We start from the raw sequence: 144,179 nt of genomic DNA, 5'->3' as shown, positions 1-144,179 counted from the left end.
GCTGAGGTGGCCCGAAGACGAAAGACTTTTATCGACGTCAAGAAAAGCCTGCGGGCCAAGGACATACCATACTCAATGTTATTTCCGGCAAGACTGAGGGTCGTGGACAATCACAGGGCATGGTTCTTCGACACACCAGAAGCAGCGAGGGACTGGCTGGACGGATGGAGACGTGTGGAGGCTCCTAGACGGGATGGCAGAAATCAACGCGATAGAGGCACCCTACATCAATCGGACCAGGAGCCATCGCAGGGCCATAGCCAAGACCTATTCGCAGAACCGGGTCTGGAGGAGAGAGAGTAATCCGGGGAGTGAGGGCCGGCGATCGTGAGCCATACATTGACTGTGAACACTTGGGCCCCGCTCGGGGCCGGGCGGCTGAGGTCACATGGAGCTGCCGTCGGGTTGCAGAGCTTCACACCCCCGACAAGCAAGTACAATGGGTTGGGATGGGACAAAGCGCTCTGCTAAGTTGGGGGAGGCGGGCGGTTTCAGACCCGTGCAGCAGGGAGGCAGGGAGGGGGGTGGGGGGGTTTGGATGGTTGTTTTAGCTCTAGTTTTCTTGTTTACTTGTTGTATTTTCTGGCACAGCACAAGCTACACTGCACCGAGTGAGTGTGACATGTTAATTGGTGACGATGCTCAGCTGGGATAGTTCCTCCTAGACACCTACCACACCCTGATAGATGGCGACACACTCGCAGGCTACACCTGAGATCCACATGACACGCCCCTCCTGCTCACCAACACTTACGGCACTCACATGGAATGTTCGAGGATTGGGCGATAGAGTGTAGCGAGCCTAGTGTTACAATATTTGAAACGCTGTAAACCGGCGATAGTCATGCTGCAAGAGACCCATTTAGTGAGCACGGCCTCTAGAGCGATGGACAGATGGGGGTATAAATTCATCACTCATGCGGACTTCACATCCGGCTCTAGGGGGACTGGGATCCTTATACGGAAAAACTTCCCATTGATATGCCGACAAACTAAGATAGACACTCAGGGCCGCTTCGCAGCGGTAACAGTACAATGGGAGGGCCAGCTCTTCAACTTTGTGTCTGTCTACATCCCGCCTGGCCTGCACGCCGAAGCTCATACTGCCCTAGCTTCCTTCCTCCTGTCCCTACCGACGGCGACACTGGTTTTGGGGGGCGATTTCAACGACGTGGTAGACCATGCACTTGATAGACACCCACAGGCTGGGACGGTGCGGGGAGGCGGGCGACTCTCCGGTCTGTTGGACGCCTTGTGTCTGACGGACTGCTGGCGATACAAACACCCCTACGACAGACACTACACCTACTACTCAGCTACACATAATTGCCTCTCGCGGATTGACCATGTTTTAATGTCGGGTGAAGGGCTTCACGGGGTGGAAGAGGTGGCAATCTGCCCCAGAGGAATCTCCGACCATTCCCCACTCCTACTCACGTACACGAACCGCCGCTCTCATAGGTGCCGTATGTTTCCGGTTCATGCGAATTATCTGCAAAATGCCCCATTGAAAAAATCCCTCACCACTACTGCCGAGCGCTTTTTTCGGGAGAATGAGGGCTCAGTAGACTCCCTGAGTACCCTGTGGGAAGCGTTTAAAACAGTGTTACAGGGGCAAGCAATTGCATCGGTAACGGCCCACAGGAGAACGCAACAGCAAGAACTCCACACCCTGGAGGAGGCCCTTGCAACGGCCATCTCTAGACAGGACTCTAATCCGTCTCTGGGAGCCGCCCAGGCGGTCCGGCTGTGCCGCATAGAATGGATGGCATACCAGAAGGAATTGGTTAGGTCATCAATCCAGGCCACCCGCCACAGGGTATACGAACTGGGCAATAAAGCGGGAAAAATGCTGGCTTGGCTCGATAAAAAAGAAAGGGCGGGAAGGGTTATTGCACAATTGACGTTGCCTGACGGACGTGCGACCTCTGACCCCGGTGTCATAGTTGACCTGCTGGCTGATCACTACGAAGCGATCTACGCTCCCCAGGCGAGGTTCTCGGCGGAGGAGGCTTATGACTACATCAAGGATCTAGCGATCCCCTGTCTCTCTCCTGAGGCAGCACTTTTATTAGAGGCCGATATTACCGTGCAGGAGGTGAGGGACGCGACGGAGGCACTAGCGTCCGGGAAAGCACTGGGACCCAACGGCCTCCCGGTGGAACTGTATAAGCAAACAGCCCAGACGACAGTCGCCCATCTCCTTAACATGTTCAGGGACAGCCTAGAAGTGGGTATGCTACCGAGTGATCAACGTCTGGCCGCTATCATCCCGATCCATAAACCTGGTAAGGCGGCAGAGGAATGTACTTCTTACCGCCCCATCTCCCTGCTCAACGCGGAGCCGAAGATCCTCGCCAAATTACTGGCGCTGCGGTTGGCCCCCCACCTTGCCACTCTGGTACACCCGGATCAGTCCGGCTTTATGCAGAATTGTAATACCTCGCATAATTTGCGACGTTTACAGGCGGTACTGGCTCGCAGGGAGAGTATACAGGAACCAGCGGTACTGCTTTCCCTGGACGCCACTATGGCGTTTGACACTGTGGAGTGGCCTTATCTATTCGCTGTGCTTCACCACATGGGCTTCGGGCCCCAATTTTGTGCGTGGGTCCGACTGCTTTACACTGGCCCCCTGGCTCAGGTGGCGGCTAATGGGCACATCTCCAGGAACTTCCCGCTTGGACGTGGGACGAGGCAGGGTTGCCCATTATCTCCTCTGCTGTTTACATTAGTCCTAGAGCCGCTGGCGTTTTGGGTCAGATGGGAACCATCCATTAGGGGTATCCGATGGTCACCAACGTGGGAAGATCGGATATCACTATACGCTGATGATGTCCTGCTCTATCTCACCGCCCCGAGGAAATCAGTCCCGGAACTACTCAATGTATGCGAGAAGTTCGGGAGAGTATCGGGCTATAGAATTAACTGGTCGAAGTCAGTTCTATTCATTCTTGCTGGCCACCCCCCCCCCCCCCACTACCGAGGGACTGTCCGTTAACTTACACTAATGCCCCCTTTAAATATCTGGGGGTTTACGTCACTCCTAGCCCGGACGAATTCCACGTTTTGAACCTGAGGCCCCCCCTGGAACGGTTTGTTAGGGATGTCAAGGTGTGGCGCTCCCTTCCACTCACTCTTTTGGGCAAAGCCGCCCTGTTTAAAATGATGGCACTGCCCCGTTTTTTGTACCTCCTGGAGAACTCCCCGTTTCCAGTGCCCCCCTCCTACTTTACGGCCATCGCAGCGGCAATTTCTAATCTGCTTTGGGACGGGAAACCGGCCCGTATTGCTCAGAACAAGCTGGTGAAAGACTGGTACGATGGGGGTATAGCGCTCCCTAGTATTGAATTGTATTACTGGGCTGCCCACCTTAAACAGATCAACTACTGGTTGCATGCCCCACACACGGAACCAGCCTACATGGCGGACAGGCAGAATATCGAATCCAGAGGTCTGCTGAGAAACCTTTATAGCCGCACCGTCCCGTCTGAGCTAAGGGGCCCGACTCGTCACACAATCCAAATCTGGTATAAGGCACACAGACATCTTCAATGCGCGAACACCGTTACACAGATGACACCCCTATGGGACTCACACAGGTTGGGTTACATGGGCAATACTAAAGGGTTCAAGGCATGGGACTACATTGGAATTTCAGTGGTGGGGGACCTCTGGAAAAATCACAAAATCGTGGATTTTGGATTTCTACAGACCAAATATGGTATGGCTGGGTCCGAACAGTACAGATTCATGCAGATACGGCATGCACTGAGGGCAGCCATTCCGGAGGGTACGACTTTGCAGGAGTCTACCCCTCTTGAGGACAGACTGTTAACGGAGCACATGCCCCAAAAAGCCACCTCCTACACGTACCGGAAACTAGTTAACAATCTCCCCGACATGTTGTCCAAATTACGCTCCAGTTGGGTAGCAGATATAGGTGACCTTGATGACTCGGAGTGGCAGGAGGCTCTCTCATCGCCGCGCGAGTCTGCGATTCCCTCCAGGCTTAAACTGGTGCAGCTGAAAGTACTGCACCGTACATACTATACCAGGACGGTCCTGTACAAGATAGGAAAGGCTGAACGAGAGTACTGTCTCCGCGGATGCGGAGAAAGGGGGACGTTTTATCACACCATTTGGGATTGCGGGAGGCTGGCAGGGTATTGGACAGCGGTGTTGCGCACTATCTCTCAGACTGTGAATATCTCCCTGCTGCCCGACCCGCGCTGCTGCTTACTGAACATTTGGGAGGCTACGGACTTGACCCATCGACAGCAGGATTGGGTAGTGTTGGGCCTGATGGTCGCGAAGCGCAATGTGGCTAAACTGTGGGGATCACCTGTAGTACCCAAACTGAGAGAATGGTGCAACGATATGGATGACGCGATGGTGGCTGAGAAGGCAGTGTTTGTCCAGAGGGGTTGCCCCAGGAAATGGGGTCTGATCTGGGGGGCATGGAACAGGTATAGAGGAAACATTTGTGAACCACCGAGAGAGGACTCAGATGAGTGTTTGTCGGATTGAGAATTCCAACTATACTGTGGCTGTGGGTGGTAATAAGCTCTGCAGCCTTAATGAACTCCCGACTATTGCAAGAGAGGGAAGAGCTGGGAAGGGTCCTGGAATACGTCACTAATATTAAGATAATATGATTGTGGATATGTGTCTATTTACCCTCTGGGATCGCTTTGTGTTTTTTTCTACTGCTGTGCCCTTGTTTTCTGGAAATGTTTGGTTTTACAGTTAAAAAGCAGACCTTCGTAATTTCCGACAATGATACCAACTTAATTATGCACACTAGGAATAGTTGCCGCCGGGCCCCAGGGATGCCGGCTAAACGGCTGTGTAATTTTATGCATTCTAAATTTATCACTGAAATGTTTGCGGCCGGCCCCAGAGGTTGTAGGCCTTAAGCTGTGTCCTGGCTTTAATGTGCAATAAAGGTCTTTATAAAAAAAAAAAATAAAAAAAAAAAAAACCCTAACAAGATATTCTGCCCATGTGTCTGGGTCCTCCTTATACAGGGCAAAAGGAATACCATTTGGGCCCGGTGCTCCATCTTTCTGTTTGTTTATTTGCTTGGCAATTTGTTCTTTAGTAATATCAAGATAATTATCTTGCTTAAGATTTAAAGTACCTTTCCATATATAATCATCTTCGGTTCCAATTTCCGTAGGTTCCGAATTTAGGTGGTGCCCCAGAAATTTCACCCATTCCGTCTCAGTCAGTACTGATGAAACTATAGGTTTGTCAGGTCTTGTTAAGTTATTTATCATCTTCCAAAACTCCCTTGAGATTCCTTGATTACTGGCATAACAAATTCTGGTCCAGCGTTCGTTGTTAGCTGCGGTTTTTTCGTTCCAGATTAATTTCCTTAATTTTTGGTTCAAGTCCTTTAGTTCAGCTTTTGTATCTTCTTTATTCTGGAGTTTTGTCAGCTCTTTCCTCAGTTTGTTTCGTGTCCGTTTCATTTTTTGTACTGCATACGGAAGGTTAATGTGGGTTTCTTTTTTTTGTATCCGTGTTACATATCTATTACTAGGGTTATTATGGATCACATTCTGGTTAGGTAGGTTGGATATAAAGCTAACCCATTGGTCAATAATTGATGTAGCGGATATTTCTTGGAGACATTCACTAGCCAGTTTTAGTGCAGAGACATTGGTCAGTCGTTTATTCTTTGATTTCCAATTTAATTTCCGGAAGTTGATGGTATCAATTTGACCGTGAGTTGTTAAATAGGATTGATATTTTATATTCTTAAATGATGTGGTTATTATTTGCTGACTGTGGTCACTCTCTGGGACCCTCTTTAAACAATACGTAGTACAGTTGTTAAAGATATTCAATGATGCCAAGGTATAATCAATTCGAAATTTCACATTTTGGGTATAGCAAGACCATGCTGGAGGAGAATCAGTTGGAAATCTACCATTGAGTATTCGTAGTCCCAAAGCTTCCATATTCTTCACTAAATTTAAACCTAATCGATTTTGTCTCGGTTTGGGTTTGGTCTCTGTTAATTGAGCTGGAATTAGCCATTGGTGATCTTGGGACTGTGTCACATCATCTCTTGTAAACGATATTAACAAGTTTAAATTGAAATCTCCTGTAATAATAAAATCCATAAATGGGTCCTCTATCCTTTGCTCTACTACGTAACTGGAGAGAGTATCACACATTGTCTTCCTAGAGTTATATGTTGGCGGAATGTATATATTTACCAATTTTAACATTTTGACTTGGTTATATATCTTGTATTTTAACAATACAGTCTGGATATTGCAATTGTTTGTAACCAATTGGATATGTTCTGCATTTAAGTCAATTGAAATGAATATTGCCAGGCCGCCGCATGGGCGACCATAATTGCTTTGCTTAATTGCAGGTTCAAAGTATCCTTTATATCCATGAATAACAAACGGAGATATTGCCCAGGTCTCTTGCAATAGGATTATTTGATAACTTTTTAGTACCTTGGATATACGCTCCAGCTTTTTGCCTATCCCGTTTATATTCCAAGAGCAAATTGTTACAGTATCTCTACCATCATTTAAGTTTTTCACTGTTGTTTTTTGATTTGCTTGTCATTGATTGTCATTTCCATGTAAGGCCATCGTAATCCATGTCTCATTTATTCCGTTTTCCTTTTCCCCCTTTTTGTTGCCCAATGGACTTGCAAGGCTTTGATCTATTTTTTGTATTGGATTTTTTAGTACAAAAAAGGGTTGTAGCCTTTTTTTTCTTCCTCAAAGATTGGCTTATTTTTTGCTTTAATAAATGGTGTAGGGTATTCCTTAGGGGCAACTTTACTGACCACTATTCCCCAACTACGAAAAGTATGTTCTTCCTTCATGATTTAGTCAGCTACAGAAGGAGGTGTTACTGTCATTAATGTTAATGGCAGTAATGCTTCTGGGTTTTGTAAAAAGCCAACACATTCAATTGCACTAGTTGTCAGATTTGCTAGAGATGGGACCGATTTAAATAGGCACAAAAGTTTGCCTCTGTTTAGTATATCTTGACGTCCTCTAGACTCATATACAGGTTTGAAGATAAGTTGTTCCGTCCGTTGATTTACCAGGACCATTTCGCTGCTATTAGTTTGAAGTTGATTAACTATGTTTATCATTCGTTTATTGTTACCACTTCTAACTATTACTATCTGATCCAGTTTTTTTATTTGAGTTAAACACTCTTCTTCATCTTTTGCATCAGATAATTTTCCTAGTTCGCAGGTTGGTGGATGGTTTACGTGTATTTCCTCATTACAATTTAGTTTTGTTATTTGTTGTTCCCCAATGTCAGCATACAGTATGCCTGGATTCTTTTTTTCTACTTCAGCTTTATTTATTTCCGATTTTGTAGAACTAATTATATGGTCTCTTTTTGGATGTATTCCATTAAGGCTATCCTTCTTGGGGATGTCTTCAATGCTGCCAGTTCTAGACTTATGACCAATGGGCTCCCTTAATAGGAATATTTTCCCGACATCGGACGCTTTATCAAGTGTTTTATCATCTATATCACTTTCATTTACTTTTGCTTTTGCAGTCTTCTTTTTCTGGCTATTTTTTGTATTCATATGATTCCCGTGTTGTACAAAGATATCAAAATACTTAGTTTGAGTTTCAATGGGTTTTATTGATGTGTTGTTACCTCTACCCATTTTAACTCCAGTTACTTCTTTTAAGGGTAACTTCCCCTTATTGATCCTATTGTAACTTATTTCCTCATACAATTCTGGATTTTTTTGATCCTGCACCCTTGCTTTATTACGTGCTTTGCGTAGTTTTTTCTTATGCCTTTTTGTCATTGTAAATGGTATAGGTACAAGAACAGTTTCGTCCTCATCTTCCTTTACATCCTTTTCATCCTTTTCCGCATTTTTCTTTTCCACTACTTGATTGATTGTTTTCTCCTTTATGGCAGGAATGACGTCCTGTCCAATATTTTGTAATGTTGGAGCGGATGATCGATTTTTAATATCTGAGTCACGATGGTCTGGTGGGGAATCCGATTTTGTATGCTTGTTTTCCGTTGTGGGACAAGTACCTTCTTTGTCAGCTGATTTTCTACTCTTTTTTTACCTTAACATCCTCCAGTATGGTACTAATAATTTCCGGTATTGATGTTAGTTTATTAATTATCGGAACACAAGCACATTCTATGTAAGAGGTTGATGGATCTGCTTGAACTCTAGTTATCAGGCAATTAAGGTCAGCTAGTTTAAGATCTATACCAGCGACTGCTTTTGCCATTGTTCCTAATATTTCAATTTGTATGTCCATTTTATTTGACTGGAGTGCCAATGCTTCTAGGGTGAGTGATGATGTTTGATAAAAGATATCCCAGATAGAGCCCAAATCCTGATTTTCTATGGTTTTAGTGTTTTTATTCACCCGTGATTCTTGTTTTGAACAAGGGGAATTTTTTCGGTTGGATTTGTTATAGCCATCAGATTGTACTAAGTGTTCTGCTTCCGAGTCCCGTCTTAGTTGGATTTCTGTGGGTTGTATTATTTCTGTGCCCAGACTTGCTTTATCAGATTGTATAACCTGGTTAGTATCCGGGTTAGTAGGCAATAATTTCAACGCTTCTTTCTCCTGGGTGCTCTGATCGTTGGAGATAGTTTGAAAATTTATAGCTACGAAATTTGCTGAAGGTATGGCTATCTCCGATATGGAAAAAGCAGATTCTTTTTTTATTAATTGGACTTCCAGGACGGAGACGGAGTCGTCCGATACATTTTGGTTGTCTGTTGTCAATACTAAATTGTGAGCGGACTTTTTCCTTATTTCCACGTTTACCTCTATTGGCAGACTTAATGGCTTAGTTATTGTTCCAAATTCCATGGTCGATTTTTCGTGTAAGATAGATGTTTTTTGGTGCTCTAGAGCATTCCCTTCATCAAGGTCACTTATGCATTTTATATCCTGGTTAATAGCTTGCATAAAGGCTTCATTTGTTAACAACACTGATTTATAAGACTCATTTTCTCCATTTGTTATTGATTCCTTAGAGCTCTGGAGATCTTGATTTTGTCTGGATTATCGAATCATTCCTTTCTGGGTACTAATGGGCTTAATAGGTGTCTGTAGATTACCTATTTGTGGATCACTTTGTATTGACAGTAAAACCCCTGTTGGATCTTTTAGAAAATCAAGTTTTTGAGGGATTTTTGTGCTTTTCTCAAACATCCTTGCAATTGGAGATATAAGCGTCTGATTTGACTCCTTTGGTTGTGCCTTTGTTTTTTTAAATATGTTTAATACTTTAGATTTACGTGCCCTTCGCACAGGAGGACCCAGTGGCCTTTCTTTCCCTGAGCGCATTGTTTGCTATCTTTATTTGCCTTTATTTATCTTGCTTATATTAGAAGTATCCGACCTTTGCTGACTTACTATTCACTGCTGGATCGTGAGCTCACCTCCACCTTTGCTGCACTGCACGTTGGAAGACCAATCAAGCACAGGCTCGGGCACCCACGACCGCCGTCCAACTCCCGACCCGTCCTTCCCAGGCCCGCAAAAACCACATGCACCACACGCCAGAAGCGCCAGAAGCGCCAAAGCGCCGATACCAGAACGGAGCAACAAGGTGTCGTGGCGCGGTGTACCTGGTAGCAGGGCAGACAGCAGGACAGAAAGGCGACAGCCGTAAGAAGGTAAACAGTGGCTTCAGGTAGAATGGAGAGCGGGGGAGGAACTCAAATCCAGCAAAACCGGCAGACCAAACCAAATCCAAATCGAAATGCCCGCAACTGTAGCAGGCACCAGGCAGAAAAGCCGCAATTCTACAATCTTAAATCTTTAATCAGTAGTTTTAATCAGCTTTAATCAGTAGCTCGAGGCCATACACCACTCTGTAATCCTTAGCCTGAACTTTTGAGTGTTTTGAGGAGTGTTAAAATACCTCGCCACACTCACCACACTCAGCAGGCGTTCTGGCTCCCTCCGTATCGTGCAGCGGCTCGCAGACCTTCTATAAATAATGAGGGGTGGGGGGACAGGCCAGCCAAGCCAAGCTAGCCAGGCAGGGAGGGAGGGCGCCAAACAGAATACTAAATCAACAGGTCCCAATCTCTCTATCCCGGCTTGCAGTTCCGTGTCACAGCTGCCCTCGGCTCTCGGCCCCCCGGCGGTTACCCCTGCTGCGACGGCTTAGCGGCGGTGTGTGGTAAATAAATAATTAATTACCGGTACTATTTTTGAATATATTAACAATAACAGATAGCTCAATAAATAAGAGGCAGGATCCGATGTGTCCGAGTTGAACAGGCTTTATTCAGGCAAAAGGGAAGGGACTGGAACGGGACAGCCTGAAATAAAATAGGAAGGAAGGCAGCTGCACCATTTCATTAACAGTGCAGTGTATATATAGTAAGACATTTCAAATACATTACATACAGTAGGCGTAACTTGTGACAAGCGTAAGATAAGAACACATGGGCGGAAACAGAAGGCGTGTACAGGGCGTGCACTGAGACATGTGATGTGAAACGTCATAGAAATGTCATGAGTGGGCGGAAACATGGAGGGGGCTACCTGAGAGCAGCTGGGACCTTTAACCTAGTGGTGCGCGCAAACGGGCAATGACGTGTTACTAGGGAGAACTGGGGCTATGACTTCTACACTAGAAGAGGAGACGAAAGTCTGCGATGTCAGGACGACATGTACCTATAGCATATCTGGTATCTGGTGTTTGGAGTACATGTTGATAGAATCTAAAAGTTATCAGGGCAAAGGCTACTTGACACTAAGGCTGGTGCATGCATATATTCTACATGTATTGCTTGTGCTAGGAATATTCTATGAATATTAATACAGTATTTCTCTTACATGGAGACAGAAAGACTAGACTATAGCTGAACTGTTTATGCGGTTCAGTAGCTTAGGAATGTGAAGACGAAAAGCTGAACTGATAACTAGAGGCATAACATATTCTTGGCAGACAGGCAGGCAGAGCCAGGCCGGGCACCGCGCTGCTTGGCAGGAAGTAAGTGAAGGGTCAGGGATGCAGGTGGGGGCTGCATCGCTCCTCAGAGAGGGTTCAGGAGACTGGAGCTTGAATCTGGTGTCCGGGCCCTTTTGAGGCCTAAAAACGGGGACAATGCGGTGAATTAACGTGCACACTGTAAAAACGTGGCAACATAGGCCTAATACTCGTTGCTTTCACGAGAACTGGATACTTGGCATACTAGAGTTGGACACAACTATAATTGCGTCTTTAATCGATCATAGGGGAATACATGCATATCGATCATGCACATATAACATAGGATGGGGAACACGTAGGCACATATAACAAGGCAAAATATAATTTTCCTCATTCCCTCCTTGTGCCCTACGTTTCCATCAGGAAACATCAATATTCATAATACCATCTATCTGTTCATATAGCATCATTTGCTCGTCTCGAATTGTCTTGGAACGGGACTTAGGACTAGGAATACAAGAGGTAGCACACAAGCCGCAAATCGCAGGGCCACATTGTAAACAGAGGCAGCAACTGAATATGATCATTACTGCTATACCTAGGAATGACAATACTTTCCATCCCCAGGCAGATATGATATTCCAGAGCCAGCCGGACCATGTCCAGGTGCCTGGATTCTGGTGTAACTGATGGGCAATTTTATGAAGTCTGGTTATAGCTGAATAAACAGACGGCGCGTTATTAGGAATGAAAATGCAGCAACTAGATCCGATGACTCTACAAGCTCCTCCTCTATCGGCCAGTATGACGTCAAGAACGAGACGATTTTGAAGCACGACAAATCTAATGGCAGATTGCTCTTCGGTTAAATTACCTAGAGCGGAAGTAGTCTCATTCACTACTGCTTCAAGGGTTCTGGTTAGCCTACGTATTAACTTACTATTCTGGACAGGACCTATGAAGAAAAAGAAACCTTTATTGAAGTCTTGATACTGTTCTAAGGTAGTTTCAGTTTGATCGACAATTGGGGACTCAGTCTCCCTTCTATGTCTAACGTGTACTAGATGTGTGTTTCGGTGATAATCAGATGGGGCTAGAAAAACTGGTGGCAGTAGGAAGGCAATGTAACATGTTCCATCCCAATCTAGGGGCAGACGAACATATGCGGTCTGACCACAAACAAAATAAGAATGACGTGAGGCTTTGAAAATGGATTTCCCACTGTCACTATACTCGACTACAGTAGTACAATCACTATGTCCTACATGTGCGGAACCATTCTTTCTGAAACATAATTCACCTTTCACTGGTAGAACTGAAATAGCAGGCAAATCTAGAGTAGTCTCGGACTGAACATTCAAAACCATGAAATTCGAGGAATAATTACCTAGATCATATACTTCATTTTCTAGATCTAACCCTGTTCTATGGGAAAGACCTTCCTTGTCTGGGAAACATGTTCGATTCAGAAGGGACATATCAGTTAGGGATGACGTTAACGTGGACCATGCTCCACACGAACCATTATGTGAAAAAGGATAAGGAAAGAGTGGCAGAACTCCCTTCGGTGTCTGGAAAGGGGGGAGTCGACCACACACCCAACAATTAGTGGCATTGCTGGTCTGGTGTCAATAGTGCAGCATTCGGATAAAAGTATTATTACGCATAGCAAGACGATAGGATAACTCGTGAGGAGGCAGGTCACTAAATGTGTGCTCTACTGTAACATTAGAAAACATATGTACATGTGAAATAGGAAAACATAAATGCAACGCATAACTTATGCATGTAACCATAAGGCTTAAAAATAATAAAAAGAACAGAGTAGCTATACATCGACTGCAAAGATTCTTTCGATAGCGTATTCTCTTAGAGTTTTGACTAACTCTCTCACTGTGTGGATCTGTCTTATACATGTCAGGAACCTGTCTAACCGTTTTACCCGAGAGGGACTTAGACAATTAAACTGGCTGACTTACTAGACCTCAACTTGGATTTATACTCCTGCTGCGGAGTTTTCTCTAACAGGGGAATTTTAGATTCAGTTTCTGGGCAGTCCTTGAGAACGGGGCAGTCCTTGAGAAAAGATTTAGCTTTGAGTCCATGGAATTTCTTGACGTGGCTGGCGTGTAGCCACCCTTTTCGGTTTTCAATCTTCACTGCTGTCCGGGTGGTGAGGAGAACGAGGCGGGGCTCCTTCCAGCGGGGCTGCAGCGGACTTGAACGATCAAAATTTCGGATCAGCACGAAATCCCCCGGAACGACCTCGTGCGGTTTCACGTCGGTGTTGTCTGGAAATGCAGCGGCAACCTGTGAACGACAAGATTGTAGTGCAGACATCAAGGAGGCAAGGTAATCTGTCAGCATATTACTGTCAACATCGGTAATGATACGGGGTCTAGGTGTACCCCACATATTGGGGGGACGTCCAAACACTATCTCATACGGGGACAGACCTGAACGGGAGTGAGCGACCATTCTCATATAGAAAAGGGCGACTGGCAGTGCTACTATCCAATCTACACCTTTCTCTGCACACACTTTAGCAATGCGGATTTTCAGAGTCTGGTTATGTCTCTCTACGAGACCGGCTGCTTCAGGATGGCGTACACAATGAAACTTCCACTGGTACCCTAACAGAAGGGAAACTTGTTTCATGAGCTCGGATGAGAATGGCTGGCCGTTATCTGAATACACGACCCTAGGTAATCCATAGCGGGGAAAGAACTCACGAACCAACTGCCTGGCAGTGGTCGCGGCTGTGTAATCTGGAACTGGATATGCTTCTGTCCACCTGGACAAAGCGCATACAACTACGAGGACATACTTGAAACCTCGACATCGCTCCATCTGAATATAATCCATCTGGAGGACTTCAAAAGGGTGGTCAGGAGGATGGAATCCACCTTGTTCCACCGGGACACCTTTACCTGGATTGAACTGACAACATATCATGCAGGTACGCACTTTCTGCTTGGCTGCTGCTCGTAAATGCTTGTTGAACCAAATGTTCTGGATACTGTCTAACATGGCTTTTTCTCCTAAGTGTGCTGGACTATGTGCGGTGTTAATAATGACTTGAACCATAGAGTCGGGGAGAAACCATGTGGCTTTTCCCTTCGTCAACCATCCTTGATCTGTCTGGACCCCTCCTTGTTCGGACCATTTCTTGATTTCATCGGGAGTAGCATGTGACTGTATATCTATTACATCTTGTGTTGGGTCCTTAACTGTCATACAAGTAGTCTGATCTGGAATGTCGGTCGGTGTCGTGTTAACTGGACTGTCTGGAGTCTGAGCTGTGAGCTTGGCTGTTCGATCTGCCAGGTCGTTACCCTGGGAAATGATGTCAGTGACTTTCGTATGTGCCTTGCACTTCATGATAGCGATAGCTGTCGGTAAATGTATTGCATCTAACAGAGCTTGAATGAGGGGGCCATGCTGAATCTTGGTTCCATGAGAAGTCATAAAACCTCTTTCTTGCCAGAGGACTCCAAAGTTGTGTACGACTCCGAATGCATAACGTGAATCTGTGTATATGTTTACTTTCAAGTTCTTGGCTCGTATGCAGGCTTGGGTCAGAGCGACTAGCTCTGCTGCTTGAGCAGACAGGGTGTCAATACGATGTGTTTTTATAACTTTAGTGTCAGTAGTCACTGCATACGCGGCTACTAGTTCTCCTGTACTTGTTCTCATACATGAACCATCCACATAAAGTGTCAGGTCGGGATTAGGTAACGCAATGTCTGTCAAGTCTTGTCTTGGCTTTGTCATAGTGTTAACAACTTCCACACAGTCATGTGTGGCAGGATTAGAGGTAACTGACGGTAACAGCGTAGCTGGATTTAAAATGTTGCAGCGTTTGATTTCTATGTGTGGCTGGAACAGTGTCAGTTCATAACCTGTTAAACGTGCAATTGTCAAGTGCTGAGTCTGTGTTCGGTTTAAAAGAACCTCCACGGAGTGTGGAACTTGTACTGTCAGGGAGTGTCCTAACACTATGGAATCACTTTGTCTGATAGCTAGAGCTGTGGCTGCAACTGACTTGAGGCACGCAGGCAACGCCTGGGCCACTGGATCTAATGTGCTAGAAAAATAAGCACAGGGCTTGTATTGTCCTGCTTGATCTTGTGTGAGAACAGATAATGCAGTACCATCACGTTCTGTAACAAAAAGTGTAAAAGGCTTACTATAGTTCGGTGTTGCTAGAACAGGTGCTTGGCATAAAGCTTTCTTTAACTCATTGAAAACAAGTGTATGTTCCTGGGTCCAAGGGAGGACAGTCGATACGGCTGCCTCCTGTGTCGTTAACTGTATCAGTGGCTTGGCTAGAAATGCATACTGAGGAATCCATTGTCTGCAATAAGAAGTGAGGCCGATAAAAGCTCGTACCTCCTTCTGAGTCTTGGGCTGTGGAAGACGTGCTATTAACTGGATACGGTCTGGTGTCAACTGCCTACCCCTCTTGGACAGTAAGTGTCCTAAGTAGACCACTTGCTGGACACAGAATTGCAACTTGGAAGGGGACACCTTGTGCCCCATCTCGGCCAGAAAATACAGGACTGTAAGTGACGCACGTTCGCAGTCACGTTCAGAACGGGCTGTGATCAGTAGATCATCGACATATTGGAGCAGGGCAGTGTCAGTTGGCATGCGAATATTGTCTAGTTGTCTTTTAAGCGCTTGACTGTAAATACTAGGACTTTCTGTGAAACCTTGAGGAGCTCGTGTGAATTTATAGCTTCTTCCATTTAAACAGAAACCGAAAAGGAACTGGCTGTCTGGATGAATAGGGACACTAAAGAATGCGTTCTTGAGATCAATAACAGTAAAAAACGTAGCTTCAGAATCAATGGCTGTCAATAGGGAAGAAATATCAGGGACCACTGGGTATTGGGGTATGATACATCAATTAAGTTCTCGAAGGTCAATCACTAATCGATAAACTGGAGGTGCATTTGGATCAGTACGTTTCAGGACTGGAATGATAGGAGAATTACATACATTGGAGTCAGTTTCTACAACCACTCCTTGAGCAATAAGCTCGTCAATAATTTTGGATAAGGCTGCTACAGCCTCAGGTGGCAATTTGTACTGTCGGATTCGCGGTAACACAACACCTTGCTTCAGGGTAACACGATGGGGTGTGATATGCATACAACCTACATCAGTTGGACCTTGCGCCCATAAATGCTGTGGTACATTCAATAATCTTGGATCAAAATCACGTAATACATAATGACCTTTAAAATCACGCAGAAACAAACGGACCCCTTCTGGGGAGCAGCATATGACTGCTCCTAGTTCTTTCAGAGTTTTAATGCCTAATAAATTTTCTGGACAAGATTTCGTGAGTAACAAGTCTGTAGTTCGGGACAATGGACCGACTTCTAGAGTAACTGGTTTCGATATTTCATTAACAATGGGCTTTCCTGAAAATCCAAGGGAAACATTTCTAGAGCCTGAGAGTGGAGCCCCTGGAACCTCGTCATGACTGATGGTAGTCCTACTTGCCCCTGTATCAATCAGAAACTTTCTGTCTTTCCCCAATACTTGACTGTGTACATAGGGACCCTCTTGATCTACAGGAATCTCGATGAGAGGCAAGCCTACATCCCTCTCTAGGCTGTTTCATGAATATGGCTGATAATCTGGATACTCTGACTGTGCATACTGGTACATCTGCTGTGTAACGTGTTGTGTGGCAGCGATAGGCTGCGGTACTGTAACTGTCTGTTGTGCATTCTGTGGTGGCTGGGAATTCTGTGAAACTTGTTCTTGTCTAGACGGACGTGGTCTCTCTTTAGTCTTACCAGTAGCTATGTTGTGTTTCAGAACTGCACATTCGTTTATAAAATGACCTGGCTGTTTACAGTAATTGCATGTCCCTTTAACGGGAGCTGCAGGATGGCTGGCTTGATTCGGACCCCTCTTCTGACTGTCTTGTGGAACAGATTGTGCAACTAGTACTTTCATTTTTGTGTCTTTCATACGTCTCTTTTCGTGTTCCTGCTCTTCCCTGATTCTGTTCTGGTGATACTGTAGCATCTGGAGCATCTGTGACGGAGTATTAGCTTGCCAGGTACTTTCGACTTTCAGTACTCGATTTTTAACTTGTGGACTTGAATTCTCGACTAGTTTGGTAACAAAAAGATGAGGGTACGATGCACTACTTGTTTTCAGACCACTATTAATAATGAAACATTTCTCAAATCTAGAATAAAAATCACTAGTATCTTCGTCTTGTTTCTGTTTACAGGCTGAGATGGCATCCTAATCTTCCTTTTTCGTGGCTAGTAATCTTGGCAAGACTTGTATTAACAATTCGGGCAAAGCTTTAGCTTTATCCCCAAGACCGGTACCTGGTACTCGTGTATTATCTTCAGTTTCTAATGCTGTCCAATCTATCTTTTTCTCTCCCACCTCCCATTCTTTTTCTTTGAGTTTTTCATATATGCCCGCAGGCAACAGGACCTTTAACATTTTAATGATATCAGGATACGTGTATTCTCCCATACGGAGCATGTCCTTTAATTCACGGTGGAACCCTGCTGGATCTTTATCATGACAAGGTATTAACTTTTTCATTTCTAAGAGTTCTATTTTCGTGATAGGGGTGTAAACAAATACTCGTTCTAGACTACCATCTTCTCCCTTAACTGGATGCACTTCCCGTAACGGATTCTGTCTGTCTATGTAGAATGATTTTCTTTCTGGGGGTGAGGCGTGAACAAAATGTGGATTCAGAAATGTTCGGTATTTGTGGCGCTGTTCTAGAATGACACTAATTAAATCGGTACCTAGACCTTTCCATCTGTATTGGAGTAACTCGTTCAATACATCATGTAGAGGACCTGGGTCAGAATGTTGTTCCTCATACAGTGTAATGAGGTGCTGGATCATATATGTACCCACCAGACGTTGCTCGGCTGGGGGCAGTTTCAGAAACGTTTGTGCCACTATTTCGTCTGGAAACGTGGTAGAATCACTAGTCCATCGGACTGCTGATCGGGCGAGTTCTTGTTCGTGCATTGTACTAAGCTCGCTATAACCTATTCGTGATTTCAGAATTTGATCGGTGGCCTGGAATACTTGCTCAAGAGAACACTGTTCTGGTGCAGGAGGAGGAAAAACTTTCTTGTAATCTAGGCGTGAATATCGGTCGGAAAGTCTAGTTCTACCTACATACGCTATTCTGGAGGGATTCTCTCTGTCTACCTCTTCACTAGAAGAGTCATTCTCTTTCTCGGTTGCTCTTTTTGCTTCTCCTTCCTTGTGTATACGTATTATTTCCTTATGAATTTTCTTATACATACTCTCTATACAACCTTGTGTCTTGTGTTTTCCCTCGGCTATATTGTCACTCCACCTGGTTAGGACTTTCATCTCGTCTTGATCTTTATCTGGATAATCTTGCTCTCTTATTAAACAGTTAATCAGGAACTTTAAAATCATAAGTTGAACCTCGGCTTTCCTTTGTGACATAGCTTCGTGAATACTTTCTGGATTCTCTCCTGTACGGATGAAACGATATATTCTGTTCAGATGTTCCTTCATATCGGGCAGGGTGATCAAAAAGCTGGCCACCCGTCTTAAACGTACTGAATATAAGATCATGTGATCTTCGCCTGGAACTGGATCATATATACAGTCAGTAAGAAGTCGCTTGAGATCTGTGTATGTCGCCACTTTTGGCGTACGCTGTAACGCTACGTCGTGCAGCGTCAGACGTTTCGGTTGAGGCGGGGTGCGAGGAGCACTTCCCCCCACGGCTCCTAAACTAGAATCGTCGGTGAATACTGTACGGGCTGGTAGAGTGACTGGCATAACGGGTACATTTACTGTGGGCTGGTCCGGGGGTGCTGGAACATGAACTTGACCCCCGGGAACAGTAGTTGGCGGGACAGGTATTACATTATTAACGGGAGCAGGCGGAACAGGCAGAACATGATTTGCATATGCTGGGACTGTGTCGTCCAAATAGGACGAAAGAAAAATTTCAGCTGCGGTCGGTTTGTGACGTAGCTTAATCGGGACCATTGGCGGCGGTAAATTACCGGGTACTTCCGGGGTTGCCTTCGGCAAGCCCTCGGCAAGAAGAGGATACATACCTTTAATAAGGGCATTTCTCTGTCGGTCTGACTGTTCTGCTCTAACTCGTTCACCTTCTTCTATTAATTCCCTTTCTTGGGCTTTTCCTGCGGATTCCAACTTAATTCTGTTTTTCTCAATTCCTTTTCGGTTCTTTTATGAGATTCTTTGCGCCATAACTCGATGGCATCTTTCTGGGACTGTCTGGCTTTCTTTTTCCATAATGCTTCTTCTACTCGCATGATGCACTCGGCATCCCATGTACCTGATACGGGCCATCTATATTTCTCTTCTAGTTCCTTAGTATAGTCCACCCATAAGTCTAGATATATTATGGCATCTAGGCCATGCTTGTGATACATAAAATGTCCTGGACTGTCCCTAGGAGGGACAGGAACTGCTTCTTCGAGTAACCCTTTTCTGGTCTTTAACTGACGTAATTTCGAGAACAGAGGCATTTCGGTAATACACTTGGAACACAATACACAATAATCACAGTAATAGAATAGCAAACAAAACACTCATACCACGACATAAAAATACATTGATAACAGTTCGAACAGAATACTACCTGATACACTGAAAACAGAACACATGAATTTCTCGAGAACGAAACTTACTAGAATTACTAGATGCACTGCTAAAACAGTACAGAACATACCGGTCCCATAAAGAGACACGTCGGACCGTATCCACCTAGGTGAATACTTCGGACTGGATCTGTGTACCCAAACCCAACGGACCAGGAACAAACTAATGATCCTGTCTAGATACTTCCCCCGCGACGGTACTCACCGGGAAGCAGAAACTGGAAGGCCTCGGACTGGACTGGACTGCTACGACGTCGGACTACTACATACTTCGGAAACTTTGGAAACAGGTGGGCCTCCAGATACTTCGGACCTTGCTCTCTCGGCTTGGGCTCTGGTCGGGACGAACCGCATTCCACACCGCTTCGTCTGGATGTCGGACCGCAGTCTCCGTCTCCTCCGTGGGCCTGAGGGAGACTTGAAGCAGAAATATCTGCACGTGCACGGTATTGTTCCGTCACGGCTGCAGAGGGTCAGGGGACCGGCGTTGCATCGCCAGCGCGTGAGGAAGGGGCACGTCCCTATTCGGGCGCCATTTATGTGGTAAATAAATAATTAATTACCGGTACTATTTTTGAATATATTAACAATAACAGATAGCTCAATAAATAAGAGGCAGGATCCGATGTGTCCGAGTTGAACAGGCTTTATTCAGGCAAAAGGGAAGGGACTGGAACGGGACAGCCTGAAATAAAATAGGAAGGAAGGCAGCTGCACCATTTCATTAACAGTGCAGTGTATATATAGTAAGACATTTCAAATACATTACATACAGTAGGCGTAACTTGTGACAAGCGTAAGATAAGAACACATGGGCGGAAACAGAAGGCGTGTACAGGGCGTGCACTGAGACATGTGATGTGAAACGTCATAGAAATGTCATGAGTGGGCGGAAACATGGAGGGGGCTACCTGAGAGCAGCTGGGACCTTTAACCTAGTGGTGCGCGCAAACGGGCAATGACGTGTTACTAGGGAGAACTGGGGCTATGACTTCTGCACTAGAAGAGGAGACGAAAGTCTGCGATGTCAGGACGACATGTACCTATAGCATATCTGGTATCTGGTGTTTGGAGTACATGTTGATAGAATCTAAAAGTTATCAGGGCAAAGGCTACTTGACACTAAGGCTGGTGCATGCATATATTCTACATGTATTGCTTGTGCTAGGAATATTCTATGAATATTAATACAGTATTTCTCTTACATGGAGACAGAAAGACTAGACTATAGCTGAACTGTTTATGCGGTTCAGTAGCTTAGGAATGTGAAGACGAAAAGCTGAACTGATAACTAGAGGCATAACATATTCTTGGCAGACAGGCAGGCAGAGCCAGGCCGGGCACCGCGCTGCTTGGCAGGAAGTAAGTGAAGGGTCAGGGATGCAGGTGGGGGCTGCATCGCTCCTCAGAGAGGGTTCAGGAGACTGGAGCTTGAATCTGGTGTCCGGGCCCTTTTGAGGCCTAAAAACGGGGACAATGCGGTGAATTAACGTGCACACTGTAAAAACGTGGCAACATAGGCCTAATACTCGTTGCTTTCACGAGAACTGGATACTTGGCATACTAGAGTTGGACACAACTATAATTGCGTCTTTAATCGATCATAGGGGAATACATGCATATCGATCATGCACATATAACATAGGATGGGGAACACGTAGGCACATATAACAAGGCAAAATATAATTTTCCTCAGGTGGCGTTATTCTCCCCAGCGTTCAGCGTTTGGTGATTACGCCCAACCGCACCGCAGCCCGCAGCCCGCTCTGCTCCGCTCCTCGCTCGCTCGATGTTTCGGCTGACTGGAAAACGTGGAGTGCAATAAATATATTGCCCTTTACCATGCACTTGTAAGTTGTCCCAGCAATGTGAATAGAAGGAAAGTCAGAGAGCACCATTACATTATTCATGGCAGACTGGAACAATGAAATCCCACAAAGAGGCTCTGATCATTATTCTGTATGTGTGTGATCAAGTCCTAAGTACATTGTATCATTAAAATAATATTGTGCTAGCAGATGTACAGCAGAATGTTGTTAACTATACAAACTTGGTTCATGTAGAACGCATGGTCAATACTGATACCTGGTACACTGTAAAGATATCTGGGATTCTGAATTGTATTTTCAGGAGAAGTCAATACCTGCACAATGAAAAACTGGTAAAATTATGATTTTCAGATATGTCGTATTTTACTGAGGTGCCTACACTGGCCTTTACATTTATCATTCATATATTAGAAAACATACAAACTACATAAACTCATGCTTTTAGAGAGTTTTCTCTTGTGATAGAGTAGGTTTTGTCAAAGTTTAGCATGATATCAGCAGCATCAGCTTCAACAAGGGTAAACAGTTATATCACTTAATTTTATTGTAGAGGAATGCACATCCCCAAAGGTCCAGAAATCCCCATATAAAAATAAGGACTTAATATTATTCTGCTTTATGCAGACCTGGGGGAGGTGATGATTCTCTAAATATTCTACATGCACAGTGTGTGGTGTGTTATTTGCATTCTGCACATTTGGGTGAATTGCATCCAATGCAGATTGCACTACAACAATGTCTTGAGCATTAGAGTCATTACCAACATATCCTTATCATTCTATCTTATAAAACATGGCTCACTGGTTTTACAGGGAACTCAACACTGTGATTTTGGGAACATAAATCACAGACTTAATTATTTTAAAGGCGCAGAAGGAGTTTTTGTATGCAGTAAAGTGCAATACGTGAATTACTTATGGGTAATTTTTATTACTTTGACTCTTCCTTACTCCATCCAGTGCTCACTTGCTGAGTAAATGTGCCCATTTTCCTTCACAGACCACCCTTTACCTAAGCTGACTTTTGTATCTATTAACAACCCAGGAAGTTCCTCTTTTAGACCCTGCACCTCCTGAAACCTCTTCTTTTTTATACCAAACCCTTCTATCAAAAAGGCAGGTGAAGGAAGTAGAGTGAGGGAGGTCATAAATACTAGAATGAATCAAGAAAAATAGGATTAATGATGATTACTCATAATCTATCTGGGCATTACCTCCTCTTTTCACTACTCAGCCAGTTCCTTACATTATGAGGATTACCCTAGCTAAGATGCTTTAGCTGACAGAAGAAATATAGTAGTCAGAAATAGAAAGTGATCTCACCTAGAGTGCAGAATACTGCAAACTAGTGTAATAGTTAATTAAAATAGAAAATCATCTTATTTAAAAAAAAAGTAATTAACTGATTTCTTAACAAGCTATGATCCAAAAACTAGCTCACAAAACCTGAGCTGCATGCAACCAATATAAAGTTCTATAAAAGTGCAGGGGAACAGCAAAGTGGCAGCTTTACAGATATCCACAATTGAAAACCCTGCCCACTCTGCCCAGGAAGCCACCATTCTTTTGGTGAAATGAGCCTTAATTGTGCCTTGGGGTTCTTTATCACAGTCTTTATATACCAAGAAGGATATATATTTCAGTATCTCCCTAAGGGTGAAGTAGATGTTTCTTAGCCCTCTAATCAGGGAAGATTTAATGAACAGAGAGTTAGTTTCCTGAATTCAGCAGATCTTTTTAGATAAATATTAACAGCTCAGACAAGATCTAGAAGATGAATCCAAGGATCTGAGTCAAAGGAATCTGCCCATAGTGAAGGAAGGATTATCTACTGATCTCTTTGGAAGGCTAAATCTTTTATTGAGAATTGAGGACTGAAAGAAAGAAAGAGCTGATCCTTGGAAATGTTTAGGTAAGGGCTTTGGCACACAAGGGCACATAACTCTCCCAGCCTTCTGTTAAAAGGCTAAGATCAAAGGCAAATACCAGGAGGGACAAGAATGTTTAAGCTTTGTTTTAAATGATCAAAACCTCTATAAAGACTTTTTTTTTAAGCCTTGAAACCAAATGATTTATTGATGAGAAATGATTCAAGGAGATTTAAACGCTTTCATCGCAGACTGCTGTAACCAAAGTGTAAACAAGGGTCATTTTTTGTCAAAACCGCCTTGCAGGAATTGAAAAATATCTGCTGCTCAGACATAAACTGGAGACAAAGCTCTGGCTCTATAGCAATTCTCAGAGATGTCTAATGGTGATTCTGAACTTTGTTATTGTAACTTTTTCTAAAGCCCTGCAAAACATTTGAGATACAATCTGGATAGTCCTCCATTTAGGAAACCATCCCTCTCAACCTCCAAAACGATAGTCTTAGCTGGGCAAGGGCGTTCAGGAATAGAAAAGGGTGACTCAGAGGAGATGGGACAAGGGAGGTATCCATTCCTGATCTACCGCTAAACGGTGAACCATACACTCTAAATCTGATCCCAATCTACTCTCCTTTTGAATGTTGGAAGACACATTTTAAAAGTCTTTACTCCATGGACGCGGATGCCTAGATAGTGTATATCTCAGACCTCATCACTATACTGAGACTAGCATGGGCTCTCTTCAGGGCACTTTCTAACATTTCATCAACAGGACCTGACATCTTGAGATCCTTTGTCAGGTGACTACCCACCAGGTTTGCCAAAAGGGGATCTTCAACTAATGAATGTTGAAGCTCAGTCTGATTTTTTGCTAGAAGATATAGCCTACCCATGAATCTGGGTACTAATACTCTATCTGGATCCTTTCATTCTCACTTCAGCAGAACATTAATGGAGAAGATAATAGGAACTTTAGGGTATGAAAGGCCTCTGAAACTGTTAAAACCTTTCCTCACTTTAACTGGGTTGATCATTTTCGAGTGGAAGCTGCAGATTAGAAGAGAAGTACAAAATTAAATGATTAAGATGTTTCTTGAAAATATATTTTTACCTTGGTGTTAAAGAATTTCCTGGAAAACCAGACTCCTCCACATCATGATCAGGAGGCACCCATGAGGAACACAAAGAAGGAGAGCAGATGGACAAGAGGGAGAGTTATTGTTGCGTTGGTGAATATAGACCTCGGATAAAGACCTGACCATCTCCTGAAAGTCTTTCTCAGAAACTGTAGGAGACCAGGATCTTGGTCCCCAATTTCTTACTCAATAAAGATATCTATTCCCAGAGGAAGAGGTAGAAGTATAATATTTCTTCAGCGAGTGCTTCCCTGTGTTTGTCAAACAAAAGAAATCACACACAATGAAGGATAGCAAGAGAAAAAAGCAAATATATTACCTGGATTCTTTAACTTAGAATGACCACAATGATGCCTGGGCACAATAAAGAAATTTAACAAAGTATATATTCTTACTTCAAAAGAAAGCATATTTATTTCCATAATCCCAAAAATATAATTCCATAAAATATATATTATTTTCTTTTTCAAATATGTGTAATTCTTGAACGCTATATAAAAATAAAAAACTGTCAGGCATAGCGTTGGATGTCTCACATACGCCCCCTTCCTTCTTCTGAAGTTTAAATAGAGATCACTTCCTTTACCTCTCTAATGATCCAAAACCGGAGGCTGAAAAGAGGAAGGGGAGAATGGAAAAAAAATCTCCTCTCCAGTAATGTAAACAATTACTGGTAAGATCCCCATGATTCCCCATGATTGGACTCCCTGACCAACACGATCAGCAATACCTTCTTTAAAGAAAATCTAATCTACCACTGTCCCCTGCACCACACAAAAGCGCTGAAGCGGGTACAGTAACACCTGCTTTCAACAATGACTGACAAGAGACTTGATTATGATTGTGGGATCTAGGGACCTTGTATGTCCACCCCATAGCCTTCCAAGGATAATCTCTGTGTATAATTCGTTAGTCAGTGAGGGAACCTCAGAGCCTAATCAAAGTATCCAAAGCCATTTTTCCCCATATGATAGAATCGATTGTGATCAATTAACCTGCCTCATACTAATGGCCTGCATGCTATGGTTGATAGTTTTGCTAGGCATGCTAGGTTTTATTCCAACACAGCCACTTTGGCCTTATTAGTTCATGGTGCACTTTATAATTGTGCAGCGGTGTGCGCCACTCCTTTGGTATATACGATAAAGAGTTTCATTCTCTACAGGAGTGCCACCAAGGGCACAGTGTCGTTTGATTCGACACTGACTCTCGTTTTGTTCAAATTTTGTTTCCCCCGAGGTCAGGGGGGTCCACCCAGTGGCACCCAGAAACCCGTGAGACCAGCAAGAACTGATCTATTATCGTATATACCAAAGGAGTGCCGCACACCGCTGCATAATTCTTTCTCAAGTTTCACTGACCACCCAGTGCGAGCACCCATTACGACATGTCGTACGAAGAAATAGCCAACTTAACGGCAAATCGTGCTGAAACATTTGGATTCACATCTGATGAGATCAGCAGAATATACTCTCTAATTCAGGAAATGGACCCATCCTCAACCAGCACCTTTTCTACCCCTAGTATGCTCAGACAACCGGTCCAGGAAAGACATGGCTTGGCAGTTCGGGCTGGACTGTTCCCATGAGGCACAGGGTCAAGACTGATTTGCATATGGCCATGTCTGAACTGGGGTGGCTTGGTGAGCAAAATAACGATGGATTAAACCCAGATCTGTGACTGGGGGTGAATGTTTTGCCATTGTGCAACATTCCGTCCATCATCCTGTGTGTTTTGCCAGACAACTATTATACACATCCAAACGTGTCATCAACCAACGGTTGCACGCTGGGACCCTAATAAGATATCATAAGGACCAGCGGATCCCTAGAGGACTACGAATTGCATTAAAACCCACTCTCTGCAGGAACAATCCCAAATTTACTGAACGATGGTACGCCATTCTCAACTGCTGTTCTCTTGACTTAATTTTGTTTAATAGTAGAGGAACTTTATAAAGTAATTGAAGATTTGGACAAAGAAATCACTCAAATCCATCAAAACCTTGATAAGAACATGTCAAAGGATGAATTAGAAAAAGCTTTGAATGACATCAACTTACAATTGGACAAGTATACAAAGGATATCAACGACCGAAAAATACGCAAGTATAAACGTGACACCATGGACTACAAGCTGGGAGAGGTTTACAGTTGGGCGGAGGTATACGCCCAGCGTAGACAGCAAAGACCTTTCAACAACCCATCATCCGACGAAGGTAGTTCAGACGGATCTGCATCACAAAGAGGTGGACCCCAACTGGGGAGACTACAAAGGAACATTCCACCCAACAGGACAACTGAACCCTCAGGGCAAACAACCGTTACCATCGGAGGGGGCCCTTTTTTAGAGAAAGGCCCGCCGTAATCGTCGAACCTGGAGGAGCAGAAGCCACAAAAGAATCCACAACAACCATAGCACAATCGACTCGGAGCAAAATAACTTAGTGATTAATATCTCTAAAGAGGTGCTAACCCCGACACAAATGGCAACCCTACAAAGAGGGACATCATTTGTCCCCACGTACCATTTAGACGAACTGGAAATAGAAGTCAGCTTTTACAAATTTATGCGCAATTTGAGACTGCGACATTTCTATACCAACATCGCTCCACCTATGCCCTCAACAGCGGAACATACATGTAAGAACCTGAAATGTAAAAGCACTTTCATGGCACCCATCAGCCACAAAATTCTAGACTCTTATGAAACGATCACTTCGAATGCCATGAAAGAGTTCTTTAAAAAAACAGCACCCAAATGGAACAACTTCAACTCTAAAGAACAAGAGGCCATAAACCAAATCATTAACAACAAACACATAAAATGTACCTTCAACCCATTGTGAAAGGCATGACAACCTACCTGAACAGACTCCAAATTGTTACCTTGGACTCAGACATCGTTAACACTCTATGTACCATAGACGTGTGTGCACTATACACATCCATACCCCACAACAGAGGTATTGAAGCAATTGAGTCATTTTTACTACAGCATCCTATCAAAGAAGACTTGAAAGTATTGATATTGGAATTATTACAATATTTACTTTATCATAGCTATTTCACTTGGAATGGGGAATTTTACATGCAACTAGTTGGCACATCCATGGGGAATTGCCCAGCCCCCAGCTATGCGAACCTCTTATGCATCGTCTAGAGTTAGATCACATCCTGAACAACCAAGATGGCAGAATAAAATTAGAACATTCTGGCAATACATAGATGACATTTTCCTAATTTGGGCTGGTCCACCAGCAGAAATCTTGGATTTCATTTCCTTCATAAACAACATTGATGACCATATCAAATTCACTTATCAAGTGAGCACCCAGAGTTTACCATTCCTTGAGGCCATGGTCATTGTGAAGGATCGCAAGATTACAACAGAGTTACACATCAAATCCACGGACAGAAACAACGCACTGCACTTCGACAGCTGTCATCCATCACCTTTGAAAAAACACTTACCATACTCGCAACTACTCAGGTTAAAGAGAATTTGCTCAGAAACGGAAACATATTACAGCACAGAGAGCAACATGCTACAGAAATACAGGGAAAGAAAATACCCTGAGACTGTTCTACAAACAGCTAAAGAACGAATACAATCTAAGATCCGAACTGAGTTGCTTACTGTACACAACAACCAACAACAGACTCAAAGATCAGTATTCATGTTCAAATTTTCCTCTAGGAGTACGGCCATTAAAAGGATAATCTTGAAGAATTGGCAGATGGTACAACAGGAACCAGATTTTGGTGGAATTTTCAACCATCCACCACTTTTCGCATATCAACGCTCCAGAAACTTGAAAAACCTATTGGATACCACACCTAGACAGCCTACAACCGCATACACGGGCAGGAAACCATGTCTAAACTGCAGTCATTGCCACAATGTCATCAAAGGTAATTTTGTCAACCACCCATCATCAGGTAGAACGATTAAATTGTTCACGAATGCCACATGTGACTCAACAAATCTGATATACCAGCTAAAATGTCCGTGCGGCCTTCCGTACGTAGGAAAAACTGAAAGGAAAATCAAAGTTCGTATAACTGAACATAAAAGCACTATCCGGAATAAAATGTGGAAATCACCACTTGCCGCACATTTTATCTCCCATCATCATAATGTGAGCCAACTGAGATTCCTTGTTTTGGAGATTGTTCCCACCAGACAGGGGACCGACAACAGGAAAAGACTTCTTCAGCGCGAAATAATCTGGATTAAGAGACGAGATGCTTGCCAACCGAAAGGTCTCAACGATCGGATGGAATATAGTTGTTTCCTTTGAACTCTCTATGAACTATTTATTCATCCACCTTTTCTTACCCTTGATTCCACCTGTTTTTCCCAGCTACAGCCTTTTACTCTTTTTTCTTATTTTGTTTTTTCTCACTCTCCTTATTGTTGCTTATTATTTTCCTCACCATATCTGACTATTCTCAGGACATGCCCTAATAGACTGTGATCGTATCCCCCCTGTTCTTTGTACATATTGTAGACTCCTATGTGCATACAGTGACAAGCCTTTACGAACCTTCTGTAGTTTTTTCTTTTATTTTCACCTCCAAACTTTATTAACACTCGAATTCACAATTATTTGGTTCTCCATTCCGGGTCCGGCATCTCACGCATAGTTTAATCTTCATTCATGATCTTTTTTTATTTAATTACCACTTTCTTTCTTTCGTTCGAAAACAGCATGTTTACTAGCGCGAAAGCGAGCTTCAAACTCATCACGATTCACCACACCAACATGGCTGACACCGCCATAGTCCTATTTCTATGCACCCTTCTATCACTACACGGTGAGCAGACACACACGCTGCCGACATCGAGACGGAAACACGAAACTTCCACCAGTTCATCAGTAAGAGTAATGACCAGCTAACTCACCGTTTTAGTCACCCCTAATATACGTGACCAGCACCGTGATATATTATTATTAATGCATGCGGTTGACCCCATTTGCCGATTGACTCGCGTTCTTCCACCATATCTGAGAGCACGCTTCTAAGAATGCTTTAGACCCAGCACGTCCATGTTTGTTTTCTTTCCCCTTATTCATTTTTTTCCGTTTCGTAATGCTGAGCACCATTTTACTTGGTTTACACTCGCTCCCAAGCCACCCAATCATCAATTTGAGATTCCGTCACTTTTATGGTGTTTGAGCCTGAGTACCCACTCCTGAATATTGTATACTTTGTTTATAGATTGTGTACCAGTCTCCTGAAGACGGGCAAGAGTCCCGAAATGCTTTGGGACGCACGTTCCATAATCGGATGAATTGTTAAACGATGAACCATTAATGAAGAGATGTTATGATTTGGATCCCATTCTGATAAATTTAATCTGGGATGCATACAATTGATTAAACTTTCAGAAGAATCTGATTGATCTTGATTTTTTACGTTTTGACACAAACCGAACAATAAAGAGTTTAATTCTCTACAGGAGTGCCACCAAGGGCACAGTGTCATTTGATTCGACACTGACTCTCGTTTTGTTCACTTTATAATTGTGACATTTCTGATGGGTTTGAAGGAGCCAGAAGTGTTATTACTGGTTTGGAAGATAATAAAAATGAATGGAAACAGTACCCATATACTAATACGGGGGCAACAACTACAGTGGTTTCTTGGAATGTGGCTGGCCTTAAAGCCAAGCTGTTGCAAACCCCTTGGTTGGAATTTATCGACAGGGCAGTGTATCACTTCTCCATGGCAAATCTTGTCATCGTTTCTATTAAAGTTAGGTTGGGGCTAAATAACTTACTGACTCAGGCCTGCCCAGACAGTGTACATATAGAGCACACTGTTAGCATTCTTCTTTTAGCCTCTAAATTCCCCCTCCTACCACGTTCCTTACCAGCTCAAATCATGTCCATTACTACATATGTGGAAAAAAAGGCCCATCCCACATTGCAGCTATTTTTTGTAAAATAAACAAAGGTTTAGAAGATAAATGTGCTTCCATTGTCAGCCCCTGTAAAATGCACATTGAAACTGGTAACTTACATTAACAAGAAGAATAAATTAAAGGAACCTTTAGGAATATTAGTTCAATATATTAGGTGAGAAAATTAACCCCTAGCATTCTGGGTGCAATCATATTCCATTGCCTGGGCTTCTTTGATACTTCAGAAAGCAATGATAGTTAAAGTTTTGTATAATTCTCAGTGCCGGTATCCTCCTGGAATTTATTAGCAATGTCCATATATTGCATCACGGATATCCAAAAGGAAAACAATACACCTCTTCAGTTTATCTTTTCCATAGATTCAAAGACAAAAAAGAAAGGAAGGGGAAAAAACGTCAACTGAGACAAGGCAAAAAAAAAACCTGCTCTATATTTATAAAGACCTGAAGGGAAATGGGGTGCACCCGGTTTTGCCACAAAAATACGTTGTGGCTGAACAACCCGCTCCACAGCGTTGTTCAGGAAAGAAGCAGGGGATAAGGTGAAATACTAAGAATCACCCAGAGCAAACGCAGTCGCGTTATCCTGATGGTCGGTTCTTCTGCTTGTAGGATACCCTGCAATGGCGGCTAACGTGGTACACTAATTAACAAAACACGGAACCACAAGATAAAAAAGGAAAACAAGAAAAATCAATACTTCTGACTTTTCCAGTCCTCGGATAACGCCAGCAATCTTCAATACAGATCCCGTATCCAAGACGAAGGTGGCTTGTGTGTAACTCCATAAACCAGAAGTCAGGCAATACGATCCCAACAGGAACCCAGAATGAATCCGGAAGCACAAAGAAAAGACGTTCCGGGTCACAGGACCAGGTCAGAAACCAAGCGCTGACTCAATGGAAACAGCGTGCTTTTAACCATACCCATGCTCCGCCCAAATCAAGCACGTATGGCAGGAATACAGAAAGAAGAGAAAGAAAGGTAACAAAATCTATACTAATTCCCAACATAGTGCTTTATATTTCTAAGAAGGATTCACAACAGAGTAGAACATGGTAAAAGCTAGGAGAGCTTGTGGATGGTCAAGTCAGACAATGTGGACCAAGGTTGCTGGTAGGAAAAAGGAGGATGATGAAATCGTGGGGCAAATATGAGAAGCTGCAGAATGAGTGTTATGTTGTGCCACACCACACGATTTACGATTTTCACACAGGTTTCTTTTTAGATCGAGCTGAGCGGCAGCGCACATGTGCTGCTTGCTCTGCGAGACTGCTGAAGTAGAGTAAGGGAGAGAAGCTGCGGCCACTCTCCTAACATATTTTTCATTGGCTTGTATCATTGTCTTTCCTAAATGCCGCCTTCGGATTTATTAATAGGCTTGTTAGTCCCTCCTTAGTACGACCTTGTCTTCATTTGTACCCTCCAATGGCGACTGCCCCTTTTACTTCAGTTGTTACACAGGACCTGTTATTTAGTCTGTAAGCACTATTTACTTATTGAGTTTCTCTTTCTGCTGGCCGTAAATGCGATGCTTCAGCTGAAACCACTTGTTTTTTTTATTCAGCATGGCCTCCCCCATAACACCGGCACCTGCTTTCAATCACTTTAACCTGGCATTATCTCGAGTCTGTTTCACCCCCCTCAAGTAAAATGGATTCACAAATGATAAGCACATTAAGTCATGCGAATTCCAGGTAGCACATAATCCTGTGCTAATGGGCTAAAGCTGACAACTGCACATTTCGATCACATGTCATCTGTACTAAAGCCACCTGACGGGTTGCTTTCAAAGGCCTGTTTTAATAACAACACCACCCGCTTATAGCAATGTCCCTGTTGTTGTTAATACTACTTTTGAAAAAGCAGGGAGCATTAGGGTAAGTCCTGGTAACCAATGTAATATCCATGGGTTATCAATCTTAAGTTGGAATGTCGCAGGATTAGAATCTAAACTATCGGATCCTGCATGGATTGAGATAATCAATGATGCAGATATTCTTATGTTTCAGGAAACATGGGCTGTTGGCAATCTGTATATAGAGGGCTATCACTGTTTCAGCCTAACATCGCCTAAACCGAGTTTTGGCCGAGCAGTGGGTGGCCTCTTTGTTGGGATTAAGATTCTCGCAGGCGGTACAATTAGAAACTTGCAGAACGATGGTCCTGGTAATTCCAATATTCAGATTCTTGAATATAAGTTGAAGTCAAAGACCACAGTTTATTTAATCAACTTTTATAATAATGATTTTTATCATGTACCGAACAAGAATTTTTTGGCATTATCCAAGGTTTTAAGTAAATTGGAATGTTCCATTTCAGTAGACAATAAGTCAGGTATTTTAATAGGGGGTGATTTCAATGCAAAATTAGCAGTGAGTGTTGGATCTGCTAATCAGATTTATTCTGATCTAGCTGAGCGTAGAGGTTTGGAATTGTCCAAATTACTCATTGAATTTGATTTAGATGATGCCCTGAGAATAGGACATAAACCTGACTCCCCTTATGCTCCAACATTTATTGGTAGTCATAGTAGCTCTACCATTGACTATGTATTCACATCAGCACTGTTAACAGATTGTATAGTAAAAACTTTTGTGGTACAAACACCCCTTAGTGACCATAATCCATTGGTTGTAATTTTGGATCTTGCTCCAAGTCCGATTTTTGCGAAGTTAAATGGTGCAAGGGACATTACCCCATCAATTGATGGCCTTCGGTTAAAATGGAGGGGAGTGGATTGTGAGGCTATTTTAGCCAGTGTGCAAACGCCATACCCACATCTGATTGACTCTTGTTTGTCTCCAAGTGATAATTATGATCAAATAATTGCTGATTTTGAAGTTTTGTGTTCTACTATTAGAACTCTTTTGTCTGCTCCATTATCCAAGGAAGGTAAAGAGCCAAGGTGGTTCGATTCATCATGTTCCCAGGCAAACAGAGAACTAAGAAAGGCTCTTTCTATAAAACCAAGGTGTAAAGCCACCGTCCAATTAGCCAGGAAAAATTATAAAGCCAAAATATCAGAACGGAAGGCTAACCTACTTTCTGATCAATGGGACTCCCTGGTATTCAGTGCAAACTTGGGTGGCAGTGGTCCCTTTTGGTCGGCTGTCAGAAAAACAAGGGAAATGGGACAGAAACTTACCCAAATCAGTTGTAATATAACAAGCGCAGCATGGGAGGCCCATTTCTCTAGTATTTATGCAGCCCCCATAGAGGAGCATCCTACCCTTCCTACTTTTGGCCAATCAGATGGTCTATTAATCCTAGATCATGAAGTTAAAGCAGCTATAAAAGAGAGTCTGGGAAATAAGGCACCCGGACCCGATGGTCTCCCAATTGATATTATTAAATATGACGCTGACTTGTGGACACCCATATTTCTCAATATTTTTAATAGTCTCCCTAAAACAGCCATGCCGACTACATGGGCTACCAGTATTATTGTCCCAATTTATAAAAAGGGAGATAGGTCTGACCCTGCGAATTATCGCCCTATCTCCCTTTTGGACAATACTTTAAAAGTATTGGGTCGTATAATTTTTCATAGAATACTGGAATGGGCAACTGACACTGACTTCTTAGATCCATGTCAGATGGGGTTCCGTAGTGGGGTAGGAACAGTGGAGCAATGCTTAAACCTAAAATTGATAATTGATAAATATAGTGTTGCCCGCTCCTCCCCCACCTATCTCGCGTTTATGGACCTCTCATCCGCTTTTGATCTTGTCAATAGATCAAAGCTTTGGTCCATCCTCTCAACCAATGGCCTTGATAATACTCTTGTAAATTTCTTAGCCTATCTACATACTGACCTGAAAGCACGGGTACGTATTGGGATGGGCGGCGAGGTATCAGGAGCCATTGATATTGGGAGGGGGGTGAGGCAGGGGTGCGTTTTAGCACCCCTGTTGTTCATCATCTACATTAACGGTTTATCCACTTGCCTGAAAAAAGTTACCACAGATGTCCCAATCATTTTAGGGAAACCACTTCCAGCGCTCTTATATGCAGACGATGCGGTGCTTATGGCCCGCATTCCTAACGCTCTTCGTCTGCTTGTACATAGTTTTGTTAACTTCATGGAGGACCTGGACTTGAGGGTCAACTTTAAAAAATCTTTTATTATGTCCTGTGGCCCTGGCAAAAGGAAACTCAATACTATACAGTTAGGCACAGACAAATTGGAATCTGTCCCTATATTTCCATATTTTGGGTTGGTTTTCGCTGCGACCGGCTCGTGGAGTGGGCATTTGGCCCACGCCACGAGCAAGTTCTCGAAGGCCAACAACTCTGTTTTGAGTCTCCCCCGCCCAAAGAAAATAGGCGCCACTAAGGCTATTTTAAAGATTTTTAAACTACAGTGCTCACCTGTTGCCACGTATGGAGCAGAGGTATGGGGATCGAGAAACAGCCTCTGCATCCAAAGGGAGGAAAATCGCCTCTGCAGGAAAGTGTTGGGTGCACCGATCTCCTCATCCAATTTCATCTTTCATAGTGAATTAAATCTTCCACATATAAGTGATTTCATAAGAGCAAGACCTGCACTTTTCTGGATTAGAATCTGGAGGAATGATGCTGCTGCTCTTACTCAAAATATTATAAAGGACTGCTTAAGTAGTGATCACGGAATGAGGATTCCCTGGTTGTCCGAAGTTTTTAAATCACTAAATGAAGTTGACAGAGGCACTTTGTTTATTGATCCGATGACTATAGAATTAAAGGATAAAATTGAGGTCAGAAATGCGCTATATGCACTTTATAATAGTGAAAGGCTAAGAAGTGAATCGCAAAAATCAACTGTAATGAAATATATAGGAAATGGACTGTGTAGACAGACCTTGCCGCCCTATCTCTCCCTGCCTATGACTAGCTTATTGTTTCGTTTAAGGGCAGGCACTGTAAAATTTATGTTGTCCTTTCCACTAGGTTATTGTCACAGTACTGATTCTATCTTATGTCCTTGTGATGGCGTGAGTACCCAGGATGATTTGCACTTTTTATTTTTCTGTAAATTTTATCTTAAATTCATCAAATGGTTTTTAACTCCGTATTTTAAAAAATTCAGACCACTGACTCTCAAAGACTCATATAGTATGTTGATTGCTCTGGATAATGACGAATTAACTTTCCGTACCAGTTCTTTTTTAAGATTGGCCATACGAGCACGCAAGATGATGGAAAATCCCTGAATATAGTAATCAGTTTTAATTGTGTCATTATGGAAATGTAGCATATTGTTCTGAAATATATTGTATTGTCACTGTATGGAATGGAATGTCATATGTTTTATTTTTACTAATCATTTGTATGTATATATATTATCATGGTTTGTTGATGTTATGATCGGTACTTTTATGAATTTTAAGAAATTCAAATAAAGGTCTTTTGAACTTGAACTTGAACAACACCACCACCACCAATACCACCAATACCGCCAATTCCACCAACATCAATACCACCAACCCCACCAATACCACCACCATCAATACCACCACCACCAATACCGCCAATACCACCACCTCTACTAATACCACCACCATCACCGATTCCACCACCACAATTACCAATACCACCACCAATACCACCACTATCAATACCACCAATTTTACCTCTACCAATACCACCACCATCAATACCACCACCTCCACCAATACCACCACCACCAACACCACCCTGCCAATCCCATCACCACCAGTGCCACCACCACCACTACCACCAACACCACCAATCCCACCACCACCAATCCCACCACCATCAATCCCACCACCATCAATACCCCCACAAATACCACAACCATCAATACCACCACCACCAATTCCACCACCACCAATACTACCACCACTATCAATGCCACCACCAATACCACCGTCACCAATACCACCACCACCACCAGCATCACCACCACGATTCCACCACCACATCCAATACTGCCACCAATAACACCACCTCCACCGATACCACCACCAACAACAACACCAACACCAATACCACCACCACCAATACAACCACCAATACCACCATCAATACCACCACCACCATCAATACCACCACCACCAACACCACAACCAAAAACCAACACCAGCACCACCACCAGCAATACTATCACCACCACCAGCAATACAATCACCACTAATATCACCACCATCAGTACCACCACCAACTGTACCACCACCCATCAATACCACCATTAGGACCAATACTACCACCAGTTCCACCACCAATACCACCACCAATACCACCACTAATACCACCACCACCAAAATCACCACCACCAACAACAAAACCACCAATCTCCCCAATACCACCACCACCACTACCACCAATACTACCACCACTACTACCAATACTACCACCAGTCCCTCTACCACCACTACCACCACCAATACCATCACCACCAATACCACCACCACCAATACCACCAATACTATGTACCACCACCACCAATAGAAAGATCACCACCACCAATACCACCACCACTAAACCCCCAAACACCAATACCACCACCACAAATACCAGTACCACCAATACCAATACCACCACCACCAATACCAGCACCACCAATACCACCAATACCACCACCACCAATACCAGCACCACAAATACCACCACCACCAATACCACCAACACCACCACCACCAATACCAATACCACCACCACCAATACCAATACCAGCACCACTTATACCAATACTGCCACCACCAATACCAGCACCACCAATATCAGCACCACCAATATCACCAATACAAATATCTCTACCACCACCACCACCAATGTCACCACCACCAATACCACCACCAATAGCACCACCTTCAGAATACCACCACCAATACCACCAATACTGCCATCATCAATACCACCACCAATATCACCACCACCAATATCACCAACACCTCTAATACGACAACCAACAATACCACTACCACCACCACCACCACCAATACCACCACCACCACCAATGCCACCGCCACCACAATTAACACCACCATTAATACTACCACCACCTTGATACCACCACCAATACCACCACCACCAATACCACCACCACAATACCAACACCACCACCAATACCACCACCTATACCACCACCAATACCACCACCATCTATACCACCACCAATAGCACCACCAATACCACCACCACCACCACCAGTACCACCACCACCAATACCACCACCAATAGCACCACCACCACCAATACCACCACCACCACCAGTACCACCACCACCAATACCACCACCAATAGGACTACCACCACCACCACCACCACCAATATCACCACCACCACCAATACCACCACCACCAGTACCACCACCACCAATACCACCTCCATCAATACCACCACCACCAATACCACCTCCAATACAACCACCACAAATACCACCACCAACACTACCACCAATATCACCACTACCAATACCAACTCCGCCAATCCAATACCACCACCAATGCTAATACCACCACCAATACCACCTCCATCAATACCACCACCACCAATACCACCACCAATAGCACTACCACCACCACCACCAATATCACCACCACCACCAATACCATCACCACCAGTACCACCACCACCAATACCACCTCCATCAATACCACCACCACCAATACCACCTCCAATACAACCACCACAAATACCACCACCAACACTACCACCAATACCACCACTACCAATACCACCTCCACCAATCCAATACCACCACCAATGCTAATACCACTACCAATACCACCACCACCAATACCACCACCACCAATACCACCAGCACCAATACCACCACTAACACCCCCACTAAAATCATCACCAATAGCACCACCAATACCATCAAAATTACCAATACCACCACCATCACCAATATCTCCACCATCACCAACACCACCACCAATATGACCACAACCACCAATTCCACCATCAGTACCACCAATAATACTATCACTACCACTAATACTAATACCACCACCAATACCACCACCACTACCACCAATAACAGCACCACCAATACCACCACCACCATCACCAATACACCACCATCAATAACATCACCACCACCAAAACCATAACCACCAATACCACCACCACCAATACCACCACCATCAATGCTACTACCAATACCACCACCAATAGCACCACCACCAAAAGCACCACCACCAATTCCACCACTATTCCCACCACCACATTCAATGCCACCACCAATACCACCACCACCAAAACCACCACCATCACCACCAGCAACACCACCAATACCACCACCACCACCAATACCACCACTACCAAAACCAACACCAACAAAACCCCCAATATCGCCAAAATCAATACTACCACCACCACTGCCATCAATACGACCACCACCAATACTACCACCAATCCCACCACCACCACCAATACCACCACCAATACCACCATCACCAATACAACCACCACCAATACCACCACCAATACCATGTACCACCAACACCAATAGAAATACCACCACCAGTACCACCACCAATACCACCACTGCCACCAATACCACCACCACCAATACCAGTACCACCAATACCACCACCACCAATACCAGCACCACTAATACCAATACTGCTACCAACAATACCATCACCACCAATCCCACCAATACCAATACCACCACCACCAATACTACCACCACCAACTCTACCACCACCAATACCAATACCAGCACCACTAATACCAATACTGTCACCACCAATACCAGCTCCACCAATATCAGCTCCACCAATACCACCACCACCACCGTCACCACCACCAATACAATCACTAATACTACCACCATCAATACCACCTCCAGAATACCACCAATACCACCAATATCCCCATCAATACCACCACCAATATCACCACCACCTCTAGTACCACCACCACCAATAACACTACAACCACTACCAATTCCACCACCAATACCACCACCACCATCAATACCACCACTATCAATGACACCACCACCACCAATAACACCACCACCAAAACCACCACCACCAATACCACCACTACCAATACCACCACCAATTCCACCACCATCAATAACACCACCATCAATTCCTCCACCAATAGCACCACCACCACCAATACCACCACCACTAATACCACCACCAATACAACTACCACCATCAATACCACCACCACCAATACCACCTCCAATACAACCACCACAAATATCACCACCAACACTACTACCAATACCACCTCCACCAATCCAATAGCACCACCAATACTAATACCACTGTCAATACCACCAATACCATGACCACCACCATGACCACCACCAATACCACCACCACTAACACCCCACTAATACCACCACCAATACCTCCACCAATATCACCACCATCACCAATACAACCACAATCAATAACATCACCACCAAAACCATAACCACCAATACCAATACCACCACCAGTCCCAATACCACCACCAATACCATCACCAATACTACCACCACCACCACCACTACCACCACCACCAATACCATACCACCACCAACACCAATACACCAATACCAATACCACCACCACCATTACCACCATCACCAGCGCCACCATCACTACCACCAATACCACCTCTACCACCAATACCACCACCAATACTACCCCAAATGCCACCACCATCAATACCACAACATCCATCAATACCACCACCACCACCAATACTACCACCAACAATAAACCACCAATACAGCTACCAACAATACCACCACCAATACCACCACCACCACCATCAACACCACCACCAACACCATTACCACCAATACCACCACTCGTACCACCACCAATACCACCATCACCACCAATACCACCCCCACCAATTTCACCACCACCAATATCGCCACCACCACAAACCAATACAACCACCAATACTACCACCAATACCACCACCATCAATACTACCACCACCACTAATACCACCACCAATACCATCTCCAATCCCACCACCACCAGTACCATCTCCAATCCCACCACCCCCAATCCCACCACCACCAATATCATGTACCACCAACACCACCACCAATACCAACACCACCAGTACCAATACCACCAACAAAACCACCAATACTACCACTAATACCACCACCATAAATACTACCACCACCTATAAAACCACCATCAATACCATCTCCAATCCCACCACCACCAATACATCTACAATCCCACCACCCCCAATACCACCACCACCAATACCATGTACCACCAATACCAACACCACCAGTAACAATTCCACAAGCAATGCCACCACCAATGCCACCACCACAATTATCACACCACCAATACTACCAATACCTCAACCACCAATACCACCACCACCACCAATACCACCACCACTAATACCACTACCAATACCAGTACCACCCCCACCAATGCAAGTACCACTACAATACCACCACCACCAATACCAATACCAGCACCACTAATACAAATACTGTCACCACCAATACCAACACCACCAATATCACCACCATCAATAATACCAATACCACCACCACCAATACCACCACCTCTGTTTCAAACCCCCAAGTAAAATGGATTTAGAAATGATTAGTCATGTGAATTCCATGTAGCGCATAATCCTGTGCTAATGGGCTGAAGCTGACAACAGCACATCTGTGTTACATATCATCTGTTCTGAAGGCACCTGACAGGTTGTATTCAAAAGTCTGTTTTATTACCAACACCGCCACCGATACCACCACCACCACCAATATCACCACCACCAATAACACCACCATCAATAGCACCACCGCCACCAATACCACCACAAATACCACTAATACCACCATCATCAAAACCACAACCAATACCACCACCACCACTAATCCTACCACCACCAATACCACTACCACCACTACCAATACCACCAATACCACCACCACAAATACCACCACCACCATCAATACTACCACCACCAATACCACCACCAGGAATACCACCCCACCAATACCAACACCACTACCAATACCACCACCTATACCACCACCACCACAAATGACACCACCAACACCACCACCAATACCATCACCACCAACACCACCACCACCATCACCATCATCACCACCACCAATACCATTACCACCAACACCACCACCACCACCAATACCATCACCACCAATACCACCACCACCATCACCACCACCACCAATACCATCGCCACCAATACCACCACCTCCAGTACAACCACCACCAATGCCACCACTGTCGATACCACCACCACTAATACCTCCACCAATACAACCACCACCACCAATACCAACAACACAAATACCACCACTACCAATACCACATCCACCAATACCACCTCTACCAATCCAATACCACCACCAATACCACCACCAATACCACCACAACCAATACCACCAACATTACCACCACCACCAATATCACCACCACCAATACCAACACCACCACCAATATCACCACCACCAATAGCATCACCCTAACACCACCAATACCACCACCAGCAATACAACCACCACCAATACCAACACCACCACCAGCAATACCACCACCACCAATACCACTATCACCAATACCACCAGCTATACCACCACCACCACCAATACCACCACCACTGCAAATAACTCCACCATGACCACCACCAATGCCATCACCACCAATACCACCACCACCAATATAACTACCAACAGCAACAATACCACCAACACAAATACCACCTCCACTACCAATACCACAACCACCAATACTACCTCAATCAATCCAATACCACCACCAATACCACCACCAACACCAATACCACCACAACCAATACCACCACCACCAGCAATATCACCACCACCAATAGCACACCAATTGCGCCACCCCAATACCTCCAATACCACCACCAACAATATCACCGCCATCACCAATACCAACACCACCAATACTACTACCACCAATACCATCACCACCAATACCACCACAACCGCCAATACCACCACCAATACCACCACAACCCCCAATTCCACCATCAGAACCACCACTAATAGCACCACCACCACCCATTCCACCAATTCCACCATTACTACCACCAATACCACCACCACCACCACCAATACCATCACCACCGCCAATACCACCACCAACAATACCACCACCACCAATACCACCACCAATACCAATACCCCACCAACAATACCACCACCATCAATACCAATACTACTACCACCAATATCACCGCCACCAATACCACCACAACCACCAATTCCACCATCAGAACAACCACTAATACCACCACCACCAATTCCACCAATTCCACCATCGCTACCTCCAATACCACCACCAACACCACCAATACTACCACCAATATCATCACCACCAATATCACCACCACCAATACCAACACCACCACCAATACCACCGCCACCAATACCACCACAACCGCCAATACCACCACCAATACCACCACAACCACCAATTTCACCATCAGAACCACCAATAATAGCACCACCACCACCCATTCCACCAATTCTACCATCACTACCACCAATACCACCACCACCACCAATACCACCAATACTGACACCAATACCATCACCACCACCAATACTACCACCAACAATACCACCACCAATATCACCACCAATACCAATACCACCACCAATATCACCACCACCAATACCACCACCACCAATACCTCCAATACCACCACTAATAACAATATCACCACCATCACCAATACCAATACCACCAATACTACCACCACCAATACCACCATAACCACCAATACCATCACCAATACAACCACAACCACCAATTCCACCATCAGTACCACCACTTATACCACCACCACTAATTCCACCATCACTACCACCAATACCACCACCACCACCACCAATACTACCACCAATATCATCACCATCAATATCACCACCACCAATACCAACACCACCACAAATACCACCACCACTACTAATACCACCACCAGTGCCAATACCACCACCAATACCAATACCACCACCAATATCACCACCAATGCTACCAACAACAATACTACCACCACCAACACCAATACCCCACAACCAATACCACCACCACCAATACCACCACCAATATCACCACCACCAATACCACCACCACCAATACCACAACCAGCCATACCACCACCAATACCAACACCACCAATACGACCACCACCAATACCACCACCACCAAAACCGACACCACCAATACCACCACCACCATTACCACCAATGTCAATACCACCACCGCTAATACCACCACCAATACAACGACCACCATCATTACCAATACCACAACCACCAATACTTCCTCTACTAATCCAATACCACCACCACCACCAATACCACCACAACCAATACCACCACCTATACCACCACCACCAGCAATATCACCACCACCAATAGCACCAGCACTATCACCACCACCAATAGCACCACCCCAATACCTCCAATACCGCCTACAACAATATCACCACCATCACCAATACCACCATCAATACCACCGCCACCAATACCACCACAACTGCCATTACCACCACCAATACCACCACAACCACCAATTCCACCATCAGAACCACCACTAATACAACCACCAATTCCATCACTACCACCAATACCACCACCACCAATATCACCACCACCACCAATACCACCACCACTACTAATACCACCACTACCAATACCAATACCACCACCACCAGTGCCAATACCACCACCAATACCAATACCAGCACAAATACCACCACCAATACCACCAACAACAATACAACCACCACCAACACCAATATCCCACCACCAATACCACCACCACCAATACCACTGCCACCAATACCACCATAACTGCCAATACCACCACAACCACCAATTCCACCATCAGAACCACGACTAATACCACCACCACCATTTCCACCAATTCCACCATGACTGCCACCAATTCCACCACCAACACCACCACCAATACCATCACCACCAATATCACCACTACCAATACCAACACCACCACCAATACCACCACTAATACCACCACTACCAATACCAATACCACCACCACCAGTGCCAATACCACCACCAATACCAATACCATCACCAATACCACCACCAATACCACCAACAACAATACCACCACCAACACCAATACCCCACAACCAATACCACCACCACCAATACATATACCACCACCAATACCACCACCAATATCACCACCACCAATACCATCACCACCACCACCATCACCACCACCACCAATACCATCGTCACCAATACCACCACCACCAGTACCACCACCACCAATGCCACCACTGTCAATACCACCACCACTAATACCGCCACCAATACAACCACCACTGTCAATACCACCACCACTAATACCGCCACCAATACAACCACAACCACCAATTCCATCATCAGATCCACAACTAATACCACCACCACCGATTCCACCAATTACACCATAACTACCACCAAAACCACCACCACCACCACCACCAATACCATCACCACCAATATCACCACTACCAATACCAACACCACCACCAATACCACCACTAATACCACCAATACCACCACCACCAGTGTCAATACCACCACCAATACCAAAACCAGCACGAATACCACCACCAATACCACCAACAACAATACTACCACCAACAAAAATACCACCACCAACACCAATACCCCACAACCAATACCACCACCACCAATACCAATACTACCACCAATACCATCACCACCAACACCACCACCACCATCACCACCACCACCAATACCATCGCCACCAATATCACCACCACCACCAATGCCACCACTGTCAATACCACCACCACTAATACCGCCACCAATACAACCACCACCACCAATACCACCAACACAAATACCACCACCACTACCAATACCAGAACCACCAATACCACCTCTATCAATCCAATACCACCACCAATACCAATACCATCAATATTACCACCACCACCAATATCACCACCACCAATAACACCACCAATGTCACCACCACCAATAGCACCACCCTAACACCACCAATACCACCACCAGCAATACAACCACCACCAATACCAACATCACCACTTATACAACCACCACTACCACCACCACCAACACCACCACCACCACCAGCAATACCATCACCACCAATACCACTATCACCAATACCACCACCTATACCACCACCGCCACCAATACCACCACCACTACAAATAACACCACCAACACCACCACCAATACCATCAACACAAATACCACCACCACCAATACCACCACCATTACCACCAATGTCAATACCATCACCACTAATACCACCACCAATACAACTACCACCGCCACCAATACCACCAACACAAATACCACCACCACTACCAATACCACAACCAACAATACTACTTCTACCAATCCAATACCACCACCAATACCACCACCAACACCAATACCACCACAACCAATACCACCACCAGCAATATTACCACCACCAATAGCTCCACCCCAATACCTTCAATACCATCACCAACAATATCACTACCATCACCAATACCAACACCACCAATACTACTACCACCAATACCACCGCTACCAATACCACCACAACCGCCAATACCATCACCAATATAACCACTAATTCCACCATCAGAACTACCACTAATACCACCACCACCACCAATTCTACCAAATCCGCCATCACTACCACCAATACCACCACCAACACCACCAATACTACCACCAATATCTTCACCACCAATATCACCACCACCAATACCAACACCACCACAAATACCACAGCCACCACTAATACCACCACTACCAATACCACCACCACCAGTGCCAATACCACCACCAATACCAATACAACCACCAATACCACCACCAATACCACCAACAACAATACTACCACCACCAACACCAATACCCCACAACCAATACCACCACCACCAATACCACCACCACCAATACCAATACCATCACCAGCAATACCACCACCACCACCAATACCAACACCACCAATACAGCCACCACCAATACAATCACACCAAAACAGACACCACCAATACCACCATTACCACCAATGTCAATACCACCACCACTAATACCACCACCAATACAACTACCACCACCAATATCACCAGCACAACTACCACCACCACTACTAACACCACAACCAACAATACTACCTCTACCAATCCAATACCACCACCACCACCACCAATACCACCAGCAATATCACCACCACCAATAACACCAGAAATATCACCACCACCAATAGCACCACCCCAATACCTCCAATACCGCCAACAACAATATCACCACCATCACCAATACCACCACCAATACTCCTACCACCAATACCACCGCCACCAATACCACCACAACCGCCAATACCACCACCAATTCCATCACTACCACCAATACCACCACCACTACTAATACCACCACTACCAATACCAATACCACCACCGCCAGTGCCAATACCAATACCACCACCAATACCAATACCAGCACCAATACCACCACCAATACCACCAACAATACCACCACCACTAATACCACCACCACCACCAATACCCCACCACCAATACCACACCACCAATACCGCCACCAATATCACCACCACCAATACCACCACCACCAATACCTCCAATACCACCACCAACAACAATATCACCACCATCACCAATACCAACACAATCAATACTACTACCACCAATACCACTGCCACCAATACCATCATAACCGCCAATACCACCACCAATACTACCACAACCACCAATTCCACCATCAGAACCATGACTAATACCACCACCACCAATTCCACCAATTCCACCATCACTACCACCAATACCACCAACAACACCACCACCAATAACATCACCACCAATATCACCACTACCAATACCAACACCACCACCAATACCACCACCAATACCACCACCACCAAAACCAATACCATCACCAATACCACCTCCAATATCACCACCACCAATACCATCACCACCACCACCACCATCACCACCACCACCAATACCATCGCCACCAATACCACCTCCACCAGTACCACCTCCACCAATGCTACCACTGTCAATACCACCACCACTAATACCGCCACCAATACAACCACCACTGTCAATACCACCACCACTAATACCACCATCAATACAACCACAACCACCAATTCCACCATTAGAACCACGACTAATACCACCACCACCAATTCCACCAATTCCACCATCAGAACCACGACTAATACCACCACCACCAATTCCACCAATTCCACCATCACTACCACCAATACCACCACCACCACCAACACCACCACCAATACCATCACCACCAATATCACCACTACCAACACCAACACCAATACCACCACTACCAATACCACCACCACCAGTGCCAATACCACCACCAATACCAATACCAGCACCAATACCACCACCAATACCACCAACAATAATACTACCACCAACAACAATACCACCGCCAACACCAATACCCCATAACCAATACCACCACCAATATCACCACCACCAATACCATCACCACCAACACCACCACCACCATCACCACCACTGTCAATACCACCACCACTAGTACCGTCACCAATACAACCACCACCAGGTTTACCACCACCACCAATACCACTATCACCAATACCACCACCGCCACCAATAACACCACCACTACAAATAACATCACCAACACCACCAGCAATACCACCACCACAAATACAACCACCACCAATACCACAACCATTACCACCAATGTCAATACCATCACCACTAATACCACCACCAATACAACTACCACCACCACCAATACCACCAACACAAATATCACCACCACTACCAATCCAATACCACCACCAAAACCAATATCACCACAACCAATACCACCACCAGCAGCAAAATCACCACCAACAATAGCACCAGCAATATCACCACCACCAATAGCACCACCCCAATACCTCTAATACCACCACCAAGAATATCACTACCATCACCAATACCAACACCACCAATACTACTACCACCAATACCACCACCACCAATACCACCACAACCGCCAATAGCATCACCAATACCACCACAACCACCAATTCCACCATCAGAAAGGCCACTAATTCCACCACCACCAATTCCACCAATTCCACCATCACTACCACCAATACCACCACCAACACCACCAATACTACCACCAAGATCATCATCACATATATCACCACCACCAATACCAACACCACCACAAATACCACCACAACCACTAATACCACCACTACCAATACCACCACCACCAGTGCCAATACCACCACCAATAACAATACCACCACCAATACCACCAACAACAATACTACCACCACCAACACCAATACCCCACAACCAATACCAATACCACCACCAATACCACCACCAATATCACCACCACCAATACCAATACCATCACCACCAATACCACCACCAGCAATACCACCACCACCACCAATACCAACACCACCAATACCACCACCACCAATACCACCACCACCAATACCATTACCACCAATACCACCACCACCAATACCACCACCACCAAAACCGACACCACCAATACCACCACCAAAATTACCACCAATGTCAATACCACCACCACTAATACCACCACCAATACAACTACCACCACCAGTGCCACCAACACAACTACCACCACCACTACCAATACCACAACCACCAATACAACCTCTACCTATCCAATACCACCACCACCACCAATACCACCACAACCAATACCACCACCTATACCACCACCACCAGCAATATCACCACCACCACAAATAGCACCAGCAATATCACCACCACCAATCGCACCACCCCAATACCACCAACAACAATATCACCACCATCACCAATACCACAACCAATACTACTACCACCAATACCACCGCAACTACCAATACCACCACTAATACCACCACAACCACCAATTCCACCATCAGAACAACCACTAATACCACCACCAATTCCATCACTACCACAAATACAACCACCACCAATATCACCACCACTACCAATACCACCATCACTACTAATACCACCACTACCAATACCAATACCACACCTCCAATGCCAATATCACCACCAATACCAATACTAGCACCAATATCACCACCAATACCACCAACAACAATACCACCACCACCACCAATACCACCACCAACACCAATACCCCACCACCAATTCTACCACCACCAATACCGCCACCAATATCACCACCAGCAATACCACCACCACCAATACCTCCAATACCACCACCAACAACAATATCACCACCATCACCAATACCAACACCACCAATATTACTACCACCAATACCACTGCCACCAATACCACCATAACCACCAATACCACCACCAATACCACCACAACCACCAATTCCACCATCAGAACTACGACTAATCCCACCACCACCAATTCCACCAATTCCACCATCACTACCACCAATACCACCACCAACACCACCACCAATTCCATCACCACCAATATCACCACTACCAATACCAACACCACCACCAATACCACCACTAATACCACCACTACCAATGCCAATACCACCACCACCAGTGCTAATACCACCACCAATACCAATACCAGCACCAATACCACCACCAATACCACCACCAACACCAATACCCCACAACCAATACCACCACCACCAATACCAATACCACCACCAATACCACCACCAATATCACCACCACCAACACCACCACCACCATCACCACCACCACCAATACCATCGCCACCAATACCACAATCACCAGTACCACCAATGCCACCACTGTCAATACCACCACCACCAATACCGCCACCAATACAACTACCACTGTGAATACCAGCACCACTAATACTGCCACCAATACAACCACAAACACCAATTCCACCATCAGAACCACAACTAATACCACCACCACCAATTCCACCAATTCCACCATCACTACCACCAATACCACCACCAACACCACCACCAGTACCATCCCCACCAATATCACCACTACCAATACCAACACCACCACCAATACCACCACTAATACCACCACTACCAATACCACCACTACCAGAGCCAATACCACCACCAATACCAATGCCAGCACCAACACCACCAACAACAATACTACCACCAACAACACTACCACCACCACCAATACCAATACCACCACCAATACCATTGCCACCAATACCACCACCACCAATACCATCACCACCAATGCCACCACTGTCAATACCACCACCACTAATACCGCCACCAATACAACCACCACCACCAATACCACCAACACAAATACCACCACCACTATCAATACCAAAACCACCAATACCACCTCTACCAATCCAATACCACCACCAATACCACAACAACCGATACCACCAACATTACCACCAACACCAATACCACCACCAATATAACCACCACCAATAGTACCACCCTAACACCACCAATACCACCACCAGCAATACAACCACCACCAATACCAACACCACCAACAATAACACTATCACCAATACCACTACTAACACCACCACTTATACCACCACCACTACCACCACTACCACCACCACCAACACCACCACCACCACAAATAACACCACCAACACCACCACCAACACCAATACCATTACCACCACTACCACCACCACCAACACCACCACCAATACCATTTCCACCAATACCACCACCAGCAATACCACCAACACCACTATCAGCAATACCACCACCTATACCACCACCGCCACCAATACCACCACCACTACAAATAACACCACCACCAATACCATCACCACCAATACCACCACCACCAATACTACCACCATTACCACCAATGTCAATACCATCACCATTAATACCACCACCAATACAACTACCACCACCAATACAAATACCACCACCACAACCACCAATACTACCTCTACCAATCCAATACCACCACCAATACCATCACCAACACCAATACCACCACAACCAATACCACCACCAGCAGAAATATCACCACCAACAATAGCACCACCATCACCAATACCAACACCACCAATACTACTACCACCAATACCACCGCCACCAATACCACCACAACCATCAATACCACCACCAATACCACCGCAACCACCAATTCCACCATCAGAACCACCAATACCACCACCACCACCAATATCATGAATACTGCCACCAATACCATCACCACCAATATCACCACCACCAATACCACCACCATCACTAATACCACCACGACCACGACCAATAGCAATACCACCACCACAAGTGCCAATATCACCACCAATACCAATATCAGCACCAATACCACCACTAATATCACAACCACCAATACCACCACCACCAATACCACCACCAACACCAATACCCCACCAACAATACCACCACCACCAATACCACCACCAATATCACCACCACCAATACCACCACCAAGAACAATGTCACCACCATTACCAATACCAACACCACCAATACTACTACCACCAATACCACCGCCACCAATACCACCATAACCGCCAATACCATCACCAATACCACCACAACCACCAATTCCACCATCAGAACCACCATTAATACCACCACCACCAATTCCACCAAATCCATCATCACTACCACCAATACCACTACCAACACCACCAATACTACCACCAATATCATCACCACCAATACCACCACCATTACCAACACCACCACTAATACCACCACTGCCAATATCACCACCACCAGTGCCAATACCAGCACCAATACCAATACCAGCACCAATTCCACCAACAACAATAGCACCACCAACACCAATACCCCACAACCAATACCACCACCACCAATACCCCACCAATACCACCACCAATATCACCACCACCATTACCACCACCAATACCATCACCACCAATACCACCACCAGCAATACCACCACCACCAATACCAACACCACTAATACCACCACCAGCAATACCATCACCACCAATACCGCCACCACCACCAAAACCGATACCACCAATACCACCACCACCATTACCACCAATGTCAATACCACCACTAATACCACCATCAATACAACTACAACCACCAATACCACCAACACAACTACCACCACCACTACCAATACCACAACCACCAATACTACCTCTACCAGTCCAATACCACCACCAATACTACCACAACCAATACCACCACAACCAGCAATATCACCACCGCCAATAGCACCACCAATATCACCACCACCAATAGCACCACCACCAATACCTCCAGTATTGCCAACAACAATATCACCACCATCACCAATACCAACACCACCAATACTACTACCACCAATACCACCGCCACCAATACCACCACAACTGCCAATACCACCACCAATACCACCACAACCACCAATTCCACCATCAGAACCACACTAATGCCACCACAAATTTCACCATCACTACCACCAATACCACCACCACCAATATCACCACCACTAATAACACCACCATCAATACCACCACCAATACCACCTCCAATACAACCACCACAAATATCACCACCAACACTACCATCAATACCACCACTACCAATACCACCTTCACCAATCCAATACCACCACCAAGGCTAATACCACTGTCAATAACACCAATACCATGACCACCACCATGACCACCACCAATAACACCTCCACTAACACCCTCACTAATACCACCACCTATTCCACCACCAATATCACCACTACCAATACCAGCACCACGAATACCAATACTGCCACCACCAATACCACCACCATCAATAATACCAATACCAATACCAATACCACCACCACCAATGACATCACCTCTGTTTCAAACCCCCAAGTAAAATGGATTTAGAAATAATTAATCATATGAATTCCAGGTAGCTTATAATCCTGTGCTAATGGGCTGAAGCTGACAAAAGCACATCTGTGTTACATATCATATGTACTGAAGGCGCCTGACAGGTTGTATTCAAAAGTCTGTTTTATTAACAACACCGCCACCAATACCCCCACCACCACCACCAATATCACCGAGACCAATAACACCACCATCAATAGCACCACCACCACCAATGCCGCCACAAATACCACTAATACCACCCTCATCAATACCACCACCAATACCACCACCGCTAATCCTACCACCACCAATACCACTACCACCACTACCAATACCACCAATACCACCACCACCAATACCACCACCACAAATACCACCACCACCATCAATACCACCACCACCAATACCACCATCAGGAATGAAAGGTCCATAGGTCGCACGCTACTCCACCATTCCAGCGTGTATAACCCGAGAGCATCATGGTAAATGCAGTATTCTCAAAGCGGATGTGCTTTTCAAAAGTTCCGAAGTGTAAATGCAAAGTTGCAGGCCAACTCTGGACACCGGTGTTTCAGGATTATTGTCCTTCATCAGCAGAGTGTAGGAAGATATTCAGGGGTTGCTGTGCAGGCTGCCAAAGTGTTATCAGGTCTGGTACCTCTCTGGGCGCGTAGGGCGTTACCTGAGCTCGTCAGCTCAAAGACTCGAGGGAGCCGTAATAAAGTAAAAGGTCCATAGGTCGCACGCTACTCCACCATTCCAGCGTGTATACCCCAAGAGCATCATGGTAAATGCAGTATTCTCAAAGCGGGTGAGCTTTTCAAAAGTTCCGAAGTGTAAATGCAAAGTTGCAGGCCAACTGTGGACACCGGTGTTTCAGGATTATTGTCCTTCATCAGCAGAGTGTAGGAAGATATTCAGGGGTTGCTGTGCAGGCTGCCAATGTGTTCTCAGGTCTGGTACCTCTCCGGGCGCGTAGGGCGTTACCTGAGCTCGTCAGCTCAAAGGCTCGAGGGAGCCGTAATAAAGTAAAAGGTCCATAGGTCGCACGCTACTCCACCATTCCAGCGTGTATACCCCAAGAGCATCATGGTAAATGCAGTATTCTCAAAGCGGGTGTGCTTTTCAAAAGTTCCTACACTCTGCTGATGAAGGACAATAATCCTGAATACCACAACCACCAATACTACCTCAACCAATCCAATACCACCACCAATACCAATACCACCACAACCAATAGCACCACCAATATAACCACCACCAATTGCACCACCCCAATACCTCCAATACCACCACCAACAATATCAGCACCATCACCAATAACAACAACACCAAAACTACTCCCACCAATACCACCGCCACCAATACCACCACCAATACCACCACAACCACCAATTCCACCATCAGAACCACACTAATAACACCACCACCACCCATTCCACCAATTCCATCATCACTACCACCAATACCACCACCACCACCAATACCACCAATACTGCCACCAATACCATCACCACCACCAATACCACCAACAACAACAATACCACCACCACCAATACCACCACCAACACCAATACCCTACCAACAATACCACCACCACCAATATCACCACCACCAATACCTCCACCACCAACAACAATATCACCACCATTACCAATACCAACACCACCAATGCTACTACCACCAATTCTACCGCCACCAATACCACCACAACTGCCAATACCACCACCAATACCACCACAACCACCAATTCCACCATCAGAACCACCACTAATACCAACTCCACCAATTCCACCACCACTACCACCAACACCACCACCAACACCACCAATACTACCACCAATATCATCACCACCAATATCACCACCACCAATACCAACACCACCACCAATACCACCATCACCATTAATACCACCACTACCAATACCACCACCACCAGTGCCAATACCACCACCAATACCAATACCACCACCAATACCACCAACAACAATACTACCACCACCAACACCAATACCCCACAACCAATACCACCAATACCACCACCAATACCACCACCAATATCACCACCACCAACACCACCACCAATACAATCACCACCAATACCACCATCAGCAATACCACCACCACCAATACCAACACCACCAATACCACCACCACCAATACCTTCACCACGAATACCACCACCACCAACACCACCACCACTATTACCACCAATGTCAATACCACCACCAATACAACTACCACCACCAATACCACCAACACAACTACCACCACCACCACTACCAATACCACAACCACAAATACTACCTCTACCAATCCAATACCACCACCACCACCACCAATACCACCGCAACCAATACCACCACCTCTACCACCACCACCAGCAATATCACCACCACCAATAGCACCAGCAATATCACCACCACCAATAGCACCACCCCAATACCTCCAATAGCGCCAACAACAATATCACCACCATCACCAATACCACCACCAATACTAGTATCACCAATACCACCGCCACCAATACCACCACCACCGCCAATACCACCACCAATACCACCACCAATACCACCACAACCACCAATTCCACCATCAGAACCACCACTAATACCACCACCACCAATTCCACCAAATCCATCATCACTACCACCAATACCACTACCAACACCACCAATACTACCACCAATATCATCACCACCAATACCACCACCATTACCAACACCACCACTAATACCACCACTGCCAATATCACCACCACCAGTGCCAATACCAGCACCAATACCAATACCAGCACCAATTCCACCACCAATACCACCAACAACAATAGCACCACCAACACCAATACCCCACAACCAATACCACCACCACCAATACCCCACCAATACCACCACCAATATCACCACCACCATTACCACCACCAATACCATCACCACCAATTCCACCACCAGCAATACCACCACCACCAATACCAACACCACTAATACCACCACCACCAATACCAACACCACTAATACCACCACCAGCAATACCATCACCACCAATACCGCCACCACCACCAAAACCGATACCACCAATACCACCACCACCATTACCACCAATGTCAATACCACCACTAATACCACCATCAATACAAGTACAACCACCAATACCACCAACACAACTACCACCACCACTACCAATACCACAACCACCAATACTACCTCTACCAGTCCAATACCACCACCAATACTACCACAACCAATACCACCACAACCAGCAATATCACCACCGCCAATAGCACCACCAATATCACCACCACCAATAGCACCACCACCAATACCTCCAGTATTGCCAACAACAATATCACCACTATCACCAATACCAACACCACCAATACTACTACCACCAATACCACCGCCACCAATACCACCACAACTGCCAATACCACCACCAATACCACCACAACCACCAATTCCACCATCAGAACCACACTAATGCCACCACAAATTTCACCATCACTACCACCAATACCACCACCACCAATATCACCACCACTAATAACACCACCATCAATACCACCACCAATACCACCTCCAATACAACCACCACAAATATCACCACCAACACTACCATCAATACCACCACTACCAATACCACCTTCACCAATCCAATACCACCACCAAGGCTAATACCACTGTCAATAACACCAATACCATGACCACCACCATGACCACCACCAATAACACCTCCACTAACACCCTCACTAATACCACCACCTATTCCACCACCAATATCACCACCACCAATACCAATACCAGCACCACGAATACCAATACTGCCACCACCAATACCACCACCATCAATAATACCAATACCAATACCAATACCACCACCACCAATGACATCACCTCTGTTTCAAACCCCCAAGTAAAATGGATTTAGAAATAATTAATCATATGAATTCCAGGTAGCTTATAATCCTGTGCTAATGGGCTGAAGCTGACAAAAGCACATCTGTGTTACATATCATATGTACTGAAGGCGCCTGACAGGTTGTATTCAAAAGTCTGTTTTATTAACAACACCGCCACCAATACCCCCACCACCACCACCAATATCACCGAGACCAATAACACCACCATCAATAGCACCACCACCACCAATGCCGCCACAAATACCACTAATACCACCATCATCAATACCACCACCAATACCACCACCGCTAATCCTACCACCACCAATACCACTACCACCACTACCAATACCACCAATACCACCACCACCAATACCACCACCACAAATACCACCACCACCATCAATACCACCACCACCAATACCACCATCAGGAATGAAAGGTCCATAGGTCGCACGCTACTCCACCATTCCAGCGTGTATAACCCGAGAGCATCATGGTAAATGCAGTATTCTCAAAGCGGATGTGCTTTTCAAAAGTTCCGAAGTGTAAATGCAAAGTTGCAGGCCAACTCTGGACACCGGTGTTTCAGGATTATTGTCCTTCATCAGCAGAGTGTAGGAAGATATTCAGGGGTTGCTGTGCAGGCTGCCAAAGTGTTATCAGGTCTGGTACCTCTCTGGGCGCGTAGGGCGTTACCTGAGCTCGTCAGCTCAAAGACTCGAGGGAGCCGTAATAAAGTAAAAGGTCCATAGGTCGCACGCTACTCCACCATTCCAGCGTGTATACCCCAAGAGCATCATGGTAAATGCAGTATTCTCAAAGCGGGTGAGCTTTTCAAAAGTTCCGAAGTGTAAATGCAAAGTTGCAGGCCAACTGTGGACACCGGTGTTTCAGGATTATTGTCCTTCATCAGCAGAGTGTAGGAAGATATTCAGGGGTTGCTGTGCAGGCTGCCAATGTGTTCTCAGGTCTGGTACCTCTCCGGGCGCGTAGGGCGTTACCTGAGCTCGTCAGCTCAAAGGCTCGAGGGAGCCGTAATAAAGTAAAAGGTCCATAGGTCGCACGCTACTCCACCATTCCAGCGTGTATACCCCAAGAGCATCATGGTAAATGCAGTATTCTCAAAGCGGGTGTGCTTTTCAAAAGTTCCTACACTCTGCTGATGAAGGACAATAATCCTGAATACCACAACCACCAATACTACCTCAACCAATCCAATACCAATACCACCACAACCAATAGCACCACCAATATAACCACCACCAATTGCACCACCCCAATACCTCCAATACCACCACCAACAATATCAGCACCATCACCAATAACAACAACACCAAAACTACTCCCACCAATACCACCGCCACCAATACCACCACCAATACCACCACAACCACCAATTCCACCATCAGAACCACACTAATAACACCACCACCACCCATTCCACCAATTCCATCATCACTACCACCAATACCACCACCACCACCAATACCACCAATACTGCCACTAATACCATCACCACCACCAATACCACCAACAACAACAATACCACCACCACCAATACCACCACCAACACCAATACCCTACCAACAATACCACCACCACCAATATCACCACCACCAATACCTCCACCACCAACAACAATATCACCACCATTACCAATACCAACACCACCAATGCTACTACCACCAATTCTACCGCCACCAATACCACCACAACTGCCAATACCACCACCAATACCACCACAACCACCAATTCCACCATCAGAACCACCACTAATACCAACTCCACCAATTCCACCACCACTACCACCAACACCACCACCAACACCACCAATACTACCACCAATATCATCACCACCAATATCACCACCACCAATACCAACACCACCACCAATACCACCATCACCATTAATACCACCACTACCAATACCACCACCACCAGTGCCAATACCACCACCAATACCAATACCACCACCAATACCACCAACAACAATACTACCACCACCAACACCAATACCCCACAACCAATACCACCAATACCACCACCAATACCACCAGCAATATCACCACCACCAACACCACCACCAATACCATCACCACCAATACCACCATCAGCAATACCACCACCACCAATACCAACACCACCAATACCACCACCACCAATACCTTCACCACGAATACCACCACCACCAACACCACCACCACTATTACCACCAATGTCAATACCACCACCAATACAACTACCACCACCAATACCACCAACACAACTACCACCACCACCACTACCAATACCACAACCACAAATACTACCTCTACCAATCCAATACCACCACCACCACCACCAATACCACCGCAACCAATACCACCACCTCTACCACCACCACCAGCAATATCACCACCACCAATAGCACCAGCAATATCACCACCACCAATAGCACCACCCCAATACCTCCAATAGCGCCAACAACAATATCACCACCATCACCAATACCACCACCAATACTAGTATCACCAATACCACCGCCACCAATACCACCACCACCGCCAATACCACCACCAATACCACCACCAATACCACCACAACCACCAATTCCACCATCAGAACCACCACTAATACCACCACCAATTTCACCATCACTACCACCAATACCACCACCACCACCAATACCACCACCACCACCAATACCACCACCACCACTAATACCCCCACTACCAATACCAATACCACCACCACCAGTGCCAATACCACCACCAATACCAATACCAGCACCAATACCACCACCAATACCACCAACAACAATACCACCACCACCAATACCACCACCAACACCAATATCCCACCACCAATACCACCACCACCACCACCACCAATACCAATACCGCCCCCAATATCACCACGACCAATACCACCACCACCAACAACAATATCACCACCAATACCAACACCACCAATACTACTACCACCAATACCACTGCCACCAATACCACCATAACCGCCAATACCACCACCAATTCCACCACAACCACCAATTCCACCATCAGAACCATGAGTAATACCCCCCACCAATCCCTCCATCACTACCACCAATACCACCACCAACACCACCACCAATACCATCACTACCAATATCACCACTACCAGTACCAACACCAACACCAATACCACCACTAATACCACCACTACCAATACCAATACCACCACCACCAGTGCCAATACCACCACCAATACCACCAACAACAATACCACCACCAACACCAATACCCCACAACCAATACCACCACCACCAATAACAATACCACCACCACCAACATCACCACCACCAACACCACCACCACCATCACCACCACAACCAATACCATTGCCACCAATACCACCACCAGTACCACCACCACCAATGCCACCACTGTTAATACCACCACCACTAATTCCGCCACCAATACAACCACCACCACCAATACCACCAACACAAATACCACCACCACTACCAATACCACAACCACCAATACCACCTCTACCAATCCAATACCACCATCAATACCAATACCACCACCAATACCACCACAACCAATACCACCAACATTATCACCACCACCAATATCAATACCACCAATACCACCACCACCATCAATATCACCACCACCAATAGCAACACCCTAACACCACCAATTCCACCACCAGCAATACAACCACCACCAATACCAACACCACCACCAATACCACTATCACCAATACCACTACCAATACCACCACTAATACCACCACCACTACCACCAACACCTCCACCACAAATAACACAACCAACACCACCACCACCACCAATACCATTACCACCAATACCACCACCAGCAATACCACCACCACCAATACCACTTTCACCAATGCCAACACCTATACCACCACCACCAATACCACCACCACCACAAATAACACCACCAACACCACCACCAATACCATCACCAATACCATCACCACCAGTACCAGCACCACCAATACCACCCCCACTACCACCAATGTCAATACCACTACCACCAATACCACCACCAATACAACTATCACCACCACTACCAATACCACAAACACCAATACTACCTCTACCAATCCAATACCACCACCAATACCACCACCAACACCAATACCACCACAACCAATACCACCACCACCAGCAATATCACCACCACCAATATCACCACCACCAATAGCACCACCCCAATACCTCCAATACCACCACCAACAATATCACCATCATCACCAATACCAACACCACCAATACTACTACCACCAATACCACCGCCACCAATACCACCACAACTGCCAATACCACCACCAATACCACCACAACCACCAATTCTACCATCAGAACCACCACTAATAGAACCACCACCACCAATTCCACCAATTCCGCCATCACTACCACCAAAACCACCACCACCACCAATACCAGCAATACTGCCACCAATACCATCACCACCAATATCACCTCCACCAATACCACCACCACCAATACCACCACCACCACTAATACCACCACGACCAATACCACCACAACCAGTGCCAATACCAGCACCAATACCAATACCAATACCAGCACCAATACCACCACAACCATTACCACGAACAACAATACCACCACCACCAACACCAATACCCCACCAACAATACCACCACCACCAATACCAATATCACCACCAATACCACCACTACCAATACCTCCAATACCCCCACCAACAATATCACCACCAATAGCACCACCAATATCACCACCACCAATAGCACCACCACCAATACCTCCAAAACCACCAACAACAATATCACCACCATCACCAATACCAACACCACCAATACCACCGCCACCAATACCACCACAACCGCCAATACTACCACCAATACCACCACAACCACCAATTCCACCATCAGAACCAGCACTAATACCACCACCACCACCAATTCCACCATCACTATCACCAAGACCACCACTACCAATATCACCACCACCAATACCACCACCACCAATACCACCACCACTAATACCACCAATACCAATACCAATACCACCACCAGCAGTGCCAATACCACCACCAATACCAATACCAGCACCAATACCACCAACAACAATACCACCAATACCACCACCAACACCAATCCCCACCACCAATACCAATACCAATACCACCACCTCCAATACCTCCAATACCACCACCAACAACAATATCACCACCATCACCAATACCAACACCACCAATACTACTACCACCAACACCACTGCCACCAATACCACCATAACCGCCAATACCACCACCAATACCACCAAAACCACCAATTCCACCATCAGAACAACGACTAATACCACCACCACCAATTCCACCATCACTACCACCAATACCACCACCAACACCACCACCAATACCATCACCACCATTATCACCACTACTAATACCAACACCACCACCAATACCACCACTAATACCACCACTACCAATACCAATACCACCAGTGCCAATACCACCACAATACCACCACCAATACCCCACAGCCAATACCACCACCACCAATACCACCACCAATACCACCACCAATATAACCACCACCAATACCACCACCAATACCATCACCACCAATACCACCACCACCACCACCACCACCAATACCAACACCACCAATACCACCACCAATACCAATACCACCACCTATATCACCACCAATACCACCACCACCAATACCACCACCCCCACAAATACCACCACCACCAATACCATCACTCCCAATACCACCACCACCAATACCACCACCACCAGTACCACCACTGTCAATACCTCCATCACTAATACCACCACCAATACAACCACAACCACCACCAATACCACCAACACAAATACTACCACCACAACCAATACCACCATCGCTACCAATACCACAACCACCAAAACCCCGTCAAGCAATCCAATACCACCACCAATGCCTATACCACACACCAATACCACTAATACCACCCCCAATACTACCACCACCATCAATATCACCACCACTAATACCACCACCACCAATAACACCACCATCAACAATATCACCACCATCACCAATACCAACACCACCAATACTAATACCACCAACATTACCACCACCAATACTACCATAACCGCCAATACCACCACAACCACCAATCCCACCATCAGTACCACCACTAATACCATCACCACCACAAATTCCACCATCACTACCACCAACATCACCACCACCAATGCTACCACCAATACCACCACCACCACTAATACCATCACCACCAATACCACCACCACTAGTGCCAATACCACCACCAGTGCCAATACCACCACCAATACCAATACCACCACCAATACCACCACCAACACTAATACCACCACCAACATCACTACCACCACTTACACCAATACCGCACCACCAATACCACCACCATCAATACCAATACCGCCATCTCTGTTTCAACCCCACAAGTAAAATGGATTTAGAAATGATTAGCACATTAAGTCATGTGAATTCCAGGTAGCATATTATCCTGTGCTAATGGACTTAAGCTGACAACAGCATTTCTGTGTTACATATCATCTGTACTAAAACCACCTGACGGGTTGTTTTCAAAAGCCTGTTTTATTAACAACAACACCACCAATACCACCACCAATACCACTACCACCAACAATACCACCACCATCAATACCACCACCACCGCCAATACCACCACCACCACCAAACCCACCAATACCAGCACCATCAAGACTACCACCACCAATACCACCTCCAACACCAATACCCCACCATCAATACCACCACCACCAATACGGCCACCATCAATCACAATACCACCACCTCTGTTTCAACCCCCAAGTAAAATAGATTTAGAAATGATTAGCAAATTTAAGTCATGTGAATTCCAGGTAGCACATAATCCTGTGCTAATGGGCTGAAGGTGACAATAGCACATCTGTGTAACATGTCATCTGTACTAAAGCCACCTGATGGGTTGTTTTCAAAATTCAGTTTTATTAATAACACCACCACCCCTACCACCACCCCCAATACCACCACCACCATCAATACCACCACCACCACCAATACCATCACCACCGCCAATACCACCGCCACCAATGCCACCACCACTAAACCCACCAATACCACCACCAATATCACCACCATCAATACCACCAACACCACCACCACTAATACCACCACCACTACCACCACCACCAATACCACCACCGCCAATACCAGGACCACCACCACCAATACCACCACCATCAATACCACCAATACCACCACCACCAATATCACCACCAACACCAATACCACCACCACTAATACCACCACCAACAATACCACCACCAATACTACCATCATCATCAATACCACCACGAATACCACCAACAACATCACCACCACCAATACCACCACCACATTGCCTTTCGCTCACTTGTAATAGCAGGGACACTGAATGAGGCTGCAGCCAAGCCCATCCCTCCCTCCATGCCTGTCATAAAGCACAGCCCACCCTGCACCAGGAAGTGAAGCCAAGGCCCTACTACAGGTTGAGTGTTTTTATTTATGCCACACTGCAAACTCAAATCACGAGAGGGCAGGAAATAACCCCCCTGCTCTTCCTGTTGAGCCGCGAAAGTATAATCACAGAGCGAAAAGTGTGGGAGTGATTTGTTAGTGTTTATAGCTCAGATCATATGTTACCGTTAATAGTATCAGGTGACTTTAACTTCACCTTCGAACCTCTAGACTCAGAAGATTTAACCGATAGTGACAAAGTGGATGAGCTGTGGCTCGTTGTCCCCCTTGACTTGCCACCTATTAAAAAATGGACTCGAACAGCACTACAGCTTCATACACTAACCCTTGAGTATGGGCTTAGGGCTGTCAATGGCCGGACCAAGTCCGATAAGTTGGGGGACTTTAATAGAACCACTAATTTGAGCTGCATCTATTACATTTTGCTAGATATCAAACTGTGGATTGAAATGATGGACATGGTAGTTGGGTTGACCACTGACAGTGACCACAACCCTCTCGAGCTTGACATGTCATCACCGTGGGACAAAAATCCTGGCCATCCACATATAAGACTTTCTACCAAGGAAGTATGCCCTATTAACTACAACAGGTGACTCAAGTAGCACGAGTAGCTACCGACACCTCAAAATTAGATGCTATGAAGTGTAATCTCCTAGAGAGTGCTAGTGAGCTACTCAGCCTACTTGAGGAGTACGATGGGCTTTTAAAGATTACGTCTTGCCATACACACTTCTTTAATCAGCTAGCATCATATTTTAGTACCTCCCTTAGGTCTAACAGCAAGTTGAAATCAGCTAGATCACATTCCTCCTGATTTAACCAGGAGTGTAGAAAATCAAGATTACACTGGCCATAGCCATTAGAGCAAACAACGTGGTGGATCTAAAAGAAGCAATGAGATCCTATAAGATAGCTCAGGCCAAAGCCAAAAAGGAGTGGGAGGAGAACTGATGGTTCCAGATTACGGATGCTTGTCAAAGTAAGGATTCACAACAGTCCTGGCTTCTAGTGACCAGGGGAGACACCAATGAATGGACCGAGGCCACCTACTAACAACATTGCCGTTTCCACCTGGCATGAACACTTTTCTGCAGTTTACACTGTGAAGTACCAAAAATTATATACCATAGCGCTATACTTACCGATAGCCCATATACCTGATTTACCAAGAATAAGTCAGTCGGCAATGGAGAAGGTTCAATCGTTTATTTTGCAAAAGCGCCCTATATAGGGGAGTCTCACTCTCGACACAACCCTCAAAGGTGCGCAGAGGAGACTGCTGGATTACATTAAAACCAGTGCATATATACTTTCAGCATACCTCATGGAAACCCCGTACATGGAAAAGTACCACTTCTCTTGAAGACAGCAGGAAAACCCATATAAGGAACAACTGATTGATTCGAAACTCAGCTCAAGTTATTCCGGGGGTAGGTCAGTAAAGGTGCCTCCCTTTTGTTTTCTGGGGCACGGGAGTACAGGCATGGCGCCTACAAGAATGTGCTCATCCTACAAGAAAGACAGATGCGACCTTGAGTTTCCTAAGTTAGAATCAATGGTCCTTTCATAGCCCAGGCCGGCCTCTCAGGCCCTCTACACAGGAGCAGGTCATGTGCTTTCCTGACTAACGAAAGAGACTCCGGGGAATGAAACCAAAATGGCGTTTGTTCAGTCTAGGCCCGATTCTTAAGATATGCATGGGTCGAGTGTATACACAAGAGGTTTTCCTAAGGTAGCATAGATATATTGGATACATTAAGCCAGCATCATATAATATCGATTTTATATTCCTTCAGACCGCCCTTTTGGCGTGATGTAGCCAATATATAATATAACAGGTATCCTAATCTAAGAACACACCTTCATCTATTTGCATAAGGTCGGTAACCTCCTTCTGCACTAACTGCTTCTCAATTTTGGCCTGTCGTGAAACAGTCAATGAGGAAATGAGCTTGGTAGCACAATAAGAGCAGCATGCCGGCCCACAATGAAGGCACAGGCAACAAGCAAATACCACCCCAAGTGCTCCAGCAAGAATCATGAAGATTTTCCAACCCTAGGTGGATAGGAGGTTCCAGAACCACCCCGTTAAGGACCAAGTACCAGTGTCAGCATGTACTTCAGCAGCTAAGCGATGTAACTTCTGAATGGCCAAATGTATAGTTGGAGCAGAGTCAGGAATATATACACAGCAGGAGCTGCCGATCACGCGGCATGCTCCTCCTCGATCAGCTAGGATGACGTCAAGCACCATCCGATTTTGAAGCGAAACGAGTCTCGTAGCCTGAAGCTCTACGGTCAAGTTAGTTAAAATTCCAGTAGTGGTTTGAACTACATTTTCCACTACTCTGGAGAGACGTCTGACATCTCTACTGGTAAAAATAGGACCCCATATAGGAAAGAGACTCTTTGCTATGTCTACAAACTGCTGTGATGCGGTGTCAGTCTGATCAGTGCTATCAGTATCAATACTTCTACTGGCTCGGGAGAAATCTGAATTTCGCTTAGTCAGCTGATGATTCTTATGGTAATTGGAAGTGGCTATATGTACCGGAGGGTAAAGGAAGGACAGGTAACACTGCCCCGCCCATACTCGGGGAAGCCAAGTGTAAGCGTTTTCACCGCATACAAAATACACATTAGGTGGAGTTATCAAGGGCGGAGTGCTGTCGGTATGCAAAGTATAGGTGTAATTACATCTACTGTCTCCTACCTTAACATGACCTTTTCCCTGTATACAAAAGGAAGCAGTACTATTCAAAATAGGAACTGGCATTGCCTTGTCATCAGAAACATTACGGTCTTGGAAATGCTGGAAATATTGCGTAGAGTTAAAGTGTTCAAATTCTAACATTTCTTCTTTCAACCAGGTAGCATTTTCATAAGTGGTATACAGATTCATACAGGCATCTGGATCTAAAGATCCCTCTCCTTGGTTTCCCTGAGCATAAATCCCTGATGTTGTTCTATATACTTTAAAACAGCTTCATAATCTTTTTCAGTATATCTTTTGGGGTCAGCTACATAATGCAGATACATAAGAGATAGCAACTGAAATCAGGCTTCACAGCTCGCTAATTGTGTTAATGGCAAAGAAATGATTAAATCATGACGATACATTACAGATGGCAAAAGGCCACATACCCAGCAGTTTGTCTTGTTTGTAGTGCTATGAGCTTCATGCAACATTTCAATGAACACATTTTTAGCGTATGTTTCTCGATGTCTTTCTTTGTGGGGAGGCAAAGTATAAAAGAAGTGCTCAGGTGGGGCTGCTGTAGTGCCTAATACCTTATGCATAGGGTATTGCAATTCTAAATACATAAACACACTCATTAATATTATCATAATTACTGCAATAGTTATTACAAAGGCTATCTTCACTCTGGTCGCCCAACCGGAAAACATGGGGACATTTTCAAGAAAAGGTCTGGGAGCAAGGGGTCTCTCGTCTTCAAGGGTAAATCGGGCAAAGGGGTACATCCTAACTAAAAGTCCAAACTAAAACTCAGGAAAAGGGTGCAAGCCAACTGCCAGAGGGTTTCTTCTCCCTGTGTCCGTCTAGAGCCTCACAGGCAGGCTCCTATTGTTCATCCTAAAGAAACAACCTCACACGTTGATTTTGCGGTTGCAATTTAGGCCCTTATTGTAGCACAGTCTTTCTTTCTGAACAGAGCAATGTGATAGTTACATGCTCTCAATGGGTTCAGTCCAGTGTCTTGCTCAGTACCCCAGTAAAAGAGCTCTCTCCAACCCTACAGCTCAAGTCTTTCCCTATCTTCTAACATCCGAAACTGGGGTACTGCGTTGCTTTCGGGGCCGTAAATTGTATCGAAGATGGCCAGGTAGTTCCTGGTCATGAAACAACACAGCAGCAGGGACATTCGGTGCAACAAGGTTTTCAGAAGCCTCTGAGGAATCAGCCTTATCACGAGATTCAGAAACTGTGGCTGATTCGTCTGCTTGCGGTATCAACAATCCTTTCTTGCCCGATTTCAAGGGCATCCGAGAAAGGCACAAAACTCAACCTCCGCTCTTCCTCTTGCTTTAGAACTTCGTCTCAATTCTGCTGATCGAAAGGGAGCAATAGGGGTAACTTCTTCACATGTGAAACATGGATCCAGTGCTTTTTCCCATCTACTTTCACTACAGTTCGTGTTGCCAAAAGAATCTGGTAGGGACGGCTCCACCTGGGTTCCAAACTCGATTTCCGCTGATAATTTCGAACGAGGACCCACTGTCCTGGCTCCAAGCGATGTCCGGGACCCTCCGGCAGCGGCTGCAGTACTGCTGACACCTGTTGATGAATGGAACGCAAATCTTTAGTTAAAGCGTACAGATAATCTGTCATCATAGGATAATCAAGATCTCGGAAGGACCTAGGTCTTGGGACACCCCACACGTTGGATGGTCGACCAAAAACGACCTCATAAGGTGACAGCCCAGCCCAAGAATGGGGGGTTACTCTTAATGACATTAATGCTAGGGGCAGCGCATCAGGCCAGCTCAAGCCCATGCTCTCTTGAATTTTTGCCATCTTTAATTTCAGTACGCCGTTATATTTTTCAACCAGTCCTGAAGACTGTGGGTGTCGTGCTGCATGGAATTTCTGTTTTATCTGTAACCCATTACAAATATGTTTGACAAGTTCTGCATTAAAGTGTAGCCCGTTGTCTGTCCAAATAATTCGGGGCAAACCAAATCGAGGCAGGAATTCTTTAATCAGGGCTTTTGCAGTGGCCAAAGCGGTATTATCTTTAGTGGGGTATGCTTCAACCCATTTACTAAAAGCACAGACCACCACCAGCACGTACGTAAGATTATTTACCCTTTCGAGTTGAATATAATCCATTTGTATTACTTCAAACGGTAGAGAAGGAGGTGCACATTTTCCACTAAGAACTGTCTCCCTCTCTCCAGGATTATGCTGTAAACAGACCATGTTGTATTTAACCACTTGGGCAGCAGTCTTGGGGATATTCGAGTTATTCCACACTGGGTCCAATAATGCAAAAATACCTTTTGCTCCAATGTGAGCGGGACCATGGGCCATCACTACTACTACGTACACCAGTGGATTGGGCAAAAGCCATCGCTGTTTTTCAGTCAAATCAGTCCAGCAATTGTTTTTATCCAACCGCCCTATTTCCTGTTCCCATTTCAGTAGTTCATCAGGAGTGGCTTCTTTCTGCAATTCTCTAACACTTTCAATAGTATTGTCAAATACTGTGGTCTCCGCCACCCATCTGGCTGAAACACTGGGGAACATAGTAGACATTTTAGTCTGCGCTGTATCTTTTGCTACTTGATCAGCAAAGGCAATTCCCTCCCCTGTAGTATCAATAATTTTCTTGTGGGCACTACACTTAATGATGGCCACCTTCTCTGGTAAGGTTAATGCATTCAACAGTCTTTCGATCAAAGGGCCATGTTGTATTCTTTGACCATGGGAGGTAAGAAATCCTCGTTCCCTCCACAGCCTCCAAAAACTATGGGCCACGCCAAAGGCGTACTGGCTGTCTGTAAAAATATTTACTCTTAAACCTTCGCTCAGTTCACATGCTCTTAATAATGCTATTAGTTCAGCTGCTTGCGCTGAGTGCTGGGAAACCCGAGCGGTCTCCACTACTGTTCTAAGAGAAGTTATAGCATATGCAGCTGTTGTCGTGCCATCTGGTAACTTACAGGAGCCATCCACATACAACTCCCCTTGGGATTCAGATAAAGGGGTGTCAGTGAGGTCTACACGTCCCTTCGTTACTTCTTCAGTCCAAAATATACAATCATGTACATCGTCCTTTTGATCACTCGAAGGGAGGGGTAGTAACGTGGCTGGATTCAGAGTGGCACATCGTTTAATAGTAATGTGGGGTGCGAATAGAGTTAATTCGTAACCAGTTAATCGAGCACTCGTAAGGTGCTGAGTTTTTGTTCAATTCAATAATATGTCCACAGCGTGCGGTACCATCACTGTGAGGTCAGTATTCAAAACAATCCCCTCCGACTGTTGAATGGCCACTGCCACAGCAGCAGTAGCCATTAAACAGCTAGGAAGGGCTCTGGCAACATTATCCAATACTGCCAAAAAATATGCGCACGGTCTTTGTTTTCCGCCAAAACCTTGTGTTAGCACTGAAAATGAACAACCATCCACCTCATGCACATAAAGTGCAAAAGGTTTTCGGTAGTCTGGAGTACCTAAAACAGGTGCAGAGCAAAGAGCAGATTTCAGAGAATCAACAGCATCCTGACATTCATCCGTCCAGGGCAAGGGTTCATGCACATCTTTGGTAGTCAAATGCAACAAAGGTTTAGCCAGAAGGGAAAAATTAGGAATCCATTGGCGACAGTAAGAGGTTATGCCAAGAAAAGCACGAACATCACATTGAGTACTGGGCAAAGACATGTTAGTAATAACAGTTATCCGTTCAGGAGTTAATCTTCTCCCCTCTTTCGACAGTAAATGACCAAGGTAGGTCACTTACTGTCGACAATACTGAAATTTGGATAAGGATACTTTATTACCCTTAGCTGCCAAATGGTTCAACAATTTAACAGTGGCCTCTTTACATCCTTCCGCCGTGTCTGATGCCACTAGGATGTCATCCACATATTGGATGAGAACATTACCAGGAGGTAGGACTATTTCATCTAGTACTGCTTTTAGAGCTTGGCTATAAATACTAGGACTCTCAGTATAGCCTTGAGGTGCGCGACAAAATCTAAAACTGCGGCCAGACAATCAGAATCCGAAAATATGATGGCTGCCAGGATGGATTGGGATACTAAGAAAGCATTTTTCAAATCTATTACTGAGAAATACTGTGCAGTAGGGGGAATCATAGTAAGAATTGCAGTGATATCCAGAACCACAGGGTATTGAGGAATCACTATCTTATTAACCTCCCTGAGGTCAATTACAAAACGATAGGTATCTTTATAATCAGGGTCACCATCTAGTGGGGCCTTTTTCAGAATCGGTAAAATGGGGCTATTACAAATATTAGCAGCTGTGTCTTCTACCACTCCTTTCTTAATTAAATCAAGGATTACATGCAAAAATGCCTGTTCACCTTCTGGAGAAATTCGATATTGGGTAATACATGGCAAATGTGCATTTGGCTTTAATGTAATTGATACAGGGGGTATTTTTAACAATCCTACATCTGTGTCCCCTCTAGCCCAAAGGGTCTGGGGAATTTCAGAAAATTCAGGAGGGAGAGGTTAATTTTTGACCAAACATTGAGACGTACATTCAGTAGGAGGCTGCATGGTTAAATAAACACCATCAGGAGAACAATAAATACGAGCATGCAATTTCTTTAATACATCCAATCCTAACAAATTCTTGCCACAACTGGAAGTAAGCAAGAATGGTGAGTGACAGTAACAGGGCCGATAGTAAATGGGAGTGGCTTAGAAATGGGGCTTACCACGGGAATTCCTGAGAAACTAACTGATACGTTATTTTGCCCAGACAGAGCAGCCCCCGGGACCCATGAATGAGCAACTGAACTATTCATTGCTCCAGTATCCACCAAAAACTTTTCAGATATCCCCATCAATTGCCCCTGTGCATAAGATCCCTGTTGGTCAACTGGTACTGATATATGGCCCCTGCTCTGTCCGTGGCTGTCTCATGCATAACCGTTTCTGTCATAGCCATCTTCCCGATAATCCTCATTATAGTATTGTCTCCCTTGAGGATCATCAAAATAGTTCCTTCCCGTCTCGCCACTATCCCCGCGTCTCATACTATTTCGATCAGTACTGCCTCGTCCTCGTCCCCTTCCTCTGTTAAAAGTTCCTCGTCCACATAATAATGGACACTGAGCTCACCAGTGCCCCTCTTGTCTACAATTAGAACACTGATTTATCCCTATACTTGGGGTCGGACCCATTCCTCCACCTCGACCCATCATGGCCCTTCTTGGGAATGAACCTCTTCCTCTACCTCCACCGTTTTGTCCTCTACTAACCTGTTGCAACAGCACTCTGGTCTTTAATTCCTTAACCTTTTTATCAGACCTGTCTTTGCTCTCATTTTCTCGATGTTCATAATACTGGGCCATGCTAAGAATAACTGAAGGGGTCGAGGTGGTCCATGTACTTTCAGCAGCCTGTAATCGGGCAATTACTTCAGGCAACAAGTTAGTGACAAACCTATTCACAAATAATCTTATTCCACCCTCCGTGGACAGGTCTTGCCCACTAAAGTCAAATACTTTCTCAAACCGAGTGAAAAAATCAGATACACTTTCATCCTTTTTCTGTTTACAAGCCGTTAATTTATCCCAATCCTCCATTCGAGGGGGAATAAGAGTTTGCTTATACGTGATGATTCGGGCGGGTATAGGTAAAATCTCCTCCTTAGTCTTATCACCCGGTTTCCGATCTTTGTCCCATGCTTTAATCTGATCCCAGGTCCCTCCAAGTTCTGTAGCATGATCCGAATCATGTACCTGTCTCCATATATCTACTGGGATCAAGAGGCCGAAAAATAACTCAATATCGGCTAAAGTTATAACGGCCAAATTTTCGGCTTCTGTTAATTCCTTATAATAGGCCGTAGGGTTTTTACGAGGGTCAGGAAGTTAGGCTTTTAAAGTAAGAACCTCACTTCGCTTCCAAGGGGTATAAACCCACTGCTCTTGGAAACGTGCCTCTATACGATTTCTGGTTACTTGGCCACCTCCGTCTACTACTTCGGGAATTTCTGGGTGGAAAAGAGGGTGCACTTCTCTCATGGGATACTGTGCCCCCAAATCTGGACATTTCCTATTCATCCGGTCCCGGTATTGTATCAAGGTTTCAACATTCTGAAACACTTCTTCGACCTGTAGTTCGAACTTAAAAGCTGGGTCCCTGATATCACATAATATCTGAGGGGCCAGATCTTCCTGAAAACATTGCTCCCACAAGGAAAGAAATCGGATTGCCATGTGTTCTAATGCTAATTGTTGCGTAACTGGTTCAAAATCTTTCATAGTATTCCAAATGTCTTCCAAAGTATAAATCGGATTCCGCATCCATTGGGATGCCTGAATCAATACAGCTCGTCTCTCTTCAGTTCCTAAGGACGATCGAGTAAAAACTCGTCGACCTTCCAACCCTCCTACGGGGCGTCGTGGCGTGACATCTGAAGAGGCAGTGGTTATTCCCATAGGGGTGACCGTTGGTCCTCTAGCTGAGGGCGTTAAAAATACCTGGGACAAGGGAGAGGCAGCAACCGGCCCACAAAGTAATCAAATCTGAGGTAGTTGGACGAAGGGTAGGAGGAGCAGAAAATGGAGCCGGAGGGTGCGTGGCTACCAGTGCAACTGAGGGCACTGCTGCGAGAGATGGGGCTCCAGCCTTCCCTGTCCTATCCACTGGGACTGCCGGATACAAACCTTGGGGGGCATATGGAGGTGGCGGACGGGTCTCTAATAATTCCTCTATTTCATACTCTGCCTCAGTCCGTGCCACATAACTCTTATCTGTCTGTAATCGAAACTGTCTATCCATTTGTTCAATATTCTTTTCTACTCTTTCCTTTACATATGCCACTGCCATTTGAGTAACAGTCTGTCCTGCTTTAATTTTTCCCAATTTTTCTTCTCTTATTCGCCGCTGTTTCACCTCCTTTAACCATAAGTTCAGGGAGTCGAACATAGTCTGATGGCTCCTTTTCAAAAACAATTGGTTCTGCAAGTAATTAATTTTTCTTTCGTCAAAGGACCCCGTTAAAGGCCATTGTAATTCTTAGTTATCTTTAGTATACTTGTTCCATAGTGTATTAAACAAAATGGGAGGAATACCATGTTTAACGTACATATCAAAACTGGGATTGCCTTCCGGAGGAGCAGGCTGTCTTTCTTCCAGCCGTCCACTCCGCCGACGGCTGCATCCAAAACAAAATTTACTAAAACACAACATATTTATGAATTCAATAACTCATACCATTCCAGCCAGACTTACTCACATGGACACGTCCGTTCAACACATACTCTTTCACTCCTGACTCAGATAATTCCACTCACTTAACATACATAAAGTGCATAAGTTTCGATCGATAGAAATACTTCGGTCATAAATTCAAAATACCAAATGACATGTCTACTCGAACAGAGCCCGTCGACTCCTGTTCGGGGAATCGATCACGCCGGATTCCAGACCAACAAAGATTCACAAAAGAGACAGTCCAAAGACTGCCCTGAGATCACCAGACAGGCGACCCACGAACCCTCTTACATACCATCCCATAGTCCTGTATTGGTTGGGCCGGGCATCTGGGCGCGTAGCTCCAGAACCCAGGCTTACCCAGTTGCTCCTAGGGCTTTTCTGAAGAGGATTCAGCCGAGTGAGCACCCTCCGTGCAACACTAAGGCGTCCGATGTTGGCTCAAATAGTCACCAAACAAGTCTGGGGGGCATCCACCCGTGCAGTCACTCCTCTGCCACGTCAGACCCCCAGATTCCCTGTGGTTCACTAACCACCAAATTCCATACACAGTTAACTGTTTCTCTGAGCCACTTCTCCAAAGTGCTCGTTCCAAAGTCAACGAAGGACTTACAATACAATTCACTCACCTGGTGCACTCAGGTCTGACTGTCCGTTCTCCACTGAGGACTCCTTTATAGACCAACACGGTCAGCTGTTCCGAGTTAAGCCCGAAGGACTCCGGCGAAGGGTTATTTAGCAGCAGGGAAGGTCACTGGGCTCGAGAGAGGTATTTCCCTTTTCTACCACAAACTGGTTTCTCAATTAGGATCCTCTTTCAGTCCACCAACTCGACCACAACCCCTCCCCGTCCCTCTTCTCCTGCTTACAGGAGGGGACAACCATATCGCGGAGTCCCGGCGGAGTCGCCAACTGAAGTACCAAAAATGATATATCATAGAGCTATACTTATCGATAGCCCATATACCTGATTTACCAAGAATAAGTCAGTCAGCAATGGAGAAGATTCAATCGTTTATTTTGCAAAAGCGCCCTATATAGGGGAGTCTCACTCTCGACACAACCCTCAAAGGTGCGCAGAGGAGACTGCTGGATTATATTCAAAACAGTGCATATATACTTTCAGCATACCTCATGGAAACCCCGTACATGGAAAAGTACCACTTCTCGTGAAGCCAGCAGAAAAACCCATATAAAGCACAACTGATTGATTCAAAACTCAGCTCAAGTTATTCCAGGGGTAGGTCAGTAAAGGTGCCTCCCTTTCGTTCTGGGGCACGGGAGTACAGGCATCGCGCCTACAAGAATGTGCTCATCCTACAAGAAAGACAGATGCAGCCTTGAGTTTCCTAAGTTAGAATCAATGGTCCTTTCATAGCCCAGGCCGGCCTCTCAGGCCCTCTACACAGGAACAGGTCATGTGCTTTCCTGACTAACGAAAGAGACCCCGGGGAATGAAACCAAAATGGCGTTTGTTCAGTCTAGGCCCGATTCTTAAGATATGCATGGGTTGAGTGTATACACAAGGGGTTTTCCTAAGGTAGCATAGATATATTGGATACATTAAGCCAACATCATATAATATCGATTTTATATTCCTTCAACTGGAACAGGAGCCATGGCTAGTGAAGTTTCGATCGCCAATCATATTAGTCCCCAGACCTCTGAGTTATTTTTCCTAGATGAAATCTCACAAAGTATAAACTCAGTGGTTAGGAATAAAGCTTCGGGCCTGATGGTGTTCCCGGTGATGTTTTCCTTAATGACACTGTCAACTGGTCTAAGTATATCTTGGCACTTGGTAATGGCATTTCTGCTGGAGCTCCAATAGTGCCTTCGTGGAAGGAAGCCAAGGTAGTACCAGTATTTAAAAAGGGTGATCACTCGCTGCCATCAATCTACAGGCCCATTAGGCTGATCGATGGTGCCCAAAAGATCTTCACCCGTGCACGTCTCATGAAGATCACGGCTAGGATGGAAGAGAACAACATTCTATCCCCCTTCCAAGCAGGGTTTAGAAAGAAAGTTGGCACCATCTATCAGGTTTTTTTATTTTGATTACTGGCCTGGAAAACAGAGACTATAGAAAGGGGTAGTCACTACATAGCATTCATCGATTTGAAGTCGGCTTTCGTTCTCATCCCCATGCACAAATTAAGGCATGTCCTTTAGGAGCTGGGTCTCCCTCCCCCTATCCCTGGACTGGTCATTCACCTTCACAAGGATAATTCATGAGGGTCTGCTGGGGGAACAAGGGCAACTGACGGACCCGATTAGTCAACACTAATAAGGTCTGTCAGTTGCCCTTGTCCCAGGGGGGTCAGACAGGGCAGTGTGCTGGCTCCTACTCTGTTTTAGCTTTTCATCAATGGAGTGGTCAACCACTTAGCGGAAGTCCCCACTGATACCCCCAGCTTGGGGAGTGCCAAAGTAACAACCCTACTGTTTGCAGTCGATACGCTGTTGGTCTCTAAGACCCCTAGCGGTCTCCAACTGCTGTTAGATCGCTTCAACGTTTTTGTGGGTTGAGAGGCCAGGAGGTCAACACATCGAAAACCAAACTTTTATTGATGAACCCCCGTAGATTGTTTAAAGGAAAACTGTCTCTGGGGGGGACCACCCTTGAGAGAGTAGTAACATTCGACTATTTGGGCGTGACCCTCTCCGAGGAAATGGCCTGGAAGCACCACATTGTGAGGCGGATTCTCCAGCAGAAGCAGACCGCCTGGGCTCTGATAAAGGAGCACAGAATCGCCAGTCAAGACCAATAGCAGCATCACTCAGATTCATGACCACAAAGTAGGGGGCTCTGCTCTCTACGGGGCAGAACTCTGAGGGTTTGAAAACTTGGAAGGTCCCCTTATCACTGAGAATACATTTCTGAGATCCCTCTGTCCTCTTCCCCAGAGTACTCCACTCCTTCCACTAAGGTTAGACATGGGCAGACCATCTATTGTGGACAAAGCATGACTTCGCCCCCTGCTTTTTTTGTCTGCACTTGAAATTAACCCTATAGCTCTCTCACGACGCTGCTGCAACTGATGAAGTTTGTTTCCTTGACCGTTTTAATAAAATTGGGTGGTTCACCAAAGTCAAGTCACTACTTACAGCAATAGGCTTAGGGAGGTCGTGGGACGTTATTACCAAGAAAAGGACTAGTTGAGACCCAATACTGGAACTGGGTGGCCCAGTCCACTGTTACACATTCAATCAATCAATCAGGGGAATTGTAAGCACGCTACTTACCCGTGAGGGTCTCAAGGCGCTGAGGTGGGGGGTGAGCCACTCCCTATCAGTCGAAAAGCCAAGTCTTGAGCGTCTTCATGAAGATGTTCAGGGAACATCTGATGTTGAGCGGGAGCTCGTTCCAGGTCTTGGCTGCGATGTAGGAGAAGGTTCTTCCACCTGTTCTGGCTCTGCGGACGCACTGGGTTTTGGCGAGGTCGGCAGATCGGAGGTTTTTCTTGGGTATTTGGAAGGAGATTCTCTTGTTGAGGCATTGGGGTCTGGTGTTGTGGAGGCATTTGTAGGCGTGGGTGAGTATTGAGAAAGTGACTCTCTTCTCAATGGGGAGCCAGTGGAGGTTCCGTAGGTGTTGAGTGGTGCGTTCGTGTCGAGGAATGCCGAGGACGAGTCTGGCTGTGGTGTTCTGTATGGTCTGGAACCTGCGTAGCAGAGACTTGTTGATCCGGGTGTAGAGGGCATTTCCATGGTTCAGTCTGCTGGTTATGGGTGACGGCCTTCCTTGACTCAAAGGTCTTTCGGAGGATACAGAGGGTGTTGAAACATCTGGAAGCAACGGTGTTGACCTGTCGTGTCATGGAGAGGGAGGACTTGAGTATGATGATGAGATTTTGGGTGTGCTTCGTGGGTTTGGGAGGACTGCCGAGGGCCATAGGCCACCAGGTGTTGTCCCATGCCAAGGGGGAGGTGGGTTCGGAGAGGAAAGGTGGTAGTCTGATTCTTTGGATTCGGCCGGTGAGGAACAAGCGGATCCAGTCGAGGGCGGTTCCTTTTATCATGGAGTCTGATGGTGAGTGTCTGCTGCACAGAGGTCGGGTAGTATCAGGGCCGCGGTGTGTCCTTGATCGAGGAGGGTGCGGATGTCATCTGTTGCGGCGAGTAGAGCGGTGTAAGTGCTGTGGTTGCTGCGGAATCCGGATTGGGAGGGGTCGAGGATGTAGTGTTCTGCGATGAATTTGATTAGTTGTGCATTGACAGTCTTCTCTGTGACTTTGGCCATGAAGGAGGAGGGAGATGGGTTGGTAGTTTTTTAGGTCGGGGAGGTCTGCTGAAGGCTTCTTGAGCAGGGGTCTGACTTCTGCGTGTTTCCAGTCATCAGGAAAGATGCCGGTCTTGAAAGTGGTGTTGATGGTGTGTCGTAGTTTGGGAGCGATGGCGGTGGCGGCTCTGTGGAAGATGTGCAGGGGGCAGGGGTCCGTGGTGGCTCCTGAGTGGATGCCTTTCATGGTCGAAGTGGTGTCTTCAGTGGTGATTTGGGTCCAGGAGGAGATGGTGGGCTGGATGGCATTGCTGGAGCAGGAAGTGGTTTCAGAGTGGAGTGTCTGGTCGTTGAAGTTGTCGTAGAGTGCCTTGATTTTCAGATGGAAGTAGGATCCGAGCTTCTCACAGAGGTCCTGGGAAGGGGTGATGTCCGTGGTTTCGCTGGGGGCTTGGTGAATTCCTGGATGACGCTGAAGAGTTGCTTGGAGTTGCTGGCGTTGGCGAGGATCTTGATTTGGATGAATGTCCTTTTGGTGGATCTGATGAGTTGGTGGATTCCGTCATCGCATTTTTGTAGGTGGTGTGTTCTTCTGGCATTGCTGTTTCTCCAGTTCTTCTCAAGGAGTCTGCAGGTGCGTCTGGATTCTTGGAGGTCGGCAGTGAACCAGGAGGCTTACCTGGGGCGTTGTCTGTTGGGTTTGCTTTGTGGTGCAAGCTTGTCTGCGCAGCTAGAGATCCATCTGTAGAGTCTTTTGGCTGTGAGGTTGGTGTCGGTCGACGTGGTGGGGTCTTCACAGTTGAGGGTGGAGTTGAGTTGTTCCTCAGTGACTTTGCTCCAGTTCCTTTGTGGGGGATGTGGTGCAGGCTTGGGCGGCTTGGGTTTATCGACGTGAAAGTGTATGCAGTGGTGGTCTGTCCATGGAGGTTGCGTGGTGTGGCTGGAGTGGATGTTGTTTCCTCCTGCGAAGATGGGGTCGAGGGTGTGTCCTGCCTTGTGGGTGGGCGTTGTGATGAGCTGTTTCAGTCCGATGTTGGCGAGGTTGTCCAGGAGGGTGGTGGAGTTTGGGTCGCTGGGGTTGTCGAGGTCGAATTTCAGGTCTCCGATAAGTATGTAGTTCATGGAGGCGATGGCGTGGGGAGCGATAAGGTCAGCAACGTAGTGGCGAACGAATCACGGGGTCCAGGGGGTATGTAGGCGAGGGTGCCACAGAGAGTGGTTTTGGGGCTGGTCTGCATCTGGAAGTGAAGGTGTGCGGTGGAGGGGAAGGAGTCCTTAGTGGTGGAGGTGGAGAGTCAGAGGGAGCTCTTGTGTATGATGGCGAGCCCTCCCTCTGGATCTTGTATCCGTCGGGGATGACGGTGGAGATGTCAGAGGTGGAGGAGGCGTTGGTCCAGGTTTCTGTAATGAAGGCAATGTCTGGCAAGAGAGAGTTGAGGAGGTTCCAGATCTCTAGGCATGTCTGTGCAGGGAGCGCATATTGAGGAGGATGCACTTCAGGGCGTCAGTGTTCACGGCGTTCAGTGTGGGGGCCGTGAGGGTGCGATCGGATGTGAAGGATGGCAGCAGTGACGGCAGGAGAACTGGCCATGGGTGGTGTTCGGCGTCGACCGCTGGCAGTTGTTGTTCCTTCCGGGGTTGAGTGCGAGGAGGGCAGTGAAGTTGTAGCGGTGGGAGGTTGAAGATCCAGGGTTCCTGGCATTGGCCGCAGTCGGGTCGCGGACGGACGTAGACAAGCTTGCCTTTGGCCCGCCCGTGCTGCGACCACCATTAAGTAGGTGAGGGGAAGGGAAGAGTGGGAACCACCAGGGGGGAGGGTCCGCAGGGCAGCAGCAGCGGGAAGGGTACAGAGAGCAAACAGGCACAGAAGATAGAAAAGACAAGAAAGGCACCATAGAAAATACAATGAAGAGGCTAGAAGGAAGACAGAAAAACAGGCAGAGAAAGGCAGAAAAACAGCACAAACACAGAGACAGACAGAAGCGGCCAGCACAAAAGCAAGGCTCTCCCGCTGGACAACCAGGGATGAGGTGCATGCAGGAGCCTGCGGGTGAAGGAGGGCTTCAAACACCTACCTGACCAGGCAGAGCACAGTGCACAGAGCAGCTGCACTTAACAGTGGAGCTGCAGGGGGGGAGAGCTGATCACTGACAAGGAGGTCAGAGGTCTTGCTCTGGAGGCCACCTCACATTAGAATTTATAAATTTTAAACTGCTAAGCACATACAAATAATATAAGGAGGTCATTACGATTCCACAGGACAGGAAGTTCTACATCCAATTTAGATTTGGCTCCCTTCCTGTGAACTCCTTCACAGCAGCTAGGCGACGGCCTTACCCTGCACAACTGTACTGTCCTGGGTGCCCTTGCTATGTTGAATCAATTACCTATATCCTCTTTGCTTGTCCGATGTGCAACTCCCCAAGAAACAAATTGCTTGTGCAAATTGCTAGTTGCTTGTGCAGTCGCAAAGTTTCTTAGTAAAATGTGGATTATTAGAAGGCACACATTAAGATGTGATAAGGGGTGCCTCCTAGTTCTTTTTCTACACTTTCCCAATCCTTTTAGCTAGAGTTAGATAGTAGCCCTAGGTTTTTATATTGTAGAATATGGATCAACTTTTCCTGTTGTGATTTTATAGTGGGACCTTTTGTGCATCTAACTGTGGCTTACCCTGTGGTCACCACATTTTTTGTCTTTTTAACTGCTGTTTTATCTGTTTTATTATTTATCTGTCACACGTTTATCATTAATTACTGTGATGTATCTAATGAATTATTGCCACATATCCAATATCGTAATTCTGTAATGACCGAAAGAAAGCTTTTTTGCAACAGTGGTTGCAAGTAGTAGGACATTAGCGCTCTGTTTGTATTTTGACACTTGTTTTGACCCAGAGCAAGAGAAATAAAGTCAGAAACAGTGAAATAAGGAGGAAGAGACATATAGGAAAGTAGTAACACATGGGGAAAGCAGTGTTGAAAAGTAATATCAGGAATTAAATTAAAGAAAATGAAAGTGTAGGGGTGGAAGTAAAGAACCAGGAAAAGTAAGAGTGGAAGATAGAGGCAATAGGTGGAGTCGAGAATAAACTGCCTTGAAGTTCAGCAGCCCCATCAGACTCCTAAGAAAAGCAGTGTTTATTTTATTAATACAAATGAAGCACAAGATTCGCAGAGTAGTTTGAGTAGATTGTTTGCTGTATTACGTATAGTGAGTGTTTCGCTGGTGGTGAGAAATAGCGGCATAGCTGTGTATGTGTTGGGAATTTGATGTTGTCCATGAGTCGGTGTAATGTGCTGGGTTAAATCTCTGAGTGATATGTGTGTTTGTTGTGGGACAGGGATATACAAGGTGCCTTGTGGTGTGGATTGTGTAATCTAGTGAGCAAGAATACAGTAAGGAAGAATACACTAGAGCAAAGTGAGTTAAATCTGGGAGCCAAATCGGAGACAACATTGGAGAAAAACATGTAGATTTTTCTTCCAAAAATATGTGTACAACAACTTCATCCTTTGCCTTCAGTATTTTGCTTCTATTCAGTAAAGTGTATCTAAATCCATCATTCCTCAGTATTCCAACTTCCTAATCAGTGAATAAGCTGGCAGGTGACAAGACTAAAGAGTGAAGTATGACACAATTTTTTATATCATTAAAAAACTGGCAATTATAAAAAAAAATTCTTCTCTGATATCTTAGTAAAATGTCAATGTTACTAAAAAGGTAACTGTGAGATAGTATTGATTTGGGCTTAAAATGTGATTTAAAAAATAAAGCGTGAAAACAGGGTTGGCAACAGGGTTGACAGTGACCTGAAACCTAAATGGTTGTGTAGCTGTTATGCTTTTATCATATGTTTAAGGTGTTCTCCTACCTTACGTCCCTTTCTATCATGGTTATAGTGGAACACCAGATGTGCTATGTGTGCTGCTATCACCAGCAAGGGACCGAGGTAGTCACCAATCATTTCTTCTTCAAAGGGCTGGCACGGGGGAACAATGAAATGAAGGCCGTAAAAATCAGTTGGTGTTTGTAAAACACTGACTATAACAAAATGTATGTTCCACAAGTTGTGAAACACCGAGTATCGCAATAGGTAGTCTCCAACCTGGACTCAGCTCGCTCCTCTCTAGCTCCAAGCCAAGAAATGCCCAGAGACGCCACTTTCTGGAGCTCATATACGTGTTGTCATAATGTCTCTGACAGGTTCATGTGGCCAGCAAGGATAACATGAGGGTCTATGGTAACCAGGTGCAAACATCATGACAACAGCACTCCGAGCTTCCTCAGAGCCCTTTGCTTATTCGTGACAATTATTATTATTATTATTTTTTTTATCCAATTGTTTTGTGGAGCAGCTACGTGTACGCCCAACATTGTGAGGGGTCAGTGGTGTTTGTGTGTGGCTGCTCTCCAGGATTATGCAACTACTAATGAACAGTGGTATAATAGTTAGGTATATTGGCGCCACTCAGGAGGTTAACACATGTATTTGTACATAAACCCACTTATTTGGAAGACGGTGCTGTAAGGTGTTCTCATACTCGAGCTACACGGAGAGCGACGTTTGGGACGAGACCGTCAGACTCACGAGCTCAAGATTTGGGGAAAAGATAGGATCCCTCAGATGAATGGACTGCCTTTTTGACGTTGCACAAGATACTGAATCCCTTTGTGGGTTGGAAATATCACCACAAAAGAAAGGTCTTTATCAAAAAGGACATAGCCTTGAGAAAGTCGCGGGACGATTTTCCTTTGTAAGCGATGAAACACGTGTTGGCAGTCTGAAGCAAGACCAAAAGAATAAAGAAAGAAAATAAGAATTGAGATAACTTGTGTATAATTTGTGCTTACATCGGGCACTCAACGAATTGTTGATACACCTATGATGTGTCCTGAGGATTTCTTTGCTCTCCAGGATTATTATGAAAGTTTTGTGCATGTGTGTGAAGAGGGCACAAGATGAGCTAAAAAAGGGAACATGATAGCACCTTCCACCCCTTGCTCTCCTACTACCCAACATCCACTCTCTATAACAGTACTGGGAGTCCCCTCACTTTCTTCACCCACCCAAGGGTGTCTCTGCCATCACTTGCAGGAGACCTCTGCTGTGTAGCACCCCTCCAAGACCAACATGTTACTGGGTCATTGAATATGTGCGGTCTAATGATGCAACAAAGACAGTGCAGATGGGTGTGTCCTTTCTGAATTATTCATTATCTGTGTTTTGTGTATTTGTTATGAAGCAACACGTTCATTGGGTTTAGATAAGTCAATGTGTTTGGTAGTTATAAACAACACAATATTGGCTTTAGCCCATTTCTAAGCGCTTCCAACTTTGACAGCTAAAGCAATCTGCCCAGGTTCACACTATGTAGAATGGCAGGGAAGCTGGAATTAGAGCAGGGGTCTGCTGGTATCCCGGTCGAGAATTTAACCGCCAGACTTCACTGCTCCAATATTGTAGTGAAATTGTACAGTAATAATTGGAGACAAGATACTGACGTCTTTTATTTTAGTATATATTGTAGAGATAAAAGGGAACTCAAGTAAGGTCTGACAGGGACCTTGGGAATTAAGCTATTTTTAAGAACAGGTGTCCCTAGAGAATCAACAGTAAAAAGGGGGGGTGAATATAGACCCAGTCAGAACTATATTTGTATAACTTGTCCAGCTGGACAGAGGTCAGACATTTATTATTTTAAATTCAAATAGGAACAATACAGACAAAACAATTTGTAAGTGGGGCGCAATCCTGCATCCAACTAAACCAAGAGGGACAATCAATGAAGAACACAAAAGGCTCAGGCAAAGCTGTAGGTTTGTTAAACACACAATTTTCAATGTAACAAACAAATTGCTAGAGAGCACGTTTACGACCCATCTCCCTGCTCCCGTTCCCTGCGAAGGTCATCTAGAAGACCGTCAACAGACAACTGACCCGCTACCTCAAGGAGAACAGCATCCTGGATCTGTCCCAGTCCGGGTTCCGCAGCAACCACAGCACCAAAACTACCCTCATCGCTGCCACTGATGACATCAGGATCCTACTGGACAACGGCAAAATGGCATCCCGCATTCTCCGGAACCTGTCAGCCGCCTTCGACACGGTCTGCCACCGCACCCTAAGCACACGCCTCCACAATGATGAGATCCGAGACAAAGCACTGGACTTGACCACCTCCTTCCTCTCTGGCAGAACCCAGAGCATCCGCCTCCCCCTTTCCGATCCAAAGCCACCGAGAACATCTGCGGCGTACCCCAAGGATCATCTCTCAGCCCGACATTGTTCAACATCTACATGGTACCACTCGCCCACGTCACCTGACTGCACAACCTCAACATCATCTCCTATGCCGACGATACCCAGCTGATCCTCTCCCTCACCAAGGACCCCCTCACAGCCCAAACTAACCTCCACGAAGGAATGAAAGCTGTCACCGAGTGGATGAAGATCAGCTGCCTGAAGCTGAACTCAGACAAGACGGAAGTCCTCATCCTCGGCGCCACTCCCTCGGCATGGTCCGACTCCTGGCGGCCGACCGCACTGGGAACAAAACCGACACCCACTGACCACGCACGCAACCGAGGGTTCATCCTCGACTCAACACTCTCCATGACCAAGCAAGTCAACGCCGTCTCGTCCTCCTGCTTTAACACTTTCCGCATGCTCCACAAGATCTACAGGTGGATCCCCACTGAAACAAGAAGAACGGTCACCCAGGCCCTCGTCAGCAGCAGACTGGACTACGGTAACGCCCTCTACGCAGGAACCTCGGCTAAACTTCTGAAACGACTACAACGCATACAGAAAGCCTCCGCACGCTTGATCCTCGACATCCCTCGCCCCATTCACATCATACCCCTCCTAAAAGACCTGCACTGGCTACCCGTCAACAAGAGGATCACCTTCAAGCTCCTCACCCACGCACACAAAGCACTCCCCAACACCGGACCGACATATCTCAACAGATGACTTACCTTCTACACCCTGAACCACCAGCTCTGCTCCGCCGACCTCGCCCTCGCCACTGTACCCCACATCCGAAGAGCGACCACCGGTGGCAGATCATTCTCCCACCTCACCGCCAAATCCTGGAACACCCTCCCCATTCTCCTACGGCAGACCGAGGACCTACTTACCTTCAGGAAGCTACTCAAGACCTGGCTATTTGAGCAGTAGCGGCACCCCTCCCCCCAGCGCCTTGAGACCCTCATGGGTGAGTAGTGCGCTATACAAATGTATTGATTGATTGATTGATTGATTTACACACTAAATGACAATTTAGAGCCGTGTATAAGGTGTATCGGGTGTCGACGGCGTTTCGATCCATATATCCAATAAATGGATGGATGGATGTCATGACAACGCGGACTTTACCCCACGCTGCCATTACGACGCATCCATTACAACGCAAGTCGTTACAACGACTTGCGCTGTAGGCGCTGGATTGTGGAATAGTTTAATTTTCTATTCCAACTCCAGCCCACATAACAGTAGGGAAGGTGTTGGAATAAAAAATAAAACTATTCCTTTACCAAGAGCGCCCTCCAGCGCAAGCCGTTGTAACGACTTTCGTTGTGATGGCAGCGTCGTAATGGCAGCGCGGGGTAAAGCCTGCGTTCATGGCTGTCTCCCAAATGGATCATCATCAGGACATTTAGAATAAGCATGCCTGTTTGCAATTTCCTGTAATAAATGTTGGCAACTCCCGCATGGATAGTAACAAACATGGAACCGAGGGCACGAATGGTAAACAGCCAGACCAAGAAAAATACAATCAGAGGTGTAGGGGAACCGGACCGCTTAGAGCGTCAAAGGTAATGGCGCAGTATTAGTGAGACCCATCTAGTGATGGGAAGGGGAAGGGCCTCCCGCAGCTCGGAAGCCGGCATTTACTGTCTGCAACCCAGGAACACGGACCTAGCACAACCCTATATCTGGAATTAGGAGCACACGGCTGCGGCCCCCTCCCCCATTGGGATACTCCAGCCATCACGCCTTCCCCTTCCCATCACTGGATGGGTCTCACTAATACCGTGCCATTACCTTTGACGCTCTAAGCGGTCTGGTTCCCCTACACCTCTGATTGTATTTTTCTTGGTCTGGCTGTTCACTATTTGTGCCCTTAGTTCCATATTTGTTAATACCCATGCGGGAGTTGCCAACATTCATTATAGGCAATTGCACACGGGCATGCTTATTCTAAATGAACTGATGATGAAACATTTATTGGATATATGGATCAAAACACTGTCGACACCCAATACACCTTATATACTGCTCTAAATTGTCATTTAATGCGTAAAGGTGTTCTCTTGCAATTTGTTTGTTACGTTGAAATGTGTGTATTTAACAAACCTATAGCTTTTCCTGAGCCTTTTGTGTTCTTTTGTTTGTCCCTCTTGGTTTAGTTGGATGCAGGTTTGTGTCCCACTTACAAATTGTTTTGTCTGTATTGTTCCTATTTGAATGTAAAATATTAAATATCTGACCTCTGTCCGGCTGGAAAAATTATATAGAAATATAGTACGAACTGGGTCTATATTCCTTTTACCCCCTTTTTAATGTTGTTTTTCTAGGGACCACTATTCTTAAAAGTCTTTTATTTTAGCGCATGCTACGACCCATTTTGCTTATTTATTTGTTTAAATAGCAGGTGTCATTATTTTCCAACCCAATGGTACTCCTTATTTTCGCCCTGCAATCATCCCTCTGCATGGATTGAAACCTGGTGTCCCCATGAAACACACACATCTCTGCAACATGCTCATAACTGGTTTTTAATTCATTGAGCGGTAGCCTGTCACATGGACGATTATGTCATTGCGTTTATTTCTCGGAGGTAGTCTGTTTCTGAGCACTCAGTTTTTGGCAGAGAAAATAAACCAGGCAGGGAAAAAGTCATACAAATTTGCCCAGGATCACACAAATTGGAGGTGGAAACCAGATTGAATCACAGATTGTCCAAACTAGCCATGATCTTGGTTTAGGTGTAATGCATGAATGCCACTAGTAATCATTCCAATTCAATTTGTGTTTATTTTGGGGAACCACCATCGGAAATGATTTCCAGATGTTCTGCCTCTAACTTAGTGTACTAAAACCCAACCCTGCGCCACAGACTACGCATGAACAGATGTGTGATAAGTTAGAATGTGTGATTTTTGTCAGGTGTGAAAGGCCTATAATTATCTCTTCCTTCTTGTTTCAAGGAGTGAGTGTGCATTCAATGCAGTGAAGGGTGTAGGGTCGAAAGTACTGAGGCCTGCACTACTGTCCCTGCCCACAAATGGGCATCAAACCTCTTCTGAGGTAAAGGGATAGGTAGAGAAGGAGGGAGGCCACTGTGTTGGCAAAAGAAAGGAGAGAAGGGCAATACCCAGGATCACACAAAGCTTGCTGTCAACAGGGTAGAGCTGGGATTAGAACACAGATCTACTAAATTGTCAACTCAAAGATTTAGCCTCAAGAAAAGACATTCCTTAAACTGAGAACATCGTTGCAACAGGTTCCCCCAGAGCACTTTTATTTCAGGGGAACTTTAGCCGCTTCGGTGTAAACTTGTTTGCACGCTCAAATGACACCTTGTTCCTTAATCTCACAGTAAAATAGTTGTGGAGTCACTAAAAATCTCTTATCTATCCTCATCCCAATACTTATAGACAAGGTTCTTGTCTTTTGAACGTGTTTTTAATGAAAACGCTGCTACACTGCAGGGAGCGAGTGGGCATGAGAGTGCTGTGACCAGGTCACGGGGTGAATGTCACAGTTAGTGTGGTCTGCTTGTTATTGGGGGGTCCCGTTAGGATGCTGTATCATCACGGCCTGCTTGGGTTGGAAGGGAACCCGCATATTTCATGTAGCGGAGTAGGATAATGCACCGATTATTTAACAATAATCTACATTACCTTTGTCCTCCGTCTTCCTCGTCACAGTCACCATTGAGCACTATGTGTTTGGAACCTAGCATTGACCCATTGAACAAAGATCCCCACCCAACATGGTGGTTTGATAGGAAGTACCTATCACCTGACCTATGAAGGTGGGCCAAACCTATATAAATTGTGCTGCCAGCGCAATGTGCTTTGAAGCAACAGTAAGTATGTTTTTATTTAATTTTAGGTCGAGCATTTGAGACCTCTTGTATATACTTTAATATATACTATATGTGTATGTACTTTGTGGCCTCTGGCGATCAGCCCTAGGACTTGTCTGCTTCTGCTTAGGGATTTTTCTTTCTGTTCAACTGCCTCTATTTAACTGTCTTGATAGAAAACGACCAGTAGAGGTCAGTAAAATACCAGAATTGCTTTCTGCTTGTTCAACTGCCTCTATTTAACTGTCTTGACAGAAAACTTTAGGGAGAGGAGTTGACCTAATGGCAAGGGTGCGCCACATCAAATCTGGGGAATCTGGTTCGAGGCTCGGCCAGGCCGCGCAACATCCTGTGATTCTGGGCAACTCACTTAATCTCCCCGTGCCTAACAAAAACGAATGTTTCCTAATGTAAAGCAACTGGTTCTCGTATAAAGCGCTCCGATAACTTCAGGTCAAGCTTGCGCTATATAAAACTCTGTTAAAAATAAATTAAAAGAAAAAAAATGACTAGTAGAGGTCAGTAAAGTACCAGCATTGCTTTTTTTCTGAGAGACTTTCTTTTTTTAATTTTTCTGGCAACTGCCTCTATTTGACTTTCTTGATGGAAAACGACCAGCAGAGGTCAGTAAAATACCCGAATCACGTTAGCATTCTCTAGATTCCAGTCCATAGAAATAGAAATTGTCTTCTACAAGCACCCGCAGACAATAATATTTTTTTCAAATCTCTTACTTTCAGTGATTAACCACCGAAGGCCCTGATTTTATATTAAAAACAGAGCTTTGGAGTATACGATTTCCCGCTGAAAGGCAATATTTCTCTCCATGGGTTCCCATACCTGGCGTTTCACACAGTTTGGTGCTTACTTTCCCTCCATGTAAAAGAACAATAGATGTTTCAGCACCCAGGGTAATGTGCTGTATAGCTAAATACATATAAGGTCCCAAAGGCGAGACCGATTACTTTGCAAATGCTTGTTATAGTAGGCAGGACTGCTATAGAGTCTGCATATTTGTTTCCTTTGTGCCACTGCTCCTGTGCTGGGGGATTGGGAGGGTGGTTTGCTTTTCGCATTTTTGTAATCACCGCCGCTCCTCTGCTGAGCGATTAGGGGTGGCACTGTTCTTTGTCTCCTTCGTTCTCACCAATGTCATCAGTGCCGCTCCTGCGTTATAGAGGTCAGGAGTGGCAGTTGCTCTGTTTAGGTCAAGCATAAGCGCACATGCGCTGGCGACAAGAACTGCTGTATTCAATACAAACCACTTTTTTCCTGACTCCTGCTTGCCATAGGTTCAGTCCAGTGTTGCACTGTTTGGCTACCTCCTAACTGGTTAGCTCAGCAAATACCTCACTTCCGTTTAAGGCTGAGGAGCACCGGCCAAGTACAGGTTCCTTGCCATGCATTCTTTGGGAGAACTCTTTTTTAAAATATTGCTTTCCGCCGGTCACAAATTTCTATTGGCACCCCCACCCCATCTGTTTTTTAATTGCTAATTCCTGCTGCCAGGGAGTGTCTTGCAGGAACACACAGCTATTTGCACAGGCGTCGAGCTTTAGGTTTCAGCACGGCACCCGATTTTCTGTTGCACCCCATCTGCTTTTTTAGTTTCCTACTTGTCTTCCAGCTTTGCTCCTATCTCAAAGTTTAGTGCATCCCGTTGTCTGTGTCTCCTTTGCTCCCGCCCCCCACTCTTTGTCTATGTTGACCACCTCCCTCCGCCTCCCCCTTTTCTGGGCCTGTGGTGTTTTTTTTTGTTTACTCCATGTTACTTTTTCGCAGTAGGGCAGTATGTGATCTCGCGACCACTTAGAAAGATCGAGTTGTTTCGCACCCAAGCTCTTTCAGTAAGGTGTTTGTTTGATCCAAGCGAGACTGGATGGCTACAGTATATGTATAGGCCGATGCCATCTGCACAAGACCACAACAAATCCAGGTGTTGAGGCTGTGCAGGCCCCCTCTCCTGATGCATTTAATATTTGCCTGGATTGAAGAAAAGTCTAGTCAGTGACCGACTTCTTCTGAGTGACTCCAAGTGTGGTAAATAAATAATTAATTACCGGTACTATTTTTGAATATATTAACAATAACAGATAGCTCAATAAATAAGAGGCAGGATCCGATGTGTCCGAGTTTGAACAGGCTTTATTCAGGCAAAAGGGAAGGGACTGGAACGGGACAGCCTGAAATAAAAATAGAAAGGAAGGCAGCTGCACCATTTCATTAACAGTGCAGCGTATATATAGTAAGACATTTCAAATACATTACATACAGTAGGCGTAACTTGTGACAAGCGTAAGATAAGAACACATGGGCGGAAACAGAAGGCGTGTACAGGGCGTGCACTGAGACATGTGATGTGAAACGTCATAGAAATGTCATGAATGGGCGGAAACATGGAGGGGGCTACCTGAGAGCAGCTGGGACCTTTAACCTAGTGGTGCGCGCAAACGGGCTATGACGTGTTACTAGGGAGAACTGGGGGCTATGACTTCTGCACTAGAAGAGGAGACTAAAGTCTGCGGTGTCAGGACGACATGTACCTATATCATATCTGGTATCTGGTGTTTGGAGTACATGTTGATAGAATCTAAAAGTTATCAGGGCAAAGGCTACTTGACACTAAGGCTGGTGCATGCATATATTCTACATGTATTGCGTGTGCTAGGAATATTCTATGAATATTAATACAGTATTTCTCTTACTTGGAGACAGAAAGACTAGACTATAGCTGAACTGTTTATGCGGTTCAGTAGCTTAGGAATGCAGAGAAGGAAAGCTGGACTGATAACTGGAAGCATAACATATTCTTGGCAGACAGGCAGGCAGAGCCAGGCCGGGCACTGCGCTGCGAGGCAGAAAGTAAGTGAAGGGTCAGGGATGCAGGTGGGGGCTGCATCGCTCCTCAGAGTGGATTCAGGAGACTGGAGCTTGAATCTGGTGTCCGGGCCCTTTGAGGCCTAGAAACGGGGACAATGTGGTGAATTAACGTGCACACTGTAAAACGTGGCAACATAGGCCTAATACTCGTTGTTTTCACGAGAACTGGATACTGACATACTAAAGTTGGACACAACTATAATTGCGTCTTTAATCGATCATAGGGGAATACATACATATCGATCATGCACATATAACATAGGATGGGGAACACGTAGGCACATATGACAAGGCAAAATATAATTTTCCTCATTCCCTCCTTGTGACCTACGTTTCCATCAGGAAACATCAATATTCATGATACCATCTATCTGTTCATATAGCATCATTTGCTCGTCTCGAATTGTCTTGGAACGGGACTTAGGACTAGGAATACAAGAGGTAGCACACAAGCCGCAAATCGCAGGGCCACATTGTAAACAGAGGCAGCAACTGAATATGATCATTACTGCTATACCTAGGAATGACAATACTTTCCATCCCCAGGCAGATATGATACTCCAGAGCCAACCAGACCATGTCCAGGTGCCTGGATTCTGGTGTAACTGATGGGCAATTTTATGAAGTCTCGTTATAGCTGAATAAACAGACGGCGCGTTATTAGGAATGAAAATGCAGCAACTAGATCCGATGACTCTACAAGCTCCTCCTCTATCGGCCAGTATGACGTCAAGAACGAGACGATTTTGGAGCACGACAAATCTAATGGCAGATTGCTCTTCGGTTAAATTACCTAGAGCGGAAGTAGTCTCATTCACTACTGCTTCAAGGGTTCTGGTTAGCCTACGTATTAACTTACTATTCTGGACAGGACCTATGAAGAAAAAGAAACCTTTATTGAAGTCTTGATATTGTTCTAAGGTAGTTTCAGTTTGATCGACAATTGGGGACTCAGTCTCCCTTCTATGTCTAACGTGTACTAGATGTGTGTTTCGGTGATAATCAGATGGGGCTAGAAAAACTGGTGGCAGTAGGAAGGCAATGTAACATGTTCCATCCCAATCTAGGGGCAGACGAACATATGCGGTCTGACCACAAACAAAATAAGAATGACGTGAGGCTTTGAAAATAGATTTCCCACTGTCACTATACTCGACTACAGTAGTACAATCACTATGACCTACATGTGCGGAACCATTCTTTCTGACACATAATTCGCCTTTAACTGGTAGAACTGAAATAGCAGGCAAATCTGGAGTAGTATCCGACTGAACATTCAGAACCATGAAATTCGAGGAATAATTACCTAGATCATATACTTCATTTTCTAGATCTAACCCTGTTCTATGGGAAAGACCTTCCTTGTCTGGGAAACATGTTCGATTCAGAAGGGACATATCAGTTAGGGATGACGTTAACGTGGACCATGCTCCACACGAACCATTATGTGAAAAATGATAAGGAAAGAGTGGCAGAACTCCCTTCGATGTCTGGAAAGGGGGGAGTCGACCACAAACCCAACAATTAGTGGCATTGCTGGTCTGGTGTGAATAATGCAGCATTCGGATAAAAGTATTATTACGCATAGCAAGACGATAGGATAACTCGTGAGGAGGCAGGTCACTAAATGTGTGCTCTACTGTAACATTAGAAAACATATGTACATGTGAAATAGGAAAGCATAAATGCAACGCATAACTTATGCATGTAACCATAAGGCTTAAAAATAATAAAAAGAACAGAGTAGCTATACATCGACTGCAAAGATTCTTTCGATAGCGTATTCTCTTAGAGTTTTGACTAACTCTCTCACTGTCTGGGTCTGTCTTATACATGTCAGGAACCTGTCCAACCGTTTCACCCGAGAGGGACTTAGACAATTAAACTGGCTGACTTACTAGACCTCAACTTGGATTTATACTCCTGCTGCGGAGTTTTCTCTAACAGGGGAATTTTAGATTCAGTTTCTGGGCAGTCCTTGAGAACGGGGCAGTCTTTGAGAAAAGATTTAGCTTTGAGTCCATGGAATTTCTTGACGTGGCTGGCGTGTAGCCACCCTTTTCGGTTTTCAATCTTCACTGCTGTCCGGGTGGTGAGGAGAACGAGGCGGGGCTCCTTCCAGCGGGGCTGCAGCGGACTTGAACGATCAAAATTTCTCACGAGGACGAAGTCGCCTGGTATGACTTCGTGCGGTTTCACTTCGGTGTTGTCTGGAAATGCAGCGGCAACCTGTGAACGACAAGATTGTAGTGCAGACATCAAGGAAGCAAGGTAATCTGTCAGCATATTACTGTCAACATCGGTAATGATACGGGGTCTAGGTGTACCCCACATATTGGGGGGACGTCCAAACACTATCTCATACGGGGACAGACCTGAACGGGAGTGAGCGACCATTCTCATATAGAAAAGGGCGACTGGCAGTGCTACTATCCAATCTACACCTTTCTCTGCACACACTTTAGCAATGCGGATTTTCAGAGTCTGGTTATGTCTCTCTACGAGACCGGCTGCTTCAGGATGGCGTACACAATGGAACTTCCACTGGTACCCTAACAGAAGGGAAACTTGTTTCATGAGCTCGGATGAGAATGGCTGGCCGTTATCTGAATACACGACCCTAGGTAATCCATAGCGGGGGAAAAACTCACGAACCAACTGCCTGGCAGTGGTCGCAGCTGTGTAATCTGGAACTGGATATGCTTCTGTCCACCTGGACAAAGCGCATACAACTACGAGGACATACTTGAAACCTCGACATCGCTCCATCTGAATATAATCCATCTGGAGGACTTCAAAAGGGTGGTCAGGAGGATGGAATCCACCTTGTTTCACCGGGACACCTTTACCTGGATTGAAATGACAACATATCATGCAGGTACGCACTTTCTGCTTGGCTGCTGCTCGTAAATGCTTGTTAAACCAGATGTTCTGGATACTGTCTAACATGGCTTTTTCTCCTAAGTGTGCTGGACTATGTGCGGTGTTAATAATGACTTGAACCATAGAGTCGGGGAGAAACCATGTGGCTTTTCCCTTCGTCAACCATCCTTGATCTGTCTGGACCCCTCCTTGTTCGGACCATTTCTTGATTTCATCGGGAGTAGCATGTGACTGTATATCTATTACATCTTGTGTTGGGTCCTTAACTGTCATACAAGTAGTCTGATCTGGAATGTGTGTCGGTGTCGTGTTAACTGGACTGTCTGGAGTCTGAGCTGTGAGCTTGGCTGTTCGATCTGCTAGATCGTTACCTTGGGAAATGATGTCGGTGACTTTCGCATGTGCCTTGCACTTCATGATAGCGATAGCTGTCGGTAAATGTATTGCATCTAATAGAGCTTGAATGAGGGGGCCATGTTGAATCTTGGTTCCATGAGAAGTCATAAAACCTCTTTCTTGCCAGAGGACTCCAAAGTCGTGTACGACTCCGAATGCATAACGTGAATCTGTGTATATGTTTACTTTCAAGTTCTTCGCTCGTATGCAGGCTTGGGTCAGAGCGACAAGCTCTGCTGCTTGAGCAGACAGGGTGTCAATACGATGTGTTTCTATAACTTCAGTGTCAGTAGTCACTGCATACGCGGCTACTAGTTCTCCTGTACTTGTTCTCATACATGAACCATCCACATAAAGTGTCAGGTCGGGATTAGGTAATGCAATGTCTGTCAAGTCTTGTCTTGGCTTTGTCATGGTGTTAACAACTTCCACACAGTCATGTGTGGCAGGATTAGAGGTAACTGACGGTAACAGTGTAGCTGGATTTAAAATGTTGCAGCGTTTGATTTCTATGTGTGGCTGGAACAGTGTCAGTTCATAACCTGTTAAACGTGCAATTGTCAAGTGCTGAGTCTGAGTTCGGTTTAAAAGAACCTCCACGGAGTGTGGAACTTGTACTGTTAGGGAGTGTCCTCACACTATGGAATCACTTTGTCTGATAGCTAGAGCTGTGGCTGCAACTGACTTGAGGCACGCAGGCAGAGCCTGGGCTACTGGATCTAATGTGCTAGAAAAATAAGCACAGGGCTTGTATTGTCCTGCTTGATCTTGTGTGAGAACAGATAATGCAGTACCATCACGTTCAGTAACAAAAAGTGTAAAGGGCTTACTGTAGTTCGGTGTTGCTAGAACAGGTGCTTGGCATAAAGCTTTCTTTAATTCATTGAAAACAAGTGTATGTTCCTGGGTCCAAGGGAGGACAGTCGATACGGCTGCCTCCTGTGTCGTTAACTGTATCAGTGGCTTGGCTAGAAATGCATACTGAGGAATCCATTGTCTGCAGTAAGAAGTGAGGCCGATAAAAGCTCGTACCTCCTTCTGAGTCTTGGGCTGTGGAAGATGTGCTATTAACTGGATACGGTCAGGTGTCAACTGCCTACCCCTCTTGGACAGTAAGTGTCCTAAGTATACCACTTGCTGGACACAGAATTGTAATTTGGAAGGGGACACCTTGTGCCCCATCTCGGCCAGAAAATACAGGACTGTAAGTGACGCACGTTCGCAGTCACGTTCAGAACGGGCTGTGATCAGTAGATCATCGACATACTGGAGCAGGGCAGTGTCAGTTGGCATGTGAATATTGTCTAGTTGTCTTTTCAGTGCTTGACTGTAAATACTAGGACTTTCTGTGAAACCTTGAGGAGCTCGTGTGAATTTATAGCTATTTCCATTTAAACAGAAATCGAAAAGGAACTGGCTGTCTGGATGAATAGGGACACTAAAGAATGCGTTCTTGAGATCGATAACTGTAAAGAACGTGGCTTCAGAATCAATGGCTGTCAAGAGTGAGGAAATATCAGGGACCACTGGGTATTGGGGTATGATACATTTATTAAGTTCTCGAAGGTCAATCACTAATCGATAAACTGGAGGTGCATTTGGATCAGTACGTTTCAGGACTGGAATGATAGGAGAATTACATACATTGGAGTCAGTTTCTACAACCACTCCTTGAGCAATAAGCTCGTCAATAATTTTGGATAAGGCTGCTACAGCCTCAGGTGGCAATTTGTACTGTCGGATTCGTGGTAATACCACACCTTGCTTCAGAGTGACACGATGGGGTGTGATATGCATACAACCTACATCAGTTGGACCTTGCGCCCATAAATGCTGTGGTACATTCAATAATCTTGGATCAAAATCACGTAATACATAATGACCTTTAAAATCACGCAGAAACAAACGGACCCCTTCTGGGGAGCAGCATATGACTGCTCCTAATTCTTTCAGAGTTTTAATGCCTAATAAATTTTCTGGACAAGATTTCGTGAGTAACAAATCTGTAGTTCGGGACAATGGACCGACTACTAGAGTAACTGGTTTCGATATTTCATTAACAATAGGCTTTCCTGAAAATCCAAGGGAAACATTTCTAGAGCCTGAGAGTGGAGCCCCTGGAACCTCGTCATGACTGATGGTAGTCCTACTTGCCCCTGTATCAATCAGAAACTTTCTGTCTTTCCCTAATACTTGACTGTGTACATAGGGACCCTCTTGATCTACAGGAATCTCGATGAGAGGCAAGCCTACCTCCCTCTCTAGGCTGTTTCATGAATATGGCTGATAATCTGGATACTCTGACTGTGCATACTGGTACATCTGCTGTGTAACGTGTTGTGTTGCAGCGATAGGCTGCGGTACTGTAACTGTCTGTTGTGCATTCTGTGGTGGCTGGGAATTCTGTGAAACTTGTTCTTGTCTAGACGGACGTGGTCTCTCTTTAGTCTTACCAGTAGCTATGTTGTGTTTCAGAACTGCACATTCGTTTATAAAATGACCTGGCTGTTTACAGTAATTGCATGTCCCTTTAACAGGAGCTGCAGGATGACTGGCTTGATTCGGACCCCTCTTCTGACTGTCTTGTGGAACAGACTGTGCAACTAGTACTTTCATTTTCGTGTCTTTCATACGTCTCTTTTCGTGTTCCTGCTCTTCCCTGATTCTGTTCTGGTGATACTGTAACATCTGGAGCATCTGTGACGGAGTATTAGCTTGCCATGTACTTTCGACTTTCAGTACTCGATTTTTAACTTGTGGACTTGAATTCTCGACTAGTTTGGTAACAAAAAGATGAGGGTACGATTCACTACTTGTTTTCAGACCACTATTAATAATGAAACATTTCTCAAATCTAGAATAAAAATCACTAGTGTCTTCGTCTTGTTTCTGTTTACAGGCTGAGATGGCATCCCAATCTTCCTTTTTCGTGGCTAGTAATCTTGGCAAAACTTGTATTAACAATTCGGGCAAAGCTTTAGCTTTATCCCCAAGACCGGTACCTGGTACTCGTGTATTATCTTCAGCTTCTAATGCTGTCCAATCTATCTTTTTCTCTCCCACCTCAATTCTTTTTCTTTGAGTTTTTCATATATGCCCGCAGGCAACAGGACCTTTAACATTTTAATGATATCAGGATACGTGTATTCTCCCATACGGAGCATGTCCTTTAATTCACGGTGAAACCCTGCTGGATCTTTATCATGACAAGGAATTAACTTTTTCATTTCTAAGAGTTCTATTTTCGTGATAGGGGTGTAAACAAATACTCGTTCTAGACTACCATCTTCTCCCTTAACTGGATGCACTTCCCGTAACGGATTCTGTCTGTCTATGTAGAATGATTTTCTTTCTGGGGGTGAGGCGTGAACAAAATGTGGATTCAGAAATGTTCGGTATTTGTGGCGCTGTTCTAGAATGACACTAATTAAATCGGTACCTAGACCTTTCCATCTGTATTGGAGTAACTCGTTCAATACATCATGTAGAGGACCTGGGTCAGAATGCTGTTCCTCATACAGTGTAATGAGGTGCTGAATCATATATGTACCCACCAGACGTTGCTCGGCTGGGGGCAGTTTCAGAAACGTTTGTGCCACTATTTTGTCTGGAAAAGTGGTAGAATCACTAGTCCATCGGACTGCTGATCGGGCTAGTTCTTGTTCATGCATTGTACTAAGCTCGCTATAACCTATTCGTGATTTCAGAATTTGATCGGTGGCCTGGAATACTTGCTCAAGAGAACACTGTTCTGGTGCAGGAGGAGGAAAAGCTTTCTTGTAATCTAGGCGTGAATATCGGTCGGAAAGTCTAGTTCTACCTACATACGCTATTCTGGAGGGATTCTCGCTGTCTACCTCTTCACTAGAAGAGTCACTCTCTTTCTCGGTTGCTCTTTTTGCTTCTCGTTCCTTGTGTATACGTATTATTTCCTTACGAATTTTCTTATACATACTCTCTATACAACCTTGTGTCTTGTGTTTTCCCTCGGCTATATTGTCACTCCACCTGGTTAGGACTTTCATCTCGTCTTGGTCTTTATCTGGATAATCTTGCTCTCTTATTAAACAGTTAATCAGGAACTTTAAAATCATAAGTTGAACCTCGGCTTTCCTTTGTGACATAGCTTCGTGAATACTTTCTGGATTCTCTCCTGTACGGATGAAACGATATATTCTATTCAGATGTTCCTTCATATCGGGCAGGGTGATCAAAAAGCTGGCCACCCGTCTTAAACGTACTGAATATAAGATCATGTGATCTTCGCCTGGAACTGGATCATATATACAATCAGTAAGAAGTCGCTTGAGATCTGTGTATGTCGCCACTTTTGGCGTACGCTGTAACGCTACGTCGTGCAGCGTCAGACGTTTCGGTTGAGGCGGGGTGCGAGGAGCACTTCCCCCCGCGGCTCCTAAACTAGAATCGTCGGTGAATACTGTACGGGCTGGTAGAGTGACTGGCATAACGGGTACATTTACTGTGGGCTGGTCCGGGGGTGCTGGAACATGAACTTGACCCCCGGGAACAGTAGTTGGCGGGACAGGTATTACATTATTAACGGGAGCAGGCGGAACAGGCAGAACATGATTTGCATATGCTGGGACTGTGTCGTCCAAATAGGACGAAAGAAAAAAATCAGCTGCGGTCGGTTTATGACGTAGCTTAATCGGGACCATTGGCGGCGGTAAATTACAGGGTGCTTCCGGGGTTGCCTTCGGCAAGCCCTCGGCAAGAAGAGGATACATACCTTTAATAAGGGCATTTCTCTGTCTGTCTGACTGTTCTGCTCTAACTCGTTCACCTTCTTCAATTAATTCCCTTTCTTGGGCTTTTTCTGAGGATTCCCTACTTAATTCTGTTTTTCTGAATTCTTTTTCGGTTCTTTTATGAGATTCTTTGCGCCATAACTCGATGGCATCTTTCTGGGACTGTCTGGCTTTCTTTTTCCATAATGCTTCTTCTACTCGCATGATGCACTCGGCATCCCATGTACCTGATACGGGCCATCTATATTTCTCTTCTAGTTCCTTAGTATAGTCCACCCATAAGTCTAGATATATTATGGCATCTAGGCCATGCTTGTGATACATAAAATGTCCTGGACTGTCCCTAGGCGGGACAGGAACTGCTTCTTCGAGTAACCCTTTTCTGGTCTTTAACTGACGTAATTTCGAGAACAGAGGCATTTCGGTAGTACACTTGGGACACAATACACAATAATCACAGTAATAGAATAGCAAACAAAACACTCATACCACGACATAAAAATACATTGATAACAGTTCGAACAGAATACTACCTGGTACACTGAAAACAGAACACATGAATTTCTCGAGAACGAAACTTACTAGAATTACTAGATGCACTGCTAAAACAGCACAGAACATACCGGTCCCATAAAGAGACACGTCAGGACCCGTATCCACCTAGGTGAATACTTCGGACTGGATCTGCGTACCCAAACCCAACGGACCAGGAACAAACTAATGATCCTGTCTAGATACTTCCCCCGCGACGGTACTCACCGGGAAGCAGAAACTGGAAGGCCTCGGACTGGACTGGACTGCTACGACGTCGGACTACTACATACTTCGGAAACTTCGGAAACAGGTGGGCCTCCAGATACTTCGGACCTTGCTCTCTCGGCTTGGGCTCTGGTCGGGACGAACCGCATTCCACACCGCTTCGTCTGGATGTCGGACCGCAGTCTCCGTCTCCTCCGTGGGCCTGAGGGAGACTTGAAGCAGAAATATCTGCACGTGCACGGTATTGTTCCGTCACGGCTGCAGAGGGTCAGGGGACCGGCGTTGCATCGCCAGCGCGTGAGGAAGGGGTACGTCACTCTTCGGGCGCCATTTATGTGGTAAATAAATAATTAATTACCAGTACTATTTTTGAATATATTAACAATAACAGATAGCTCAATAAATAAGAGGCAGGATCCGATGTGTCCGAGTTTGAACAGGCTTTATTCAGGCAAAAGGGAAGGGACTGGAACGGGACAGCCTGAAATAAAAATAGAAAGGAAGGCAGCTGCACCATTTCATTAACAGTGCAGCGTATATATAGTAAGACATTTCAAATACATTACATACAGTAGGCGTAACTTGTGACAAGCGTAAGATAAGAACACATGGGCGGAAACAGAAGGCGTGTACAGGGAGTGCACTGAGACATGTGATGTGAAACGTCATAGAAATGTCATGAATGGGCGGAAACATGGAGAAGGCTACCTGAGAGCAGCTGGGACCTTTAACCTAGTGGTGCGCGCAAACGGGCTATGACGTGTTACTAGGGAGAACTGGGGGCTATGACTTCTGCACTAGAAGAGGAGACTAAAGTCTGCGGTGTCAGGACGACATGTACCTATATCATATCTGGTATCTGGTGTTTGGAGTACATGTTGATAGAATCTAAAAGTTATCAGGGCAAAGGCTACTTGACACTAAGGCTGGTGCATGCATATATTCTACATGTATTGCGTGTGCTAGGAATATTCTATGAATATTAATACAGTATTTCTCTTACTTGGAGACAGAAAGACTAGACTATAGCTGAACTGTTTATGCGGTTCAGTAGCTTAGGAATGCAGAGAAGGAAAGCTGGACTGATAACTGGAAGCATAACATATTCTTGGCAGACAGGCAGGCAGAGCCAGGCCGGGCACTGCGCTGCGAGGCAGAAAGTAAGTGAAGGGTCAGGGATGCAGGTGGGGGCTGCATCGCTCCTCAGAGTGGATTCAGGAGACTGGAGCTTGAATCTGGTGTCCGGGCCCTTTGAGGCCTAGAAACGGGGACAATGTGGTGAATTAACGTGCACACTGTAAAACGTGGCAATATAGGCCTAATACTCGTTGTTTTCACGAGAACTCGATACTGACATACTAAAGTTGGACACAACTATAATTGCGTCTTTAATCGATCATAGGGGAATACATACATATCGATCATGCACATATAACATAGGATGGGGAACACGTAGGCACATATGACAAGGCAAAATATAATTTTCCTCACAAGCACAGCATCTCTATGCAAGGTTAACATCTGATGCTACCTAGGTCTGTGTGTGTATCTACTTGGTGCATGGCTCACTAAACTACTGTACTGGTGATATCTTGCGTTGGTCTTTGCATCCAGAGCCATGCCGTGCTGGAGTAAAATGTGCTAGTGTGGCACTGCATACTTTGAAGTCGCTTTTGTTTTTGTTGAGGCTGGAAGTGACATGACTCAACTTGTATGACGCACACATAAGCAGGAAGCCCTGTGACTTCATTCTGATGGAGTCATTATGGGCTCTCCTGAGGGACCCTAATCTTGGGAAGCACAAACATCCTCTGGAGACCTCTATGAGGGACATACAGGCAGTGAACTTCTGCTCTCATTGTGAGGCCTTTCAGATGCAGTTTGTTTTTTCTACAGCCATGTCTCCCTGTAGGAAGGTGGTGTATTTCGTGGCAGTAACTTGGTGTCCTTTGAGCTCCCACATCTCATTGCTTTTCCCTCCACTGTTTCACTTGTGCCTTTTTTTAACTCTCCGATCTCTGCCTTTGGGTTTTGCTTTTTGTTCCCAGAGGCAGTACTGTGCCCTGGACCGCAGTGCTGGCACCAGACTCAACAGCAGCAGGCTGCAGGCAGGGGTGATCACTGCTGCATCTCTGCCCCCCGGGAAGGCTGGGACTTCTCCTGGGCTCAATCAGTTGAATGGCGTTTTAGGATCTGAGTGAATTTTCCCGATTCATGCCCTTATATAGGTACAATTCACATTGCCCTAATATAGACATAGAAATCATTCCCTTATTTAGGCATAGCCCATGCAGTCCAAATACTGGCATGGCTGCTTCCACCCATACCAAAACATCACAACGATTTCTTGGAAAATTGGCTTAAGCAGTCAGGGACCTCCCCTTGCTTGAATATTGATTTGTCCAAGAACTCATGTACTTTACAAAGAACTACTATTCCCTTGGGGATCTTTACTGATGTTAATATGCCCGACTTTACGTCAAACTAGGCACCTTCAAGGTATAAATATGCCCTCACTTGCTCTAGCAAGACACGGTTGTTCGGAGCAGTTTGACTATCTACTTGCCCGACGCAACTCGCTACAACAAGTGCCGAAGGAAGCCGACCCTCCAGCTGACGCACCGATCAAGAGGCTGCCCTTCTCTTGCCGAGAATCCAGCTCCAGTGCTTCCAAGCTCCCCTTGCGCAGTGTTGGGAAATCGAGTCCTGAGACAGATATGCTAGACCTCCTTCATTCTAAACTAAAGGTATGGAGCTGATAAGAACCTAAGAGAAATCTTGGATAGATTCTTTGCAAAGAAAACTAAAAACCTATGCTACACCACATTTACTTCTTCCCTCGTACTAGACTAGGTTAGGTACATTGGGGTAGGTGTATTTTAGAAGCACCAGTTGAGTATTTTTAGCCATTCATATTTATGTATGTGTTTAGATATGGTTTAAAAACCATACAATGCTCTTACAGTATTATTTTATAATATTGTTCTTGCTGTACGCATTATACTTTACAGTCTACATTACGATTGTAGCAGTTCACTTTACTCGCATGAGAAAGAAGACTATTCAATAAACCTTTTTATTGAAAACGCCTGTCTCTCTATTTCTCTGCACCTCTGTTGAAAAGAAGAATGCCCGATTGACTGAGTGAAATTCTTATCTATTGTTTCCGCGGCTCTTGAGATATATTTCTTATTCTTGGGAAACAAAGTTGTCATGTTTATGCGGTTGTCAGAAACTAATCCCTTCTTGTAAATTCGAGAACGTTTCTAGTGACCTCTGAGCTAGCTGGCATTCACTATTAAGTTTAATATATTCGATAGAGACCTTGTCGACCTCAGTCCTACGTCTAATCTATAGGATATGTTATTCCAATGCGCACAGCCTATTGGGAATATAGGAACTATACTACATGGCGCCCAACGTTTGGTAAGGCACTAATTTAACGCTAGATACTAAAGTAACTCAGTTGTACTTTTCTCAGAGACCCCTTTTTCCCGTAAAATACTCCAATAGAGATCTGGAGTGGGTAAAAGGATAAAATATCCGCCATAACTGAGTAGGATGAAAATCCTATGTGTTCGTTTTTGGTTTGTTCAATGTTGAATGATACAGTGTTCCAAAATATTGTGCACCTTATCTTTGTCTCCTTGTAACTTGCTCTGCAACTTTCATTAAACAATGTTGAATAACGAAAACAATGCAAACGGTGGAGCTGCAGCAGCTTCAGCAGCTGCAGCCCAACCAGGCTTAGACGCTACAGGCTTAAATGAAGATGACCCGGATGCTATAATCTTTCCGGAAAATCTAAGGAAAACAATCACTATAAAACTTATAACAAATGGCCTATCATCAAGAGGTGGTAGGGTGATCTTTGTCATAGAGGCACATGAATATGGGCAGACAGAGGTATTCTATTCATGGACTATCTTCCCTGAAGCAAATCCAGTAACACATGTGTTTCACTTCTACAAAGTAGAGGAATATCCAAGGAATACACTCCTTCTGAGGATATTGAAATTCCATTAACATACAAGAGCATGCGCTCTGGTTTAAAGGCGCGCTACAACATCAAAATCACATTACCAGGCTCGGTCCACTAGGTAGACCAGGAGCAACATGGACAGTTTTAGCCAGCTATACACCACATCCTGCCATTCAAGAAATGACAGATGCGGAACTATTAGTTCATTTAAAACAACTAATCAAAATCCATAGACAATTGGTTCAGTATGTCATGCAGACTTTAACAGTCCAACCTCCTATAAGGATTCCACAACACACCCCTAACCAGGGGAACACAAATAAAATAACACCACAGACTATAAAATCAGTCATTGGTAAATTGCCCGCAAAACGGGAACAAATTCCATTCTGGATAGCTAAAAAAATTACTCAAATCGAGGCAGTATTTCCCGATACTACTCCTCATGAGAAACACAGGATTCTAACAATCTGTTTACCAATGGGGATCGCACCACACCTGGAGGACTGTGACACTTGGGGTACAGTCTTTGCTGCAATCTACACAAAAACACATGGTGTTCCATCTATGGTGGTAATACCAGACGTCCTGAAACAAATTCAAAATGAATACGGGGCAGAGCCTGCTTTAAATCTAGGTATGAAACTTCTGAAAGATTTCAAACAGGTCTTAACAATAATATTAGCTAATATTAAAGGTGAGGCAGCATCTGTGGCGATACGCCAAAAATTAAGAGAATTTGACGTAACTGAGCAACCATATGAACTGGCCAGAATAATTGAAAAATCCTATGAAGAACTAGGTAGAGATAGTTTGGGTGGAAAACCAGATAAACCCCAACTAACTGAAAGTCCTGAGAAGGTCTTTATTAAAAACACTCTCACAGCTCCTAAAAAGAAATGGGAGAACACTAAAGAAACTTCTAAAGAGAAGCGTTCTCAATCCCGAGGTAGGTCTCCTCAAAAGGAGGCCTATGAGGGGAGGTATAACCTCAGGAACATGGATAATTTGGAAAACCTGATAGATATCAAGATACTGATACACGTTCCTCTCGTACCTTTCAGACTTCCTCACAGAAATTGGAAAGAAAGAAGAACGTGTGAAGTCCAAAGATGATCAACATGTTCCAAAAAATAAGAAAACCCAATTCACCAAAAAGAAGGTGGCAGGTCTAAAAATCAGACATGCCGAGGGTCTTGAGGACACAACTCAAGAATCTGGAGTGGGCTCAGACAATGTTGGACAGCACAGCAGAAGTAAGCATAACTCGCAAGATCTTGAAGGATAATCTGGAGACAGTGGGCTTGAATGAATACATCCAAGTTGAAACTGCAGATTCCAGGGTTAGTGTCCCACATAAGTTATATGAAGTAACACTCCGGATGGAGGGGGATATATCTAGGAAAATGAGAGCACTCTTTTGGAAGAAGCTCTCTAAGGGTTATGACATTCTTCTAGCTGAAAAAGACTGGCCACCTGAATTTGTCAGGGAGTGCCCACATGGTGAAAACATCATTATGCCAGCCTTCTTCAATCATATTCCAATTAATTTAAATATACTTATGCCAGAAAATGGACTGTAGCTCAGGCTCCTGCAATAGACAAAAATCATGTAGGATGGGATGAGGATTCCCCTCACCATAAAATACAATTGAAACATCAACCAACTGCTCAAAGGCAGTACCTAGTTAAGCAAGAAGCTAAAAAACAGGTCAGGGAGATCTTAGATCAACTTGAATACCAAGGGGTGATTGAAACATGCACCTCGTCCATGAACAATCCTTTGTTTCCTGTCTCCAAACCAGACAATACATATTGTCTAGTTTTGGATTACAGACATTTAAATTCCTGTTGCAAAACATTTGCAGTACAAAATGCACACAGTGCAGCACTAATGAATAACATTGTGCGTAAAAAATATAAAACCACATTAGATATTTCTAACGGTTTCTTCTGTCAAAACATTTCACCAGAAAGTAGGTATTTGACCGCTTTCTCAATAATGGGGACACAGCGTCAAGTTTGTCGTCTCTCCCAGGGATTCAAGATAGTCCAGGGTTATTTTCAGGCAGAGTAACAGAGTTACTACAAACCTATGATGAAGAGGCATTATCATATGTTGATAACATTTATCTAACGGATGACGACTTGGATAGGCACTTGAACAGAGTGAACACCATAATACTTGGTTTCGAATCTGAAGGGTACAAATTCAATTTTAAAAAATAACAAATTGCCCATCTAAATGTCCTTTTTGTGGGATACAAATTATCAAGTGAAGGCAAAAGCCTGGCAGCCAACTTTCTAGAGAAATGTGCGCTGCTCCAACCTCCAAAAACTCTGAAAAACTTACAGTCAATTCTAGGTTTCCTAAATTTCGGAAGAACTTACATTTTAAACTACGCAGAAAGGCTTAAACCTCTCTACAAATTAATCAAACCTGATTTCAAAACAACTAATTGGACTCAAAAACACACAGAAATTGTGCGTTCAGTGCAAACAGACATGTTAGCAACAACACATTTACAAACGTGCGTAAATATACGCAACCTTGTAATCCAAATCATTCCAGGAAGAAGTGGATTCACATACTTAACCTTTAATAAAGGAGAAAAGGTGCCTATATAGCCCCACGGAACAAATGGCTTAAACCGGTTTGTCGGAATATTGGTACACGGGTAGGGATAGAGGCATTGAGGATCCTTAGGATCGACACAAAGGAACCTTTGGTAATAGCGGTAGCAAAATTCTTAGGCTGGATGTGGATCATTAGGGCTAAACACTAAGATATGGGTTGGTTGTGCACTGTCCTGTAATGTTCACATCTAGAAATGATATTACATTCTACAAATCATTATATGCTGCTATATCTTATGCTGCTAGCACCTTCTATGATTCAAATTGTTTTAAGTGTACACATAGTTTTAACCCATTGTTTTTAAATTTGATGTGTTCAATATGATGTTTTACTTTTATGTTTGTGTCTTTTATGATGAAATATTCGAAATAAAGACTTATGAAATAAGAAATAGCTTATAAATCACACTTGTACACACAAGCCGAAATGAAATTCACTGCTACAGAAACAATTCTGACAGCGGTTCAAACTGCTGTAGCAAAAGAGAGAGCCCTCGCACAGGGTAAGCGTATAATGGTTGTTACCCCTGTACCTGCTCTAGAAACAGTGACAAAAGCGAGCATTCCAAATGCAAAGGCTTTACATCCGAGATGGATACAATGGGTTAATGCTCTTGCTGCAACAGACGTTAAACACGTTTTTGACCCCTATTTGAAAACACAAGAATTTCTACAATATGAACATGAATGTCCTCTGCCCACTGAGATTTTGCCTCTAGAACAGTATGAATGTATAATTTATACAGACGGATCAGCACAATCCGCAATTGGGGGGTAAACAAGCTTATAGTGCTGCCAATGCGACCGTTAAAGGTCGCTGGCCCAATGGTAAATTCCGACCTATCGTCACAAAAACGCAATCTCTCGGAGATTGTACAGCTCAGAGGGCTGAACTACAAGCATTCAAGATGACGCTTGAAAGTACTGATCACGAATTCCCCACACTCATAGTGTGCGATTCCTATTATTGCGTTCAATCTTACAATGAATACTTGCAGAACTGGATTCAAAACGGTTTCAAAGATGCAAAAGGTGGCACAATCAAGCATAAATTGCTTTGTGAACAAGTAGTTCAGCTACAAAAAGAACTACAAAAAACTCACGTAATCCGTACACTGAGTCATCAACGTGATGGCGTTCACGTTGCAGGGAATTCATTGGCTGATGAAGCTGCGAAGGCAGCTGTGCAAACGGCTTCCGTAGCTGCAATCACTCATTCAAAAAAGAAAATAGACGGCGAAATAATGCTGGCTGTCAATGCCACAAGCAAAAACAATGGAAAAACATTACCAAAAGGCTATCCACTCAAATACTCATACATAACTGATGCAAATAACGTTCCTTTTGCTCGAATCCCTGGAGTGGGGGATAGAGTCAATCCATACATGGAACATAGATTAGGACTAATCTTAGCAGCACACAAAGGGCTTGCCTCTGCACAAGCAGGTGTTTCTGCCACAGTATCGTTATTAAAACAGAGATACTGGTGGCCGCGCATGAGGAAACAAACAAGAAACTATGCTTTGTAATGTGAAATCTGCCACAAGTTTAAAGTGTCTACACTGAAACCTCCTGCGCAGACACCCCTGTTAATATCAGATAAACCATTAGCTTGTGTTTAGATCACTGTGGTCCCTTACAAAAGGATGGTAACTATAAATATATCATGGTCGCAGTGGATTCGTGCTCAAGATTAATTTGGATTTGGCCTCAGCGCTCGTCTGATGCCCGAACTGTTATAAAAGATTTGCAAGTCTTTATCGGCACATACGCAGTCGGTACGCTATATTCTGACCAGGGTCCTGCGTTTAGCTCAAAAGCTTACAATGAGGCCATGGCCAATCTGGGCATTGCATTGCAGTATTCTAGTCCATTCCATCCTGAGGGAAATTCGGTTGTGGAGAGAAAAAAACGGGACATAAAGCAATCTATAACAGCTAGGGTATTAGGGTCAGGTGACGGTTGGGTAAAACATCTAATAAGTGTCCAACGTAGTCTTAACAATCTGCCAAAAAGTTCTCTGGGTGGAATCACTCCATATGAAATCCTTTTTGGAACTAGAATGATTGTTGAGGACCTTGATCGTCACACTTCAGTGGTAGAACAAAAACCTTTTGATATCAAAGACCGTTTAGCTGTTCTGCAGGACTTAAATGAAACAAGGAGAAGTCAAAGCAACACATTGCAGAAGCCAACGACCACATGCATCAACCGGAATTGCATTCGCAAACGGTGCGAATCGCAAAATTCGGCCGTTTGCGAATGCAATTTCCTTTTTCGGGAGGCATCACGTTTTTTTATTTTTTCGCAATTTAAGGAATCGCAATTATGTTGCAATTTCTTAAATTGCGATTGCATTTAAAGAAATCGCAATTTCTGATTTCTCAAATGCAATGCATGAATATTTTTCTTTGCGAATTCGCAAATAGGAAGAGGTAAATTACCATGAAGTTGAACTTCATGGTAATTTGCAAAAACTTTCAAAAATGCACAAAAGTGCATTTTTTAAAGTTTCATTTTACACACACACATGCCCTTGGGGCATGTGTGTGTGAAAATTTTTCTAAAAGTTACATTTCAGGGGTGCAGGGGGGGTCCTTGGGACGCCCCCTGCACCCTTGAAATAGCATTCTCATTTTGCGATTCCTTAATTGCGAATCGCAAAATGAGAATGGCTTCCCATTCATTCCTATGGGCCTCTAGGCCCATAGGAATCAATGTGAAGGGATTCCTTAATTGCGATTCGCAAATTGTGAATCGCAATTAAGGAAAATTAGGGAATCGCAAAAAATATTGCGATTTCTTAATACATAGCATTTTGCGGTTTCTTAATTGCGATTCCTTAATTTTCGCAATTAAGAAATCGCAAAATGTAACAATGATGCATGTGGCCGAAAGTTCAGAACTTTTCCATCTACTAGAAAAGACTTATCTGGTTTCACCATGGGTTGAAGTATGGATCGTCTTAGGTGAATTTTTTCTTATACTTTGGTTGACTATGGTATTTACCTTGACACTGCTGATCAGTGGAAAATATATTACAAAGGACACAGTGAGAAAGAACATCAACTTACTCCTCAAGTCACATAAATCATCCCATTGTGAACAAAGAGACTTGTCAGCAGTGAACATCACAGCCGTTCCTATACCAGGGGGTATAGCTTGGGACAGAACTGAATATGACATTCACGGTCCTGCGGAGTTGTTGAAGATTCCACACCAATTCAAGATTTTATTGAGTGACTTTGTTTCTCCCGGCAGGTTTTCTGACAATTGGGACTTTGAGACTGTTAATAATATGATGTCAGACTTAGAAATGTCTGCAAAATTAAAAAATCATGAATACTTAGAAGGTTCATCAGATTATGAACAAATGTACTGTTATAATCATTATGGTCATCATTTTTTGCACGAATCTGCAAAACTTAGAAATGTTTATACTTATAATCAATGGGAACATTGTCCAACGCCACCAAAGGGTAGCTCAAAAACATTTTATGACAAATTTCCATACTTTTCAGGTTTTATTGTCTCAAATCCAGAAACATTTTTCTTTAAAAATGTTAATAAGACAGGAATGAAAAGTATGTTGACTAATACTAATCAAATTTATTCTGCAGCCTTTTATGCTCAGCTGTCCACATTAGGTTTCAACTTTTGGAAAGACAACATTGAGACAAAAACTGTCTGGGGCACAAAAGACTTGCAGGTGCAGGGATTAGAAGCCTTATTTAGAGCCTGCATCATCCCTGAACAAATAATGTTTTTAAATGACACTGCTCAACAGACATCTTATCTTGTCTTAGCTAAGATAAAAGATTTAAACAAACCGTCAATACCTACACCTGATAGTAAGAACACTACAGAGGGGGTGGTCGACGTAAAAAATATTTTACTTAAAAACAGAACAGATCCTGATTGGAAAAAATGGTTAATCTGGCCCACAGACATAAACAACTGTCAAGATAGATTCCTCAATATGTTATGTTATGTTATGTTATGTTAAATGGGCTTATATAGCGCATGGCTGCCCCAGCAGCGGGGCGTCCCAGCCCTTGCGAACAGCCAGACAGAAAGACGCGGCATAGGGATGGGACACTGAAGGCGGCTTAAGTGTCGGTCCCCTGAATGGAGGCAAACAGCCAGATTTTGATATATTTCTGAAAGTGGCACGTGCCTCAGTGGGGATAAAGTTCCAAAGGGCCGGGGCGAGGGCCCTAAAAGATCGACCGCCCGCTCTGCTCTTGCGTACTCGAATGGTCAGGGCAAGATGGAGGTCAGCAGAGCGTAGGGCCCGAGTGGGAACGCAGGGGGTACAGAGGTCCTGTAGTATTTGAGGGCCTGGCCGTGTAGAATTTTGTGGGTGAGGCAGAGGGTCTTAAATTTGATTCTTTGTTTCACCGGAAGCCAGTGAAGCTGGCGAAGGAGGTGAGAGGCGTGACAGCATTTGGGAAGGGCAAAAAGGGTACGGGCCGCAGCGTCTGGGCCCTCTGGAGTCTCTTAACAACTGACTTGTTAGCACCCAGCAAGAGACCGTTACAGTAGTCTAGGTGGGAGAGAACCAGGGACTGGACTATAACTTGGCGGGTGGGTGGCTCAAAGAAACCAAGGATAGGTTTAATACAGCGCAGGCGACCAAAACAAGTGCCCGCAACCTTCTTAGCGTGGGACTCAAAGGACAAAGACTTGTCCATTAGGACACCCAGATTCTTAACAACCTCTTTGGGAATAGGGGGAAGACCCATTGAAGGGGGCCACCACTGGTGGTCCCACTTCTGTGAGTCACATCCCAGCCAAAGTACCTCCGTTTTAGAGGAGATAAGCTGGAGGTAATTATCCGCCATCCAGTTAGAAATGGCCAGAACGTCTTCCTGGAATTTGGCCTGGTCGGGCATAGTATCATTGGGAAAAGTACAAATAAGTTGCGTGTGATCCGCGTAAGAGATCATTTTGATCTTTCGTTCCCTGGCCAGAAGGGCCAGTGGGCAGACGTACACGTTAAACAACGTGGGGCTAAGGGCAGATCCCTGAGGGACGCCGCACTCCAGGGGAAACCTGCTGGATGAGTACGGCGGGGCGTGGATTTGAAAGGAACGGTCAGATAGAAAAGACGCGAACCAGGCCAAAGCCCCGTCTTTGACCCCGATCTCCCCGAGACGCTTAAGCAGCATCTCGTGAGAGACCGTGTCAAACGCAGCACTCAAATCCAGCAGGACCAGAGCAGAGGTGTTTCCTAGATCTTGTGCGGCCCTCAGTTGTTCCGAGACAGCCATAAGAGCGGACTCCGTACTGTGATTAGCCCGGGAGCCATTTTGAGACTCATCCAGGATTCTATTAGATACCAGGTGGTCAGTCAAGATGACATTCACATGAGCTTCCATTACCATGGCCAGGTAAGGTAAGAGGGAGATTGGTCTAAAGTTTTCTGGGCGGAAAGGGTCGAGGGAAGGCTTCTTCAGCAAGGTAACAACTTTAGTATGCTTCCAGGACCTGGGGATAGTGGAGGACTGAAGTGATCTATTAATCAGTACCTGTCCTTCTTTCAGGATGGAGTCATGAAAGAGCCGGAAGGTAGTAGGTTTGACAGGATCATCAGGAGATCCAGATTTCACCTTGGTGGCAAGGAAGTCGAGATAGGAGGGAGAGTATGTAAAGGAACGGGGAAGACGAGTGGGTGGGTCACTGAGCTGGGGGTGGGGAGGGGCTTTCTAGTTTCCAGAGAGATATACATCTCCTGAATTTTGTTAGTAAAAAGAATAGCCAAGTCTTCACACTGCGAGTTTGAAGCAATTAGGTTGCTAGTTCCCTCAGGCGTTTTAGTCAAATTTTTTATTAAAGAAAAAATGGTTTTGGAGGGGTTATGACAGGAATTGATCATGTCGGAATAGAGCGCTGCCTTAGTTTCTCGAATATGTTTGTGGTATGCTTTGGTGGCAGACCTATAACTATTCTTTGCTGAGGTGTCGTAGGAACGCCTCCAGGCGCGTTCAAGAATCTTACAGTGCTTTCTTTCTAGCGCTAATGTCTCAGTATACCAAGGGTGTGACTGCACCCGTTTCGGTCTGGACATTTTATTGGGGATTTGGAGGTCCATGGAGCTGTTAATCCAGTCCCTGAATGCTATATCAGCTTCCTCCAGGTTATTGGGCCAGTCCAGGCGGGAGGATATAAGGCTGGACTCTAAGCTGAGGGCGTCCAGTTTGTGCCACGGGCGTCTCCAAAGGGGAGGGGAAGGGTTCTGACGGACGATAGCCGTGACATTGATACATGTGTGAATAAGAAAATGATCCGTCCAAGCGAGGGGGAGGGGAGCATGCACTTTAATTCCCTCAATGTTCGAGAATACCGGGTCGAGCAGATGGCCCGCTAGGTGAGAGGGACCTTTAACCAGCTAAAATAGCTGGCAGGCTTCCAGATCTCCGAGGAAATTAGTAATGTCCCGGAAGTCAAGTCGCTCTAAGTGTAAATTAAGGTCTCCTAATATGCTAAAGTTGGGCGTCTGTAGGGCCAGGGAGGAGGTGATCTGAGGTAGGGCTTCTTGGAAGGCACTTGCTGATCCCGGAGGGGGCGGTAAATGAGGAGCCCCGTGAGGGTGCAATTGTCTGAAATCCTGATCTTAAATTGCGTGCATTCGCAATCTGGTATTTTCACAGGAAAAAGGACGCAGGCAAAGGTAGATTTAGCTATCACAGCTAGCCCGCCCCCCCTACCTTTGAGCCTATTCTGAGTATACATAGAGTAGCCTGGTGGGAGGGCCAAGGCTGGGATAGCAGTCGCATCATTGGTGAGCTGTCCTGAAGCAACTGAAATACATCCTCATGGTGTCTCACGAGGGACCTGCAGTTCAGGCTATAGACATTTAAGCTCGTGGGGTTGGAAGACTCTATGGTAGTTGGTGCATCCTCTGTAGCTCTAAAACCGCATTTATTGCATCTTGTGACTGGGATGTCTAAACACCAGCGATGAAAAGCGCAAGGGGCCTGAGAGCGGAGGGCAAGCAGGTCCTCCCGAAAGTACTGGGGCTTATGGGCCATCCCACAACCAGGAGGTCCGGCGTCTAGCGTCGGACTAGCGCGGACGGGCGCAGTGCGTCACCCTCAAGGGGCCGAGCCAGGTCTGTCAACGCCCTCCACGCAAGCGGCACAAGCAGTGGTGGACCGGGGCTCAGACCGGAAGAAAGACACACGTAGGAATGAGGTAAAAAAGAACAATTTAAGGTATATACAGTATTTTAAAAAGTAGGTATCTCGAAACTTCTACGGTCAAGTTCCAGAGAAAAGCACAATACAGTTGCCGCACCACCGCTCGCTAGCGCCTTACTGTGCTGGCGCATCCGCTACGCGGGCGTGCTGGCAAAGTGGCTATGAGGGCGCCGGACCCGCCTCAGGCGGTAGTGCGTCACCCTCGAGGGGCCGAGCCAGGTCTGTCAACGCCCTCCACGCAAGCGGCACAAGCCGTGGTGGACCGGGGCTCAGAACGGAAGAAAGACACATGTAGGAATGAGGTAAAAAAGAACAATTTAAGGTATATACAGTATATTAAAAAGTAGGTATCTCGAAACTTCTAAGGTCAAGTTCCAGAGAAAAGAACAATACAGTTGCCGCACCACCGCTCGCTACCGCCTTACTGTACTGGCGCATCCGCATGACACAGGGGTTCACATTCACTAGGCCAAAGATATGTCCAGAGACAACATCCAGGGATAGTAACATCATACAGTGCAGGAAAACTGTGCCTTGAGTGGCTACAAAAGTCTACACTAAAAGAGGTAAAACATCATTTATCTTTACTTTTTTTTTTTTTGCAGAGTTTTATATAACGCGAACTAGAACCGAACCGAATCAGTTATCAGAGCGCTTTACATAGCACCAGTTACGTTACATGAGGACACACTTTCATTTTAGGCACGGGGAGATTAAGTGATTTGCCCAGAATCACAGGGGGTTTTTGGCGTCGTTACCGAGACTCGAACCCAGATCCCCAGGTCCGAGGTCGAGCGCCTTAGCCGTTAGGCCAACCCCTTTCCCCACAACCCCTACTTAAGATGGGGTTGATTTAAGGGACTTTTTGCAAGGACCTGCAAACCTGCGTCATAAACGTTTTATATACGCTGGTATCTATATCATTTATAATGAAGCATGGAAAATGACTCAAGCAGAGACTGCAGAATGAATACGAGAAATTGATCGTATTAATTTAGAGAAATCTCTCTCTGTAGTTGACAATGGGTTAACGACTCTGTCATCCAGAATTTATTCTTTGGACAGCAATATATCCTCTGCCATTGACATAATAGAACAGGACTTGGTCATGTTGCAGCATGGTCAGTCACAATTACGCTCTATAATGCTTTTGGGCTGGACGTTACAAAATCTTCGTTTTGGCTATGTGTCATGGCGTCTAATCAACACCACGTCACTGTTTTCTGAATTTAACCTTACAGATAAACAAATCACTTTGACACAAAGAAGAGCAGACTATACGGTGCTGAGCATTGAAAAAATGGAAAGATTACCATTAACTGCTTCTGAAAAGCCAGTGACAGAATGGATAATACATGGAACAATCACTCTGTCGGTTACAATTTTCCATTTTCAGTATTGTTTGAAACATATACCAGCAGGCGTATATGAAAGGTTGGGTAAAGAATACATCTAGACATCCTGGGATTTACCATATACACACAGATGTTGGAGTGGGGGAAAAGAAGTATTTCTTAGTGGTACAAACTGCAAAAACGCACTAAGCAGTATGAATGAATGAATGAATGTGGGATTTGTATTGCGCGACTTAGCCCGAAGGCATCAAAGCGCATAAGATGGAAAACAGCTGAGTGAGATGTGAGCACAGAAGAGGGGTTACAGGTAGGCTTCTGCGAAGAGCCAGGTTTTTAGACCTTTACGGAACACTTTTATGCCAGGGTATTAATTTACACGGGGCCTGCGAGGGTTCTTCGACCAACTTATCCTGCCACCTGCAAGGTTCTCCAGCTGCAGTGATAGAGCCAATTTTTAGGCAGCTTTCTAATGGAAGTTATATTATGTTGAATGATCACAGCTGCTGTGGCATGTTGCCAGGAATACCCTATCTCGTAAGCGTGTCAGCAGGGTCAATTGCTGTATGCAAGTATTGTTTCCTAAAACCAAGACAGATGGGGAGTCGCCGTTATGGCCTTCACTGAACATCTCTTCTATACAAATTGATACTTTAAGCAGAATGAAAGCCATTCTTTTACAAAAAACGGCGCCACTGACCTCATCCAAAGAGACGTATGATCTGCAAGTTGCAAGGACTTCTGCTGAGATACATGCCCTTTTAGCAACAAACTGCCCCGTACATTTCTCAGAAATGTTGGGTCGTATCTTACACATGTCTGATGCCAGTGGTATTGTACATGTATTTAAGAAAAAAAATTCGGGACTGTTAGCCCCCCTTGAAGCAGTCCTGGGTATATTTCCAAACTTTGTGCACTCAGTGTTTGGCGGCCTGCCTCTCATTTTGGGACTCGTAGCAGGAATACTATTTTTATTCATTCTGCTCCGATATGGCAAGTCAAATCACCAGCGACACCCAGATTACCTTAGAGAACACTCTCATGGCAATGAAGTATCGTGAGCACATGATACAGATTCTGGGACTTACTCGTTTAAATACCACATGGTTTCTATCATTCCGACCAATCTGGCAAGATTGCATCTTACCTGTTCTATGGTGCCTGCTGTGTGGAGAAGAATGCATGCTAGGCATCTGTCTGACACTCCCATCAGTCCCGCCAACAGATGTTGATACTTTGCTTGGAACCATAACGGTTCATGTGCTGTGTTGTCCCCAGCGGCTACCAATCCTGATGACGGCATTCGTTGAGATCTCACAGACGCAAACTGCAGACCGTGAGATACGTGGAGCGACAGGCACACAGGTACCATCTACTTCGAACATTGCTAAAGGGACTGACGCTGACGGCGATGCTTCGCATCTATTTGCTATAGATCTGCTTAATGAGGTTGTCCAACTTTCACCTACAGTAGTAGACAAATTCTTTACCAGCTTAGAAGATTTGATGTTTTCTCCAAACAATGAGACTGACTTTTCAAGTTAGCACATAGTGTTCTGTGAGACTCTGAATTCGACCTTCGCTTTCCAAAACAAACTTCTAACTTTGGAACTCTATTTTTCTACTTTTTCCAAAATTGATTTTTTTTTTTGGGGCACAAAGTTATCTGCTAAAAGAAGAACTATTCCAAGAGAAAAAGAATTCTTTGAATATGTCCAAGAGACAATATTTGACCTTGTCCACAACCAAACAATTTCTATATTCTGTCATGGAATGGTCTTGACTTAACACCTGTATTTAAGAGCCATTTCATGAATGTATTCTCATGATTCATTCGGATAGCATTTTCAAATGTCGTCTATATGCTTTGAATGAAACATTGCTTTTTAAATGCGTACAAACACAAATGCTCTTTTCGTGTACAACCATTTCGAATGCATTTTTATGTATTTTGGGTGGGGTTTTAACACTTCATGTTTTAGATATGTATTATGTGCTTAGGACTTAGTAACGTTGTACATAATAAAATGGAGTGGGTGTTGTATGGCGTTTCAGGATCCGAGTGAATTTTCCCGATTCATGCCCTTATATAGGTACAATTCACATTACCCTAATATAGGCATAAACATCATTCACTTATTTAGGCATAGCCCATGCAGTCCAAATACAGGCATGGCTGCTTCCACCTCTACCAAAATGTCACAACGATTTCTTGGAAAATCAGCTTAAGCAGTCAGGGACCTCCCCTTGCTTGAATATTGATTTGTCCAAGAACTAATGTACTTTACAAAGAACTACTATTCCCTTGGGGATCTTTACTGACGTTATTATGCCCAACTTTACGTCAAACTAGGCACCTTCAAGGTATAAATATGCCCTCACTTGCTCTAGCAAGACACGAGTTCGGAGCAGTTTGACTATCTACTTGCACGACGCAGCTCGCTACAGCAAGTGCCGAAGGAAGCCGACCCTCCAGTTGACGCACTGATCAAGAGGCTGCCCTTCTCTTGCCGAGAACCCAGCTTTAGTGCTTCAAAGCTCCCCTTGCAGGGTGTTGGGAAATCGAGTCCTGAGACAGAGATACCAGACCTCCTTCATTCTAAACTAAAGGTATGGAGCTGATTAGAACCTAAGAGAAATCGTGGATAGATTCTTGGCAAAGAAAACTAAAAACCTATGCTACACCACACTTACTTCTTCCCTCGTACTAGACTAGGTTAGGTACATTGGGGTAGGCATATTTTAGAAGCACCAGTTGAGTATTTTTAGCCATTCTCATTTATGTATGTATTTAGATATAGTTTAAAAACCATACAATGCTCTTGCAGTATTATTTTATAATATTGTTCTCGCTGTACGCATTATACTTTACAGTCTGCATTACGATTGTAGCAGTTCACTTTACTTGCATGAGAAAGAAGACTGTTCAATAAATCTTTTTATTGAAAATGCCTGTCTCTCTATTTCTCTGCACCTCTGTTGAAACTAAGCATGCAAGATTGACTGAGTGAAATTCTTATCTATTATTTCCGCGACTCTAGAGATATATTTCTTATTCTTGGGAAACAAAGTTGTCATGTTTATGCGGTTGTCAGAAACGAATCCCTTCTTGTAAATTCGAGAACGTTTCTAATGACCTCTGAGCTAGCTGGCATTCACTATTAAGTTTAATATATTCGATAGAGACGTAGTTGACCTCAGTCCTACGTCCAATCTATAGGATATGATATTCCAATGCGCAGAGCCTATTGGGAATATAGGAACTGTGCTACTAATCTGTCTTCAATGAATGCATGTGCCACTTCAGCAGCAAGGCATGTGGGTGCGCTTTACTTTATATATGGCGCCGTGCTGCAGTGATGCCTTGGATCAGAGGGCGGCACAATATGAACTTCACAAATAACTTAATTACTTTTGAGCATGTCATACTACTGTTCTGACATTTCTAAGCGCTGTAAATTTTTTAGTTACCCAATTTATGATACTTAGTTTATGATGCAAGAGTGATTTGATCTTAATTCAGACTCATGACCTGGCAACATCTGCTTTGTTCGAGCAATGAATGTTGGCTAATGTTAAACTTATTGAGCTCCCACCCCACACACACAACATCCCTGCAAACATTGGTACACATCACACATACACAGATATCCTTAACCTCAAATCCATTCCGCATAAATCCACTACACACAATACATTTTAACATCTTATATTAACATGCCACACAATTTATCAACTACACACATTCCGCACCACATCATTCCACTTCATGCCACACAATTACAAACCATTAACATAAACTACACATAATTCCACTTCACTCCAAACCATATAATTACACTCAACACATCACAATTCAACTCCATACAATTTCACTACACCTTTCTTACACTCCAAAATACATTTCATGCAGCATATTTACAATGCACATATTGTGGAAATTGCAGATAACTGCTGTTAACATAAGCTGAAGCCACTTTTGTTGTGGGATCCATTTTGATAGCCATGTGATATCTTCCATCTTCACTGTTGCTTGCCTTTCTATTCTGCTTGTCTCATCAACTCTAGTTAACTCCTTCAGTACTGAGCCAGAGCACAGTGTAAACTCAGAAAGGCCTGTAGCTGCTAGAATGCACCTGTTTTAGAATGTAACTTTCAGGCTATTTCCACTGATGTAAGCAGTTCTGTCTCCCCTCCAACTTTGCGGACTAAGTGATATTTGTCTGACCATGTTATTCAATAGCTATTCCTGTGTATGCCTGTACCTTCTATTTGAGTCTCCATGCTTTCTCAGCAACAAACCCAGTATATAAAAGACCCATGGTTTCTGTATTCCATGGACTACCTCCTACAGTGCCCGAGAGTGTTGTATTAATGTAGTCCCACTCCTGAGTGATTAATAAACTTGTTATTTGATATTTCAGCTTCTGCGTCAATCTCTACTTTGTTAGTCTAAGGACCCATGGACAGAGAAGGGTGAAACCCTGTACCGGTGGGCTCCTAAAAAGGCTAATTTCCACAATATGTCCACTCCATTCCAAAACACATAATTACACTCTACAAAAAAAATCAACTTTGCAACAAGCCACATGATTCCACACCATAAAATACTACTCCACCCCATGCTACATAGTACCACTACCAACCATGCCACATCATTTCACACAACACAATTCAATGCCACACAGTTCTGCATCACACAACATAATTACACTCCACATAATACCACTCAGCTCCACATAATTACACTAAACATAATGACACTCTACTCAATACAACATAAATACCCCCAACATAAATACACCTCAATGACACATACCAGCAATCCATATAAATGCACGCCAGACCATAACACATAATTCCAATAAGCCAATAAGCATAATTTCACTCAACGTCACACAATTCAACTCCACACATTTACAAAATACACCACATAATTCCACACAAAACAATATATTTCAGATACACACCACAATTTCACAAAAAACCCACATATTTCCAAAACACACCACAAATTTACACATCATACCACAATTAATAATTCCAATCCAACCCACATAATTCCATGCTAAACCACCAACATCCACTACAAGCCAAACCAAAACACACAGGTAAAAGACATTGGGGCATATGTATTAAGCTATATTGCGATCGCAAACACTGCAAATCGGAAAAAAAGCAGTGTTTGAGACCGCGAAATAGACTGGTGCCATGCATGACACATTTTCGGATCGCAAAATAGAAATTCGCAAATTTTGCGAATACCTTTTTTGCGAGGCCCAAAATCTGCGAATTCGCAAGTTGTGACACGCAACCCGCGAAAATCGCAAAGAGAAATCGCAAAAAGCAAATTTGCAAATCTATGTATGAAAAATCGCTAATTGCGATTTCAGGAAAATTGCAATTTTGCACATTTATTTTATCACCAACTCAGAGCAGGTGGTAACCAGGTGTAACCTATTTAAAGAAGCCCACAATGCAACAGGGACTTCCACAATGGCAGCGCTGTATGTGATAGCCAGGAGGCTGCAAATTCGGGCTGCAGCACAGAGAAGGAGGCGACAGGAACGGATCTTCAGAGTGCCCATCACTCTATTCCAGCAGACTGATGAGGAGATCCATGAGAAGTATAGGCTGGACTCAGCCACCATTTTGGATCTGATAGAGGAGCTGAAGCCCCAGCTGGAACACCCAACACACAGGACCCAAACAATTCCAACCCATGTGCAGATCCTGTGCTCACTGAAATTACTGGCCTCAGAGAGTTTTCAAAGGGTGATAGCAGCAGCAGGTGGGGTCTCCCAGCGTTGCCTGTTGCGCTTCTTCCATGCATTCCTGGATGCAATGTTACAGTGGCTACAACATCACATACAATTCCCCAGCACACAGCAGGCATTACAGCAAACAAAACTGGACTTCTACCAGATTGCACAATTCCCCCATGTAATTGGCTTCATAGATGGAACGCATGTGGCCCTCACACCCCCATCAAACACTGAATATATATTCAAAAACCGAAAGTCTTATAATTCGCTAAATATACAGGTCATCTGCAATGCAAAATATATCATCAATGATATTGTAGCGAAATACCCAGGCAGTACTCGCGACTCTTTTATCTTTAGACATAGTGGGATATACAGACGTCTCAATGCTGGCGAGTTTGGTGAGGGCTACCTGCTAGGTAATTGCATGTCAAACATTCTAACATACAGAAAATCTCTGGGGCGGGAGGACAGTAACTTACCTCTAGTTTTCAATCATGTAGGTGACAGTGCATATGTAGTGAGGGACTTCATCATGACAACATACCTCAATCCAGCCAATGCAAGGGAGAGGAGATTCAATTGCGTACATAAGTCAACGCGCTGTGTAATTGAGCAGACATTTGGGATCCTGAAGAGCCAGTTCTGCTGCCTGCAGAAAAGCGGAGCAGCACTCCAATACAGCCCTGAGACCTGCTGCAAGATTGTGGCTACCTGTGCAATGCTCCACAACATAGCTATGAAAATGGCATTCTAGTAAAAACTAACTGATACAGATACTTCTGAGGATGAGGGCCCAGGCCCGCCTTGCAGACCAGCAGTTGGAGTTGGGCCAGCTGCCGGACGACAGAGCCGGGATGATATCACACAGAACTATTTTTAGGTGAGAAATAATAACATAATGCAAAATATGCTTTGGTGCAGGTCTGTGTTTATTCAACCCTTAAACTGCAGTACAAATTTAGTCACACAGTCTGACAGACACATCATGGGTGTCACTAGATGTAGCACTTGTTATGTCCACAGTGCAGGTATATAGGCAAGTCACAAGTCCAGTTATAATGGGTTGCCTCACCCATTTGCTATCCACAGTGATGGCAGTTCACCTCTTCCTGGAACGGACTGCTGGTGCACGCTCAGGGTGCTGACTGCCCTCCCTTGACTCCTCAGGTGTTGCACCCTGTCTCCCACTGCGCCGTCTTGTTTCAGACACTGGTGGGGTTATGCTGCTCATGCTGGAAAGCTCCTCACTCTCCCCTGAGCCCAGGAGTCCTGTGCCACCTGTGGTGGCTGTCTGCATCTGTTCCACGGCGGTGGTGACCTGCACTAAGCCTTTCGCCACATCCTTGCTGCGGTGGGCCATCTCCACTTGCATGCTCATGGAGCGACATGACAGCAGGCTTGTGGCAGTGCACAGGCGGTTCACCTCCTTGGTGTAGCTGTCCAAACGGCTGTTGTGACGTTGTCTCCCCCTGCTCCTGCGTCATTGTGGCAAACAGTTCACGGATTGCACCTGCCATGTCCCTGATGCCCTCCCTCACGTCGCGTAGGCTGTAGTTTACTGATACCAGCTGCCGGTTAATTGACTGCATTGATCTTTGTTGCAGGCGCTGTACGTTCAGCATGCTGCCCTTCAGTCATGAAAATACTGTATTCACCATCTGCGTCAGCGCTGGTGCTCACCCTTGGCTTGTGTCTCACAGATCCGTCCTCACTATTTTGTAGTGTGTGCTGTTCCTGGACCTGCGTTTCACGCTGCCCTGACTCATCCTGAGCATTGTCCTCCCCTATGGACTGGCTTTCTGCCTCAAGAAGTGGCAGTGGGGGCACAATGGTGCGCTTTCTCGGTGGAACAGATGTGGTCTGCTTGGTATCATCGGGATCCTCCTGCCCTGCCTGCACCTCATATGTGCCGCCTCCTCAGCTCCTGCACTGTCATCCTGTGTTTCAGGTTGTGCTGTGAATGAAAAGGCACATTTTGATTTTGTGACATGATCTGCATTTCTCACTCAACGTTTTCTCAATTTGTATTAGCTAACTGCTGTCTACCACTATTTGCATTTACTGGATTTCTCATACTGTTTCTACATTGCTGTGTTTCATTGCCCCACAGTCTGATGCATCTGACTACATCTCCCATGATGCATTGCTGTGTGTGCTTGAAAACGTGTACCGGAGTAGCATATGTACTTTGTAGTTGGTGCATTCCTGAGTGTGTGCATGGGATAGTGATGTGTGAGGATGGATTTGGCATGCATCTTACCTTGGCTGGTGTTTGCAAGGTTGGAGCTGTCTATGTCAGCCACTCCACTGAAGCTCTCGGGCTGAAGGGTGGACTCAAGCAACTCTTCGTGGGGTGTTGACTCTGTTGCAGTTGGTGGTCCCCCACCGGTCTTCTTAGCCTCCGCCAGCCTGGTTGCCACCTTCTCCTTTGACCTGGAGCGCATATCATACCATCTCTTTCTGAGGTCCTCCACAGTGCGCTGGGTCACACCAACAGCATTGACCTTATCCTGGATGTCCAGCCCTATTTTCCTCTTTCTGGACAACCATGTTTTCATTTGTAAATCCTTCTTGATAACTTGTATATAATTCACTCTTACACCTGTATATAAAACGTTCACAGGACCACAGTCACTGAGCAATCCAGCTCACTGTAATCTATGTCACTATATTTATACATTTATTTTTTGACAGCCTTATAAATGCATACTCTGATTGCCTTACTTAGTAAGAAGTAAAATTGCTATTCTAAGAAGTGCATTCTTGTTTGTTTTGTGTTCCAATAGTATAAAAATCGAATGATGCCATTTGAATTATACACGTCTTTGCAAAGAAATTATTTGTTTCCCAACAGAACCATTGTAGTTCTACTCATAAATACCCAGGTTCTGAGTGACACAGGGTTACCCCATTGTAATTGTACATCTCATAGATGAGAGGTACACTTATTTTTTGTGATTAGCCCATTCCGTTATCCTGTCATGAGCCACCTTCAAGAGTGCCTCCAATGCAAGAAAGATAATTTTATACTTATAGCCATTAGTTCGCTGTCATAGAATGTGTAGCTCTTTCAAGTGAAATGTATGACACTGAATGGAATGCATGGGTCTAAGGATCATAATGTGACTATTGTGCTCCAGTGTAAAATGATGATGCATCATTTTGTACGACGAAGAACAGAAGCCCATCTAGGTGTTTCAATATGGTTGCTGACGTGAATGCTGGATTCAGTTTCTGGTAAGCTTCATCCCCTAACCTTACAGTCAGTACCCACAGGGGCCTGAGGATGGCAACTTGGGTGTAATCGCCCACTGATCCTCTTCTTGCCTTTGGTAGGTCACTACTAAGAATGCAATTTATGGTCATATAGGACTGGGCAACTTTTCCTCAATACTCTAAGGAGACCAAGGCCAAACAGCAGTCCTACTTCCCAAAGGACATTCTTAACCCGGCAGATAACTCCCATAGCTACTGGTCTTGGGTGACCAGCCGTTCCACCAAAAGGGTTCAACTAGCACAGGTATCTCACAGAGCGGTGACAGAGACCCAAGTCGCTGTGACTTTCTAGAAGAACTCCCTAGACCTATCACAGATCACAAGCCTGCTATCTGTGTACACCTCCCAACCATGGGACACTAGGGTATATGCTAACCTCTTTTGGGGGCTTTAGGAGTTATTTGACCAGACTGGTGATAGTGAAAGCACCTGTCCCTCTCAAAGGGTCACATCCGACCTTAATTGGCGCTTTCCTGCATTTTTGAAGTTGAGATTATTTTGCCTTGTCAGAAGTTTGGACTCTAACACGTTCTCATTTTAGCTTTTTGCCGGGGGGTTACACCCAGCACCTTCTTAGACACTCTGGTTCTGGGAACAGAGGACAGCTTCTTTCCCAGGCATATTGGGTCCTGTGAACTTAAAATCAATCAGGTGCTGGCGCAACTCTGTAAAACAGTGACTCAAAATGTACTTCCACTTAAATGAGTTATACAGCCCAATATAGAAGTATACTCTGCTGTCCTTCACCGAACTTGTCATTAGCTTGATTGAAAACATCCAAAAGTCATCCCAAGACTGATGTGACTGCTTTGGGTGTCCCTAAATTTCAGGCTACAGTATTCAGAAGTGAGACCAAACTTTTGAATAATTACTATGGGTTAATACTGAACCTACTTTCATTCCAAAAGTTCAATATGATGTCCCTCCTTTAGATAAGTATTTGTCATTGCAAGCAAGTAACCAAATGTTCCTCATCTACCTTATGCCTTTGCAATACAATCTCCTATGCAGCAAACTACTTATCTGTGTTGTCCACAGCCAAATAAACCACATAAAGTCTTCAACCACCACTAAAATAATGGAAAGGACCAGTAGTTGATGGGCTCCCAGCATTCTTTTACACTATCTGAAAGAAAAATTCTGCTCAACCCCTTTATGTCACTCTTTGATGGTACATGGGTGATCATTTCAGAATCCCACACTGAAGCTATCATTATAGCGATCCCCAAAAAAGGAAAGACCCTTTAGATTTGAAGAACTACCAATCCATCTACCTCATCAACGTAGAATGTAAGATCAACATAAACATTCTAGAAAACAGAGCTAAACCAATATTGAACATTCAATGACATTCTACTCTGAGAGGACACCTTGAAGGGTAGATATAGCTGGTACAACACCAAACTATTTACCCATAATATGGAAAGAGACCAATTTCTAAAGTCCCAGTCGATTGCTATGCACTGGACACTGAGAACGCTTTTGACTAAGTCTCATGAGTTTTTCTGCATACAGTTTCATACCAACCGCTTTAAGGTATATGTTGGTGACTCCTGACCCGCCCGCGAGCCAGGTCACCTCCCCTGCCTGCTCCTCCTGACCTCGCCTCGCCGCTGCGCCTCAGCACGAGTTTGAGGCCACCGGGACCGCTCCTGATCTATTTCCACAAGTGCCCTGTTTTCACTGCTGCCGCTTCTGTGTTGACTGTATTTTTTGTTTTTTGGTTAATTGTGCCCTGTAAATTTCTTGTGCCGCTTTCTTTGCCTCCCCCGCCACCCCTTGTCGCCTTCCTCAACCCCTGGTTCCCCGCCGCTGCCTTCTGCGGCCACGCTCCCTCGCCGCCCCACTCCCGCCTCCCAGCTGCTCCTCCCTCCCTCTCCGCTCTTAAGGTCTTTTCGGCCGACTGCAGGGGTGACTCCTGACCCGCCCGCGAGCCAGGTCGCCTCCCCTGCCTGCTCCTCCTGACCTCGCCTCGCGGCTGCCCCTCAGCGCGAGTTCGAGGCCAGCTGGAACGCTCCTGATCTATTTCCGCAAGTGCCCTGTTTTCACTGCTGCCGCTTCTGTGTTGACTGTATTTCTTGTTTTTTGGTTAATTGTGCCCTGTAAATTTCTTGTGCCGCTTTCTTTGCCTCCCCCGCCGCCCCTTGTCGCCTTCCTCAACCAGCGGTTCCCCGCCGCTGCCTTCTGCGGCCATGCCCCCTCGCCGCCCCACTCCCGCCTCCCAGCTGCTCCTCCCTCACACTCCGCTTCAAATGGCGACCACCACCAGGACGGGCAGCAAACACGCGCAGCGGACACGCCGATTGCGCGCTGAAGGTGCGCCAAAGGCAAGCCCGTCTGCGCCCGTCCGTGTCTGGACCGCGCCCAGTGCCAGAACCCCTGGACCCCGAGGCCACCACAACACCAGACTGCACTACGACTCCAACACCCTCCACGCACTCAATACCTGATGAGACCACCCCTGCTACCAGGCCATCCCGAAGCACACCCAAGGGCCCTTCACCTGCCGGAACTGCAGCTTCACCAGCATCCAGCCCGCCAAAACATTAACCAGAGAACCAAACCACCTCCGCTGCATCCTTCTCAACACCCGCTCCGCTCGCAAGCATGCCATCGAACTCTGGAACCTCCTAGACTTTACCGCCCCTGACGTTGCCTTCCTGACGGAGACCTGGCTGAACGCCACCTCAGCACCAGACATCGCCATAGCCATCCCACAGGGCTACAAGATATCCCGCAGAGACCGCACCAACGGAGTTGGAGGGGGAATCGCCATCATCCACAAGGACACCCTCAGAGTCTCGACCAACACCGACGACACCCTCACCATGGCCAAGCACATGCACTTCCAGATCCACACCGACCCCAACACGACCCTCAGAGGAACACTCATCTACAGACCACCCGGACCCCAACCACAGTTCAGAGACACCATCGCCGACCTAGTCAGCACCCACGCCCTCGCCTCCACGGACTACATCCTCCACGGGGACCTGAACTTCCACCTCGAGAACAACAACGACGCCAACTCCACCGCCCTGATCGACAACCTCGCCAACCTCAGACTCAAACAGCTTGTGACGACACCCACCCACGCCGCTGGACACACGCTGGACCCCATCTTCTTCGCAAGTCCCCACGTATCCTTTAACCACACCACCGAACCCCACTGGACCGACCACAGATGCGTCCACTTCACCTTCAGGAAACCCACCACACACCACCACACCCAACAGTTGCCACGCCGCTGCTGGGGCAAGGTCACCGAGGACTAACTGACCACCACCCTCGCCCTGAGACCACCCGCTGACCCCATCGACCCAGACACCGCCACTACCAACCTCAAACAGTGGATTAACAACTGCGCCAACACCCTCGCCCCACTCAAGACCTCCACAACCAACCACACCAACAAGAAAGCCGCCTGGTTCACCGAAGTTCTCCAAGCGCACCTGTCGGAAGCTAGAGAAGAAATGGCTCCGCGACCGAACACCAGACAGCCAGACAGCCCACAAGAACGCCACCTGCAGACACCACCAACTCATCAGGACCGCCAAGAGGACCGCCAAGAGGACCGCCTAGACAACAACGCACACAACACCAAAGAGCTCTTCAGCCATGTGAAAGAACTCTCCAACCCCGGCTCCAACACCAACGACATTCCACCCTCACAAGACCTGTGCGACTCACTGGCCACCTTCTTTCACCGCAAGATCACCGACATCCACGACAGCTTCAACTCCGACACTCCCGCACTCACCGCCGAGACCACCACCCCTGCGACCCCCACCCGCACCGGTCGCCTGACCACCTGGTCCAATGTCAGCGACGAAGAAACCACCAAGACCATGAACTCCATCCACTCCGGATCCCCATCTGACCCTTGCCCTCACCACGTTTTCAACAAAGCCAGCACAGCCATCGCGCCCCACCTCCGGAAAACAGTCAACATCTCCTTCGAGACAGCAACCTTCCCGGAAAGCTGGAAGCACGCCATGATCAACGCCCAAGAACTTCCGGCCCATCTCCCTGCTCCCGTTCCCGGCGAAAGTCACGGAGAAGATTGTCAACAAACAGCTAACCAGCTACCTCGAAGACAACAACATCCTGGACCCTTCCCAATCCGGTTTCCGCAGCAACCACAGCACCGAGACCGCCCTCATCACCGCCACCGACGACATCAGGATCCTGATGGACAAAGGAATAACAGCCGCCCTCATCCTCCTGGACCTATCAGCAGCCTTCGACACGGTCTGCCATCGCACCCTATCAGCACGCCTTCATGACCCCGGAATCCAAGAGAAGGCCCTGGCCTGGACCACATCCTTCCTCTCCGGCAGAACTCAGAGCGTCCGCCTCCCACCCTTCCGCTCCAAAACCACCGAGATCATCTGCGGTGTCCCACAGGGATCTTCCCTCAGCCCGACGCTGTTCAATATCTACATGGCACCACTCGCCCACGTCGCACGACAACATAACTTCAACATCATCTCCTACGCCGACGACACCCAGCTGATCATATCACTCACCGAAGACCCCCACACCGCCAAAGCCAACCTCCACAGAGGAATGAAGGACGTCGCCGACTGGATGAAGGACAGCAGGCTGAAGCTGAACTCAGACAAGACGGAGGTCCTCATCCTCGGACCCACCCCATCAGCCTGGAACGACTCCTGGTGGCCCACATCGCTAGGTACAGCCCCGGAACCCACCGACCACGCACGCAACCTGGGAGTCATCCTCGACTCCGCCCTCTCCATGACCAAGCAAGTCAACGCCGTCTCCGCGTCCTGCTTCAACACCCTCCGAATGCTCCGCAGGATCTTCAAATGGATCCCCTCCGACACGAGAAAAACCATCACCCAAGCCCTCATCACCAGCAAACTCAACTACGGGAACACCCTCTACTCAGGAACTACAACCAAGCTCCTGAGACGACTACAACAAATCCAGAATGCCTTGGCACGACTGCTCCTAGACGTCCCCCGAAACAGCCACCTCACACCCCAACTGAGAGGCCTGCACTGGCTCCCCGTCAACAAGAGGATCCCCTTCAAACTCCTCATCCACGCACACAAAGCCCTTCACAACGCCGGACCAGCATACCTCAATGACCGACTCAGCTTCTACACCCCCACCCGCAGTCTCCGCTCTGCCAACCTTGCCCATGCCACAGTTCCTCGTATCCGGAAAACCACCGCCGGCGGCAGATCCTTCTCCTACCTCGCTGCCAAAACCTGGAACACTCTCCCTACCAACCTACGACAGACCCAGGACCTGCTGGCCTTCAGAAGACTTCTCAAGACCTGGCTCTTCGATCAGTAGCAGCCCCCCCTCCTTTTCCACCCCCCCCCCCCCCCCCCCCCAGCGCCTTGAGACCCTTACGGGTATGTAGCGCGCTTTAGAAATATATTGATTGATTGATTGATTGATGGTGGTTGGGCACTCTGGGCAAAGTTTTAACACTCTGAGTTGGGGCTGATTTATAATTAGGAGGATGGAATTATTGCAATTTCTATGGCGGATTACTGTACTCTACCTGCCAAATTTAGAGATGTCTGCTTACCCTGAGGACATCTCTTGCATCTCCCCCTGTTGTTAGTTTGGTTGGGGGAAAAGCAGGACTTTCTTTCTGAAAATAAAACAAATACAATGGCCCTGGTTGCCATGGGAGTCTTCTCCTATGGTGAGGGGGGCATTGAGTACTTTCCAATGCTCCTTTTAGACAGGTTTTTACCTGGTAATGATGGGCACTGAGTTCAGCGGTATGTCCGTCCTTCTAAATTAGGTGGTTGGACATACAGCCGAACCTCAGATGGCCCTTACTCCAGCAGGCCATCAGAGGGGTCTGACCACAGCAGGAGAGTAGCAGTAGTTTTTCCCATCATCAAAGCTATGGTCTGTTCGAATCTAAATAGAGCGGGTGGACCATTATGTTTGTGGGGAGGGAACTCCGTCACTTTTGCAATGGAGTTACCTTTCCACCAACATATATATCAGGCCCTTATTCTTCATTTAGAAGTCAAAGTCCTCCAAGCTGAGGCAGACGAGGGTCCTTCAAAGTTAAATATTTGGTCGGCGAGGTCCCTCTGAAGCGGGATAAAGCTAAATTTCACTGCCTTCTGTGGTTGGCCGGCTGCAGTGGATTGAGTGCAAGGCCTGGCCAAAGGCCAAGAACTGTGGCATACTCCTGCAGCACATAGCCAAATGACGTGTACAGCCAGGTTTAGCCACATGAGACAAACTGGAACATGATAGATGAATATAGTGCCTTATAAAAAAATAAAAATTCACACCCCAAAAAACTAGACTAAAGGTTAGTTATGTTTCAGACTATACGAACGTGTAAAACCAGAGAAATTTGCCCATTAGGGTCCAAAGCAGACACAACTAACCTCCTAAGATATCGCATCATACTCAATACATCAATTTGGCAATGGCACACGGAAATATCGCAGACTAGAAAGAGCATCCATGGCTCGTGGCATGAGTTATTTTTTGCAGCGTGATATTATTGAAAAGTCTTAGTAGCAATTTGTATTGCTTTTTAATTATAATATTTTAACATGCAAATCTTCTCTATCACTTTATCTTCACTCTTTTACTATTGTAGTCTAACATGAAGTTACCCGAGTTTTATTCACAGCCTGAAAGAATGAAAAAATGGATGAAGAAATGAAGACAGTATAGACAAAATCATTAATAATTATCATACATTTTCGTAGTTTTTGGAAAATTCCCCGCCTCCAATATCTAATATTGAGTAACTAGCCAAGGATCAAACAGTATGAACACTGTAGTAAGTGCTAAAATTGTAGAGCATGTGCAGCATTTTTGTAGTGTTATTTTACTTTACTTTGTATTGTGAAATATAACTGAGTTTATCCTTATTTATATATGTTATGGTTTTAATTGAGCCTTTGTTGAGTTGCTAGGACAAGGGCCAAAAAGACTTGACTGTCACCAGCATCAGAACAACCCAAAATAATTCACAACTTTAAAAGGAAAAATATGATTTAGCAATTTTTCCCAAGACCCACAGATTATATATTTAAACAAATGTAGTTAATCCTCCCAAGGCTGAAAGCACGTTGTTTTGAATGAATGTAAATCTACTGGCTAATCTATTGCACACAGAGAGCAACTATTTGCAATAACATGCCGAGTTGTAATGATAAGAGCACAACAGCATGACTTGCACCACCCAGCATTTATTATATGTTATTTAGCAACCCAGTTTATCATTTAGTTCCGGGAGGCATTTGGCCTTTGTATTTGTATTTTACAACTTATTTGTGTTAACTATTTTTTATGAGTACGTTTTAGTTTGTTACGCTCCATCTCTGTCACTCTGTGCTAAATTCTCTATATCTTTGTCTGTCACTCCATCTGTGACTCTGCCTCTATCAATATCTCTCTCTCTGCCTTATCAATCTCTTACTCTGGCTCTCTGCCGTCTCTTTCTCAATGCTTCTCCCTCTTGTCATCTCTTATGCTCTTTTTCGCTGTCCCTCTGCTTTGCACTTTGCTTTACTATTTTTATACCTCTTTTCCTTGCTCTCTCTATGGTATATCCGTGTTGCCTATTCTCTATCTCTCTGTTTCCCCCTTTTTTGAGCTGTCTCTCTACCAGTCTCTTTTTCTCTCTGTCTTTTTCTCTGCTGCTTCCTTTTTGACTCTCTTTGTCTTCCACTTTCACTGTCTTTCATCCTCTTTGTGCTGTCTCCCTATCAGTGTTAAAAGGTTTTTTTTGGGTGTTCTTAAACTTTTCTAGAGACACACTCCGATGGGTCTTTTAAGCGGCATGAAAGTGTGAAGGGGAGAAAATCATTAATGCAGTCCATTTAGAAATACCGCTTTCCAATACATAATAACCATAGGACAATTAAGAAAGTTTAGTAAAGTTTTTTACAAAATCAAAATTTACTGAACGTAAACACACCTCAACACGTGGGTATAGAGATACAAAGGAAACAACCTAAAGGCAGATCTAATCACCCAATTCAGACGTGCAACATGAACAAGACTATTAGCTCGAGAAGGAGGATACAAACATTCAAGAAGCAAGAGTCCAAATTTCCCTGCATTGTGAACTGATGAATGAAGAGCAATTAATCTATGCCTACACTATCGCTATTGTGACATCCCACCGTTAATGAGTACGCATTTTGATTCAAGAGGAAAGGTGTCAGTCATGAAATCTTCCTAAGAAGTCTAGCAGCATAAAGCCACTGTCACAAGAGCAAGAGAGCTTGTTCTGGGATGCTCCCTCTCCAAAGGCAAGGGAGATGTGGGGGCTATCCCTTATTCCAATAACCAGTTATCCACAGGTAGACTTCCCATGATGCACACCTTGCATGTACTCCACAATGGGTACAGTCATGAGTGTACTTTTCTACTGTGTTCTCCATGAACATCCTTTGTAACTATTCGTCCTTGGTTCTCGTGCCGTCTCCTGTGTGAACCCAACTTCTTTCCTTTATCGCCCAAAAGTCATGTATTGTAACTTCTTCTCTCCTTGCTTAGCTGCTAAAACAAAGACATTACTTTTCTTAAAAGGATGCTTCTCCACCTGCAATCTAAAATGTGAGACAGAACAGCTCCACAATGCACATGAAATTCGGATCATTAATCCTAAAGCAAGAGTTGTCAGGGGTTGCATTTCAAGCCTACAGCTTGAGCTCACATAAGAACGTATTGTTTAAACATTACGAGCTACATAATTAATCTTGCATTCCAACTAACACATTTACCTAATTATGAAAAGTATCATTAATATTAAACACATCTGACATCATGAGTAATGTCGAACTTCACAACACGATTCTACATAGCTAGCTTTTTCTGCTAGTTGCATTTATTTCCTATGTTAAATCTTCATACTACCTGTCAGTAAACTAAACAATGTCACGTAAATACATTAACGCGGTTCACAATTCTAACACTCACATTTACACAAGACAGGATTATATGCGGATACTCTCTACATGTGATTATGATGCATCCCTACAAATTAGTAAAATGCAAATACAAAATTTCCCCTACATCAGTGTCTACTGCTTTGTCTTTCGTTATCTCTCTGTGCCTTTGTCGCTGTGTCTTTCTGATTCTCTCCCTTACTGCCCTTGCCTCTTTTACTCCTGTTCTGGGTGTGTGTCTGTCTGTTTCTCTTTGCCTCTTGCACTCTCTATCTCACTTCCTCTCATTCGCATTTCTCTATGACTTTCCATGTTTGTCTCTGTGTCAGTCACTCTACCTCCCTGACATTGTCTCTGGATCTTTCTCTGTTTGACTTATTCCTTCAAGTGTGCATGTCTCTGTTTCTCCCTCTCTGTCTCTCTTAGTCTCTTATCCTCTCCATCTCTCTCCCTTTATTATCACAGTCTCAATCAATCTCCACCCCTCTTTCTGATTTGCTCCCTCTGTTAGTTTCTCCTTGTGTCTCTCTCACTGTCTCTCCTTCAATGACTCTGTGTGTCTTTTTTGCTATCCTCTGTCACCATATATTCCTCTTCCACTTTTACTCTTTCTCTCCTGGTCTCTCTGTGCCTCTGTGCCGCTCTATCTCTCTCTTTCTATATCATTCTGTTTCTCCCTCTCTTTGAATTTCGCCCCTTTCTACCTGTCTTCCAATCGGTTGCCATCCTTCTCTCTCATTCTCCATCTCTATGTCTTTCTCCCTCTTTGCTGTTGTATTTGCGTCTTTCTCTTTGCTGACTCTACTTTCACTGTCTTTGTCTTCTCTGTCTCTCACCTTCTACATCTCTCTCCCTCTCTTTCAAGGACTCTGTCAGCCTCTATCCATCTTTCTTCTTGACTCCCGCTCTGTCCCTATCACACTGTGGCTCTCTACCTTTGTGTCTCGCTTCTTTTACTCTAGTCCTGTCTTAAGCGCTTTCTCTCTATCATGCGCTATCCCTCTTACTTTCACTCCACTTACTTCTCTTTTCACCTCTGTGTCTCTGTTTCACCCTCGCTGTTTCTCTATGCCTCTTGCACTATCTCTTCCACAATCCCTCCCATCGCTCCATTACACTTTACTTCTGTCTGTCTTTGTGTCCTCTGCTTCCCCTCCATGCCTTTGTCTCATGCTGTCTCTTAACCTGCAAATCACATTTGTCAAAAATTAAAATATGATTGACAGAAGTCCAGATTCACTGATTCGCGATTGTTTGCATACATGATGTGCTGATATTTTAAACCTCTGAAGCCCACAAGGCATCTTTTTCAAACTATAATAACTGTTAAACTACTGCGAGGATTTACACCAAACCAACAAAATCAGGTTTTCTAAGTGAACTTCTACTCTCAAGCCATGTTTGGCTTAACTACTTTTGATGGCTTTTCCTGTAGCTGTAAGTAAAAAATCCATGGGAGCTAAAAATGGGATATCACAGCTTTAGTGACAAACCCCTTAACTTCTTGTACCACACAATGGACAAAATTTAACACGCTGGACCATTTCGACCAACTCTCTAACTATTGCTCTCAATTTATCTCTCTCTGATTTCATTTGAGATGTCATGAGAATGGTGTCATTTAGCATCTCATGAGTGATGTAACAGGTCATAAGCAAAGCATGGCTGGGGCACAAGCTATAGTTATCTCAGAAAATTATTACTGGTGAATGTCAGTTGTTTTTTGTTTTAAAAAGATAGATTTTATATTATTACAAATCTTAACTGTAATGTCACTTTAACCTTTGTGTTTTTTCAGTGAAAGTTTACATGTAGTTTGTGTAGTTATAGTTAGGTACGAGTTTTCACAAGCTGGACAAACTGGACAAACTGAAGCTTACACTCTCATGGTACTGAGTGTTGAGGTTTTTCAACGATTCGGTGGGAGTACCACAGTGCTGCATAAAAACTTAACAAAAGTAAATAGAAAAGCTGTGGGTTAGGGGAGAGTGTGGGGTTGTCAAACCCCCACTCTGTACATGCCCCAAGGCTATGTGCGCGGGGTAGCTGCTTGTGAGGATTCGGGTGCAGGGCCTGGTGGCAGACAATACCCTTCAGCTAACCTGATGCTATGCCTGGCCATAGGCGATGAGTGATGGTGGTTAGCTGACTGTGGGAGATTGGGTGCAAGGACTGGCTGCAGGCCATCCCCATGCCACGTACTGCCATATTTCATGCATGGATCGGTTGGGTGGCCTTGACGCAGCTGGTCAACCCAATCTTTTGACCATGTGCAACAGTAGATTAGCTGCAGACTCAAACCCCCCACCTGCTCCCTCCCCCCAGTGGATACCCAACCTTCTGCAGTGCACAGCCTTCGGTCTTACTGTCTGTCTTTTAAAGTATATTGACAATAACAGACAGAAATGACAAACAACTAAAGTTGAGTTCTATCTTTTAAAAGATAAAGGTGGTTCTAAAAAGAATATTTCTGGAAGTTTTTCATATGTTTAGGGCTTGAACTTAAAAAAGAAAATAGGGCATCAGAACTTGGGATTCAACCCAAAAATATTTTCTGCATTCTGAGTAATTAGCACAGAGAAACTTTTTCCCTACAGGGGCATCTTGCTTTCCAACTGCAGCACATTTTGAGCACTTGGTTTCGTACATTGCTATATTAGCATAGAGAGGATTTATATCCATCTGTTGTATCAAGACAAGATATAGTACACAGTTGCCAGCTAGCAGGGAGGGTAATGCACCTGACATTAGAGCCTCCTCTTCTTCACGTCTTCAATCTGGGCAGGCAAGTTGGTTGCTATACTAGGCCTTCAGATGTCCCCAATGTGCCAAAAAAGTACTTTTTTCCCAATATAGCTACTGAACTCCTTCTGGCATAGGTTACATGTTGTGATCTTGCCAGAAAGTTGTTTGTCCCAGTTGGAAATGATTTGCCATATGATTGATTCTGGCATAGTGCTCAGGACTGTCTTCTCCTGCAGATGCCGTATCTTTTTTTACATTATACTGCCCCAAAAAAGAGCTCTACAAAAAGTGGGTCAGGACACAGCACAGAATGCTGATACACCCAAGTGTGAATCCCTAATGAAGAGAAAAGGATGGGAACTTCCTGTAAATGTATTAAAACAATTATTACAATCAATCAGATAGCTATCTTCAGTGTCACAGGCAGCACAGTACAATTTTCATGGTTGGTGGTACCACAACACCTAAAACATGAAAACTTGACTTAAAACCACCAGGCATGTGGCCAAGTGTGGAAAGAAGATGGCCGCGTAGCGAGTGAGCTCCGCCACCCTTCTTAGCCCCTGTCTATCCTGAGCAACCATCCGTGGCACCAATTACCAGTTTCTATCACCGGAGCGCCGGCGGAGCCCAACCCGCCTTCTCTGGCGCTGTGACTGTACCCGACGCCAGAGATCTGGTCCTGTTGGAGCCGCGGCCTGGATCGTGGCCTGGAGCCGGGGCCCATGGTACGTCGGCCTACAGTGGGAGCGCCTTGGCTGTCTCGGGGTGTCTGAGCGGAGGTGCCGCTGTCTAGGGTGACACCACCGTCCTCCGTGCGGCTGAAGAGGTCTGTGCAGCTTCCGTGACCTGCGGCGGTGGCCGAATTGAAGACCCACCGGCGTCCCTGAAGACCACCACCCCTTCTGAAGTCAGAATCGGGGCCGATATAAAGCGCCGGCCCCGCCACAATACAATGGCGGTGGCACGTTTCCATTGCGGCAAACTCATCTGTTGTATGCCGCACTGAAGCGTGGTTACTGACCCCCGGCTGTGCGAAGCTGCCCGTCAATCAGGCAACAAAGACACTCCCGGCCCGCAAAGGCGGACCAGGGTGGGGTGCATAATTACACTGCGGTAAGCACGCTGATGAGTTTTTGATGTGCAGAGCAGGCACCACGGGGCGCTAGAGACTCCACCACCTGAGCACTTGTCGCCCCTTCTGGTGGTATACTACATTGGAGTGCATCTCACCACCACTTGCCAGCAGCAGGAGGCCATATTAACTGCACAAAGTAGATTCCCCTGGGCTCTAGGGAAAAAAAAAACACCCGGACCGCTTGGTGCCTCGCTGAAGTCTTGCTAGTTGGAGGACCCAAGGCCGGGGGGGTGGCGTCTGTAATCCTGTGGAACAGCGCGCTTCGCCACTTGAGGCTACCCACTGCCCCATGAACATCGCCTCCCAGCCTGTCCTTCCTGCTGCGGCCTTGGGGTGGTGAGGCCTCGGAAACGGCTGTAAAGACCCTAACAGCTGCAGGGCACAGACCTGAGACCGAGACTAGCGGTGAGTCACGCGTCGAGATTGGATTGGAGCGGGGTGCGTTGTCGTGCTATGGTGCCCCCTCCCCATACATCGCTGCCGGCTGGCCCAACACTCGCCTTGAACGCTATAATGGAGCGCATTAAGGGATCTGGGTCCTGGGGGCCAAAATCCATTCAAACTAAAAAAACTGGACCAATACACGATCTCCAAGGAGACGCAGCGGGCCGATTGTCGGAAGAGACTGCACGTGGGAGACCGCAGGAAGAGGAGCAGGAACTCTCCATCAGGGACGTCATGGAGGAGATCACTGGCGTTAAGACCTCCTTGGAACACAAAATGGACACCATGGCCATTGACATTAACCTTATCAGGGTGGATATGGGAAAGCTAACTGAAAAAGTCAACAGGTGGAAATAACAGCTACCAGTCTGGTGGGAGACATCGCGCAGCTTCAGAGGGAGGTCCGTGAACTCCAGGACTCTCATAACTCTACAGACCTCAAGCTTGTCGACTATTAAGGCCGACTTTCGCCGAAACAACTTGCGTATCCTAGGAGTTCTGGAGAAAGCGGAGGGGCAAACCCCGGACCTGTTTGTTGAGGAACTCATTCTCAACCATTTGAAACCTATAGGCCTCAGTAAATTTTTGGTGATTGAGCGGGCTCACAGGATCCCGTGCAGCTGTCCCAAACCGGGTGCTCCCTCGCGGCCCATGTTGGCTAGGATCCTAAACTTCCGAGATAGAGATGTTATTCTCCAAAACTCCAGGGCTGGAGCCCACCTCCGCTATGAAGATGCAGACATTTCCTTCTTCCTGGACTTTACTCAACAAGTACAAAGGCAGAGGAGGTTGTTTCTGTCGGTGAACCGCGACCTGAGAGATAAACGCCTAAAATATTCAATCTTGTTCCCAGAGTGGCCTCCTGGTTGAGGCTGGCGGGAAAGCGTGGTTCTTCGACTGGCCGGAGGCAGTGGTGGAGTGGATTGAGTATAGAGGTGCAAGGAGCCCAGAGGATGCGGAACATGGGATAAGGCGGCCGCTCAGCCGCGCTGATGATGGACCTTCCATGCAGGCAACTTTCTCTATAATACAATGGAACAGTTGTGCGGGGTCGGGGGGGGGGGACACCGGCGCCTTACTCAAAGGGACTGGTACCTTTCTATTGTTTTCAGCTAATATCGCAAATGATGGTGTAACGAAGGTATTGTCTGGGGCGGGGACACAGAGCCCGCTACTTTCCCCCTGTTTTTTCTTCCTTTGAATCTGTTAGGGCGACAGGCACTCTGCAAGTTCCTCAATGGGCAGTTTCAAGCCCAGAGTGCAGGGCAGCAGGGAGAGGGGTTGTTGGGTGGGAGAATCAAGTTGGTTTGTTTCATATCTTTTGTGTATAATCGGCACAGTATATGACTGTATCGGCGGAAGATCTACCACAAAAGTAATCGCAAAGGATTGTTGGCATGTTAATAGTCGCACCAAAGATGATGGGGGATAAGGATATAAATATTCTAAGCTGGAATGTGAATGGGGTAGGGGATAAAATCAAGCAGAGTGTTGTAGTCCAATATATTAAGAGACACACACCAGATGTAGTCCTGCTACAGGAGACGCACTTGTTCGGAAACCTATGCAAAGCAATGCACAGGAGGGGGTATAAGATGATTGCACATGCGGGGTTCACTACGGGGTCCAGGGGGGTGGGTATCAAGATGAGAAACACATTCCCATTGTCAGTGAGTTCCACATGGACTGATGATCGAGGCAGGTATGTTGGTGTGACGGGTATGTGGGAGGGCCGTTCTACCACCCTCATGTCAATCTATGTCCCCCCGGGCCTACAGGGAACCATATTTGCTGATTTAGGTGCAGTCCTGTTCGTGGTCCCAGATGGGCTTTTGATATTGGGAGGTGGCTTTAACGCGGTTGTCTCACGCACTTTAGATAGGTTCCCTCCATGGGAGATGAGACGGGGTACCCGTTGGCTCCCCGACTTCTTGGAAACCATGGGCCTAGTCGATGATTGGAGGCTCGATCACCCAGACCAGATACAGCACACCTTTCATTCAGGAGCTCACCACAGTCTCTCTCAACTAGACTACTGTCTGGTACCGGCCGCGCAAGCCACACATTTAGCCAGAGGTATTTCTGATCACTCACCACTCTAGATGCACCTACTATTGGGCCAGGGAACGGCTGGGAGATTGGCCCCAATTAATCCCTGGTATCTGCGTAACCCAAAGATTCGTAAAGATCTCATTAAGACTATAGACAAATACTTTACTAATAATATGGGATCCGTATCCTCTTCCCAATCTTTGTGGGAAGCATTCATGACGGTAGTCCGGGGACAGGCCCTATCGTTAATTGCTGGCACTAAGAAAGACAGGCAAAAAGAGGTTCTTGAGCTTCAGACCGAAATTTATAGACTGGAGGGTGAGCTGGAGAAGGGGGTAATGCCGGATAAGCTTCATCTACTGGGCCTAAAACAGCACAACTACAAAACACTAGTCACTGAGAGGGCTAAGGCCCTTAGCAGGGAGCAGCAGGGTAGACTTTATGATCTGGGAGACAAGGATGAGAAACTCATTACGTGGTTGGACAGAAAGGAATAGGCGAGTTGCCTGGTACCTGAGCTCAGAACACGAGGAGATGTCCCAATCACAGACCCGCAAGAAATTGTGGATAGCTTCGCTGAGCACTTTCAAGCGGTCTATGCGACTAAGTCCTCCTCTTCAGAGGAGGATTCGCATGAACTGCTTTGTGACATTAAACTTCCGTGTCTCTCCTTGGAAGATCGGTGTTACATTGATAGCCCCCTTACATCTGAGGAAATTGCCCAAGCAATTCGCTCGTTAAATTCGGGGAAGCGCTGGGCCCAAATGGGCTTCCCATCGAGCTCTACAAACTCAGGCCTGATAAACTCACCCCCCACTTGAAGACAATGTATGAGGAAGCTAAAGAAATAGAGATACTTCCGCCAGAGCAAAGGGTGGCTACTATTGTCACTATTCACAAGGAGGGAAAACACATGACTGATTGTGCCTCCTACAGGCACATCTCCCTCTTAAACGCAGAGCCCAAAATCTTGGCTAAGCTCCTAGCTAACCCCTTGATAAAAGTGAGTAGGGTACATGGGGTTATCGATAGGGCACACACCCTTCGAGAATCAGCAGCGATTGTGTCCTTCGATGTAACTATGGCTTTTGATACCATTGAGTGGCCCTATTATTGGGCAGTTCTGGCTAAGTTTGGGTTTGGTCCTGAGTTCATTCGGTGGGTACGTTTATTATATGCGGCATTTCTGGCACAAGTGGTAGTAAACAATAAGGTGTCAGCCTCATTCTAGCTTAGTCGTTGTCCCCTCTACTCTTTTCCCTTGCCTTGGAACCCCTGGCGGCCTGGATTCACTGGGATCCTATGATAGGGGGATTGAGGTGTTCCCCTAGATGGGAGGACCGCATATCACTGTATGCAGATGACATCTTACTTTATATGGCCTCGCCCCAGAAGTCCCTCATAGTCGTTTTAGACATCCTGACAATTTTCGGAAGGTTTTCGGGGCTCATCATTAATTGGGGGAAATCCCTGGTGTTCGTATTGAGGGGAAGCCCTACTACGCCTCCGAGAGATTGCCATATACAAATTAATAATGACAGATTTAAGTACTTGAGGATTTTCATCTCCCTTGACCCTTCGGTTCAGTACACCCAGAATCTTTGTCCCCCGCTCCAAAAACTCAAAAGTAACATAAACAATTGGTAAAAGCTCCTTATCTCACTTCTGGGCAGGGCTTCTCTTTTTAAAATGATGGCCCTGCCAAGATTCCTCTATGTCCTGCAAAATACCTTAGATATAGTGCCAACATCCTACTTTAAGGAAATTGAGGGCCTGCAAAGAGAGCTTTTATGGGACGGCAGACCTCGAATTGCGCTACACAAACTAACTCTGAACTGGTATGACGGGGACATAAGTCTCCCGGATATTAGGAAGTATTATTGGGCCTCCCAGCTTGCTGGTATCCACCATGGCACGTTCGGTCGTGCAGACGACCTGGGCCACGCCATGGATCGTGGCTCTTCCCGGGCAGGAATTATAACAGGGTTCTTTAGTCCAGACCTACTTGTTTCTTGTTAACAGTCCCCACGAAGCACTAAGTACAAATTTGGCACAATGCCACCAGCTCTCTGGGTTGGAGTCATAAGTTAACACTAGCTACCCCCCTTTGGGACGCACAGAAGCTGGGTGACCTCAGGAAAACGAAGGCCTTTGACAGGTGGGATCTTATAGGAATTTCAGTCATTAAAGATATATGGGGAAGGGAGGGGTATAGTCATTCAAGGAGCTTCAAACGGAGTATGAACTGGCGGATTCAAAATATTTCCGCTACTTGCAGGCCCAACACTCACTCCGGTCCTCGCTACCCGTGGGAACTGAACCCCTTGAGGTCTCCCCGCTAGAAGACAGAGTTTTGGATGGTCATCTCCCTGAAAAGACGATCTCACTGATATATGAAAAGCTAATTAACCATATGACAAACCCTCTGCAGACACTGAGGGACAAGTGGGTGCAAGATGGGATAGAACTGGATGATGAGGACTGGCAGTCAGTGGTATCCTCCCCCAGGATTGTCACCATTCCCGCTCACTTAAGACTGGTTCAATTAAAAATCCTCCATAGAATTTACATGACGGGGCCTCGTTTGGTGAGCATGGGGTGGGCAGGCTCGGAGAATGCAAAAGGCGTTGTGGCCTCTCTGGTACTTTTATGCCTACTATCTGGGAGTGTACATTCATCAGCACTTACTGGCTTCAAATTCATAAGATTATCAGCAAAGTGTTAAGCATCACACTCCGTCCAGAGGCAAGGAGATGCCTTCTAAACATTTGGGAGCCCACGGATTTGAATGCCTCACAGACACAATGGGCAACTTTGGGGTTCATGTTGGCTAAAAGAAATATATCTCAATTATGGGGGGCCACAGATCCACCCAACCTGGATGCCTGGGAGGGCAATCTCGATTGGTGTATGTTCAGAGAGAAGACAGTGTATCTGGCAAGGGGGTGACCCAGGAAATGGTCACATGTCTGGAGCTTATGGAATAGTTACAGAGGTGACATCTGTACCCCACCCCACAGCATCGAACAGGATGACCCTAGTTTCCCGTAATGTTCATCTCTTGTGCAATCTGTGTGAGTACTTCTTCCCATATGTATTGTGATGTCAAATGTGTTCGACCCTCTGTACTTTATAATTTTGCCAAGGATTGGTTAGTAAAAAGAGTTATAAAAATTAAAAAAAACACCAGGCACATAGTTTAATTTGTTCTGTGAGGAAACCTCTAGTTTCAAAATTGAAAGATAATCACCTCTTTCTAGTAAACAGAACATTTTTTGTTTGAAGTTTCAGTTTCTACGGTACTCCCGCAGGACTCGGAACTGGGAGTAAACCCATGTTGTATTCTCGTGGGATACTAATTGGTTCAATAGGTCCCACAGTAGTACTGCTGTACCTGTAGGAGGTCAAAAAACTGAAATAAAGTTAAAACAGTCATTTGATTGGTTTCTCAGGAGGAAACACTAAAAAACAGTGCATTGTCTTTTAGAAACCACCTCAAATACTTTTGCTGACCACATTACTAAATTGGTGATTAACAGAGACAGTTTGCAGTAAATACAATCAGAAGCCATAATGGCTTCATACAAAAATGGAAACCAGCAAACACCAAGTGCATCATCCACCAGGCCTATGCAAGATACATCAACTTAAGACAATGTCTGTGTTCTCTCAAACACTTCTGAAGCACCAAAAGAAGCAAGGCCAGCAAAGGGATCCCTGGTGTGGTGGTTTTTCAATCTTCTAGCTGGCGGAAAAAATTATTTGTGTGCTAGAGGTGACGTGCACTTTATGGCAGAAGGTGCTGCACAGAGAGAAGACTGACCAGTATTCAGTGGGAACAACTGGAATGTTGGGCTATATACCCAAACAGCATAATGTGTATTGAGATACAGTAGAAGCAAGTGTAAACAAGCATTGGCATAGCCAGTAGGTCTCGCCATTGGGACCTTATAAGTATTTAGTTATGCAGCACAATATCCTTGGTGCAACAACATGAACTGTTACATGGTTAAAGACTTATAAGGTCCCAAAGGCTAGACCTATTGGCTATGACAATGCTTGGCATACCATG

The sequence above is a fragment of the Lissotriton helveticus genome, chromosome 3_1 (assembly GCF_964261635.1).
Source record: "Lissotriton helveticus chromosome 3_1, aLisHel1.1, whole genome shotgun sequence".
In the NCBI taxonomy this organism is placed as follows: domain Eukaryota; kingdom Metazoa; phylum Chordata; class Amphibia; order Caudata; family Salamandridae; genus Lissotriton; species Lissotriton helveticus.
Note: the sequence above shows the minus strand (reverse complement) of the source record.